This window comes from Coffea eugenioides, chromosome 11 (assembly GCF_003713205.1).
Source record: "Coffea eugenioides isolate CCC68of chromosome 11, Ceug_1.0, whole genome shotgun sequence".
Classification (NCBI taxonomy): Eukaryota; Viridiplantae; Streptophyta; class Magnoliopsida; order Gentianales; family Rubiaceae; genus Coffea; species Coffea eugenioides.
In genome coordinates this window covers 47,310,951-47,451,609 of record NC_040045.1, presented here as the reverse complement: position 1 = coordinate 47,451,609, position 140,659 = coordinate 47,310,951, and the positions used below count along the sequence as shown (strand labels likewise).

General features: G+C 35.0%; 14 protein-coding genes, 1 long non-coding RNA gene, 9 other non-coding genes and 1 pseudogene across 26 annotated transcripts; 18 read left to right on the top strand and 7 right to left on the bottom strand.

The window, feature by feature from the left end:
- Window positions 1-3,999: 3,999 nt before the first annotated feature.
- On the bottom strand, window positions 4,000-5,120 carry LOC113751577 (non-specific lipid-transfer protein 2-like). The gene is made up of 2 exons (XM_027295630.1): window positions 4,669-5,120; window positions 4,000-4,291 (listed from the first exon to the last, which is right to left on the bottom strand). The coding sequence occupies exons 1-2, from the start codon at window positions 5,019-5,021 to the stop codon at window positions 4,282-4,284; spliced, it is 363 nt and encodes a 120-aa protein (XP_027151431.1). The 5' UTR covers window positions 5,022-5,120; the 3' UTR covers window positions 4,000-4,281.
- Window positions 5,121-11,744: 6,624 nt separating this feature from the next.
- LOC113751504 (28 kDa ribonucleoprotein, chloroplastic-like) lies at window positions 11,745-15,731 on the top strand. The gene is made up of 4 exons (XM_027295535.1): window positions 11,745-12,410; window positions 12,520-12,621; window positions 14,627-14,908; window positions 15,302-15,731. The coding sequence occupies exons 1-4, from the start codon at window positions 11,874-11,876 to the stop codon at window positions 15,359-15,361; spliced, it is 981 nt and encodes a 326-aa protein (XP_027151336.1). The 5' UTR covers window positions 11,745-11,873; the 3' UTR covers window positions 15,362-15,731.
- Window positions 15,732-16,490: 759 nt separating this feature from the next.
- On the bottom strand, window positions 16,491-19,983 carry LOC113754143 (protein-L-isoaspartate O-methyltransferase 1-like). The gene is made up of 4 exons (XM_027298496.1): window positions 19,690-19,983; window positions 18,527-18,797; window positions 17,782-17,946; window positions 16,491-16,982 (listed from the first exon to the last, which is right to left on the bottom strand). Exons 1-4 carry the CDS (start codon window positions 19,963-19,965, stop codon window positions 16,732-16,734), a joined length of 963 nt encoding a protein of 320 aa, XP_027154297.1. The 5' UTR covers window positions 19,966-19,983; the 3' UTR covers window positions 16,491-16,731.
- A 6,582-nt stretch (window positions 19,984-26,565) lies between these two features.
- On the bottom strand, window positions 26,566-27,712 carry LOC113754144. Its single transcript, XR_003465133.1, has 3 exons — window positions 27,653-27,712; window positions 27,514-27,552; window positions 26,566-26,621 (listed from the first exon to the last, which is right to left on the bottom strand). It is a non-coding gene; the product is annotated as an uncharacterized LOC113754144 (long non-coding RNA).
- A 14,300-nt stretch (window positions 27,713-42,012) lies between these two features.
- LOC113753402 (protein SIEVE ELEMENT OCCLUSION B-like) lies at window positions 42,013-45,390 on the top strand. Its single transcript, XM_027297543.1, has 7 exons — window positions 42,013-42,262; window positions 42,370-42,477; window positions 42,566-43,014; window positions 43,103-43,212; window positions 43,473-43,615; window positions 43,731-44,213; window positions 44,404-45,390. Exons 1-7 carry the CDS (start codon window positions 42,056-42,058, stop codon window positions 45,019-45,021), a joined length of 2,118 nt encoding a protein of 705 aa, XP_027153344.1. The 5' UTR covers window positions 42,013-42,055; the 3' UTR covers window positions 45,022-45,390.
- Window positions 45,391-49,021: 3,631 nt separating this feature from the next.
- On the top strand, window positions 49,022-51,198 carry LOC113751777 (leucine-rich repeat receptor-like serine/threonine/tyrosine-protein kinase SOBIR1). The gene has a single exon (XM_027295911.1). It carries the CDS (start codon window positions 49,131-49,133, stop codon window positions 51,069-51,071), a length of 1,941 nt encoding a protein of 646 aa, XP_027151712.1. The 5' UTR covers window positions 49,022-49,130; the 3' UTR covers window positions 51,072-51,198.
- Window positions 51,199-53,757: 2,559 nt separating this feature from the next.
- Window positions 53,758-64,676, bottom strand: LOC113752768. Its single transcript, XM_027296832.1, has 10 exons — window positions 64,491-64,676; window positions 63,937-64,385; window positions 63,146-63,331; window positions 62,353-62,460; window positions 61,169-61,372; window positions 59,148-61,081; window positions 57,815-58,416; window positions 56,785-57,737; window positions 56,333-56,479; window positions 53,758-54,779 (listed from the first exon to the last, which is right to left on the bottom strand). Exons 1-7 carry the CDS (start codon window positions 64,564-64,566, stop codon window positions 57,858-57,860), a joined length of 3,516 nt encoding a protein of 1,171 aa, XP_027152633.1. The 5' UTR covers window positions 64,567-64,676; the 3' UTR covers window positions 53,758-54,779; window positions 56,333-56,479; window positions 56,785-57,737; window positions 57,815-57,857.
- Window positions 64,677-65,986: 1,310 nt separating this feature from the next.
- LOC113752767 (cytosolic sulfotransferase 11-like) lies at window positions 65,987-68,776 on the top strand. Its single transcript, XM_027296830.1, has 4 exons — window positions 65,987-65,992; window positions 67,716-67,889; window positions 68,214-68,309; window positions 68,417-68,776. The coding sequence occupies exons 1-4, from the start codon at window positions 65,987-65,989 to the stop codon at window positions 68,774-68,776; spliced, it is 636 nt and encodes a 211-aa protein (XP_027152631.1).
- Window positions 68,777-70,507: 1,731 nt separating this feature from the next.
- On the bottom strand, window positions 70,508-72,615 carry LOC113753623 (protein MHF2 homolog). 2 transcript variants are annotated; one of them, XM_027297821.1, is made up of 6 exons: window positions 72,524-72,615; window positions 72,317-72,365; window positions 72,195-72,235; window positions 71,839-71,878; window positions 71,057-71,110; window positions 70,508-70,971 (listed from the first exon to the last, which is right to left on the bottom strand). In XM_027297821.1, the coding sequence occupies exons 1-6, from the start codon at window positions 72,542-72,544 to the stop codon at window positions 70,868-70,870; spliced, it is 309 nt and encodes a 102-aa protein (XP_027153622.1). In that variant the 5' UTR covers window positions 72,545-72,615; the 3' UTR covers window positions 70,508-70,867. The 2 variants fall into 2 exon arrangements, with proteins under 2 accessions (XP_027153622.1, XP_027153623.1); XM_027297822.1 differs by having other exon boundaries at window positions 70,895-70,975.
- Window positions 72,616-72,653: 38 nt separating this feature from the next.
- TRNAT-UGU lies at window positions 72,654-72,725 on the top strand. The gene has a single exon. It is a non-coding gene; the product is annotated as a tRNA-Thr (tRNA).
- A 600-nt stretch (window positions 72,726-73,325) lies between these two features.
- TRNAT-UGU lies at window positions 73,326-73,397 on the top strand. Its single transcript has one exon. It is a non-coding gene; the product is annotated as a tRNA-Thr (tRNA).
- Window positions 73,398-73,662: 265 nt separating this feature from the next.
- On the top strand, window positions 73,663-73,734 carry TRNAT-UGU. The gene has a single exon. It is a non-coding gene; the product is annotated as a tRNA-Thr (tRNA).
- Window positions 73,735-74,052: 318 nt separating this feature from the next.
- TRNAT-UGU lies at window positions 74,053-74,124 on the top strand. Its single transcript has one exon. It is a non-coding gene; the product is annotated as a tRNA-Thr (tRNA).
- Window positions 74,125-74,388: 264 nt separating this feature from the next.
- Window positions 74,389-74,460, top strand: TRNAT-UGU. The gene has a single exon. It is a non-coding gene; the product is annotated as a tRNA-Thr (tRNA).
- A 233-nt stretch (window positions 74,461-74,693) lies between these two features.
- TRNAT-UGU lies at window positions 74,694-74,765 on the top strand. The gene has a single exon. It is a non-coding gene; the product is annotated as a tRNA-Thr (tRNA).
- Window positions 74,766-75,031: 266 nt separating this feature from the next.
- On the top strand, window positions 75,032-75,103 carry TRNAT-UGU. The gene has a single exon. It is a non-coding gene; the product is annotated as a tRNA-Thr (tRNA).
- A 266-nt stretch (window positions 75,104-75,369) lies between these two features.
- TRNAT-UGU lies at window positions 75,370-75,441 on the top strand. Its single transcript has one exon. It is a non-coding gene; the product is annotated as a tRNA-Thr (tRNA).
- A 265-nt stretch (window positions 75,442-75,706) lies between these two features.
- On the top strand, window positions 75,707-75,778 carry TRNAT-UGU. Its single transcript has one exon. It is a non-coding gene; the product is annotated as a tRNA-Thr (tRNA).
- A 7,946-nt stretch (window positions 75,779-83,724) lies between these two features.
- LOC113754463 (protein JINGUBANG-like) lies at window positions 83,725-85,055 on the bottom strand. The gene has a single exon (XM_027298880.1). It carries the CDS (start codon window positions 85,041-85,043, stop codon window positions 83,796-83,798), a length of 1,248 nt encoding a protein of 415 aa, XP_027154681.1. The 5' UTR covers window positions 85,044-85,055; the 3' UTR covers window positions 83,725-83,795.
- An 11,526-nt stretch (window positions 85,056-96,581) lies between these two features.
- Window positions 96,582-100,585, top strand: LOC113753462 (alpha/beta hydrolase domain-containing protein 17B-like). 2 transcript variants are annotated; one of them, XM_027297618.1, is made up of 5 exons: window positions 96,582-97,172; window positions 97,792-97,828; window positions 97,925-98,161; window positions 98,332-98,379; window positions 99,999-100,585. In XM_027297618.1, exons 1-5 carry the CDS (start codon window positions 96,871-96,873, stop codon window positions 100,485-100,487), a joined length of 1,113 nt encoding a protein of 370 aa, XP_027153419.1. In that variant the 5' UTR covers window positions 96,582-96,870; the 3' UTR covers window positions 100,488-100,585. The 2 variants fall into 2 exon arrangements, with proteins under 2 accessions (XP_027153419.1, XP_027153420.1); XM_027297619.1 differs by lacking the exon at window positions 98,332-98,379.
- Window positions 100,586-101,180: 595 nt separating this feature from the next.
- Window positions 101,181-107,666, top strand: LOC113752766 (protein argonaute 4A-like). Its single transcript, XM_027296829.1, has 23 exons — window positions 101,181-101,213; window positions 102,003-102,254; window positions 102,329-102,534; window positions 102,628-102,849; window positions 102,924-103,060; window positions 103,128-103,225; window positions 103,309-103,406; window positions 103,500-103,671; window positions 103,788-103,904; window positions 103,995-104,102; window positions 104,205-104,267; window positions 104,335-104,448; window positions 104,547-104,715; window positions 104,794-104,906; window positions 104,986-105,123; window positions 105,256-105,386; window positions 105,619-105,684; window positions 106,213-106,276; window positions 106,368-106,479; window positions 106,553-106,626; window positions 106,967-107,061; window positions 107,138-107,169; window positions 107,509-107,666. The coding sequence occupies exons 1-23, from the start codon at window positions 101,181-101,183 to the stop codon at window positions 107,664-107,666; spliced, it is 2,772 nt and encodes a 923-aa protein (XP_027152630.1).
- Window positions 107,667-109,144: 1,478 nt separating this feature from the next.
- LOC113752765 (autophagy-related protein 16-like) lies at window positions 109,145-110,102 on the top strand. Its single transcript, XM_027296828.1, has 2 exons — window positions 109,145-109,244; window positions 109,417-110,102. Exons 1-2 carry the CDS (start codon window positions 109,145-109,147, stop codon window positions 110,100-110,102), a joined length of 786 nt encoding a protein of 261 aa, XP_027152629.1.
- Window positions 110,103-110,733: 631 nt separating this feature from the next.
- LOC113753050 (autophagy-related protein 16-like) lies at window positions 110,734-113,968 on the top strand. The gene is made up of 5 exons (XM_027297127.1): window positions 110,734-110,895; window positions 110,991-111,129; window positions 111,710-111,891; window positions 112,031-112,226; window positions 112,768-113,968. Coding segments are annotated over exons 1-5 (1,542 nt in total). The 5' UTR covers window positions 110,734-110,893; the 3' UTR covers window positions 113,791-113,968.
- A 956-nt stretch (window positions 113,969-114,924) lies between these two features.
- On the top strand, window positions 114,925-119,263 carry LOC113752763 (annotated as a pseudogene).
- Window positions 119,264-120,634: 1,371 nt separating this feature from the next.
- Window positions 120,635-126,402, bottom strand: LOC113752762 (putative multidrug resistance protein). Its single transcript, XM_027296827.1, has 7 exons — window positions 126,163-126,402; window positions 125,813-125,867; window positions 125,204-125,388; window positions 124,647-125,104; window positions 123,358-123,898; window positions 121,383-123,262; window positions 120,635-121,265 (listed from the first exon to the last, which is right to left on the bottom strand). Exons 1-7 carry the CDS (start codon window positions 126,400-126,402, stop codon window positions 120,893-120,895), a joined length of 3,732 nt encoding a protein of 1,243 aa, XP_027152628.1. The 3' UTR covers window positions 120,635-120,892.
- Between the last annotated feature and the right edge of the window lie 14,257 nt (window positions 126,403-140,659).

The following is a 140,659-nucleotide window of genomic DNA, read 5'->3' as shown; positions in this document are numbered from 1 at the left end:
AACCAGCATTTCTAAACACCAACTGGATTTCGTGATGTAAATTTTTAGCCATGGACGGTACCAGAAAATTCATCTTGTGGGGGCAAATTTAAATATACATAAATTTATATGTATAACACACAATATTTTTAAGTTTTTGTGCGAATAACACTTTAAATTTATAAATAGTGTTCTGAAAATTTCTAATTTTGTAAGGAATGAAAATTAAATTTTTTTAAAATTTCCCATCGTCCTTGGTTTCGTCCCTGTTTGTCACTATTAGAAAGTATTAGTAGTGTCATTTTTTGTTTTTAATTACTCACCTGTCATTGACTTTTAGCACTAAATAAAACTTACTTTTCGACACGTAAGAATTTTCTTTGTTTTACAACACAAATTGTTAATCATGTAGCGTGATTCATATGTACCACGTCCTGTCATGTGATTTGCATAATGCATTAATCATTTTTTTGGGTCACCTTTGGAATCTGTGATATGATTATGATATGAAACCAAATCACCATACTGATACGAAATGATGTTTTACGACTCCATTGTGGATTATACACCTAAGATATTGTCATTTTGCAATTAAGGCTCATTATTACCTTAAGAGTTTGCAACAACAAAAGTCAAGATGGAAACAAAAACTATAAGCGTCGTATAATGAGTTTAACTTAGAATATTCAAGGCCATTTTAGAATCTGTTGCAGCGTGAAGTAAGGTCGACGGCCGTCGCTGTAAGGGCTTCCTTTTCCGGCAGGATTCTCTTTCGTCTTTGTGTTAAGTTTTAACCAATCTGGTTATGCTATCGTTTCTTCTCTTGTTTTGTAATGAGGGCTAGCTTGAAGTCTGTATCACCAAAATAAATAAAAAAATTGTGATTTTATTCATACTATCTCTGTATCAATCTCAAGTCGTTTCGTTATAGGGTGATTGCTAGTAGCTTTTATTAATTGCAAATTCCTTGCACTTGGGTTGTCTGATTTGCATATGCACAATATCTAGTGTATAAAAGTTAATCGGGTCAATAATCCAGTCTTCAATCTTGTTTGATCATCTAAATGAGTTTAAAATTTTCACGTATGCATTTTTAGTTGCTTGTCTAGCTGATTTTGGAATAAGTGTTATTCATATTGTGCTTGATTGGTTGCCAAGCCAAATTTGAAGATTGAGAAGGTTGGTTTCTGGACAATGCCACTTCAGAGAACCCATAATGAAGTAGAGCAGGCACTAATACTTCGAACTAGAACATATATACGAGTTTATACAACAGGGGTCATTTTGTCTTTGCATTTGCCTTGTAAGTTGCATCCTGAAAATAAGTTTCTTAATCAATCAAATGAATTGAAGAAATTTTCCAAATCTATACAAAAGAAAAAAGAAAAAAAATAGATCCATTCAGCCTTGCAGATTTTAGTGCTACATTCTTCATGGACCTTTGGAGACAAAGGATTCGCTAGGATTTTGACTTCTTCGTGTCAACCTATATATAGGAAAAAAGGACAACCAATGGCCAATAAAAACAAGGGAGAATTTCTAAAACCTCCCCTGAGATTTCTAATAGTTTCAATTAGCACTTTTCAAACTTTGAATAATCTCACTTAACTTCACCATTTTAAACTTTTTGTAACATTTGAAACCCATTTCAAAATATGATATTAAAAGCTCATTTTAGGAGAGAGAATACAATTCGATTCAAAATTTGCCCCCTTTCTCTTTTTTTTTTTTACAAATGGTAGTATCTATTTTATTCCTCTTCTAGCATATACTAGGGGGAGGGGAGACCCAACTGGGCCAATTAAAAAATCGACGGGAACTGAAGCATCATCGAACCAGATAGGAACTAACCCACTATCGTAGGAAAATTTGCCCTTTTCTTGTGATTTGTTAATTGTCATAACACACCAAATTTATTGTTTAACTTTTATAAATTGATCGATGTAATCTTTAATGAAAATAGAAGAGTTGATAACAAGATCAAAAAACTCTCCAATAGTTTTTGTGTCATTGTTCTGGATAAGAAAGGTTAAATTACTTAAAATTATGAATGATTTACAATACTCTAAAAATAAATTGCAATAATTCACAACCATGAGAATACCTTTTTGCACCAACTTAAAAACAATACAAATAAGTTTATATATAAATTTAATATGTCATACATTTTTAGCTATCAAGCCATCGATTTGGACAAAAAAATTAAAACTTCAAAAATATCTAAATGATTTATAAATTAACTCAAAACACTTTAAAATAAAGAAAATATTATCTTTTTTTTTTTGTTTTTCATTTGTTATTAATTGGTACAAAAAGTAAGACAATAAAAGGACAAATTTGGAATGAGAATATATCTATTCTCCCAAAATGAATCTTTTAATATTATATTTTAAAATGGATTATTAAATGACACAAAAAAACTTAAAGTAAGAGAGGCAAGTAAGATTTTTTAAAGTTTGAGAGTGCCGAGCGTAAATGTCAGAAACCTCGGGGAAGGTTTCTGAAATTAGCCCATAAAATAATGATAAACCGTGCAGATGAGCATAGAAACCTGAAAACGTTGAAGAAGATGGAAATGCCTAGTTGACCCTTGCACGGGGATATCTCGCAGGAAAACCAAACAAGAATGGCTTTCACATTCAATATTCTAGCCTTTTATTCTCCTAAGTCAAATCAATATCTTCTACAAAATAAGGCGTTTAGTTTTCCTTTCCATTTAACTTGCAAAATCTCATTTAAAATACTGATTTTCTGTCACCAATTCTCTGTTTTTTTTGGTAATGAAAGGGTAATTATGTATAAACTAAGATCCATTAACCAAAACAAAACAAAACAAAATCTTCCATTTACTGTTTCTTCTCTGGGAACTGAGAATTTCATATCCCTTTTTTTAAAAAAAAAGAATTTCATATCCTCAACTTGATCTTTGAGATCTGATTTTGTGGCATGATTGAAGAAAACCTCATACTCTTTTGTTTTCATCTTTGCAATCTTTTCAAGTAAACGACTCTGTATTTATTGAAACTCCGATCCACCGTGAAGGGGTGAACCTCAACTTCATCGTTTATGAGGTTTTTTTCAACATCTTGACGTTTTGGAATATGTAATGTCATATGACATGAAAATGTTATTAGTCCTGCCCAGCTTCATATTTATTTGTTTAATTTGACACTTAAAAAGAATATATATTTTTATTTCGTGCCCACAGAAATCTTTAAAAAGTCGTTGAACAAATCAGAATATTTATTATTTTTCTCACTTTTCATCCGTCTTAGGTCCGCACAATCAATATGTACATTAAATGTAACCATCCCACGAAGCAGTACAATGTGCCACCATGCCATATGTTCCCAGGGATAGACTGTTTTTCTTCTTTTTTTTTTTTTTTAAGCTGAACAAATTGGTCCATATAGTGAAAGCAACGTCTTCACTCGTCAGTCTTGTCTCCTCTTTCCTAATTCCTACCACATCACATGAAGGAATATACACTTTTTAAAAATTTAATATTTAAAATATATTTTAACGAGTATGCATTTTCTATCCATTAAACAGTGTTTTATATGAAACGTAAATTAAAATACATTTGAATGCCCAATCCACATGGATAGCTTGTATTCTGCACTTATTCGACCCAAAGAAAACCTTGAACTTGTGCAAAAAAGAAAATTTTAAGTTCTGAGATAATAATGTTGGGCAGCTAGAACATGAGAGGAAATTTTTTTCTATAAACATTTTTTTTTGTTTCGTATCTTGACATGGAGTATATGTTTTTCTCTTAAAAAGCTGAAAATGTCTTCTTTTTGTTCTTTAATGCACAAAAATCCCATTGATATTAAAATGAAAATAAATATACAGTTCAAGAATGTGTCAACATCCCACTGTTTTGGACGGTTGGCATTCCCACAACCCCGCAGCAATTATTCAATGAGGAATTAATTCCACGAAACCCAACCGTTCAAAAAGGTTCTTGGAATAAATTCAGATCACGAGCAGATTCAGATGAAGAGAATAATTCCCAGGTAGAATTAATATAGAAAAACATATTCATTAACATTTTATGAAATACATAAAACCATTTTGCCACCACTACAAGTCCGATAGACACTGGAACATCAGCCTAAAAGTACTCGGATTAAGGTCCGATAGACCTTAATGCCGGATTACAAAAACAACAACTGAAAGAGGAAAACGAGGACGCTAAGCAACCTTGAAAGCTAGAAATATATAATACTCCAGAATAATTCCTTGAAATGTAGATCTTGAAACCTTCATACTCAAGATCAGACCTCCAACCCTTCAAACTCAAACAACCCTGCAATATAAATAACAGCATTGTCATTTTCCATGTAATATATCAAATATCTTTTTCTTTTCTTTTTTAAACTTTTAAAAAAAGGCTTCCTTATAATAAGTTCTCCAAATATACTACCTACAAGGTGAGAGTTTTTAGAAATTGCAAAGCAGAACTCTGAAAAAGAGCTTCTATCAGCCCCTTTTGTCCTTAAATTTTTCTGGGACATTTGTTTTGGTTACAGGACCAGAGTATTTTTTTTCTTTTTTCAGTTTCATTCTACCAGCTGCTCCCTCAGATTCCCATTTTCTTGGGTTTCTGGGGATCATGGCTGTTTTAACACTGTTCAGGTCAGATCAAGAAAAAAGGAAGAGAGAGAGAGAGAGAGAGAGATTTACTTAGAGCAGTCAATGGTGGGAGAGATCTCGTAAGGTAGGTTAACACCACATTGTTGAGGGAGGCTTCGAGCTTTGCCCAAGGTAGTGCTACTGCCTCCGGCATTGGAAGCAATAGATTTCAAGCAAGTGCAAACACTCTGACGATCAGGTGTAGTGTTAGCTTCACCGTAAAGGGTTTTAATCCCATTGCAACAATCAGCTCCCAAGGGACCAGTACCCATTACATAGTTCACACACGGATACAGGGTATTGTAAACCGTGGTGCATGGAATTGCCGCATCGCCTTGCGGGGCAAGCAACGCCAATCCCATCAACCCCACGCAAAGAACCTTCACCATTGCTGAGCTTGCCATTGCAACAAAAGTTTTTAGCAGGAGGCTAGAAAGAAAGAAATTTACTTCGATAGATTTCTTTTAACTCGATTAGAACTTGGGAGTTACGTGCTTTGGATAGGGATCATGGAGGGTTTTTATAGAGGGAAAAAGAGGAGGAAAAGGTGATTCTCAATTCAATGGCGAGTAGTTGGTGGTTGAGTTGAATTGAATATGGCCATTCTGGCTCATTTCTGTTGATCCATCTGTTTCTTTTGCCAACAGCTTTTATGTATCTGAATTAACGCAAGTAGCCGTACGTTGTGATGTGATGGGGCACAGACGTCGTAAAGAGTCGAGTGTAGCTGGATGAATTTTCTCAGTGAGGCCTTCTGGGAAGAAATTGAATCAATTGTCAATTCCACCGTCATCTTGAATGCAAACCAGTCTATGGTTAGAATTGGTTCTACTCTTCATCTCTAGCTGCTTGACACTTTTCATCCAAACCAGTGTGATTCTATTGCTCGAATCCTGTGCAAATACTTTGTAAGTAATAGATTATTTTATAAGCTATTTATGGTTCAAGAAACATATTAGTATGTTCCCTTGTCATAATTTGAAATCCAAATCATCTAAACTTTTCAGGAAAGACAAAAAAGAAGTGAATCTCTATGTTGGATTACATGGAGGAGGAGGTAGTATCAGATGATTATTGTATTTCACGTGACAATCCCACCTACTACACTATGCACGTTACAATCCCACCTAGATTGTCGGGGCATCCATCTAGAGTGCAATGTGCTTTGCCTTAAATTGATTTCTCCTATTCAAAAGGTGGATTGGAAGAGTTCGAATAATTTAATTCTCTCCCAATCTTTCGGTTTCACTCCTAGCAATTTGTTTTCTAAAGAACTCTGTTCTCAAACTCGGACCGGACCGGCCGGTCGAACCGGGAACCGGCCAGGTAGCCGGTCTGAGTCACATCAGAAAACCGGAAATTTCAAAAGCCGGTCAAAGCCGGTCAAAACCCGGGTTTGACCGGGAAAAAACCGGTTTTTTCGGTTCAACAGTAATTTTTTTAAAAAAAAATTCAAGCTTTTTAATATTATGTTTTGACCCCCTAAATTATTAAAACTTATTGATATACCTCAAATATTTGATACTTTATAAATATTGTCCTAAAATTTGATGTTATTTTTCAATTAAATTCATAATTTTAATTCTAAACTTGTTAATATTTATTAAATAATATAAATTGTTACTTGATTGTTCTAATTTCTTTGTATTTTCTTGTTAAATATATTTGAAACATCAAATATATATGGATATACCTTTATTAATATCAATATATTATTATATATTATATATATAATATTTTAATTTTTAAATAATTTTTATTTATGACGTCATCCGGTTCGACCCCTATCGACCCCCGGTCGAACCCATTGACCCCTGACTCCTGATCTCGGCCGAGTCGCTATCCGATCCGGTTCTGAAAACATAGCTAAAGAATGGATAATCATTATACTGAAGTATTCAAATCCAGCTCAGTATTTTAATTTAATAGATTCAAATTTTAACATATTCAATCGTTTAATAACAAAAAATTGAACATCTGAATTAATTAAATAATACTAAATTTTCTAGACAAAACTTGTTTTCAAAATTAAATGATAAGGTATTCACTTATTACTGAATGTGATATGCATTCAAATGTGTTAGATTTAATACTTAATAATTCAGTAAATTAATGGATTCAGATTTCAAATTTCAAATTTCAATTTTATGAAACGCACCTTAGTTGGACTAACAAGATCGTTCCTAAGAAAGTTTATAGTAATACAGCTACTAAAAAGGATGTAACATTTCATTTTCAAATTTTTATGGGGCATTATTAAAGCACCGAATATTCTGAATCTTGGAGTTGGATAGTCGGTGTGAGCTGCCCAATGATCTATACTCCTCTTTGAATGTCCATCTATTTCTCTGATAATGGCTATCTAATCCAATCCAACTTCAACCTGTTTTCAATAAAGAATGTTGCTATTTTCAAAGCGAAATGTTGGCTGGCGAAACCTTCTGCTACAGTGCGCTTTTTTACATCCCAAAGGCCCAACAACTATTAGTTCCACAGCATGTACGGGGACAGTTGTGTAAACATTAATGTGTTTAACATTATGTCGCATTGTGCATTCAATGTTCTTCGTACCGTTTGAAGACATGGGTACCCAGGAGATTTCATCCTTCCAGCTAGGGTTGCAAACTAATCGAGCCGCTTGCGCTTGAGTCAAGCTCGAGTCGAGCTCGAGCTCAGAATATTAAGCTCGTTAGCTCGCGAGCCGGTTCGCGAGTTTGAGTATATATATATATATTATTTTTATTTTTATTTAATAATAAAAATACGTATATTATATATATTTTTTTATTTTTTATTTTCATAGTAAAATTACGTATATATCCTTAATATTTTATTATTTATTAAGAAAAAAATATTATTTTTATTTATTTTTTTAAAAATAAAATAATTATTTTTTATTTTTTTCGAGTTCGAGCTCGGCTCGACTTGATTCAAGTCGAGCTCGAGCTTGAAAATTGCCGGCTCGTCGAGTTTGAGCTCGGTAAAATTCAGTCGAGACTCGGCTCGATTAGCTCAAAACTCGACTCGGCTCGGCTCGTTTGCAGCCCTACTTCCAGCCAAATCATAAATGAAGTTTTTCAAGAAATGAAAGAAAGTTATCCAAGAGATGAAGAATTTTTTTTTTTAGCATTTTTACAGGATAGTATTTCGAATGCACTCTGTTGTATTGTCACTTTTGTTGTCGAGTCGTATAATTCTACACCTCTAGTACCATTTACTGATCGTTAGGTAACCTATATTTAGAATGTAGAGTATTATATCACCGTTAGTGTCAAGTCGTATTCATTTAGTGTGATTAGGTGAACTAATTAAACCCTTTATTAACTGGTGAACTGTGTGAATAGGAGTTTCAAGCATCTGTACATGATGAAATGGGTAAGGTTTGTTTGATAATTCAATTCAGCATTTAAAATTAATAGGTTTAGATTTTATTATGTTTAGATGTGTTTGATAATAAAAAATTGAATATCTGAATTAATTATGTAGTACTGAATTTCGTAAGCAAAACTTGCTCCTAAAAATAAGTGATAACCTATTCATTTATCACTTAATATGATATACATTCAAAATGTATTATATTTAGAATATAACAAATCAATAACCTAATGTATTTAGATTTCAGATTTCAATTTTCAAATTTCAAATTTCAATTTTTAGATTTCAATTTTATCAAATACATCCTAAGTTTTACTCTGAACAGTGGAACTTCGTTCCAAAGACTCCAACTGTAAGTCCAAATATAATGTAGTCTTCCTTCTGCTATTTGAGGAGCTAAAAGAAATGAAAGCTTTATATCCTATAATCTTTCTTCTTTTTTCACTGGGGAAATTGAAATAAAAAAACTCAATCATAGCTGAAATCGCATATGGGCTTGATGCCCTTTGAACGAAAGCAAATACTGTTAGAAAAGAGAAATGTAGAAGACCCAAAGATCCATTCTCAAGAGGAAGCAAAAAGAAGCCAGTGCCAGTCAAGTAAAATGATGCAAACAAAGTAAATGAAAAACAAGTTGGAAACAAACAATAAAAGAAACAAAGCCAAGAAACCCTGTAATTAAGTTCCAAATCTTGGAAACATAGGAGACGTACCGATTGGTTAATGACAAACAAATTCAAACACAATCAACAAACTTAAGGCCTTGTTTGGATTGTGATTTTTTGCAGAAAAATTTTTATGTTTTCTGTGAACACATTTCCTAATCATTTTTTTTAATCTCACATACATTAAATAGTTACGATACATTTTTCTACAAAAAGTTCTTAAAATAGCAATCCAAACGGGGTCTAAGTAAGAATTCCTGACACTCAACACAGTTGTTTGTCTTGCACATTTAAAATTACTTAAGACATAAGCACATTGATATCTATCATGCACACACAAAATTAAGCACATAATGAATTCTAACCTATTTAATTATCTTGCAAATGTCATGAATATTCTAAAGTAGAATAATTGTCTACCCCCCAAGTGTAAGTGTAAATTAATTCATTAGGGCATGTCTAAACAAACTTACCACTTCGTAGCACAAAACTACTCTTGATAAATAGTATTGTTAACTCTCACTTCCTTATAACATACATAATTTCAAGTGACACAGTTTCTTTTTTCTTTTTCTTTTTTTTGGTGTCATCATGTAGATTATATTAGTATCCATGACATGGAATTATGGATTATCTAAACATTTGGGCTGGGAACCCAAAAAGAAAAACATTTTGGGGTAGTAAGTAGAAGGGCTGTTGATTAGAATACGGCCTTGTAGTCAAACTTTACAACTTTTATTTTTAAAGCATGGATCCAAGTCCAATAAGGCCTATCCTTAGTCCATATTTTTGAAGCATGGATCCAAGTCTTATAAGGCTTATACTTGATTCAACTTTTTTTTATTGTGTATGTGATAATAATTTAAATAATACTAATGCAATAAAAATTTTATATAAGTCAAATATTTTGAAATAGTTCTTGCATTCACAATCGTTGAAGTTGTTCATACCCCTTTCAATATGAATATTCATCTTTTACCATGGATCAGCACAATTATTTAGGTAGAATGTGTTGAGGGGGATTTCAATCCCTTCCTTATTAGCTAGCTTGATAAGAGCATTGAATTGATCAACCAAAGGCCATTATAGTAACTAAAAATACTTTGATCACATTTAACTCCATAAAACAATATTGTACTGGTATATTTAAGGGAAATTTTTTTTTACCTTTAGCCCTAAAGTTTTTCCATTTTATCAATTTTGGACCATTTAACTCTGGCATTATGTAGCACTCTTGAGATTACTTCTAATATCATTTTGGAGCATATGGATTGAAGATTCTTTGGAAAATTTTCTGCATTATTTACCATAGTACTTTTGTAGTGTGAATGAGGTGGTTGAAAGGATTTGTTTAGAAAATAATGGACAAAAAAAGAATCCAAACATTAGCAAATCAAATGCACTCTTTGCCTGCTCTTATGTTCTTCTCTGCAAGACACCTAAGTATAATATCTCAATTTTATTTTAGTGTACAAAACCTAAACCAAAAAAAAATAGGAGAAAAATGAATCAAAACAAGAAATTGCCACAACAATTACATAATAGTGTGCTTCAAACCAAAGAAAAAGTAGAACATATATACAAGTCAAACTAGTAGCACCTAAAAATTCTAATACTATAAGACATAAAGAGGATAAGATGCAATTAGTGTTTGAGTATTGGACAGCTAATTAATCATTTCATGTTGAAGTCCAGCTCTTGAGTAAATAGAGCCTTCAATTTATGGGGCAAACCGGCATACTGACAATAAATTGGGTTTAAGAGGCAAAGTGCAATTATTCAGGTACTTTAGTGTAATTATCTAAAAAATGCTCATACTTGAATAGATGTATTTTCAAAAATCCAATGGTTGTTCCACACTAATAATAATTCATTGATCTGTTTGATAACTTAATTCATCATTTAAACTTAATGGATTTATATATTAATATATTTAGACGCGTTTGATAATAAAAAATTGAACATTTGAATTAATTAAGTGACGCAGAATTTTTTAAGTAAAATTTGCTCCAAAAAATAAGCGATGAGTTATTCACTTATCGCTAAACATGATATACATTCAAATGCATTTGAATTAATATTTAATAATTCAATAATTTAATTATTCAAATTTTAGATTTTAATTTTCAAAATTCAATTTTAGCAAACAGAAACACACCTTGAGTGTTTGAAAATCGGGTCCACTCATGTCTTGGACGGCATAAATAGTCCAAAATATTGAAAAGCAAGAAAACATATTACTCCTTACTTGTAGAGAACAACGTGACGATTATCAAGAAACAAAAAAGGTTTGAAAAACAGACGAAAAATTCCCAAGAAAATATTTTGGAAAAATGACCTGTTTCATCCCTTATATTTCGCAAAAATATTCTTTTCGTCCCTCACTTTTAAAATGAAGCAAATTCGTCCCTGACATTTAAAAATTAAAACTATTACATCCCTGAACCTAATTTTCAATCTGAATCAAATCACCAATCAACCTGATTACAAATTTTGGGGGTGTAATTGGTAGATCACTTGATTAACTCAACTTGATATTCATGTAAAATTTAATGAACCTAAAAATAAAAAATAAAAAATTATAACATAAAAAAGAAAGATTAATCTTTTCTACATTATCATTATATACACTGATGGTTTTATGTACCGCCATATCATTTTAATTTAAATTTAAACACCAAATTTTATATGTATGATACACATCTAGATTCGCAAGCAGATATACTAACGGTGCATGAAAAGATTTATCCAAAAAAAAAAACTCTACTATTCCAAAACAAAGAATGGCCTTTTATGTTATAATTTTTATTTTTTTTGGTTTAATAAATGTCATATGAATATGATGAAGTTGACTGAATGATCTATCAATTCTATTTTCAAAATTTATTACTGGGTTATTGGATGGTTTGATTCAGATTTAAAATTAGGTTCAGGGATGTAATAGTTTTAATTTTTAAATGTCAGGGACGAATTTGCTTCATTTTAAAAGTGAGGGACGAAAAGAATATTTTTGCGAAATGTAAGGGATGAAACAGGTCATTTTCCCAAATATTTTCGTCTCAAAATCTTGGACCATCCGCCGCTTTGTTTGTAGCCCAGCAAAACCCATCATCACCATTTCCCCCCTTCTCTCCTTATCCTCACTCTCTTCACTCTCCTCTCCTTAAACCCTTCCCAATCTTTTCACACATCACAGACACCAAAAAGAAGAAAGAAATGGTCTGTGCAACAAAGCCCATATTGAATTCTTTATCAATGGCAGCAAATAGTGGTTGCATAGTTTCACTTCCTTCAGTTTTTTCCGCCTCAAATTCTACGAAGACTTCATCTTTACACGCTTATCTGACCATCCCATCAAAGCCCATCAGGCTTAGCCTCTCTTGTTCCTGGTCTTACTCTGTAATTTCCTTAAAAAGTAGGAACTTTTGCAACTTGGGTTCTGCAGTTTCAGCCTTGACTGCTGCTCGAGAGGAGGATAATACCATAGTTCTTGGGGCTTCAGATGAAGAACTTGCAAAGGATTTTGAAATTGAGGAGGGATATAGTGAAGGTGAGGATGTTATTGAGGCTGCTGTTGGAGAAGAAGAAGAAGAAATGGAGGGGTTTGAAGGGGGTGAGGCTGTTGAGGAGGTAGAGGAGTATCAAGAACCTCCTGAGGATGCAAAGTTGTTTGTTGGGAACTTGCCTTATGATGTTGATAGTGAGAAATTAGCTCAACTTTTTGAGCAGGCTGGTGTTGTTGAAATTGCTGAGGTAATAAGTCAAAGGGGATCCATTTTCTTGGTTGAATTATGTGAAAAAGACGTGACTTCTAGGGGTGGTTTAGGGGGTTTTGATGTTGTGTTTTTCTTGTATTTGATAGGTTATTTACAATAGAGAGACCGACCAGAGCCGTGGATTTGGATTCGTGACTATGAGTACTGTGGAGGAAGCTGAAAAGGCTGTGGAATTGTTTCACCGTTATGTGAGATTTCAGACTTCCTTTTCCCTAATTGGTCATATTCGTTTTCTTACAAATATATGTTTAATGGGAGATTTAGATTTTACTGCATGATATGTTGCATTTCCCGAATGCATGGGGTAGTCAATCATTTAGGTTTCGGCTTTGCTAGGCACATAAATATGGTTGATTGCCCGGGGCAAGTAGAACATGCTTCTCGATAGAATTTTGGGATATTGTCATTTTGGGCATTGATTTTTTGAAAAACGCATATAAGAAGTTTGAAATGAAGGTGAAATAACAGAAGAATAGTTGTACCGGAAGCAAAGTTTTTTTTTTTTTGGTTAGATTGGAATATAAGATAGAACAAGGAGTTAATGAATGCCCTGACAATTGCTTATTTGTCCATTTCAATGACATATTGTGATCGATGAAAAGCTTGGGAGCATTATAGCCATTATCGGTAGATCAGTTTTTCTGGTTGGAGAACTTAAAGGAAAGGGTTTGAGATTTTGAGTCAATTTGACGGGAAGCTTATCCAGAAGACGTACAGTTCTTGCATATGCTATGTTTTAAGGGTTTTATTTTTGGATTAATTTAACTTTTAAAGCTGATAATTTTTAAGTGATGCATGAAAACAAGTTGTTTTGGATTTGAAAGGGTTGGTTTTTGTTCGTTTTGCTTGCTCTTATCCATGTGTGGAAATAATTGACTTGTGGCTATGGTGGCTTGCTTAAGTAACAAGATCATGTTGGTTCTCAGCTGCAATGACAAATCATTGTGGCTATCATGGCATGCTTTCTTATGCTCAAAATATTATTTTATCAGTTGCAGTGTTTAAAATTATCTATTTGTTTAACTTTGAGTTTGAAGAAACTGTTTATAGCATTCATAATCAAGAAGGTCAAGCAAGAAAATGCAACTGAGAAATATTTGAGAGAGGATGTTGAAGGCGTATTTAGTGTGTCACTAGCCTAAAGTGCCTTGGCTGTGGAAATCGTAGTTTCACCTATATTTTGTTCGTGGATCAGTTTTGAATTGTAATTGCTGATTTGTTTATATCGTTTAGCAGAAATTTCTTGTGTGGTGTCTATTAAATTAAAAAAAAAAAGATGAAAATGTTTGCTTCTGGTCTCATGGTGGTGCCTTAGAATTCTAGCCTGTGTAATATTAATTAACAGTTATGGAGTCCTGAAAATTGCGACTGTATGACGAGATTTTGGTGTTGTAACTGTTGTTGCATATTTTGATCTTGTAACTTTTGAAATTATACTTGTGAATAAAAAATTTGTGAATAATCTTTGCATATGTTAATGGATATTGAATTCTCCTGATCTCAAAGACACCACTCTAAGCAGATATATTGTAAGTTGAACCTTAACATCTGAATATCTTCCTCAGTAGCTGTATTTCAGGGGAAATCCTCATAGCAAATATAAGAAGAACCTTCTTATTCTTCACTTGAGAAAGTAGCCAAAACTGAATCTGCTTCGCTGTCTGTTACTGGATGCATAACATACATGAATAACTGGGGTTTTGTGTGCATAATGTGCATAACATGAAATGGATAGGTGTAATTTGCATGCTTATGGTGTCAAATATATGCATATCAGAAGATGTCTAATAACTTTGTTCTGGAACTGGTTAATTATCAGAAAGCTTTTCTTGTTTGTGCTTGTGATTGACAACTCACTTCCCTGTGGTTTTCTTCCATCTTTTAATCTCAGAAAGGAGCCTTTGTACTTTATGTTTATGACATGATTATCATGTTTCATTCAGGAGAAATTGTATATAGCCCACAACTGCACACATAATGAGAGTGTGTGTGGACAAATGTGGTTTGTTTGCTCATTGGTTCCCAGTCATCTGGAAATTTAAGTACACATACCTGAATATCAGTGTGGGAAGGAGGGGAGGTGTATTCTTTTGGAAAATAATTTTATTGGCTTGGGAGTTCAATTAACTAATTTCAAGTGCCAGTTATCCCACTGTGCCAGCTTGAAGTTTCTAACAGGCCCTTTTTTTACAGGATCTAAATGGCAGGTTCTTGACTGTTAACAAGGCTGCCCCAAGAGGATCACGGCCAGAGCGCACACCACGAGTATTTGAACCAGCTCCAAGAATCTATGTGGGTAACTTGCCATGGGATGTAGATGATGCGCACCTTGAACAAGTTTTTAGTGAGCATGGGAAAGTGGTAAATGCACGGGTAGTGTATGACAGGGATAGCGGTCGATCACGGGGTTTTGGCTTTGTTACAATGTCAAGCGAGTCTGAAATGAATGATGCTATTGCTAACCTTGATGGACAGGTAACAGGATTCTATAATGTCATTCTTTAGTACAAGATTCATGGAACTGTCGCAAACTTTGTTCGATAAATAGAAACCTTGCATGCTTGGCAAAACAAAGAATGATGGAATCCTTACATGAATATGCAGCATCAAAGTTGATTTATTGTTCTTAGTTGGAGTGACCATGGTTAAGCATTTGTGTGCATAAATACTGGCAGAGAATCCTATAGCCCTTCTTACAGCCCATTAGAAGCTGGAGTTTGATTCAAGGAATTTATTTCTCAGTGACTGGATATATTAACCAACCAACCTAGTTTCAGAGCATTCAGTAGTAAATAAATCCTCAACTTTATTTTGCTCTGGGTAAGGTGATTAAACTTATTATGACTATTGTTTTCATCCCTGTTGCAGAGTCTGGATGGGAGAGCTATCAGAGTAAATGTTGCTGAGGAAAGACCAAGGCGTTTCTAATCTGTTGGCTGGTTTGTGAGATTCTCAAGGCACTAGATAGATTTAAAGTCTCTGTAGTTTATGCTTTCATTAGTTGAAACGAGTGGTAGTTACATTTTTTGTCAGCTTCCGATGAGAGAACCGAGTGCAGTTTACACTATGCCTCTTAGCATTGTCGAGTAATTAAACTTCATTTCCTGGTATCATGGAGGTGATTACTTTTTTTTTTTTTTTTTGGCTTTATGTATCAATCTTGGTAGGATGTGGAAAACTGCTCAAGTCTATTTATTTAGATGTTATAAAGAGGCAATGTGTTTTTCTCTGTCCTGGACTTCCACAGGTATATGTGGATTTGTGAGATCAAAAGTCTGCAGCTCTGCTTTCTTCATCATCTTTTCTTGTTATACCTATTGGTCTTCTTGTTTAATTAGTCTCTTTAATTGAGAATTAGTCTTTGCATAAAGAAAAGGAGAAGAAAGACCCTTCTCCTCGCTGTCACGTTGAGGGTTTGAATCCTAAATTTGATAGTTGGGGCAGGAAGGATTTACACCACAAATTTCTAAAAGATCACGTTGGACTCATCATAATCAACATTTTTTCTAATGTATATTATATTGTGTGTCTTCAAATTGATAGACAACATAATGCCTGCGTTCTCATGCAGTGTATGTGTTGATTCCCTGCTATATGAATGGAGATAAGTGCATCACTGGTTCTCTTAATTTTTCTTCTCCCTCGATTCCGTATTAAGTGCACAAAAATTTATCATGAAACCTACTCTGCTGCACCTCTTTAGGTTGTTACATTTGCATTTTCTGTCAGAAATGGCTTAAAGTAATAGGTTATCATCATTGCAATTATGTTACTGTTGCAATTACGCATAACCAATGAAGGATTACATTCTTATCTTGAATCAGTACACATTGAATTCAAGTGCAATCTCTGGGGGAAAAGCGTTAGGTTTTGATCATACACAAGTAGTTTTAGTCTACACCATAAAAGGGTAAGGACTCAGAAGACATTATCCAGCCCCAGAGAAAACCAACAAAAATGTGGTTTCGAATTTCTAACTGGCCTAGTTCATCGTCTATCAATCAAATAACGAGCTTCAAACAGAACGATGAACATCAAAAAGCCAACAGTAACAACATGAGAAGAAAAGCGAAGCACGAGTCCATTTTGTAAACATTATTCCATTGAATAAGGAAAATAAAAACATTCAATATCCACGGCATCAACCTATACATGGCTACCTATACAGAACTAGAAGTGAAGATCTGGAAAAAAGAAGGCTTCTTCCCTATGCTCCCTGTCTCAGTTTCCTCCAGACTTTTCCTTTTCTTCTCTCCCTTCAACAAGTAAACAAGAAGTTACATATGATGGCACCACCTTTAATAACCACGCAATTGAGCTTCTCGACTCGTTAGTGGAACATAACGAACAGAAGTTTCACTGTGGACACTGATTGAACCATCCATATCCTTGTCCACGACCTTCAAATCCTGGAAGATATTTCCGACAGGGATCACCATCCTGCCACCGGGCTTCAACTGATCGATCAGAGCTTGAGGAATTTCTGGTGCTGCAGCACCAACATGAATAGCATCATACGGTGCATGCTCCGGCCAGCCAAGCCGTCCATCTATGACATTGCAAGACCAATACATGGAACCAAGAAGTTAATCCTAATCCAGCAAGAGAAAAAGTTACAGAAGAGAGCCTAGTACAACCTACAAATGCCTGAAAGAGATTGCCTAGTTTTTATGCAAAGGAAACCTATAAGCAGCAAAAACTTGTCTGCAACATCAGTTTTCCGTTCATTAATTCAGAACCTTGCCATTTCTGCAAGACTACTTAAGAAACCATTTGGCAGTATTTAGGTCATATGACTTCCTTAACCATCACAAAAGCTTGTCACGTGCTGCTAAGAATGCTGCAAGCTAGCTCACATAATGATTAACATCAGTAGACTACAAAATTTTGTCCAAACCAACTCATTATCAGACCTATAACTTTACTAAGACTCAGAGTCATAAAATTTTCTAAAATATCTATTTATTACCATCAGGCTAAACCTATAGTCCACCTCACCATCACAACAGAATGGGAGCTAATCTACTACAGTTGACCCATCAGACCTATATGGAAAAATACAACAGGAAGTGAGACAATTTAAGGTCTTTTAAACAGAGAAAAACTATGTATGCCCATCCAAGATTGGTATCTGTTGCTTTTGCAGAATAGTATTTTAGAAGTGACAATGATGCCAAGGATAAGTTCAACTATCCAAAGACATGTGACAATGTCTTAGGAAAAGAACCAAGGAAAATGATAAATCTGAAAAACTTGATGAGTTCAACAGCAAATGCATTTCCAATCTACAAGTGACATTAGTTCAAAAAGATAATAGATGATCACTGCTAGGATATATTAGAACGTACCCCCTGCATGTACAGACAAGGACCCTTCTTTCAGTAGTGGAGCAGCAGCACTCTTTTGTATATTTTTGATTGATTCAGCAGCCAACTCAGGAATATGTTCCACACCAACTGCATGACCTTGTGGTCCAACCATAATAGCAAAACATGCAGTCAAATAACCCGTTCCTGCAAAACAAGAACTAGCAGATGTAAGCGTAATCCAATTTGGGACGGGGAAAAAAGAAAGCGAGCCTCAAGACATATAAGCAATTCAGTTCACAGGCAGCTAACCAACAACTAGTTATCTTCAGCACAAATGGCAATAAGGAACATTGCTGCATAAGTTCCACCATCATCAACAAAATGCAGTAGTCTTACCCTAAACTGAGTGAGTTTACCTTTGTTCAATATTAAGTCAAAATGCAGATGGATAACTAGGGCAACATTTCCTCAACTTATACACTGAAGGAGTAACATATAAGTTTTTGTTTTTGATTTCTTCCTGGTCATTCACCCAGCGATAGGGCTGGTGGTCCAAATAGTGTTTTGAACTATTATTCTTATTAGCCACCTCAAATGAAATCATAGTAATGAGCATAATCAGCTAAATAGAAGTAATACCACATATTCTGCTAGTGTCTTATTCCGAGATGTACTTAGTTATCTCTGCTTTGTGTATGCATTTCCACAAGCGCTTAAACATGCAGACACGAATACATTTCAAAATCCAACAATACAATGAATGAACAAGTGAAACTATAGTAACCTGAGCCAATATCCAGAGCATGCATGCCAGGCTGCAAATGGTTTTCCAGCAATTCAAGGCACATGGCATGCATATGAGGCGCAGATATGGTAGCATTGTAACCAATTTGCATGGGGGTATCAACATATGGCGGGGTCCCATCAGGAACGAACAAAGCCCTGTCAATAGTTCCCATAACCTCAGCCACCTTTTTAGATCTAACAACACCATAGCTCTGCAAATGCTCCACCATTGCTCTATTCTTATCAATACCACCTCCTGTCCAGAATCGCTGTAGACAAACACAAATAAGATTGATGTCAAAGCTAAGACATATGTGCATCTCTCAACCTGTTACCATAAAAACAAGGATGGTTACAAACAAAACTGAGACAAATATTAGCTCCTTCTAATGCTAGAAGTTTCAAATATACCTTTGACCAAGCTTACGTGCCCAAAAACCATACCAACTGCTAGAAGATATCACTCTCATACAGACAACCCCAGTCAAAATTTCGAAGCTCTCCTCCAACATTACCCATATATCAGCCTTTATAAACCAAAGCTAAGCAAGAAAAACGCAAAGTGTAAAGACAGAAGGACCTGAAGACTTGTACAGCTCATTTTAACTTCTTCTTACACAAGAAAGTAGCTAGCACTCAAAGCCTAGTCCATCCGGCACACAAAATGAGTGGTAAACAAATGTGGCTTCCACTTGTTCCAATATCATATCCATCTTTTTCAACAAGATTCAAGAGCCCCGTTCTCCTAATGCACCCAAAATGGGCTCTTTTTTCATATTCCGCCCACCCAAGTCACACACACTCATCCAAATCAAAATTCTCATTTTTCTCAAAAATCACCTAGAACACTAAAGTCCAGAATTAATTACCTCTATAACAGTACTTGACAATTCATTTTTAAGAAATTATAATTATAAATTAGCGAACCTGAAACTTACAATAATTATCCAAAATACGGAAAACTCTTGATCATTTTCTTTGAATTCATACGACTTCAACTCAAATATACGTAATTTCTTATTAGAAAGCTGATAACTCGACAATTTACTTGATCAACAAGGTCAAAAACGATTAAACATTTCTATACTCAACTGAACAGGCTAGGTTTTCGTGAGAGAGTGAGAGAGAGAGAGAGAGAGACAGAGAGACGGAGGGAGGTACCTCCATGCGGGAGAAAAGAGAGTTCCCCGTGAAGAAATGCGTTTTAGGGAGACGGCGGGAGCGAGAAGAATACGCCGTGGTGTTCGCGGCGAGAACTGCCAGAGAATGAGGCGGAAGACGGCGGCAGTAGCTGTGGTGAGGGTGGAGGGAGTGGAAGCGACGAGTGAAGGCTAAGAACGAGTGCTTTAAAGGCGCACGATAGCGGCAACCGCACGCTATTACTGAGGAGAATGAATAATAACACGCTAGAGATGAAGGAGATGATGCTGCTGGCATTTCTTTTTTTGTTTTGTTTTTTTTTTAAAGGCCTTTTCTTTCCCGAAATTTCTCACGAGCTCTCTTTGAGGAGGGAATAGCCGACTGATTTTTTGGGCCTTTTTTTTTTTTTTTTTTGCTTTTTTTATCATCAGCGTAAAGATTGATCCTCCGGCCTAAAGCAACAACAGCCCATTGGCGGTGGACGAATTTTCCAGCACTTGTCTCTTTCAAGCAATATTGGGCTTGCTTTCTGCTCTTGGTAAGCAACTTTCGTAATGATTTTTGGAAAATGCTATAGTAACTATCGTTATGGTAACTAAATAGTTTTTACGTTATATAACATATTATCATACTTTTAATGATTATTTGATTACTTATTAGAACTAAATTTCTCATCTAAAATAGTAAGTTCACGTAATAAATTAGTAACTTTTGTGTCTCAAAAGGTAAATTGGAATAAATATGAACTTACTTTTTAAAGAAATAAATTATAACTTTATATCCCAAATTTACTTTTTAGAGAGTAAGTTTAGTTTAAATAATAGTACGTTTTTATACATAAATAATAGATCTTCCTTATAACATAGTAAGTTTGATCAATGATAAATTAGTACAAATGTACTATTTTACTTTAAAAACTTATACCAAACAATATTAGGAAATTTTTGAAATAATGATAAGATTTTTTATTAATGATTGAAACTTAGTAATCTAGTTAGTAAGTATTCGTAATATACCTGTATAATATATGATTTCATGTCTAATTTAAAAATCTTTTGTATTTATACATTTTAGAATACTATGAAAAATATTTTGACTTTTCACATAACCTTATAAAATATGTAATAAAATTTTGTCGTATTATAATTTTGAATGATTTTTTAAATTTTTGAAAAGTTTAAAAGTTTGGATAATAATAACAACACATCTTCCTAGTTATATATGGAACATCACTTGTCTATATAGTTTCTATAATTTAAAACCTATTAATATAATAAGATGATAAAGTTTTAATAAATGAATTGTCTGGGATACAAGAATTAATAAGAATTAAACTTGTATTAATATAGACCTAACAAAATGAGAGAAATAGTGTAACAATTATTACAACAATAAAAATGACAGAATTAGTATAATTTGAAATTTTTTTCTCGGGAGATTGTTCACGAAAATAAGATCCAGCTACTAAACGAAAATCACATGCACACATAATTTATTGTATAATCTAAATGAAATTTAGTTCATGTACAAAACGATCCTAAAATAATTAGCACCTTATAATACCATATTATTTTAACAAAAAAAGCTTTTTTTTTGCCAAAAGTCTCCAATATCCATGATATATGTATGAGAGATATTCTATATAACTAGGAAGATTTGTTGTTATTGTTATCCAAACTTCCAAACTTCTTAAAAATTGAAAAATAATTAAAAATTATAATACCACAAAATTTTATTACATATTTTACAAGGTTATGTGAAAAGTCAAAATATTTTTCATAGTATTTTGAAATATATAAATACAAAAGATTTTTAATTTATACATATAATCACGTATTATACAGGTATATTATGAGTACTTACTAACTAGGGTACTAAGTTTTAATCATTAATAAAACATCTTATCATTATTTCAAATAAACTTCCTAATACTAGTTTGAGATAAATTTTTAAAGTAAAATAGTACATTTTTATCATAAATTAGTAAGTTTTCATCATTAATCAAATTTACCATGTTATCAGTAAGAATTACTATTTATGTATGAAAACTTATTATTACTTGAACTAAACTTACTGATACGAACTCGCCCAAATGTATGAACTCATATCCCACGTAGTCTCGGATCTAGACGAAAAAAATCAAGTTGAATTGCGGAATAACACTTGACCCTTCTAAACCCTAGATTGCGAGTCTTGAATTGAATTTCAACCTACAATCGAATGATTTAGTGAACCAATGTTAAAGGTAGAAGAATGTCATAACCAAGGTATATATTTGATTGATAAGTTCAAATTGAATAACTTAAGAAACTCTCAACTATTCAAGAAAAACTCTCTTGGACAAGAGAAGTGAATAAAACTCACAATTTTAATATAAAATCTGACCTCTCTAAACATTTAAGAGGTTGGGCTATTTATAACCTTACATGACTTGAAAATCTAATGTGATTTGGAATCACTTACTTGAAAACCTTATGTGATTTGGAATCACTTATTTGAAAATCTCATATGATTTAGAACTACTTATTTCCCAAAATTAATGACAAAAGTCAGTCGGCCCACTAAAAACCCTAATTTTGACTGAATTTATTAAAGCAATTAACAACTAAATTTAGTAAGGTAATTTAACATTAAAACCCTTGCTTAAACAACACCAAGATAAATGACTCAAATGCTAATGGACTAAACCAGAATTGAACGTTTTAATCTTCAAGCGAATCTTCTAACTTTGCCTCACTTGACTCGACGACTTGAATGAGAGTATAACGAGTTGTTTCTTCCTCCTCAAGCCCTTGAATAACATTTGTATGGCCAACTCTATCATGTATAACACAGACTAGAGTTTGCATTGACTCCTTAAGTTTCTTGACAGGAGCTCTAGTCATTAGACCATCTAGCTCAACTTGGACTCCACTCGAAGTGCCTTGGTCAACCGTCGCTCTTGCATCATTTCCCTCCTCTTGAAGGCAATTTGTCATCAAATCAAACTCATCGTTTGCAAGGTAAGGACTTAAGTCAACTGCATTGAAAGTAGCGTGTACACCATACTCACATGGTAGATCCAACTTTTAAGCATTATTATTGATGCGTTCCACCACTTGGAAAGGTCCATCACCTCTAGGCAAGAGTTTATTGCATCGTTGTACCGGGAACCTTTCTCTGCGTATGTGAATCCACACCCAATCACTTGGTTCAAAAATCATCTTACGACGCCCCTTGTTAGCATTGCGAATCAATTGAAATGTCATTTTCTCAATGTTATCCCTTACCTTTTGATGCAAGGCACGCACTTGTTCAGCTCGTTTCAAACCATCCATATTAACTCTCTCAGACATAGGTAAAGGAGATAAGTCTAGAGGTGTGAGAAGGTTAAAACTATAAACAACTTCAAAGGTGAGTATTGTATGGTGCTATTGACTGTGTGGTTATAAGCAAATTTAACATGTGACAAACAATCTTCCCATGATTTAAAATTCTTTTTTATGATAACACGCAACAAAGTAAAGAGTATCCTATTAATTACTTCAGTTTGACCATCAGTTTGAGGGTGGCTAGAAGTAGAGAACAAGAGTTTAGTTCCTAGTTTACTCCATAAAGATTTTCAAATATAACTAAGGAACTTGGCATCCCCATCATTAACAATAGTGCTTGGCATTCCATCCAATCTAACAATTTTCCTAAAGAACAAATCAGCTACATGTTTAGCATCATCATTTTTATGACATGGAATGAAATGTGTCATCTTAGAGAAACGGTCAACAATCACATAAATAGAATTATGTCCATACCTAGTTCTAGGTAATGCAAGTACAAAGTCCATAGATAAATCAACCCATGGAATACTAGGAATAGGTAATGGAGTGTAAGTCCATAAGGGTTTACCTTAGATTTGACATGGTGGCAAGTTACATACCGTTGAGTAATGCGTTCTACATCACGCCTCATCTTTGGCCAATAAAAGTGCTCTTGGAGGATAGATAATGTCTTAGCAACTCCAAAATACCCCATAAGACCTTCTCCATGCACTTCCCTAACAAATAGCTCATGCATAGAATAAGATGGTATGCACAACTTATCTTTGAAGAACAAGTACCCTTGTGAAATGTAGTAATTCTCACGATCAAGTCGTGGAAGGTTAGCAAAATAACTCCAAAGTCAGGGTCGTTAATGTAAGTATCCTTAATCAACTCAAATCCAAGTAATTTGGCATCAAGAGTGGTAATAAGAGTGTACCTTTTAGACAATGCATCCGCTGCTACGTTACTTTTTCCGGCCTTATACTTGATCACGAATGGAAAACTATCAATGAAGGCTACCCATCATGCATGTCGCTTGCTCAATTTATTGAGTCTTAAGGTGCTTAAGCGACTCGTGATCCATATGTAAAACAAACTCTTAGGCATTAAATAGTGCTGCCATGTTTGCGAAGTTCTAACTAAAGCGTAGAGCTCTTTGTCAAATGTCGAGTAGTTCAAAGATACTCCATTTAGTTTTTCACTAAAATATGCGACCGATTTTCCTTCTTGTAGTAACACGGCCCCAATGCCTATGCCAGATGCATCACACTTAATTTCAAATGTTTGATTAAAGTTAGGCAATCTCAATACAGGTGCATGTGTGAGTTTGTGCTTGAGTAATTGGAAAGATTTAACTTGTTCATCTCTCCAATGAAAGGCTTGGTTCTTCTTGATGATAGAAGTAAGTGGGGCTACAATTGTACTAAAATCTTTGACAAAATGATGATAAAAGCTAGCCAACCCGTGAAAACTTTTTACTTCACTAAGAGACGTAGGGGTCGGCCACTCCACTATCGCTGTCACCTTGTCTTGATCAACATATATGCCTTGCGTACTCACAACATATCATAGGAACACAATTTGATTAGTGCAAAAAGTACACTTTTAAAGATTGACATACAATCATTCCTTTCGAAAACCTCTAAAACAATCCTTTACAATCCTTTACATGCATGACATGCTTTTCTAAACTTTTACTATAAATAAGAATGTCATCAAAGTAAGTGACCACAAACTTGTCTAAGAATGCACGTAAGACATGGTTCATTAATCTCATAAAGATGCTAGGTGCGTTAGTTAACCGAAATGGCATAACCAACCATTCGTATAAACCATACTTAGTTTTGAAAGCAATCTTCCATTCATCCCGTTCTTTCATTCGTATTTGATGACAACTACTTTTTAGGTCAATTTTAGTAAAAATTACAGTTCCATCTAACTCATCTAGCATGTCATCTAATCAAGGAATAGGATGGCGATACTTTACCATTATAGCATTTATGGCGCAACAATCGGTGCACATCCCTCAAGTTCCATCCTTCTTTGGCACAAGTAGAACCGGAATGGCACATGGACTCAAGTTTTCACGTACCTATCCTTTGTCCAAAAGTTCACCTACTTGGTGCTCCATCTCCTTAGTTTCCTCAGGATTGCTTCTATATGGTGGTTTATTAGGCAAGGGTGCGCCAGGAATGAGATCAATTTGATACTTAATTCCTCTTAATGGAGGTAAACCACAAGGTATGTCCTCAAGGAAGACATCTTAATATTTCTGCAAAAGGTTAGTGATAGAACTAGGCAAAGAAACATCAAATGTGTCAGTCATAGGTACTTCTTTACAAATAAAAATTAGTAGGATTTGATCAAAAAATAAGGCTTTTCTCACATCTTTGACTTTTACTATTAACACTTGTTTTCTCTCTTTTTTTACCTCTACCTATCTAGCCGAGCTTACTTTAGCCTTTTTTCCCTCAATTTTGCCTCGGGTCAACTCACCATTTTCGTCATTCATTTTCTCTCGAATTTTGCCCTCACTTTCTTATCTTTTCTTTCTCTCAAGCTCTATTTCAAACTCTTTGAAGAATAGCTTGATCCTCATGCACTTGTTAAGATGTACTAGGAGAATAACACCGCGCGATGCGCGGTGTAATTTTCAAGGTTGCCCAAAAATGCCCAATGATTCAAATTGAAATATTAAGTATGAAAAGTTACACAAAGGTACACCAAAAACTTTGCCGTTCTATTTTTTTAGTTTTATTAAGCAGTGAATATGAATAATCTGTTAAAGAAATGCAAGACAATACAATGAGAGACTACTAAGATCATTAAGATGCTTCTTGTTTTTGCATAGAAATAAAAAAAGACACATGTAATGGAGGAGAAGGGGAAAAAATATAGCTTGAAGAAATATACAAAACGAGTTGTTAATTCCTAAAAAAGGCATTTAATAGCTATAAGTTTGTTTTTTGTTGATAAAAACCACAAATCAAGTTGTCAGTTTCTAGAAAATGATATTTAACAGCAATAAGTTTCTTTTACAATATATTCAAACGAATAATAAAATGCATATACATGCAGTATAAAGAGAAAATCTACTTAGTAAGACTAAACGTATACCAGTGCCAATTGAAAAAATTGACAAAGAAAAGAAAAAAGTATTTCTAATTGGCCACAAGCAAAATGATTCTAGAATTTCAATGACTAATAGCATCAGAGAGCTCCAGCTTCATTCTGACTCTCCTCTCATTCCCATGAATGCAAATACCTATCAAGCAGTGAACGATGGGTTTAGAAACTCACTCTATAGACAAAACTCCAAAGTTAAAAGCTATAGACAAGAAGCAATGTCATAAACCAGATTACCAAACATTTGAACAAAAAAATCCTAAAGAAAATATCAGAGGATTTGAATTTCTATGGAACACTTAATTCTGATCAGAAACATCAAATTTTGGAAAAAAAAAACAAAGCAATTTATACCAATCTATAATAATAGTCCGAAAGTCAAAATAAGCAAATAAATAAGTAAAAGGACAAGACAGTACCTCAGGAGAAACCAAAAGCAACGAGATCTGACAAAATTTCTTGATGATATTAATGTAAATAATCCATGAGCATCTTCACACTTCAAGTGCACGAGAGGTAATTTTAATGTTTCTAAACAAAAAAAAGGAAACATATCTCAGGAATCAAAAAAGCAACAAAGACAATCGTAACCAAAACTAGCGAGAATAATTAAACGCAGCAGGATAATGCATCGTCAGTGGAACAGTTCAATCAAATAAAACTTAGATCTTTAGACATATTCAAAGTGCAATACATTTGAAATTATTTTACCTAAAGCAATAGTAAGCTTAACCTATGATGTTCTTTATTCCTCCTTGTTTTGATTCTAAAATCGTCTAACTAATGCCTTGAATTTTTGTGGCACTATATTTTTATTGTTACTTTAAGCTTTGAATTGCATTACTTTAAGCTTTAAATGTACACCACAAACGCTAAGTTTAGCAAATCCAATGATAATTAACATTGATAACCCAAAATATAGCTCTTCTGGTACCTAATTCCCACAAATTGAAATGAAACCCCAAACCAAAAAGTATAAATGATTCTACTATCTACCTTATCATTTGAAAGCTATTAGAATCCTCACATAGTCTTATCAAAATCAAATCTTATTGTCAGTATAATAAATAATTGCACAATGAATAAACCAACAAAAAATGAAAACTCAAAGCAAAAACAATCTGATGTGATCCTAAGCATTATCTGATCAATTACTTTCAAGCTCTTACCATCTACAATGAGTCGATCAAAATCCAATTTTTCAATCATTCTAATAACTAATTCTACAACCATAGATGCAACTCACACAAATTTTTTTTTTCAAAAAAAAAAAATCGCTTAAGACTATGAAATTTTATTATTTCTTCTTTCTTTTTTGCTTCAGATTCAATAATAGAAAGTCAGAAATAAAAAAAAAGGCACACAAGAAAGAAACTTAAAAAACTGCTCAAGTTACAAAGAAAAAGTAACAGAAAAAACTTACAGCATTCAATCAAACCAAAGATCTGTTCTTTCCCTTCATCTGCTTCACCTCATTTTCATTTCAAAAACCCAGATAAAAATGTATTTTGAACTAAAATAAAACCTTACAAAAAGTGCTTAAATTAAAGGAACTTATAGACCTGATTAGGCTGAAGATCCATACTTTTCTCTTCATCTGCTTATTTTTCTTCTCATCTTCTCCTTCTAATCAGGGGAAAATTAAACAAAAAAAATACTTACAGAACCAGCTTAAATTTCACAAAAAAAGGTGAACAAAAGCATACATATTCTGATGAAGATCCATTTTTCCCCTCCCTGCTTCTTTTCATGGCCTTCTTTTTTTTTGTCCCATTTCTCTTGCTGTTTAAAATGGGAACCTGAACATAATCAAAGCAAGGCCATTAGAAATTTGTTGCAATTGTGAGAAGCTAATACAAAGAAAAATAAAAGATTGCTTAATCTTGCCTTCAAACCAAACTGTTCCATTTTCACCAAAATTATGCATGAATCTAGTTTCTTGTTTTCATGAAGCTCTATTTGTACTCTCAAAAGTTTCCATTTAACCATTTAATGGTGAGATGAGGAATAAAACCCGTAAAGTAAATTTCACAAATTTAAATATGTAAACAAATCGTTATAATTTACAAAATAAGCAATCTTGGCAATGGTTATTCGATGCTTACGACAAATATCCGCTACCTAAGGCATGACAATGTGTATGCCAGACGCATCCAAACTTGGCAACAAAATATCCTAAAATAAAAGCTCATATGCTATCTTACCCAAACAATACAGGCAGTCTAAATGAGCAAGAAATATAGAGTAAACCTCTTGAATGGCAATCATTCTTAAAAGTTTTCTTACAATAACAGCATAATAGTCAACAACAAATTTAGTAAGTATTTAAGTTTCGCGTAGATGTATAACTCCATAATGCTTAAAAGTAAGAATTGACCACCATTTTTTCTTTCTTCCCTCTCTTGACAAAAATCTGAACAGAAAATCATAGAGCAGATCCATATATATATGACGAGTAAAGCCTACAAAAAATTGCCCACTTAAACATTTTTTTCCTCAGTAAAATTTGAATAATTCTTCACGTTTCTTGCTGTAATAAAAGATAATTAAATAAAATAAGAGACCAAAAAAAACCTTCTATAGTAAACAAAGTAGTATTTATGATTCCAATATAGTGAATTAATGGTGTGCAAATAGTGAAGGATTGAAAGGCTGAAATTAAGAATAAACCATCTAATAGTGACCATGCTCAACACAAAAGCAAGATAAAAAAAAGGACTACATTTTTAACTTACAAAGTTTGTTATTCCAAGAACTGGTTCAAAGTTTGTTATTCCATCATTTGCACCTTTAACATGAACAAAGTAAATTAATAACATAAAAGAATAAAAAAATTAATAACATAACCAAAAGTAAAATAAAAAGAAGATGACTTAAGAAAATAGGATCTAAATGCAAAGTAATCCTAACATCTTTTTGTTATTTTAGCTACAAAAAATTCTCTTTACCTTTTCAAGAAATATAAAGAAACTGGAAAGACCAACATATTACCACACCAAACTTTTAATTGCTCATAAACATTGAAATCATTTTCACGAAAGGTAAAGTCTAAATAAGCAAGAAACATGTAGTAAACCACTTAAATGGCAGTAGATGGTAAGAAATTTCTCTGCAATAACAGGCTAATACTCAATCTGCCATATTTACTCTATATTCACTTTATATTCTCAAAATGTTATCCCCAGTAGATTAACTCAAACCAATCTTCTAGGAACAAAATAAACAAAAATTTAACCAAAAAATGGTATTCTTGTAAACCTAAAATAAAAGGTACTCATTTAAAAAAAGAAAGGCCGGCAAGATTCATGCATATACAAATATATAGGGAACATGTACTTAAAACGAGTATCTCAACTACTGGCTCATTGATCAGTTTCAGTGCTTTTATCAGCAACTAAGAAAACACAAGAGTATTTTTTTCTTTTGTTTTAAAGAATCCATATACACTCTCCGGAAAATGAGAACCAAAACTTCACAAAGGAAAAAAAAGAAAAATAGTTTTATCAAAAATAAAGACACGAAAAAAATAACTAAAGTTTTGAACAGTCATTGACATGAAATTTGATCTCCACAAATGGAGACTTTGGGTTGGTTACCATATGGATCGTCTTTTGTGAGTCAATAATTGAACGCACCCTTGCACATAACAAACCAAAAAAAAAAGCCATTAGATGAGCCATGAAAACTCCATTTTTCAGAGGTTCTCGACAACATTGTCCTTCAGTTTCTCTACCAAGTAATTTTTCAATCTATAATAAATATCATACAAGTTTGTATAGGGGGCTCTAGAGACCCAAAAGAAAGAAATAAGTAACATAGAAACTACTTAAAAAAGAGTACAAAAGTTAAAAAAATGAAAAAATAAAATAGAGAAAACCTGAGATGAAGAAGGACGAACCCCAAGGAAGCAAAATTGCACGCAATGTTTCTCGGTGATGATCTTCTCTTGGCTGCATCTATCTTGGGAGAAAGCATGGATAAATAAATAAGGAAAAATATAGGCGAAATTTAGATATTAACTAGGTGAAAATTTTTGGGGAATAAAACCAATAAATATAGAAAGGAAATAAAGATTAAGAGGCAGCAAAGAACCTGATAGTCTGGAGATAGATTCTGCAAATTTCCTTGCTTCTGGAGCTAAAGATGATCAAGCAGAGAGAGAAGATCTGGAGCAACCCTATTATCTTACAAAGAAAAAAAAACCACAACAAGCCACAATGTTAAGACAACTAAATCGGAGAACAAAATGGAAAAAAAGGCAAGAGAAGTTTAGGTAGGGGAGGAAAGAACAAACCCTTTAAGCAAAAATATCGAACCCGTTTCGAAGAAAATATGAAGAAGAGGAAGAGAGGATGAGGGCTTTCTGAATAAAGAAACAGAGGATGGGTGAGAGATAGAGAAATGGGAAAGGACGGTTCTGTGAAGCATTGAACCCAACGCAAGTCTCACCAACTCTGAGTCTCTGACAGTATGTCAATCTACCCACATGGGTAATAGGTTTCTTCCCCTAAAAAATAATCAAATCTGTGGTTAAATAACAATAAAAAAAAGTTCCATGCAGAGAACAGAGAGCACGTGGTTAAGCTGGAGGGTTACTAATTCACATGAGCAACTGCACCAGGAAAGAAATTTGCAAATTCACACAAGCAGGACAATCTCTTCAATTAATGGCGGGAATTCACACGAGCAGACGACCATCAATTGGCCAATGACAGTGCACCATGTCAGCAATTGGAACCCAATTGAAAACCTCCTCATTCCCCAATAGACTAGATATGTTAAAGAGGTACAAGTACAATCTTTTTATTACAATGGAAGAATGAATATTTACCCAGCTAACTTTCTTGTCAAATTGTCAAGGACAGCCTCAAATAATATGAGTAACTTGCATAAGTACAACATCACATAAAACCTCATCAACATATCTACCAATGCGAAAAGAAACTAGGACTTATTTAAGTACACGTACCTCTCCGCTATTGTTGAACCATTGCAACTTATAGGGTTTATGGTAGTTGGTAGTAGCCAAGTTCAATTTCTCCACCATATGCGCACTTGCTACATTCATGCAGCTCTTGGGGTCAACCACTAAGCTACAAACCTTGTCTTTGATATGACAGCGTGTGTAGAATATGTTTTCGCGTTGTAACTCATCCACACTAATTTGAGTAGCTAATGCACATCGAGCTACTAGACCAACGCGATCTAGTGTGGGCTGCTCCTACTTGATCTCCTCTCCTTGATCCTCAACCAAAGGTGGCATTTCCTCATACTCATCCTCTTCATCCGTTAGCACTTCCCCATTTGGCAACATGTTCATGGCCATTTGATTTGGGCATTGAGAAGTAATGTGACCAAAACCTTGACACTTAAAACACTTAGTGTCTCGATTTCTTGGTTTAGGTGCTTCTTGATTGGACTTAAAACCACCTTTTTGCGTTGTTTTGGAGGATGAGGTATTCGACTTCAATGCACCACTCGAAACTCCACTTGGTTTTGCCGAATTTAATACCTTTGAGGGGCTGACCTCTCTTCCAAGTGTCGGATTTCTCCAATTTCTAGGTTGGAAGTTGAAGTTTTGGGGAGTTATACCCCTTCTCCTGAGCCTCCTTTCAACCTTGATAGCATTGTTCAATAGTTCACCCATGTCAAGGTAGTGTTGGAGCTCTACAACATTTGTAATTTCAGCCTTTAGTCCCCTCAAAAATTGAGCCTTGGTTGCCTCTAAATCTTCATGAACATCAGCCCTCATCATTGCCATTTCCATCTTCTTGAAGTAGCTTTCAACCGTCATACTACCTTGAGTAAAGATTTGCAATTTATGGTGCAAATCCCTATGGTAGTAATCAGGTATGAAGCGCTTTCTCATAACCCTTCTTAACTCTTCCCAAGTTTGGATGGTCGGCTCCTCATTCTTTCTTTGTTTGATGCGAAGTTGATCCCACCAAATTGCTGCATAATCCATGAATTCTATGGCTGCCAACTTAACCTTTTCAGACTCCGTGTAGTGGTTACAATCACAAAATAAGTTCAATCTTTCTTTCCCACTCCAAGTATGTTTCGGGGTCTGATTTACCTTGGAAGATAGGGATTTTCAGCTTTATTCCTTTGAGTTGGTCATCTTCATGCTTAACTCTATGCTTATGTTTCCTCGGCCTTTGTTCATCTTCCTCATACTCCCTCTTCAAATTGGAGTCACTGAGTTCATGCAATGAGATTTTTCCTCTAGTTTTCTTAAATGAGTTCTTTGATGATTCCATTTGTTCAATTTGCTCCTGAATGGACTCAAACTTGCAATCGAATCTTCTTTAGATTTCATTTCACATAGCATCCACTTTAAATGGTAATTGAGCAATGGTAAGTTCATTTTCGTGAACCATGTTTTTTTTAATCCTGCAAAACTCAACAAACGTTAGTAGAAAATGCCTCACTCACTCTCTAACGTGTTTCACTCGTGCTCGTGTATCATTCAAGTGTATAATTCACTCAAATGATCTCACCAAACACTTCTCAAGTCACTTGATTGCCTCTCTTGAAGAAATCAGAATTTTCTCAATGAGATTCAATCAAACTTTCACCAAGTTTCACACAAGATGGTAGGGATTTTAAACTAGAAATTTAGAGTGAAATGGACTGAATAATAATTCAAAATAAGACACTAAACATGCTGAAAAAAATACCAGATTTTGTCCGCACAAGGTGACTCAAATTTTGGAAACTTTGGACTTTAACTAGCGACTTGAATTAGGAAACTAAGACTAGTTGGAATCCAAGACTGATGTGGACTCCTTTCGGGACCTCTTAGACACACAATTTATAGGTTGAAAAAGACTCAAAAGACACAAGTTTAATGGCTGGACAGATTGCAAAACTCGATTAAATAAGAAACAAAATAGCAGAAATTTGGAAGCCTAGAATTGCTCTACCCGATTGTACCCTTGGCTGAAATTTTAGAAGTTGAATCCAATTAGTTCTTGGATTTATTTTGGAAGATAAGCTGCTCATTTTTGGAGTAATTTTTGTGTATAAGCAGCTAGCAAAATCTAAATTGGATTAGTTATGTGATGACTAGGATTTGTTTACAATCCTAAGTCAACTTGGTTTCCCAAATCAGATTTGCTTTCTTGTTTGAATCTAAGAGTGATCCGACTTTTTGTTCCTTTTTTTTTTTACAAAAAACTATTTTTTCTTTTCTTTTCAATTTTGAATCAAACACTCAAGAATTCAAACTGCAACAAGAAACAAGAATTAGCCGCTACTTTGTTCAAGAAATAGGAATTAGGGTTTTGCAAGAATTTCAAGATTTGGAAACTTTTGTTCAAGAATTCAAGAAACCTGAATATTTTACCCAAGAACTTCAAGATTTGTCAAGAAAGTATCCAAGATAATTCTAGAATTCAAGATTCTTATTGATAGGTTGCAATTTTGTCATTTATTTTATTATTAATTTCCCCTATTACCTGACTTGATATGGATTAATTATTAGATTCTACTCACTTTTCGTAATTTGCATTTATTTCAGGGAGTAGATCGAAAATACCATAATAAGAGCCAATTTGATGATTATCAGGAAAGAGCTCAAAGGTCAGGCGTTCGGGGGTATTTTTGGAACAAGGAGATACAAGTCCTATTTGGTAATTCACGGAAGACAGTATAAAAAGAAGAAAAAGGAACGCAGGGCTGGGACATCTTCTTCCTCTCCGGAAGGAGAGCCGCCGCACATCGAAGAGAGGACTAGCATTAGCTTCTTGGCTTTTCTCTAGTAGTTTTCCTTCTGAGTAATGAGGACCTTCGGCTTAGCTTTCCGTTTGACTTTTCCATTTTTCCGTCTTTGAGTAGTGGCTCCCTGGGCGGATGTCAGGGACAATGAATTTAGCTTTTGTAGTTTAGCTTTTGTAGGACAATCACTTTTGTAGTTAGCTTTTCGTTTCATGATTCGAACCGAGCTCTCAAAATCGGAGACCATGGCAGCAATTACTTCCGAATTTTTGCGTGGGTCTCTTGTGCCAGGGATGAACTAATTCCCTTTGTCTAGTCAAGGGACAACGGATGCTATGGGTCGTCTAAAATTGTGAGATCGTTTTAATTTAATCTTTTCCTTTTATTTATTGGTATCCGCATATTTCTTGATTGCTATGCTTATGGTTATTTAATTAATTGATTGTCTTGGATCAGGATAATTAGTTGATTGGGTAATCTCTTGTCAATTAGGACATTAAATCCGTAATTGTTTAATTGTCCTAAAATAGTGACAACTGGCATGATTAGGTTTGTGTCAGGGGAATACGCGGGCTAATCTAAAATAACCCTGGTAGTGCGTTATTTGGTTAGAATAGGGCTCCTCTAATACGTAAGGCAATTGGGGAATTAAATTCTATGGGCGTACCTAGGATTATTTCTCAATTAGAGCAGTGATTAACGGGCGTACCTTAATCATCGACACAGTAAGGAGGGGTTGACTGTCATCGCTTGTTTGGCAGTTATAACCTATTTATTAGTAAATAATTGGAATTGGCTTTGCATCGATGATCAATTAGGTGAACCATTGCTGAAGTTATTTCTTGGCTAGATCCTTAATTATTACTCATTTGATTTTAATATTTTGTTATTTAATTTTTAGTAGTTTCTTAGATTTTATTTGGATTTCTTTGAGTGTCACCTTCTACACAAAAACACCCCCTTTGTCACTGTGAATTTGAAAAGAAGCAATTACTCCCAGTCCCTGTGGATTCGACCCTGCTTACCGCTATCTACAGAAATTACTTTTAGTTTGAGCAGGTTTTATTATTGCACAGGTTTCGACAACCTGTCACTTATCAAGAAATTTCAAAACTTCAAGCACTTTCAAAAACAAGATTGATCAGCCATGGTTTGACACCAAAACACAAAAGCAGCCACGAATTAACTTCAAGAAACCAGTTACGGATTCAACAAGAACAACTATTGACCAAAAAAATTTTTTTTTCGGATGACCAGTAACGGTGAATAGTGCACTACAGTATCGTGAACATTGTCGATGAACAGTACCGGTGCACAGTATCGTGAACAGTCGATTTTTTTTTTTTTTTTTTTTTAACTTTAAGCAACTTCATGACTCAAGAAACAAGATCACAAGACACGATGCAACCAACAATTGATATTCGGGTAGCAAGGAAACACACTAGAGGATGCTGACAGCAATTAACGATGGAAACAGCAAGAACAACAAGGAAAAACTTAAACAACTTTACTAGGATAACACGACCAAATTTGACACAAGAAAAACTTACTTGACACGAACAAGATATACTTGAATTCGTCAACTAACTCTGATTACCAAGCTGATACGAACCCGCCCGAAGGTATGAATTCGTATCCCATGTAGTCCCGGATCTAGACGAAGAAAATCAAGTTGAATTGCGGAATAACACTTGGCCCTTCTAAACCCTAGATTGCGAACCTTGAATTGAATCTCAACCCACAATCGAATGATTTAGTTAACCAATGTTAAAGGTAGAAGAACGCCACAACCAAGGTGTATACTTGATTGATAAGTTCAAATTGAATAACTTAAGAAACTCTCAAGTATTCAAGAAAAACTCTTTTGAACAAGAGAAGTGAATAAAACTCACAATTTTAATGTAAAATCTGACCTCTCTAAACGTTTAAGAGATTGGGCTATTTATAGCCTGACATGACTTGAAAACCTAATGTGATTTGGAATCACTTACTTGAAAACCTAATTTGATTTGGAATCACTTATTTGAAAACCTCATGTAATTTGGAACCACTTATTTCCTAAAATTAATGACAAAAGTCGGTCCACTAAAAACCCTAAATTTGGCCGAATTTATTAAAGCAATTAACAACTAAATTTAGCAAGGTAATTTACATTAAAACCCTTGCTTAAACAACACCAAGATAAACGACTCAAATGCTAATGGACTAAACCAGAATTGAACATTTTAATCTTCGAGCAAATCTTCCAATTTTGCCTCACTTGACTCGACAACTTGAATGAGAGTATAACGAGTTGTTTCTTCCTCCTCAAGCCCTTGAATAACATTCGTATGGCCAACTCTATCATGTATAGCACAGACTAGGGCTTGCATTGACTCCTTAAGCTTCTTGACAGGAGCTCTAGTCATTGGACCATCTAGCTCAACTTGGACTCCACTCGAAGTGCCTTAGTCAACCGTCCCTCTTGCATCACTTACTCTCTAAAAAGTAAGTTTGAGATATAAAGTAGTAATTTATTTATTTAAAAAGTAAGTTTCATATTTATTCCAATTTACTTTTTGAGATATAAAAATTACTAATTTATTACGTTAACTTACTATTTTAAATGAGAAATTTACTTCTTTTTTTTAAGTATTATCCTATTTAGGTGGATAAGTCCAACAAATAATCAATATGATTGAACACTGAACGTAAATGTGTCTGAACCAAGATGTGTTAGGTAAAAGAACCTTTTTATGGCATATGAACCTTTGCACTAAATATCTAATTAAGAGCACTATTATGAAAATCAGACCACGCAACTAAGTTGATTTGACCGATTGAATTGTGAACCAATCATTATACCAAATTTATATTAAACTGAAATTTTTTAAAAAAATTCGGTCAAGAATTGGTTAAATCAGTCAAAATCGATAAAAGCCAAACAATTCAACTAGTTGTCGCTAATTATTTTTTTATACTATAGTATTATTCAAATTATTTAATATTAAAATAAAATAAAAAATCTTGCAATATTTCTAAGATCTAACTTAGCTGATAAGGATATTAATCAAGTGCCCATGAGGTTTTCGGTTCGAATGAAACAATTTCATGTTTGATTGTTCCAATTTGAATTTCAGAAATTGAGATTAATTTAACACTCACTCTCTACAAGTTGTGAAAATGAAGTTATATCCTACACGAAAAAACTGTATAAATTGTAAGTGAATGTACATCGTCTGCTCAACAATGTACATTGCCTTGTAATTCTTTTTTTTTTCTTTTTTAATAGAAAACCTAACACATTATCAATAAGCAATATCATCCAAGACAATCAGTATACTATTTAGCCGCACAACTTTAATTGGAACTTACGAATATTCCAAATCTCACCCCATCCATTCAAAATTTTGCCTTAATTAATTGGATACTTTCCAGTCCCACATTGGATAAAGAGTGAAAGTTGGGTGAATTTCCAAATGTATAACTTTAATTGCTTTTGCTTTTGGTTTCTAAAGTGATAAAGAACGAATTAACTAATTTAATAAGGATCAATCCTTTTCGTGTGAAGTTGTTTTCAAGGTTTTGATGATTACTAAACACAAAAATTAATCCAAAGACTTTTACATTTTGCTGATGTTTGGTTGCTTATATTTGCAGCCTCGGAAAAGTTAAGTTTGTACTATTTAATTATTTATTTAAGCAATGAAGGAAAAAACATCTTGCACCATTCCACTCTGCACTGACATGAGATCATATGCTTTCTCCTGGATTCTTCCAATTGTTCTGTTCTTTGTTATCTCATCTTTTCATTTTTCTTCTTTTTTTGGAATTTGGATCATCCCTTTTGTTTTTTCATTTTTTAATTACGTTTTCTTCTGAAATCTTTTTATATCATTTTAATTTTCTGCTCTGAAATATATATACAAATCTGATCATAAAAAAAGAAAAAGAAAATTTGAAACCCTTCTTGAGTCAAGATTAGTGGAGTAGCTAATAGTACTTTCATCTGGATTGCCAGAGTTTTTGTAAAAAAATATACTACAATAATTTAATATATGTGGGATAAAATGGTGATTAAGAAATATGGTTATGGAAAACGTAGAAATTTTTCTTTGGAAATCTGCAAACCAAACAAGGCTATTTTTCTGTATGCCACGCCATAAGACATTAAGCATGATTAGTTAGTTCCAAACTGCCAAGTATTACTTGAAAGTGAAAAAAAAATTGGTTAAAAGAATAAACAGACTCACTAATTTGCCTTTAAGAAGTTGTTTAAAGCTTTAGCTGTAGCTGCATCTGATTAAAGCTGTCGATTAATTGTAGTTTTGTTGGAACTACAGCTTAGCTACAGCTTTTGGGATGAATTAATAACCAAATCATGCATCCCTTTATTAATGTAAAGACATTTTCAGGGGCCACCAAAGGTGAATTCTCTTCCAAATAGGAAAATTGGCTTTGGAAATTTGTAGTCCCTGCCAATTAGGTACTAGATTCAATCAGGCTTTGGAAATTTGTAATCCCTTCTTCTGGTCCACTCTGTGTTGCTTCCAATGCATGATAACAAAACCACTGCAATAAAAAATCCATCCTGTTCCTGTTACATAAGTATCCAAAAGTACCCCAAAAAAAAAAAAAACTGCTATTCAGCCTGCTAACACTAAGCAATTGATCAGGCTTGACCATGGAATGTTCTCAGCATCTTATGATACTGCAATTCTGAAACAAATTGAGAAAACTCATGATCCTGAGAGCCGCGAGCTGGAAATCAGACCTATTCTGCATATTATCGAGGCGATTCTGCAACACATCTCCCTTAGCATTGATGGTGTTACAAGTATGTGATGTCTCTTTTTATTTTTGTATCATTGTGCATACCTTAGTTTATTCATCTTTAGTTGGCTTTGCAATACTGACGTCAATTTGTTCGTTATATGATGTTCTAGGGGACGCCTCATGGAGATGCTGATGCATCGGAGGAAATTACAGTATTGGCTGGCACAGAGGGCACATTGGATGGATTCACTTATACGGTTCAGAAAGTTTGCTCGCTCTGTGTTTCGTTTCTACTTTTCTGCATCCACATCTTAAAAGACAGAGGCCTGAGAATTGGTTATGAAAAACTTTTTGTGGCTATGTTTTGGCAGTTGGTGTACAAATTCTCTGTCGGCGCTTCAACAGTGGCAATCTTGAACATGCTTTGTAGCCATTCTCGGGTGCAAGGTTAGTGATATCATTGGCAGCCTTTGCTGAAAAGTACGGCGAATTCTGGCTCATTGGAAAGGTGTTTGCCACAAATCCACTTGCCAAGTCTGTAGCTGTTCTTAGAAAAATGCCACATATCTTAGAGCATTCCATAGCTATGAAATCCCGGGTTTGATGTGATTAATTACCTTACCAGAGCAACGATGGATATAATTAAGCGCATCGCTGAGTTCAGGAGACTCCCAATTCAGTACAGATCAGACATACCTGCGATGGAATATGCTTTAGATTATGTTCCTATTGCTGTATGCTGGACCATAAGAAGCATGAGCCTACTAGGGATGAATTACAAGTAAGTGTGTCAAACGGATTGATTCCATCCAAAACTTGAGACAATGGGTGTAAACCGAAAAAGATAATGGGAAAGAACATTAGCAAAGAACGTGTTCGAAGGATCAATTCTTTGATCACCGAGGAAACTCTCAGTTACTCTTGGACTAATCTAAAATATGTTTGGTTCTTTTGGACCAGATTGGAGAGGATTTTTTCTCAAAGATGGAAGTTCAAAAGAACTTCTTGATGACAAAATTTTGTAGGAGGTACTGAACGTCCTCATGCTTTAGTATCTGCTATATCTTTATCTATATCTGTACCTATAACTCTATAGGTAGAAAGCATGAGTACATGCGCAGAGTTGATTGCAAACATCCATTGGCACTTTTGTAGAATAGCAAGGATTAGCAAATGTAAAGAAATATATTCTAATGCAAATGGACATGCAATCTTACTATTTAGAGAAAATTTTTGTAACACAATTAAATTTTTAATGAGTGGCATTGAATGCATAGTAAAAATATCTTATAATAACAATTATGTTATCCAAATTTAAAAAAAAAAAATCTTAACAGAGGTTGAATTTAAAACTTTCTGTCAAGGCAAAAGTTAGCTGAAGGAGGAATAATATATGAAATTTTATCAAGAACTGGAAGCGGCAAGAGGAGGACTCTTTGCCAGAACTTCAAAACTTAATAGGGGCTGAAAATGATTTGGAAAACTTAGAGGGTGCCAGCGGTTTCAACCAGTTTAAGTTCTACTTGAAAAAGAGAAAAATCTATACAAGATTCCACTAAAAAATACAAGTTCCTGGAAGAGATTGGCTAGTGTTTTATGAAAAAGGAACCTGTAAGATATAAAACAACATACATTTTGTCTGCAACAGCAGTTCTCTATACACTAGTCTCAATTTTTGCAGTTTGTGTAATACTACTCAATAAACTACTCTGCAGCATTTAGAACCATATATGACTTGACTGTCATGAAAACATGCCAACATACGCCACTAAGACAGTTGCAACCTAGCCAGCCTATGGTGGTGGGGAGGGGTATCACCGTATGGTGGGGTCCCATCCGGATGGAATAGTGAAAGTTAGATGAACATTCAAGTAGAACATTGATTGCTTTTGCTTTTGATTACTAAAGCGATAAAGAACTAAGTAAGGTAATTAGATCAATCTTTTCTGTCATGTGAAGTTGTTTTCATGTGTTTGATTACTAAACACAAGAGTTTCCAAAGACTTAAGACTGCTGATGTATGATTGCTTAGGTGAGCAATTGCAGCCTCAGAAAGTTTAGTCATCAGTAATTAAGTTATTATGAAGCAATGACAAGGAAAGATCTTGCGTTTGCTGCACTTTTTACCTCGGATTCTTCCTGTTGATCATTATTTAAATTTCTTCATCTTTGTTTATGTTCCTGCTTTAGAATTTGTCTGACCCTTTTGATTTGATTCATATCTTCTTCTGGAAATACTTTAGCATGTTCATCAGATTCCTAGTTTGAAACATCAGACAAATCTGACGTATGAGGTGATCGCTATTCCACTGGTTTGATGCATCTATCCAAATCTGAGTAACTAGATGTGTAAAATAAGCAGTAATTGGTGTCAATACTAATTAGATTGGCTCAACTCTTCTATAAGTTTAAGCAAAACTTGACAAAACTAGCTAAATGTGATGTGCTTGATCAAGTTTTCTTCCTCCAACATCCAAGCAAAAGATTTCGAGTCTCAAGGAGCCATACTCTCCACATGCTTAAATAGTTTCATGGATGGACAATTAACAAAGTTTTCAGATGGTTAGTTAAATCAAAGTGCTTAGTAGTACAAAAGACAGAAACCTGAAAAAGATTAACACAAAAAGAAAAATATGGTTCTTGAGGCAGCTCTTTTCAAATTGCTGCAGCCAGGGACCTAGGCTAACTGAAATATGTATCATCATTATTCCATTAAATTTAGGTTAAAAGAAATTAGACAATTTTATGTAGAGACAACAAAATCAACCATCACCTTGATAATACCAATTATCTTTCATTATTTCCATTTCTTGTCTTGGTCCAGTAGATGGAAATGTTACAGTGCTAGGACGTTACACCACACTGTATCTACAAAGACCTTTACTGTAACATTTTTCTTTCTCTTTGCTACCTGGAAAACTACACAAATCAAAAAGAAGTTGTTTCAGGTAGAGCAGTGACTGGATTAAGAAAACTAGGAACCCTTCTTGAGTCAATGTTTATAAGTAGCTAGGAACACTTAATTATTTCTTTAACACCATGAGACAGTAATAAGCACCAAAGTTTTAGTTTTAAAACGTCAGTGTCAGTGGAAAACATAAATTACAAAATAAACAGACGAAATAATTTTCTTTTAAGGACTTGATTAACACTGTACCTACAGATGTATCTGATTACTGTTTAAGATTAAACTATTGCTTTGCTGGAAAACACCCCTTTTTGGTTCACTTAATCATTAACTCATGCATCCCAAGCTTTCCTACCGGAAAGCCGTTCTAGGGGCCACCAAAGGTAAATTCTTATCCAACTAGCAAATTTGGCTTTGAAAATTTGCACTCCCTACAAGTAAGGTATTAGATTCAATCAGGCTTTATATCCATTATGCCTCCTTCTAATCCACTATATATAGCTTGGATTGCATGATGAAAATGCCACAGCAATAAGAAAATCCATCTTGTAGCATAAGTATCCCAGAACCAAAAAAAAAAAAGATGGCAACTGCTATTCAGCCTGCTAGGAATAAGCAAATCATCAGGCGTGACCGTGGAATGTTCACAGCATCTGATGATGCTGCAATGATGAAACAAATTCAGGCAACTCATGCTCCTGATGGACGTGAGCTTGAAGTCAAACCTATTCTGCAAATTATTGAGGCTCTTCTGCATCACGTCTCCCCTGGCATTGATGGCATTGTTAATGTATGCTTCCATTCTTCAATTTTTGCATTATTGGCATACCTTAATTTAATCATGTTTAGTTGGTTTACAGGTACAGACTTTAATGTTTTTGTTATGCGATGTTTTAGGGCACACATCATGAAGGTGCTGATGAACTGGATGAAAGGGCTGCACTGGTTGGCATGGAAGGAATTTTAGATGGATTGGCTTATATAGTTCAAAAAATTTCCTGCGAGGTTGATTTCTATGCTTCTGTATCCATATTTTAGCAAAAAGTGCCTCAAAAGCAGTCGTAAAAAATTGTTTGTGGATATGTTTTCGCAGTTAGAATGCAAATGCTCTGGTGGTGGAGATATGCATGCAACGACAATGGCAATCCTAAACATGCTTTCGAGCTATACCTGGGATGCAAAGGGAGTTCTATCATTGGCAGCCTTTGCTGTAAACTATGGGGAATTCTGGCTCATTGCAAAGCTGTTTGCCACAAATCCACTCGCCAAGTCCATAGCTGTTCTTAAACAACTTCCAGACATCATAGAGCATTCCAATGCACTGAAATCCCGGTTTGATGCGATTAGTAACCTTATCAAAGCAATGCTGGATGTAACTAAGTGCATTGTTGAATTCAAGGAACTCCCAGCTCAATATATATCAGATGACACACCTGCAATGGCAGTTGCTTTAGCTCATATCCCAGCTTCTGTTTACTGGACCATAAGAAGCATGGTGGCTTGTGCCTCTCTGATAACAAGCCTACTAGGCATGGGTTATGAGTAAGTCATTCAACAAACATACACTGCCATAACTTTAGATTAACTAATCTTGGATGTCAATTAACAACTTTACATTGCACAAGCACAGGCTCATTGGATCTACCACAGAGACATGGGAACTCACAAGTTTAGCCCACAAGCTGAGCAGCATACATGGCCACCTGAAGACACAGCTAGCCAATTGCTATCAACACATTGGTTAGCGTTTCTAAGTATTTTACATTTCAACAAAATCCTTTGACAGAAAAGCACTTAACATGAAAATTAAATTAGGGGAAGCTTCTAACTCATTTTACTCTTAAAAAAGCTTTCATTGCTTTTGTTTCAAAAAGGTTGAAGATGATGCAGTAGGCAAAGTATTACCAATCAGTATCCAAAAACTTAATCGCTTTCTAAAGTCTACCAAATAAGTTAGCAGTATTCTCTGAATTTTATTAAAAATCATGATTCGTATGCAGCTGAGAAGAGGCATCTTGAATACTTTCAAATGCTGGTGCATCTTTTCGAGGTACCACATTTGGAAAACTTGAGGGTTCTCAAGGCATTGATCTATAACAAGGATGACCTACTACCTCTTGAAATTGGCACTTCTAAGACAAGGGTATTTCACTGATTAATTGCTTTCTGACACATATCCATCAATTTTTGTTGTCCTCTCCTTTTCAGTTCATTTTTTTTTCTTTACAGTTGGATCTTATTTCTAATCATTGAAACAGGCAAATGTTGATGTGTTGAGAAGAAAGACTGTATTGCTGCTCATTTCAGATCTAGATCTCTCCCAAGAAGAGCTTCCCGTGCTCACACATATTTACACTGAAGCACGATCAAGGCCAGAGTTCCAATATGAGATTGTATGGCTACCAATTGTGGAAAGGTCAGTTACATGGAATGAAGGATATGAACAAAAGTTTAAGCAGCTGCAGTCAACAATGCCGTGGTACACACTGCATCACCCTTCCTTGCTAGAACCAGCTGTAACTAGGTACATCAAGGAAGTGTGGCATTTTGAGAAGAAGATGATGCTGGTTGTATTGGATCCACAAGCTAAAGTGGCTTGTCCAAATGCACTGCACATGGTGTGGATATGGGGAAATCATGCTTATCCCTTCACCCTAACGAGAGAGGAACAATTGTGGAAGGAGGAAACTTGGAGGCTTGAGTTATTGGTGGATGGCATTGACCCTGCAATACTCGAATGGGTAACTTTTAACATTTCTGCTAGATAGATCCAGTAAACTAAAAAACGTATGCCATATTTGTGTAATATTGAAATTTAAAAAGCAAAATTGTTCTGATATGCATGGCAAAATGAAACTAATGACAAAGTTAGCCTAATTTTAGCCGAGATTGCGTAATGAGGAGAAGTAATTTTTTGTTCTGTTGCTACAGATTATGCAAGACAAATTCATCTGTTTGTATGGAGGGGCGGACGTCGGATGGATCCGAAGCTTCACAACAGCAGCACGAGAAGTTGCTAAGGCAGCAGGCATTAGCTTGGAAATGGTTTATGTGGGAAAGAATAACACCAAAGAACGTGTTCGAAAGATCAATTCTCAAATAACAGAGGAAAATCTCAGTCACTGTTGGAGTGATCCAACGTATGTTTGGTACTTTTGGACCAGAGTGGAAAGCATGTTATATTCAAAGATGCAAAACCGAAAGACTGCTCAAGATGATAAAATAATGCAGGAGGTAATGACTATCCTCAGCTTTGATGGAAGTGATGAAGGATGGGCTCTAATTAGTAGGGGACCAGCTGAGATGGCCAGAGCTAAGAGTGAAACAATGTCCCAAAGCCTTGCAGAATTCGCAAATTGGGAAGAGGATGCAAAAGGAAAAGGTTTTGTCCCAGCACTCAATGACTACTTGAAGCGCCTTCACACGCCACACCACTGCAATCGCCTTATCCTTCCGGGAACTGCTGGTGGCATCCCAGAGCTGGTGGTCTGTTCAGAATGTGGCCGTCAAATGGAGAAGTACTTCATGTATCGTTGCTGCACTGACTGAGAGACATCATGCCTCATACCTGAATTATCTAGTTTGTGTCATAAGAATTAATCCATATTATAATATAGTAATTCTGGTTTGCAATATAGATCTGATGTGATATTCCCATCAGATTATTGTAAGGTATCGGTTTGAGTGCTTTTATGTACTGTCTAGAGCACCGGGGCTTGAAGTTGCTCTAGACTAAAACTATATCTCATTATTGGCTTTGGTAATGTGCGATAAATAGTTTAAACCTTATCATGGAATAAATAGTTTAAATCTTATGCTTTGATGGCGTAATTTCCGTTAATGGGATTCTGTAAGCCTTTCTAAAGCTGCAACTCAGCCTGAAGCCATATCCAGAGTACAGGAGGACCTTGAATTTTAGGCTTGCGAATGAGAAGAGCAAATGGAAAGTAATCTTCCATCATGTTATAGTCAAATGGCATCATTGTTTTATTTCTGCACAGTAAAACAGACTTTTCACTAATAAATGGAATAATGAGGAAAGATAATTTGCTAGCACTACAAAAAATGAAGCAAGCAACCAAACAAGATAGCACGTAGCAGTAATCAGTCGCCAATAAATTTCTGCAAGCTTTCTATCAAGAAGAAAAGTTCATGTATGAGTTTTCCATTCATGTTAAAGAATTTTCATGGATTTTGCCAACCTTCTTCTTGTTGTATAAAGACAAAATGATCATTTATTTATTTCTGGACTGAGTAAGTTGAGTTGTGACTCAAGACTTGGCTGAAATCAGTGGTCATATGCCATATATTATTGGTCTAGCCGTCCCTTTATGAAGAAAAAACACCGAAAAGAGAATATAATGTTATTTGCCATCATTTTCAATATCTAGGACAAAGTCGTTGATTCTGCAGTTGGTGATTATTCGTCTTTCCAATCTACAAGAGTAGGAGATGTAGCCATAGTCCTAGTTAAAACTGTATTGGTACAGCAGATCAAGTCTAAAACTTTTGATATCCACTATGTTCATCAGTTGTAAGATATTAAGATGATACAAATAAGTATAAAGCTATTAGGATCCATACCCTCAATCTGCAAGTGCTGGCTCGTGAGAATTACAGAATGCTGCATTGCTGATGCAGGCATGTAGCTCCTCCGTCTTTGCTAGGCATATAGAAAACAGGTAGCAAAATGTTTGTATCAGGTCATTGAATCAATGCTGCACCATTGGATGATGGCTGACTCCGTCTGCAACTTCTTGTTAACCCCGACTTTTGATAGCTTTCCTTCAAGCTTTATGATGATAAGGTGTGGAACAATTTTGCAAGCAGAAACTTGAGCAATTCAAAGATATGTTTCTTTGAATCTTTCTTCAGGCTTGTTTGTTTCAATAAAATAAAGGGAATCCCTTGAAGATCAATGCATTGATCACCACGTATTCAAAAGATTGCAACGGCAAAAGAAACCAAAAAAAAAAAATGAAAATCGAATTCTACATGAAAAGTGCAATTATAAATTCTTTTTGCTAAGAAATATTTATGTAACATGAAGTGTATCGTCCAACCCAAGCTAAATATCACTAAAAGCTTCTTTCCACCAACAAAACAGTGCTTGAAAATGCAGGAGTTGTGCTGTTTAACTGAAAATTGAACCTTAGAAGTTTCAAGATGTTCTCAAATAATGGTAAAATAAACACTGATGAAGAAAGGAACAAAAACTAAACAAGAACAGCCTATTCTGATTAGTGCCATGCTTACAATTAGCATGAGTGTTTGCCTTTTATACTACTAAGATTTTGAAGAAAGTAGCCAAAGCTTGCCACCAAAGCTCCAAAGTCATTACATTGATTAAAGAAAGGAATTCAATTCCCAACAACTCTCCTTTCTTTTGCCTAGTACCAAATTTCATGATGAGTGTTCCCTCATCAGGGTGAAAGAGTTGAAATGGCAAGTTAAAAGAGTTGTGAAGCCTAAACATGCCCTTGTTGATAGACACATTGATATTGTGACCTATGCAAATTTGGAAGGATGTATATATATATTGAGCACTTATATATTTCTTTAATAATTTTTGAATAAGAAAAAGGCTAATTGCTTCAGGAAGAGACTATCTATTTGATAGTTGCTCGGAAATATAAACAAGTTTGGCTAGTTTTTGAGACTCTAAGTAAATAGATAACTCAATATATATAAAAAGCTTTTAATCTTGATGGCTATAAGAATTACTTGCAAGGCATTCACTCAAGAAATGAAAAACTCATTGAGCAGTAGTGGTGCCAAACCACACCCTAGTTGGAGGGCTGCCCCAACTTTTAAGGAGGGAAGAGTCATAGAAAGAGGTCTCACTAGCCCTTAACTGCGATGCAACACAATTCCTACAACTCATTCATTTTTGGATGGTCAAAACAGCTCTACCCCAATAATAATAATACCCTGTCTCGGTTTGGAACTTTTTTTCTTATTAAATCACCTAGAAATGGTGGAGAACCAGCCATAGACTCTGGCTTATTATTTATTACAGATTTTCAAAGAGTAAATGATAAAGAGGGAAAACAATACATTTTTAAGACAATGTAAAAAAAAAATTATCCTCTAATGATAGAGCTTCAACAAATGATGTCATGAATAATTCCTGCCTTTGATTCTTGGATAGCAAAGCTTCAAAGACTTGAGACTCCGGTCTTGAAGGGGCAAGCCAATCAACACGAGCCATTCTTGTGCCCCGAACCCAACGTTAATCTTGACATAAGATTTTTCCAAGTCATTAGAGGGAGGTGCAGTTTTCTATTCAATGAGATGTTGCTTTCATGGTGACCGATGAATATAAAGCTAGACGTAGAATTATTCTATAAATTTTAAAGAGTTTATCATTGGATAAGTTTATATATATGTGGAACTTTATAAGCCAGTTAAAATCAATTAATCGAAATTTGTAATTAAACCCATGATTTAACCTGTCCAGCATGACACGCACGGTGTCCCATCACTTGAAAACTTGATAGGCACAAAAGGGTGTAGAAGTACAAGGTAGTCCATTGGTTAATTTCTCAAATTTTAACCAATGTAAAATGCTATTAGGCTTTCTAATTGTGATTAGACTTACATAATAGAATTGTACCGTGTAACAGTGGTGGATTTAAGGTGGGACACGGGGGCATGGGCCTCCACTGCCTCCGTAAATTCCTATAATACTCATAGAATTTTGATATAATTTCAAGTGTGTCCCCAAAGTTTTCTTATAAAGGAAGTGAAAGGATTACATGGTCTTCTAAATTGATTAATGAACTAATATTCTAAAAAGATACGTGGGTCACAAAATTCCATTTGAAGTGAGTTAAAAAAAGGTTTTTCATTTCAACTTGTTGGTGAACATTCTTTTACTTAAAAAACTAAAAAAAGAGTCGGTAAAAAATTTTGTGTTCGGATTGTCAATTATTTCAATTTATTTACACGTACTGATTTACTTGCATCATCAGCACATTTTTCAATCATCTTTTTATCTCATATACATCATATCAAAAAAGTGCTACGGTACTTTTTTACAAAGTTATCTCAAATAATTTACAATCCAAACACACTCTCCATTGAAAATTTTTTCTCGCTCCGCCGCTGCCTGTAACGTAGGCGATTACATACATAGACGTAGACATTACAGTAATGAATACAGGCAGTAATACAACAACGTGCATAAACACAACAAATTTACTACTTTTAATGCAATGCATCCCAACAGTATGGCCATCTGCTGTGTTTTACAATTAGTCTACCTATCATGGAGAATCCCGACGCTTCTTAGGCTAGCTGACATGATTGGTCGGTAACACGAGGTTGGAAAAGGGAATTAAATAATAAAAAGGAGGCTAAAAGGGGGAATTCAGATGTCAACGCTATGAGAAAAACCATCCCAAATTATTTGAATTGGACCTAAGGTTCCACTATATGGGCCCAAAGGACCCAACATTTCCAAAGTCCTTAGTCCAAGTCTACTCCGCCTTCAACTATATTATATTATGATAATCATAAAAATTGCAAACCACCATTCCCATTCCCATTCCCTCCTAGCCAGCACCAATCCAAGCTCAGATCACCATTTTTGATTTTTCTTCCTCCGCTTAGCCACCTCTCTTCGGCCCTCCTCCTCCCTCCAAGGCTGAGAACCAATGGCCTTCGGCCTCGCCAAATCCCACATCATTTTTCTCACCTTCTTCACTCTAATCCTTCTTGTTCAATCAAAGCTGAGTCTTGACAAATCAGACTATGAAGCAATCTCGATCATTCAAAAAGACTTGGGCATTCATGGTCAACGCCGTGGCCTAGAGTGTCCCTGCAACTCTGCTGGGATATCCTGCGAACGGCGAATCTCAAACAGTTCAGTTGTGCTTAAAGTCACACGAATTGTTTTTAAGTCTGAGCAGTTGAGGGGAGTTTTGTCTCCTGCAATTGGTAGACTTTCTGAGCTCAAAGAGCTGTCACTGCCGAACAACAAACTTCTTGATCAAATCCCACCTCAGATTGTCAACTGTCGAAAGCTTCAAGTTCTAGACTTGCGAAACAATCGACTTTCGGGCAAAGTTCCAACGGAGTTATCGTCCTTGATTCAGCTTCGGGTTCTTGATCTCTCTTCTAATCAGCTTTCAGGAAACTTGAGATTCTTGAAACATTTTCCTAACTTGGAAAAGCTTTCTCTGGCAGATAATTTGTTTGTTGGGAAAATCCCTCCGTCTTTGAGATCTTTTCGGAATCTTCGGTTCTTGAATATTTCCGGAAACAATTTACTGGAAGGTCCTATCCCCGTTCCGAATCAAAATGGAGATGATTCCTTATCAGAGTCCACAGAAGTTAATATTGTCCCAAGACGATATATTTTTGCTGAAAATTCATCAAGGAGTAACAAGACCTCAGCAGTAGCACCCGCAATAGCACCAGGGGTGGGCTCAAATCAAAACTTAACTCAAGCTCCATCACCATCCACAACCGCGGGGGTCCACAAACATCATAAGAAGGCTAAAAAGAAGATTGGAGCTTGGATTGTTGGGTTTTTTGCTGGAACTGTTGCAGGAAGTATATCAGGGTTCGTGGCATCTGTGGTTTTTAAGATGTTGAAGTTCTGGATTCAAGGAGGGGATAAGGACACAAGTCTGGCAATTTTCAGTCCAATCATTAAGAGAGCTGAGGACTTGGCTTTCTTGCAAAACGAAGAAGGAATTGCAAGACTTGAAGTCATTGGTAGAGGAGGATGTGGAGAAGTATACAAAGCTGAGTTACCTGGAAGCAATGGTAAGGTGATTGCCATTAAGAAGATAATTCAACCCCCCAGAGATGCTGCGGAGCTCGCCGAAGAGGAGAGCAAGGCCTTGCATAAGAAAATGCGCCAGATCAAATCAGAAATTCAGACTGTGGGTCAAATCAGGCACAGGAATCTACTTCCTCTTTTAGCCCATATGCCGCGGCCTGACTGCCATTACCTTGTGTATGAATTCATGAAAAATGGTAGCTTACAAGATATGCTGCAAAAAGTTGCAGCTGGGGAGAATGAACTAGATTGGCTGTCCAGGCACAGAATTGCTTTAGGGATTGCAGCCGGGCTTGAATATCTCCATGTGAATCATACTCCACGTATAATTCATAGGGATCTCAAGCCTGCAAACGTTCTTCTTGATGATGACATGGAAGCTCGAATTGCTGATTTCGGGCTGGCAAAAGCAATGCCAGAAGCTTACACGCATGTTACATCTTCAAATGTGGTGGGAACCTTGGGATATATTGCACCAGAGTATCATCAAACACTCAAGTTCACAGACAAGTGTGACATCTACAGCTTTGGTGTCCTGCTGGCTTCTTTGGTGATGGGAAAACTCCCATCAGATGAATTTTTCCAGGAGACAGATGAAATGAATCTAGTGCATTGGATGAGGAATGTCATGACCTCAGAGGATCCAAAGAGGGCAATCGATCCTAAGCTCTTGGGCAATGGATACGAGGAGCAAATGCTTTTAGTCCTCAAGATTGCTTGCTTTTGCACATTGGAAAATCCCAAAGAGAGGCCTAATAGCATAGATATTAGAGCTATGTTATTTCAAATAAAGTATGAGAAACGTTAAGTCATGTAATTATGAATCTATGAGTTGCACTGTCCAAAGTGCAACACATTTTGATATTGATAATAGGATATTGTGTGCAAGTGTATCAAGCTTTTTGTGATGGAAGATTACCAACTTGACTTTTTTACTTTTTACTTTTTCAGTTTAATAATCAACGAGTTAATTCCACTTTACAACCTTCAATGCTACATGGATGAACACTTTAGTCTCTAAAATATGAAATCTATCACACCTTAATCCTTAAATGATGAGTTTATTCCACTTTAGTCACCAAAGTGTAGAATTTATCCCATTTAACTATAAAGTCTATTTCATTTACATCAACGATTTTACTTTAAGTATGACTAATTTTATATTTTGAGGATTAAATTGGCTCATGTCAAGATTTAAGTATGAATAGACCGAAACCAAGGGCTCAATTGAAAGGACAACATACACTACGCTGGGACACAAAAAACCATGCAACTTTGAGATACTTGTTGGACATAATTAGCCTGATCACATTCAAATTTAGAGCAAGTAATCAGCAAATTCTATTGGAGCATTCAGAACAGGAAGTACAGCTCAAATCAATGTTGGTGGTGAAACCAATCGTTCCTCATGTATTATTGACGTGAAAATATAATCCCTTACAATTAATATGGGTGATTTTAGTCTCTAACAAATAAAAAATTGTTCATTTTGGTCAATTCCTCGCATTTTATGTCAAATTTTATAACTTGAATATCATGATAACTTGTTTAACGTTGAGTAAATTTTTATTTTTTCTAATTTTTTTCCACCCAAACTCTAATTTTGCAAGCCAAAAGCAATACACCCATTTTCTCTTCCACCGCCGCGGTCACCCCTTGCACTTCTCGTCTTCCCCCTCTCTCTCTCTCGTCTTCCCCTTCCTTCTCCCTCTTATGCACACCCTTTTAATTCCACTACCATCCCTCTTATTTGGGGTTCATGAAAATCATGATCGAGGTCAATGGTGGCCTCTTCAGGATGAAGCTGAGTAACTTGCTAATATGTCTGGTGGAGTTTTTGAGCAGTTAGGATAGGACAACGAGGAAGGCTGCTGCTCAAGCTTGCCTTGGCAAAAGAAGGGGCCTTACCCGAGTTTAAAGCTGCATCTGCATCTTTGAAGACCTTTGAGGCTGAAAGATTTGACCAAGATTCTGGAACTGGGTTTCAGATTACTTTCTAATTTGACTGCTAGCTAGTAGTATAGTAGTACTAGTACCGGTTAGTTGATTTCATGTGGCAGGAAAGGAGTGAGAGGTGGTCAGCAGCGGTGGTGGGTGAGAATGGTGGAAGAGGGTGGTGGTGGAACAAAAAGGGTTATTATAATTTTATCCCCTAAACTATATCACTACTATCAATTTATCCCCTAACGTTATCCTTTAATCATTTCATTCTTGTAGGTAATTCAACTCAATATGTTAACAAATTTTAGATAAAAATACATTTTTGTTTTATAACATTACTACATTGTTATTATCACTTTATCATTTTAAATTATAGTGATACAATCGTTTTACTCTCTAACATCTTATCCTATCGTTAATTTAACTAGTATGTTCAAAAATTTTTTAATGTATTTACCTTTTTTATATATATAATTAAAAATAAAAAAGTTGAAATGATTATTCTTTTTTTTTTCACTTTGAGAGTCTCAAAAACATAAAAATAAAAGGGTTTACTCAAACATTTTTTTCCATACTTATCAATACTAGGAAAAGAAAAAGAGGTGGGACAGTAAAGAGACAGAAAATTAGGTTTTGCAAAGAAAAAAATAAGGAAGAATGATTCGCCTTGTTTGGATTGCTTGTTTCTGTCGAAAAATATTATCGTTTTCCGTGATCACATATCACCTTTTTCCCTCACATATATCAAATCGCTACAGTAATTTTTCCATAAAAAATGACGGAAAATGCAATCCAAACACTTGTATTACTTTAACATCGTCAGAATTAGGATTGAAATTTGTCGGTAATAAGAAAAGTAAAGTAATTTTAATATAATAAAAATATTGAATTATTTCTTCATTGTATTTTTTTTTAAAATATTGAGCTCTGTCTTTCTCTCTCTTTCCCCTCTATCTTTCTTTTTTTTTCAATATTAATAAAATTGCCAAGAAAAAAGAGATTAATATTTTGACTTTTTTTTTTCTTGATATAGAAAGGAAAATAGCCATTCTAAATTTTTTATTGTTTTTGTTATATAAAGAGGATGGTACTTTTTTCTGAAATTTTTTAACTTGCTAATTTGGTTTAATAGTGGGATAAATTGTCTAAAATAAATTTTAGAGGATAAATTGATAATAAGATTATAGTTTATGGGAATAAAGTGATAATAACTTGAACAAAAAATGGGTATATGCATTTTTGGGTTTGCAAAATTAGGGTTCAAGAAGCGGAGAACTAGGGGAAATGGTAGAATTAATGAGAAATTTTGAGTAAATATTAAGTAAATTGCGAAATTTACCCTTCAAATATTGATGCAATGATGTATCCATGCCTTATTTCGAGCAAAATTTGACTAAAAACGTAACCAATGATCAAAAGTGAGTGTGTTCTAATTGTTGTGAACTAAAATCATTCGTTTTAATTCTGTGGACTAAAATTTAATGCCAATAATATGTGAAAGACTATTGGTGCATTTTTTTTCCCCATAATTCCCTTATGGTTGATATAATTCTCTTATGGTAAATGAAGCGTAGACCCAAGAACGTTGACTAGTAACTTCCACGAAGACAATGTGGAATGCAGCTTTGGTCAGAAATTTCATACCAATGAAAAGTCAAAAACACATTTTTCGTCTTCTTAATTCCAACTGCTGCCCACCTAAATTTCCTCCAAGCAATAGAGTATGTGAAAGGGAAAGTCCACCAAAGACTGAAGAACAAATTTAAGAGACAAAGTCCACCAACGAGTGAGACATGTTTCACTTTTTCTTAACTCGGGCGTCTAGGCAGGAATTAAAAGAAACATTGAACTCTTTTTCTTGGAATGGAGATAAGAAGGACAAACTTCTTCTGAAACATTCTCATAATCTGACCTCATGTTTCACGGCCGTACTTTGTGATAATGGAGAATATCGACAGAGGAAATTTCATCACTTTTTCCCAGTAAAAAATCTAAGCAAGGGAAGGAAAAAAAAGTCCTGAAACCTTCTTCTTTTCTCCCTTTTTCTTGGCACATTCAGCCATTACTGACCCCAGCTTTGTCCACAAGCCAGCCATAGTAGAATAAGGAAGAAAGACTACTGCAAAAAAATCTGATAAGCCAAGGTGTGCACGTATCCATCCGACTTTTACCAATAGACTAGCAAATCTAACAAGGAATTGGTGTCCTTAAACTGAAAAAACTAGATGGCAACTCCAGCTTTTTCTGGATTTGTGCGCACTTGCACAAATTTTGTCTGACGTCCTCAGAGGGAGCTCCACACTTGGCACACAAATTGGCCTCTCTCTGCACAAACACTTCAAACACTTGAGACAGTCTTGCCTTCTCATATCTCTAGCTATTAGCAATTCATCTACAATATCAGCATTTTAAGCCTTATCTGGAGAACATTGCCTACTGTGATAACTGCAGTGAAAGCATTACCTAACTTCTACCTGTAACAATTAGCCTCCTTTGGGCTTTGTTTCCTGTAGGAGGCAGGAAAAGGCACACTGTACAGTTGCATGGCCAAGCTCCGGACCAACGAGCAAAACTGCTGGTAAGAAATTTTGAACACATAAATACACGTATAGCGGTCTATACATCATGTTCTTTTCTTTTGCAATAATGTAAGCAATGAACGAGGTTGGCCATGTCAACTGTACTCGACAGCACATATCAAATGCAAGGAATCATACCAAAGAGAAGGAAAAGAACTCTATTACAACAAAGCACTCAATTCACTATTAAAGAAATTAAAGTCTAGTTCATATTACTGCTAAAAGTTTCCAATACAGAAGCAAAACTAGTAATATCCTCTAAGCAAAAAAGAATACAGGAAGTGAAATTTCTTCTATTATACAAACCTGCATTACCTCTTTCCAGACAAAGAGGAAAAAGAATAAATCACAAGCATAGGAGAAAGCACCATAGAACCTCAAGATGTTGAAATCCTAGTAGAAGCAGAAAATGGTCTGTTCATCATTTTACACTAGAAGTTTTCATCTTGATCAAAAAAAAAAAAAATTCTCTCTTTTAAGTAAAAATGGACCGTCATGTCATTCGGTGTGCCACAGAGCTTGAAACATTAAAAATTCATTGAAAGTAGGAAAAAAAAAAGTAAAAACATAATGGAAATATCATCCAGATGAAGAAATGCAATTCATGTAGTATAACAGTAGCATAAGTTAAACATGTAAGCAAGCTCATGAAATCAATAAATATGAAAAACATATTAATTTAAATATATGGGGGCTGTACGGATTGGACCAGGCCGAGGAACTTTAAGAAGCATGTGTTGCTTCATCAAAATCACAAAAACTGCATGTAAACTAAGCAACTTCGAAGCGTATATCTAATCAAACAATGACCAAAAACAGAGCTTCCCTTTTGTTTTAGTTATCAGCTTGCTTGAGTTAGTTCCCCCTATTGGTTTGTCAAGTTGCACACTTCAATTGACACGATTCAAAGTGTTTTTGTCCAGGTGGAAAACCAAAAGTGGAAAAACGACCAGTGGTTTATGAGTTAGCTCACTAATAATCTATAACTTACCACAGCAACCCAGTACTCTTGGTCAAATCATTAGGTTCAACTTCGCATACATCTGGGGTGAATACATTGTAATGACAATATCTGAGAGAAGTTGATTTTAGCATACAACTTCACATTCTTTAGCTTTACTTCTCAATCCTATTTTGTATCAGTTGATGAATAATTTGTTAAACAACTGCATAAGTGTTTTAAATCTTCATCATCAAAGAAGTATTTCTTACAAGTCAAAATTCTATCAAAACTAAAAGCAGTCTATCGTCTTCCTCTTCTTCTGTTTCGAATAAAAATCCTCCTAAAATTTCTCAGCATCCTTAGAATCTATCTTTTAGCTTTAAACTTTCAGTGGAGGCAACAGCATAATGTTAATGACTCATTGAAACAAATTAATCTCTCAACGCAAAAAAAAGGCTTTGATTCTCCTAAACATCCCTGGAGTTTAAAATTTCCAAGGGCAATATAAAGTTTGAAACATGGGAATTTGGCATTTTTCAACATGAACTCGTAGAAATCTGCAAGGAAAATAAATAAACCCTCAGAAGTTCCCTTAAAGAACAATACCTCAAGTCTACTAGTACTCATGATGCCCTCACCTCAGAATCAAGTTATCCTTCTGGTAGGAAGACCACTTCAAGTATCCGAAAAACCAAAGTCACAGCTCCAGATAATATAGATCTTCAGCAACATAACCACGCTTCTATGTGTATTCTGTTGGAAATGTTGATTAAGTGCCAAAGTTCGAAAAGTGAGAGGTCAACCACTATAACTCAATCTCAAATAAAAAAAAGGACTCATTAGGATAATAAGTATTTGACTGTCATAAAACCGAAGTCTACAGCAACACATGCAGAAAGAGACAGATTATGCATCTCAGATACACAAATGCAACCAAGAATCATGTGCAAACAGAGACGTGCAAAGGAGTAATAAACTTGCATTCATTCCCAAGATGCATAACTAAATAAGATAGAGATTATCAAGAAATTCCATAAAGATAAGTACTAAAATTTTACCCTTTCTGGAAGTTATAATTAATACCAATTCAACGTCCATTTAATACAATTCTCCCACAGGAACATTCCCAATTTCCTTGCTTGCTCTTTATGTTGACTTCCTCACCATAAACCAGAACAAGATAACACGCCCATCAAACAGAGTGATATGCCTCCAGGTCTTACATCCATGAGCTACAAAAGTCAGATGGCAATTCAACTTCCACGAAATGCCCTAAAAAAGGAGGATCCTTAGCTAACTAACTAAACTAACCAGGTCTATGAACCTGCAAAGCAAATTGTGGTCTATTTTCTTGTTCCAGACTGAAGAACTAGTAGCACCTGGACCGGACATGGAAACCATTGATAGAAAAGATTCTCTTCAAGTGAACCAGCATATCCTCTAATAAAGCTTACAAGACTTGCCTGATAGGAAGAAGTTCAGCCACTCAGCTGACACAGAAACAATAGATTGGACAGGGTTCCCTGGAACTCGCCAATCATAGAAAAGAGTCTCTTAAAGTGCACCAGCGTATCCTCCGATAAAGCTTACAAGACTTTGGCTGATAGGGAGAAGTTCAGCGACTCAGCGAGTCTTGGACTCTTTAAGGATATCAGGTAGGGCTACAGGGCAGCAAGAGCAGAAGCCATAGGAACAATAAATTGTTTAAAATAGTCTTGGACCCAGGATGCATGTGAATTCCGTATCACCAGGTGTAGCAGCACAAGGTTTGAAGAAACAGAAAAAGGAGGTTTGTTGGAAGGTACATGATCCTTCAACTCTGGGTGCAGCCCAGACGGCTGCTGTCTACAGGGGATGGTCTGAGTTTTTTTTATGAACTTAACCACAAAATTGCAGCAAAATCCTAGTGGAACTGGTGGTTTCTGTGATGAGACTTCTCCCTCTCTCATATATGCGTAAAATCCATCTATTGGAAGTTTGATGATCAAATTGACCTAAAATCCCCAGGCACCTATCACACAGGAACAATAAATGACTTACAAGAAATGAAGCAACAGGGAAGCAGAATATGTTTGAAATAAGACATACCAAAAGAACAGGAATCAATCATAGCTCCTCTTATATGAAATAGTCAAGAAACTTCTGTCTGCATTGTTCTGGAATTAGAAGGGTTCTCGATAGCAAAGTTGGGACCAGGATTCATGGGAAGGAGGCTCCCATAAGAACCTTCATCATCTATCCAACAACTATGCCATTTAATTTTATAGTTTCCTGGAGGAAAAGCAGACACATCAAGCAAGCAAGTCGAGAACCCTTGGCCTCTCTCATTAAGACGAAAACACAAATACTCCTCTGTCCACCTGCTACCAGCATTAGTTCGATCCTGCATAGCATTAGGCGTAGAAGACCCAGTGGCATACCTCATGAGCTTATGATTCAAAGCTAGAATATCATCAGTGTCCCATTCTTCACTATTCAACCATGATTTCTCTATGTTCTTTCCATGTGGAGATGGAACAGTACAGCTAAGGATGCAATAAAGCTTAGAAAGCTGAAGGTGAAGGGACGGTGGCATGTTTTTCAATTTAAGGCACAAATTCAGAGATAGATGGCTGCCTAATGAGACAGACATCCCATCAAAATTTTCACCATTTTCATTCATGGAAAATAGCTCTGAAAAAACATTATCCCTGAAAATAATCCAGCTTCAAAGATCAGGTTACTGGAAAAAGTGGACAATGAAACAACACAGAGCAATAAGGACAACTGAAAAGGGACCAAAAATATATATGAATTTCAGGATTTGCATCAGCAAAAGCCACAGAAGCAAAGAACTAGGCCCGGCAGTATCTGCTTCTGCTCAAGTGGATTATGGACATGCTCAATTTCCAGTCATTGCTAATAAATTTTTATTCTACACTAAAATCCTTTAATTTGTCTTGATGAAAATGTTTCATACCCAATAAACTACTTTTGCAACAATTTCTGGGAAAGGTCGTTTTTAGAAAAATCTAAGATGGCAAGTGGATCTATCAAAGTATGTGCAAACTTTTGACTACTAGTGGTTGTTAATAATGGTCTCCTACCACGCATTAACAATAAAAGATTGAAAAAGAATTGGATTCTTCTTGTCTTAATCTTTTTTCTCATATCTTTATTTTCTTTGCTGGTTTGATTGGATGAAACCATAAACAATGGAGCTTTCCAAGCAACTAGATAAAGGAAAGTTTAGGCCCTCCTACTGCTTAGAGAAAATTATGTTTGCAAGAAATTATAATTGAAATCTCATCACTACATCCTTATTGCGATAACAATGCAGATTAAGAACTCCACAGTCTCTATATTTGACAGCAGTTTTTATATCAAGAAGAAACACATAATGGATGATCTGATGATCCATTTAAATGCTTATAATGCATACCTTACTTGAAAAAAGTAATCCGGACACCTGAAGGGGATCTGCATCCACTTCCAAATGATGCTCAACAACAACTTTAGTCCATGACTAGAAATCTGAGATTTGGTTTCATCACTGCAAAATATGCGTGCCTCATTTTGGAGGCCAACAATCTCTGAAACAGCATATTTAAAAAGTTTAACAATGCTACTTGCCTCGTAATAAAGGCCTGCAGCTTGATTTCCGGACTTGGACAGAAAACAGCTCTCGGACTTTCCATAAACCTTTAATAGCATCCAAAGATGTTTGCTGGTTTCAGAGTCTACAAGTGATAGCCTCTCAAATAAATCTTGAATAAGCACACCACGATGATGCCCTTCTGAGCCATCTAGACATTTAGTCACGCTATTTTCTGAAACATGTAAGTATGGGATAGATAAGAACAACCCAGTACTGAAGGCCAACAGCGAACAACCTGCTGACAAGCATAAAAGTATCCCCATGCTTTTTCTGTCCATGCCAACAAAAGAAGTTGCTAATAAATCAAATTCATCTGCCAACTTCTTGAGCTGGGAAGATACTGAGGCAAGAGAATCCACCAAGAATCTGTATCTTTCCAAAGGTATCATACTTGGAACCAAAACAGTCATCTTTTCTGGCCCACAGCTACTGCTATCTTCTAGAAATGAAACTGCACCTAAGAGTGTGCTTAAGTCCACCAGAATCTCCAAAAATTTTGCTCTAAGAGCCAAAAACCACCTTTGAAAAGTGAAGGAAAGCCCAGGAGCAGACATCTTCAGCGTTTTCTCTGCAAGGTGAACGCCATCATAAGCTCTGACAAGAATTTCAACATAGTTATACAAATTATTTTTCGGAGTAATTTCTTCTCCAGCTTCAGACAAACTATCTTTCACATTAATAATCCCAAAATACTCAATCTGACTTTCAGAATGTGAGAACAAATTCAAGGTTTTCAACCAGACATAGCTGGAATTAGAAACAGCCATTTTTGTGAGTCGCTCAAATATGAAAGCAGCATTCGACCATAGTCCCTGTAAAGCTGCACGCTTTCCAGCTTTATAAGAAGACCAATTATCTCTTCCTCCAAACATTTTTTTTCCAAATTCAGCAATAAAAGTATTATCGTGAAGAAAAGAACCAGCATAAAATGGAGTATAATTGTCATCAAGGTATACAATGGGGTTAATCTGTCGCCAGATGCACTTACAGGCACTATGAAAGTGAAGCAAAAGCAGGTAAATGGTGTATGTAGATGAACCAATTGGGGTGGACTTGCATACATAATCTATCAAAAGCTTTAAGGAATTCAGGACTTTAGCTGTTTCTGCATGCTCTACTTCAGGGTTTTCCAGACAAGTAACTATTATTCTCGTTAGAGAAAACACAAGTTTTAGTATATTTGCTGTCTTGTATTCTTCACCACATTCTGACAGTTCATAGTTTAAAAAGTTGTCTTTCTCTATGCTTACATCCCTGCAAAGCGTGCTCACTAGATGCTCCAAAAATATGCCAACTCTATCTAGCACCAAACCACTGATGTCTGAATGGTTTTCAACCAGATAAAAGATAGATCTAAGCAAGCTTGTCACTTCTCGCTCCAACTCTTCATTGGCCTGATCTCCATCCAGGAGCCCTTTCTTAGTTGTTTTGAGACCATTCACCAGAAAAGTATGTCTAGTCACGATTGAATTCACTAGCTCAGAAATGCGATCCATAATGAACGAAATTACTTGGTATGCCAGAGTGAAAGCTGTTTCATCATGTTCCAGTTTAGGTCTTCCCAGAAACTTGCACAAAATATTTACTAGAACACGTGCAGCTACAAGTCTCTCTGACATGATTGAAGATTGATTTACATTCTCAATAAACTTCAAGAACGTGGAGAACACCATAAACATCTCTGAGCTAGGTAAGGTTGGTAGGTTATATGAAAGCATCTGAAAAAGTTGTCAGGATGTAAGCAAACCATTACTGTACCTTTCCTGTCAACCCAATCACGAGAAGGGGAAGGGCAGAAGAATTACCTTTTGCAAGACTTTCAGAACTTGACGCAGCACAGATGGTGGAAATTTGGATTGATTCAGCATATCAAAGAAATTCTGAACCATATCTCTAGATGCAGGACAAGGACAAACTCCTCTTGCAAAAAGAAATTGAAGACATGTTAAAGTTGTAACTTCAATATGAGTTGCTCTGCACTTAGCCAGATAAGAGAAAAGCAGTTCTATCTGCAACACAAGAGCCAGAGATATTCATCACAACTATGAAGCCAGTGGAAGAGCAATAGTTGGCAAAAATCAACACACTAGAGGACCTATGATGTCCAATATAGTCATTCCCATTCAAATCAGTGTTTGGCAACGAATTTTTAACTTTTAATACTTATTCCCATACTCAGAAATTATCATCTCTCCGGTCTTAAGCTATTCATATCATCAAAGAGATGAGATTTCTATCGTACAAGCAACTCATGTCCTATTTGCAAATTTTGTTCCATCTGCAATTTGTGTAACAAAATAGTACAGATAATAGTCACCAAGATTTGCGCAACATAGGTTCTACATGCCAAAAACCAAAACCTGTGGACTTATATGTAGTTTTGACATTTTCAATTTACGAAAATCTGGATAAGCATCATTCTCTTCAGCCTCTGGGTTATCAGCACCAGTCTACACACTTGATAGACTTGCCCCATTTTTATCATATAAATCTTGTTGTCATCTCTAACTATAAATTAACCCAAGCAACAGTTAGGAATTGTACAGTTATCTATTATAATTTTCACCAATTTACTGATGCGAAAGCATTTTACCCTGCTAGTCTACTACGTTTTGCATTGAACAGCATGCCATGCCCCTTGGATCACAAAAAAATGACCTTGATATATTTGACTAGTATGTTAAACTTAATGTGCACTTAGTATCATCACCTTGGAGATAATAATTAACTTGAACAACAAAATCACAACCAGCAATCAAGTAACAATTATTTGCAGCTTTGTTCATATCACATCCATTAGCGTTCCTGGACAAAGCTACTATATACAACACTACCTCAAGAACTGACAATTATACGCCAATGTCTAACTTTTCTTCTTCTTTAACTATTATTTTAGCATAGAAAGTGTTGTTTACTAAATTGCAACTTTTCAATATGAGTTACACTAGCACAAACAACTGTTCACATGAAAACAGAGCATAGTAGTAACCTGCTGAGGAATCAGTAGAGTCCAACAAGAAGCAAGTTTTGTAAGTGATACCAGCATAACTGCAGAGAAATTTTCTTCTGATGAGTCCAAGAGCAGCTTTAAACCTGTCTGCAATAACCATGTTACTGGTTGGAACAGTTCCATACATCTAAAAAGCATGACAAGGAAAATAAATATACATCTTAGCATTTATGCAACCCACAATTACCAAAACAATTTCCTACTAAAAAGGCATTAGGTATCCTCATAAGTAACTAGCAATAGACGACCAGACATCTCATGCACAAGAATATGAAAATCAAGTCGATAGCAATTCCCATCAGAACAGAATTTTCTTAGCGTTTCTGTTTGTCAAAGCATCTGAAACAAACAACAGAGGAAACTAGCCAACTCAGACTATAACTGATGGTCACTAGCTTCCAAATCTTTGACACACAAGTCATATGTATGTAAGTTGAATACAGAATGATGCCGGGATGGATGCATTTCTTAGCTGACCACATTATGCCAACAATTTAATTCCTTGAAGTCATTGTAGATGGAAAGCAAAGTAAAAAAATGTGCATTTGTCCACAAAGATATGAGATTTGGCCCTTCACTATTGTTGTAGTATATCAGACTTAAGTCAAGCAACAAAAAGAGAATCAAATCATATCAGTATCAATGAAGGGACAAGAAAAGGAAGCAAACTAAAGATATTCCGCATAAATGCTGGCTGACAGACCAAGTCCTAAATAGGAAAGGCAGACTCATCTTTGGCACATAGTAAAATAAGGTATTGAAAATAATTAACCTCATATGCTCTGTTAGCAAGTGATAATGAGCAGCACATGTTAGCCAATGCTCGCCCTCCTACTAACTTTAAGGCCATTGATGTTTCACATGATGTCAACCTATTAGTAAGCATCTCCATCAGGACACTAGCAAAGTCATTTGCCAGTTCACAGAAACGTCCAGCAGCAAACAAAGCAGCCTTCACCTGTGTAGATTAGGGAGTAGGTAATCTCTTTCGAATTGCAAAATCAAAAACAGAAACTACAGCAAAGTCAAAGAACAACAGAACATAGCAGCTGATATTTGATTGAAAAACTTCTTGGAGACTTAGAAGGTGAGCAACAAAAACCACTCTAGCTAAATTCCAACTAAAAATAACAAAATAGTCACTTTTTTACCTAGATTATGTAAAACTTCAATTATTCATCCACGTATATTTCCAAGAAAGCATGTGAGAGCTTGAAAAATGCTTAAAATATCACACTTCAAACCCACTCAGGCAACCAAAATCACTACTTCCTATCAAACAAGTAGGGAAAATGGAGTCATTCAAACATAACCAAAAAACTCCCAAGAAAAAAGGCAATTTAAAACCACCAAAGGTGCAGATTACATCCTTCCAAACATAAAAATGGAGACATTGGAGTCATTCAAACACAATAACACAAGCTAACAGCTAACCATTAAAACATCACATCATGCATAAACAAGACAAGGAAAAAAAAAAACTACTACACAATGCAGCATTGTAGTAAACTTATCACATCAATAAACAACTATCAAAATCCAACAGAAGTTATCCGTCATTACCTCAAGAACATCATCAGAAACAACACTCGAAAGTATAACATATCGAACATCAGCACTATCTTTTGCGAAATCAGCCCAACAACCAAACAAATACAACGCTAAAGCTCTTTCTTCGACATCTCCCTCATCAAACACAACCTTAACTCTCCTTAAAATCTCCAAATAATTCTCCAGCTTCTTTTTCGACAAAATTCCATCTTCCACCTTTCTCCCACTCCTTCTCCTCCTACTTTTCAATTCCTCCCTAAATACCTTCACAATGCACGTTTTAATTCGTTTGTCTCCCACTCTAAACGCATCCGCCAGCCGAAGAAGGATAGCATTCGCGAAGAGCTTATCCTCACCGGGAATTAAATGGAAGATTTTGTACTCTGCAACTGAAATTCTTGATTCTCTATTCCACCACTCAAGCCTTGGCCCAATTTCTAATATTGCTTCAATACATTTGCCTGAAATATGATAAGCAAATAATCTTGAAGAAAAATTTGAGAGCTTTGGATAATTAATTCTTAAGTAAAATTAAGATGAAGGAAGAGTTTGGAGTAGACGCTGACCAGGGTTTTTGGAACGGAGGCCTTTCTCAAGATCAATACTCCATTCCATTGCAGAAGCTGCTGGAATTTTCTCCATGTTTGTGTTTTTCTTCTTCTTCTGGGAAATAAAAAGACGGAGATTTTAGACTCGACAATTGAAGAGGAAAGACCCGTCTAAAGGGAATCCATTTTCCACTGAGAATTCATCCAAATAAGAGGAGATGGTTGGGAAAAACCCGTCTAAACCCAGTGGGGGAACTGAAAGTTATTCTGCCTTTTGTGTTTTCTGATAATTTCAGAATCCTCCCTGAGGTTCTCAACAATTGTAGATGGTACCTTTAAAGCTTAAAAGATTACGCCTACCTTCCATGATTGCATGGAAGCAATATCCTAGCAAACAAACTAAGATAACTGCCAACCTTCTTCATCTAAACAACATATCCTGAAAACCCTTCCCTATAATCTTATCCGTAGAGTTCATGCCCACTAGTCCTCTCCCCGAACTCTTTTACACCCAATAAATAGTCAATCAATTCTCATCCTGTCTTTACTCTTAAACATTCATCCAAAAAAGTGTTAAGTATATTTAGATAGATAGAGGATTATTTGGAGAATTTTTTTACAATAACAGTGTAGTAATTTTTATCCATAGAGTTCATGCCATTAGTCCTCTCCCCAAACTTTTTTACACCCAATAACTATTCAATCAACTCTCATTCTGTCTTTACTCTTGAGCATTCATCCAAAAAAGTATTGAGTATATTTAGATAGATAGAGGATTACTTGGAGAAATTTTTTACAATAACATTGTAATAATTTTTATGATATAATGTACGTGACATGAAAAGATGGTTGAAAGATTAAAACAAGTATTTGGAAAATACTTTCATGATGTAGTCAAATAATTTTTTAAAATAATATGGTATCCAAACTCTCCCACTGTATCTCCTTGACCAATCTTTATGGATCACCTTCACCTAATTACTTCACCTTCTTTCTTAATTCCCTTCTCTTTCATCCCCAATATGGATTACATGTTAGTAGATCAATTACCCACAACGTCAATTAAGAATATAGTTCAAAAGAGTGTTTTGTTTTCAAATTTGCTTAATGCTAGGGATGAAAGAGATGGGAGAGGAAGAGAAGAAAAGAGAGTTCTATAAAAAGAAGAATAGAATTAGTGAAGAAAAAAAGAGCTAATTATTTTGTTATCTTTGATAGAAATGATTGGAATTACATATTTTGCAAATTAAAAGTTGTTATTGGACTATAACAGACAACTACCGAGATAATGACGAGAAAGTGTGCACTTTGAGAGATTAGCTAAATTTGGTGAAAAAGGATGCTTAATGGAGGCATGGTAGCAAATTACAAAATAGTGATAGTAGTGATAGACTTGGTTATATAAAAAAAAATTATCATTTTGAGAAGTTCATGAGAGTAATTCTAGGCATTCATAAGAAATTTTGGCTAAAGTTAGTCATTTCTTGAGGTTTTGCTACTCAACGATAAAAATGATGGAGGTAGGTGTAATATTTCAAACCTCGAATGCACTATCTATAAGTATCAGCAACTTCAAGGGAGGTTTCTACAATTATCATTCTTTACTTTTTTTTGAACTGATTTGGCATTGGTTCTTTGTGTTTCAATTTTAACACATTTGGCCCCTATTCTTTTTTTTATGTTCCGATTTAGTCCATCAACCTTGATAAATTCGATCCCTCATCTTTGAACAACTAAGTAATAGTTTAGCATCACTTAACACATGAGTGATAGTAAAATCCCTCGTTTAGCTCATACCTCACACAAAACCATATTAATTTTAATTTATAAGCTACAAACGCTTGACAAACTTGTTTTGCTATAATAAGAGAAAAGAAAAGAAGGCTACAATTATAGAAAAAAGAAGTTCACGAACCAAATGTATGGAAGAGTTTTGTAGGATTTTAAGGCAAATCCACTAATATAGTTGTTCCATGAAATCATGACTTTGTTAAGTAGTTTTTTTTTTCTCACAGGACGGCAAGAACTCACGCACACAGTTAAATTAACAATCAGGGAGTTATCAAAGAACGGCTCAAAGGACAATCTAAGGGGGATCCACAAAGCAACCCGATTCAGCCAATTGGTGACAGAACGGGTCACATGTTAAGTAGTTTCTCTAAAGCATTTAGACGCCTTCCATTGGTTTATACAATCTGAGTATATATACCATATGCACCAATATGAATTTTGTCTCTTCATTTATAATATGTCTATATAATATCTCTATGTAACTATAATTAGGGGTGACCACCAAACTCAAAGTCACTAATTCAGTTGATTGAATTCGGTAATTTCAATAAATTTCTCTTTTAAAAATCTGACCTAATTCAATTTCATTATTTTATGATTTACTTTTGGTCTTTCCAATTTGTGAGTATTTTTACCTATAAAGTACACTAATTATGCTAAAATTGTAAAAATTATGATGATAACTACGTATGAAGTGTGAATTGATTCTACCAAATGCTATTAGAGTAAATACGTTTTACCTACGCATATTCAAGGGAAGGTTGCATGAAAGTTTCCTTGGCTTAGAGAGGTCTCATAAATTGCTTCTGTAAGAAATTATGAAAGCAATTATAAACACTAGTGACATTTTTTTTTAGCCTTAAAAAATTGTAAAACTTGTCTGCTTGCTTTAATCAAAATAACCACTAAATAATTTCAAAGTAGTCTATGTGAAATGCACCAATATTGACGTCCTCCTAATAACTTGGAATCTATTTTCTGTTTGATTAAAAAGCTGTGCTGATGGGTGGCAAGTGCTCAAGGCCTCCTGTTGCACATTTTCTTTTTTAATGCTCCGTCAGAAACCCTGCAAGTCTTGGTTGATTCAGAACATTGATATTTCTTGTTCAACCTTCCCAACCCCAACCACCATTAATCCTTGGCTTTGGTCTATTCAGGATGACGCTAGTTTATTGTTATGGTCAACTCTCCAATATTCAGTTTCTTGCTCAACCCCACCTCCCCCTTCCCCCCGAATCTTTGGTTCCATTAATTCCAAACCATATCGTATCAGTTTGATGATGTGAATCATGTGGATATAGATGTGAGAGGTAGATATAAGTTTTATTTTTCCAAGAGGAAAAAAGTAAAAGAATTTCTAAATCATCAGTCTGGTGATCTTCTCATTGTAAGGATTCAGGGGTTTCTGGCTCCTGGATGATAGGTATGTTGGAGGGGCTCATTGCATTATAGAGGCAGTTTCAGTCTCAAAGTAGTGATGTCCTGCTAATCTCAATTCCCAAATCAGGCACTGCTTGGCTCAAGGCTCTCATGTTCGCCTTAATCAACCGAAAAAATTATCCTATCAACCAAAGCCATCCTTTACTCACTTCAAATCCTCATCACGGTTTCGGCATATCGGTCGCGGTCACGAGATGCAAATTTTTGAAATATTTAATATTCTAAAAATTGTAAAAAAAATATGATAAAAAATAATTAAAAATTAGCAAAATTAATAAACATTCGAGCTGACTTAGAATGATTTAGGGCGACTCGGCCGAGTTCTCGGCGATTCATTATCTCGGAGTCATCTCATCCCAGTATCGAATCGGGAAGCACGTTCCAGAGTGACGACTCGGCTGAGTCTTTGAACCATGATCGTCATGCGCCGGTACCCTTCATTGAATATTCAACACATGCTGCTGATGATCAGCTGATTGCAGATCAACATTATACACCTTCCTCAAATAGGCTGCTTTCGACACATTCCCCGCTCGTGTTACTACCCAAGTCAGTGCTGAAATCAGGGTGCAAGATTGTTTATTTGTGCAGAAGCATCAAGGACATGTTTGCTTCGTATTGGAAGTTCACCAGCAAGAGGCGAGGAGCTGAAGATTCACTTGAGGAGGATACGTTCGACAAATTCTGTAGGGGAGTGAGCGTTCGTGGACCAGTTTGGGATCATATTTTGGATTACTGGAAAGAAACCCCACAAGGTACTATTTGTAAAATATGAAGACGTGAAAGAAGAACCAGCCCTTTATCTGAAGCGCATAGCTGAGTTCATTGGGTGTCCTATCTCTCCCGAGGAAGAGACATCTGGATTGATTGATGAGATTTTGAGGCTTTGTAGCTTTGATAGTTTGCGCAATTTGGAGGTGAACAAGACTGGAAAATGGATGATGATTGAAAATCAACACTTTATCCCGAAAGCTGAGGTTGGAGACTGGAAAAATCATCTCACAAATGAAATGGCACTACAGCCTGATCAGATCACTTCAACCAAGTTTGAAGGATCTGGATTCATTCTTTAGATTAATTTGTTGCCTAATTAATTAATAATGAGTGCACAACAAATCCAACATTTACAAATAAGTAAATATAAGGAAGAACAAAACCAAATCAAACACTTGACTTCTTTTTGTGGGTCTCCATGTATCTGGATTAATTGTAGCCCCTTGCTCGATTGTAGAATATTCAAATATATCAGTTGTAAGATTTTATAATTACCAGTGCTTTTCGCACACTCAATGTGTCTGTAATAGAAAAATGCGTAAGATTTATGATAAATAAATTTCATATGAATTTTTCATTGCTAAAGTAAATTCTAATCTCTTAAATTTCTTTTACATAATGATTGTTGTATTAGTAATTATAATGCTTTGGATTAGTCATGTTGCCATAAAATGTCTTTAAGTAGTTAAAATAAAAATAGTTTCTATAAAGATAAAAATGGAAATTCAAATAGTGACAAATAATGTTTACACAAAACCTTCCTCGATAATTATATTTTTTTGTGCAAAACTCAAATGTCCCGTGACCGTATTAGCCCCAACTAATCTAGAATCGAGCATTATCAAACTCCTTTCGGAGCTAGCAACAACTGTTGAATTCATTTCCTACCAAGTGTTTGTGTATTTGTATCTGTCAATAGTTATTGGGCAAGAATCAAAACTTGGATCGTTGGACTTGCACAAATTTAAGAGGGAACTGCAACACATTGCTACAAAAGTCAGACAATTTTTTGTTTAGGGAAAATTCCTTAAATTTTGGCATCTAGTAGGGAGCAGGATGCAACTTTTATCATGGGAGATGCATCCTTGAACGTATTTGGTAGGCTATGCAGCCAAAATTTATCATCTGAACTTGCAGTTGGGGTTGGCAGTGGACAAAAGTCAGAAGGACAAGCGAATACCATATACCATATTGCTCTTGGATCTCAATTTACCATGCACCATATTGTTCTATTGCTTGGACCTCGATTTCGACTTCGATCACCTATAAGACAGCATTTAGATTCCTTATTTACCTTGAGAACGAGATAGCACTAATCTTATTCTGAAGTCTGCCTTTGTCAAATTTTTCCCAAACAATAGATTTAAATGTGTCTGTTTCATTAGAGATGCAGAATTGTGCTTTCAACACTAGTATGTACTCAAATGCTTGTAGATATTTCTTTTCCTTTTGTAATCAAAGTAATGATAATAACCATCCACCAGAATTCCTTATTATAAAGTGGGATTCTGGGCACTCCATGGGCTGCGTGGGGCTAAAACACTAGTACAAGTTTAGGACAGTAGACACTTTCAAACACATTCTTTCCCCCCAAGTTCCATGTTTTGAGGTATCTATTCTAGTTCAAAGTGCTGATTGAATTATTACCCAAAAAATAAGTGCTGATTGAACTTGGGCAGCTAGAGCATTGTACTTTAATGGTAATCAACCTCCAAGTGACCAGATGAAGAAAATTCCATTACTCCAGGCTCTCAGCTCTCAAACTGCTGATTTACTCTAATCTTCCATCCCTACACATGACACATAACCATTTAAGGGGGAAAACCTGCTAAGTAGGGGAAACCAAGGGGTGAACCCAAGCTCTAACCGGGAGAGAGCCAAAATGACAGTGTAAAAAATGCACCATAGCCTGTCATTTGGGAATTTATCAACATCATGTCCTGCATGATCTAGCTGCCCAACCAAGCTTATCACTTTGCACTAAAAGGGACATGTCTCATCAACTAGCCAGAGGGAGTACAAGCAAATACTACAGCAGAGAGCAATAGCAAACTTTCACAAGACAGAAAATGGTTAGGACAAAGTCCCTGTATGTCTAAAACCAAACTTATACATTAGCAGTTCTCATGATATACGCATAGCAAAGAACATCTCTTCCTTTGAAACACCCCCCACCCTCCCAAAAAAAATAGATTTCTTCCTTAATCTGCAGTGTCAAATAACTCACGGGACTGCCAAATGCACCCAATCAGTTCTAAGATTACCAATCCCCAATAGAAGACCTAGCAATTGCAAGACCACTAACAAAAGAGAATGTGCAACTTCTTTTAGATGATTTAAACAAATGCTTACTTCAATCACGATTACAAATCCCTAGACCATAAAATCTGCTAAAAGTCCAGCAACAACTGTGGAAGTATCCTCTCCAAATGAGTTGCTTCTATTGTACTCGCACCCTCTGCTTCAGCAATCATAGCAGCTCGTTGAACAGCCTCTACCTCAGATGGAAAAAAGGGTTATCAAGACAATGCAACATCTCGTAGAACACTTTTTGCATCAAATAGACTACAAGACCATACCTGTGACAAAGAGTCTGAGGAGCTCAGAGCTAAGCTTCAGGGCCTTTGCATTAGCTGCAAACATGAGCATATAGGAGAAAATGATTATCACTCGTTATAATTAACCAAAATGTAACTCATTAGCTCATCCAAAAAGCTTTCAAATAACAAGGAACCTTAATCATGCAGTTTTATATTAGCATTCTTTAAACCACTTCTACAAATTAAATCCTCCATGTTGTAAATAGAATGTATACCTTTGCAGAAGATCCAACCCTGATTTTTGTCATAGTGCCTAAATTTCCAGAACCTTATAATTATTTCACTTTGTTTAACATGTATTTTTGCACAGAAACATAACACAAAGGTAAAAACACACTCCAACAGCTTTTGTTCCTTTAATTTCGACTAAAACTTCATTATTTCATACCTCTCCCTATTCTTTCTATCCCCTCGCATCCACCATATCCAAATCTACACAGGCATCCAAAATTGGCTCAGCAGGCCAAAAATTCCCAAATTGCTCCTGTTACATTTCTGCATTGCTTCACATGTGATCCTTCTATCATCCTAGTCCATGTAAATGCCACAATGGACTCGATAAGTGAAGGCATCCTAAACTCCTACATCAAACTTCAAGAATCTAGTTCACTCAAAAGGTCCTTTCAGATATCCAACAATATGCAGTATAAAGCTATGTACACTAGATTATCTGCGCAATTTGCATATAAAACTCATACATTTAAGCCAAAAAGTTCAGCAATAGAAGAACTTCGACTTCAGAGATCATACAGAGAATTTACCCAAAGTAGGCCGACTTTTCTTAGGTGTGCCAACTCCAACCTGCAATTACATCACAGTTCCAACAATAGAAATTATAGACTAACTCAAATTCACGAAAATTCTAGAATTTAATCCCAATTGAAGCGAAAATTTTAAAAATAAAAATAAACAACGTTGTAACTAACTCGAATTCGAGAAAATTCCAAAATTTAATCACAATTGAAGCGAAATTTTGACAAACATTTAAAAAAAAAAAAAAAAACTGGTAAATAGGTTGGATGCGTATTATGACCAAATTGGCACTAAAAACACTAAACAAAAAAGGTGAAAATGAAAATTTTAATGTAAAAAAGAAAAAAGTATGAATTCGGAAAACCTCGGTATCCGGAGCTTCAGTAACTTCATTTCTCTCGCGCTCTGCATGAATGGGAACAAATAAATAAGCAAATAAAGTTGTTAACCACACAACCAAACAACAAAAAAAGAAAAGAAAAGAACCTGCGGCTCTTCTCCTCCAAATGCGCTTGAATATTTCACCGATTAAATCCTAAATTTCGTTGACACTTATCAATTCAATTGTTCATACATATAGATATATGGACATTGTCCCCCAAAAAAAAAAAAAGAGCATGGAATTTAGGGAAAGCAAAACAAAAGAAAAAACAGGTACAAAAAATGGAGGGAAACTGGGAAAGGGATTCTTACGCTATCAAAAGAGGTCTCCATCGATTGATTCAGGTCCCGTCAATAAAAAAAAGGGGGGTTAATGAGAGAAAAAAAGCTAATTTATTATATTTCTGTGATTTAAGAATGAGCGAATCTTAGAAGCCAGGAGGCCCCTATAGCTCAGTGGTAGAGCGTCAGTCTTGTAAACTGAAGGTCTGTAGTTCGATCCTGCATGGGGGCAACTCTGTTACCAGCAAAACATATAGGAAGTTTTTTTTAAATATGAATGGAAGAATTATGTTTTTCTTTCTCTCTTTTTTTTGGATGGAAAATTGTTGGCAGTTATTATCTTATTAGAGGTTTTATTAGTCTAGAAATAAGGATGTTGTATGTATTTGTGTGTGTTTATTTTAGGGGATGATGATACCATTTTTGTGTGTGTTTAATTTGTGTGTATTTGTATTTTTGTGATTTAAGAACGAGCGAATCTTAGAAGCCAGGAGGCCCCTATAGCTCAGTGGTAGAGTGTCAATCTTGTAAACTAAAGGTCTGTAGTTCAGTCCCGCATGGGGGCAGCTCTGTCACTAGCAAAACATCTAGGAGAATTTTTTGATTTTAATATGAATGGAAGAATTATGTTTTTCTTTCTCTCTTTTTTTTGGATGGAAAATTGTTGGCAGTTAATATCTTATTAGAGGTTTTATTAGTCTAGAAATGAGGATGTTGTGTGTATTTGTGTGTGTTTATTTACGGGGATGATGATACCATTTTTGTGTGTGTTTAATTTGTGTGTATTTCTATTTTTGTGATTTAAGAACGAGCGAATCTCAAAAGCCAGGAGGCCCCTATAGCTTAGTGGTAGAGTGTCAGTCTTGTAAACTGAAGGTCTGTAGTTCGATCCTGCATGGGGGCAACTCTGTTACCAGCAAAACATGTAGGAAAATTTTTTGATTTTAATATGAATGGAAGAATTATGTTTTTCTTTCTCTCTTTTTTTTGGATGGAAAATTGTTGGCAGTTATTATCTTATTAGAGGTTTTATTAGTCTAGAAATGAAGATGTTGTGTGTATTTGTGTGTGTTTATTTACGGGGATGATGATACCATTTTTGTGTGTGTTTAATTTGTGTGTATTTCTATTTTTGTGATTTAAGAACGAGCGAATCTCAAAAGCCAGGAGCCCCTATAGCTCAGTGGTAGAGCGTCAGTCTTGTAAACTGAAGGTCTGTAGTTCGATCCTGCATGGGGGCAACTCTGTTACCAGCAAAACATGTAGGAAAATTTTTTTAAAATATGAATGGAAGAATTATGTTTTTCTTTCTCTCTTTTTTTGGGATGGAAAATTGTTGGCAGTTATTATCTTATTAAAGGTTTTATTAGTCTAGAAATGAGGATGTTGTGTGTATTTGTATGTGTTTATTTTAGGGGGATGATGATACCATTTGGTCTTGTACTTAGAGGGTAAAATAGAAATTATAAAAGTGACACAAACGGATTACACTAATACCTTCTCTCTCCCTTTATCTATAGTATAGATTTTAGCAATTATGAATGGAAGAGCGTCAGGAGGCCTCTATAGCTCAATGGTAGAGTATCAGTCTTGTAAACTGAAGGTCTGTAGTTTGATCCAACATTGGGGCAGCTCTGTCATTAGCAAAACATCTAGGATATTTTTTTTTAAAATATGAATGGAAGAATTATGTTTTTCTTTCTCTCTTTTTTTTGGATGGAAAATTGTTGGCAGTTGTTGTCTTATTAGAGGTTTTATTAGTCTAGAAATGAGGATGTTGTGTGTATTTGTGTGTGTTTATTTACGGGGATGATGATACCATTTTTGTGTGTGTTTAATTTGTGTGTATTTGTATTTTTGTGATTTAAGAACGAGCGAATCTCAAAAGCCAGGAGGCCCCTATAGCTCAGTGGTAGAGCGTCAGTCTTGTAAACTGAAGGTCTGTAGTTCGATCCTGCATGAGGGCAACTCTGTTACCAGCAAAACATCTAGGAGAATTTTTTTTTAATATGAATGGAAGAATTATGTTTTTCTTTCTCTCTTTTTTTTGGATGGAAAATTGTTGGCAGTTATTATCTTATTAGAGGTTTTATTAGTCTAGAAATAAGGATGTTGTGTGTATTTGTGTGTGTTTATTGTTTAATTTGTGTGTATTTGTATTTTTGTGATTTAAGAACGAGCGAATCTTAGAAGCTAGGAGGCCCCTATAGCTCAGTGGTAGAGTGTCAGTCTTGTAAACTGAAGGTCTGTAGTTCAATCCCGCATGGGGGCAGCTCTGTCACTAGCAAAACATCTAGGAGAATTTTTTGTTTTTAATATGAATGGAAGAATTATGTTTTTCTTTCTCTCTTTTTTTTGGATGGAAAATTGTTGGCAGTTATTATCTTATTAGAGGTTTTATTAGTCTATAAATGAGGATGTTGTGTGTATTTGTGTGTGTTTATTTACGGGGATGATGATACCATTTTTGTGTGTGTTTAATTTGTGTGTATTTGTATTTTTGTGATTTAAGAACAAGCGAATCTCAAAAGCCAGGAGGCCCCTATAGCTCAGTGGTAGAGCATTAGTCTTGTAAACTGAAGGTCTGTAGTTCGATCCTGCATGGGGGCAACTCTATTACCAACAAAACATCTAGGAGAATTTTTTTTTTAATATGAATGGAAGAATTATGTTTTTCTTTCTCTCTTTTTTTTTGGATGGAAAATTGTTGGCAGTTATTATCTTATTAGAGGTTTAATTAGTCTGGAAATAAGGATGTTGTGTGTATTTATGTGTGTTTATTTTAGGGGGATGATGATACCGTTTTTGTGTGTGTTTAATTTGTGTGTATTTGTATTTTTGTGATTTAAGAACGAGCGAATCTTAGAAGCCAGGAGGCCCCTATAGCTCAGTGGTAGAGTGTCAGTCTTGTAAACTGAAGGTCTGTAGTTCAATCCCGCATAGGGGCAGCTCTGTCACTAGCAAAACATCTAGGAGAATTTTTTTTTTAATATGAATGGAAGAATTATGTTTTTCTTTCTCTCTTTTTTTTGGATGGAAAATCGTTGGCAGTTATTGTCTTATTAGAGGTTTTATTAGTCTAGAAATGAAGATGTTCTGTGTATTTGTGTGTGTTTATTTTAGGGGGATGATGATACCATTTTTGTGTGTGTTTAATTTGTGTGTATTTGTATTTTTGTGATTTAAGAACGAGCAAATCTCAGAAGCCAGGAGGCCCCTATAGCTCAGTGGTAGAGCGTCAGTCTTGTAAACTGAAGGTCTGTAGTTCGATCCTGCATGGGGGCAGCTCTGTCAGTAGCAAAACATCTAGGAGAATTTTTTTTTAATATGAATGGAATAATTATGTTTTTCTTTCTCTCTTTTTTATGGATGGAAAATTGTTGGCAGTTATTATTTTATTAGAGGTTTTATTAGTCTAGAAATGAGGATGTTGTGTGTATTTGTGTGTGTTTATTTTAGGGGGATGATGATACCATTTGGTCTTGTACTTAGAGGGTAAAATAGAAATTATAAAAGTGACACGAACAGATTACAATAATACATTCTCTCTCCCTTTATCTATAGTATAGATTTTAGCAATTATGAATGGAAGAGCGTCAGGAGGCCTCTATAGCTCAATTGTAGAGCATCAGTCTTGTAAACTGAAGGTCTGTAGTTTGATCCAGCATGGGGGCAGCTCTGTCATTAGCAAAACATCTAGGATAATTTTTTTTTAAATATGAATGGAAGAATTATGTTTTTCTTTCTCTCTTTTTTTTGGATGGAAAATTGTTGGCAGTTATTATCTTATTAGAGGTTTTATTAGTCTAGAAATGAGGATGTTGTGTGTATTTGCGTGTGTTTAATTTAGAGGGATGATGATACTATTTGGTCTTGTACTTAGAGGGTAAAATAGAAATTATAAAAGTGACACAAACAGATTACATTAATACATTCTCTCTCCCTTTATCTATAGTATAGATTTTAGCAATTATCTTCAAATAAAACACTGTGGGAGATTATTTATTGACCATGTTTGTGGGCAGTGTGTACGATTTTGTCCTTTAATAGAGTTGGAGTATTGATATTTGAAAAAGGACAACATTCACTAAGTGGGAGTTAAGGTCGTCTTGAACCCAAAACCTCCGACTTATAATCCTCCCACATTTCCACTCAACCTAACCCTTCCCCTAAACAATTTTTTTTTTTTTAGTAACAATAGTTGATCTAACTTTATAAACAGTTAGATTTTAGAAAAATGTTTATTTTAATTTAAGATAGTCTTTCTAAAATTACATTTTTCTCACTTTTCCCTTTGGATGTTGATTTGGTTTAATTTGCCGCTTGCGACTACAATCAGCATAATAGGCCTAATTTCTCATTAACTTGCTCATACAAGATGCATACAATATCATATTCGACTTTTAACAGGACTGGATGAGGGAAGTTTCTACATCAGCATCATACCTATGGAAGAGCCTACTAAGTGTGATAGGGATATAATTATGCATTTTATTTGTGGTTATTTGGTCTTAATTTTGGCAGTTTATTATGCAAAGTATTGGATTTCTGCTCATAATTGGTATTTGTGTTAATTACAGGCAATTGGTGATAAAAATGATAAAAAAGGGGCAAATTTCAGAAGACTGGGCCTTCTCTGGCGTGCCCACGCCAGACAACACGGAGCTGCGTGAAAAAGCCGAATCGCGGGCCCAAGCCCTGGAACAACCATTCTGATTGGAAGATACCGTTTTACCATGCGCGAGATCAGGAAACCTTAAAACAAGAAGTCTTTTGGCAACACTTCAATAAGGGAAATAAGAAGAAGAAACCTGGAATCTTTTTGGAACATGAATTCTACTTAGGAAAGCACGTGGGTGGCGGCGAAGCTTTAAAAAGAAAACAGCGAATAGACTAGGGTATCTTTTTATATTGGCACTTTCGTCTTTCTTTTGGGGGGATTGGCAATTCACTACGGAGTGAAGGGAAAAACAAAGCCGGATCCCGTGAGATGAAGACCTTGGGTCTCGTTTCTTAGACTAGTTGGTTTTTTTTCCTTTTCTTCTTTTGTAACGTGACTTAGAGGTTGGGCACTTGGTTTTTGATTAATGAACACGAGATTGAAGCTTCGGATTGCATCAAACATGAGGCAAGGCTGAATCTTTTATCTAGTTGAGGAGTAAATCAAGGATCGGGGCACCATAACTGTGAGATCATTTTAATTGTTTATTTTTAATTTATATGTTCATGGGTATTTGATTATTCTCTATTTTTTCCTGAGTTATTTTTGTTTAGATTTATTGGATAATTAGGCCTGTTATTCGATTGTCTAAATATTTGATAGCCAATTAGGATGTTGGCGCGTCACCTTTAAGCATCTTGATTAGTGGCAAACGAGACAATTTCACCGCCTCGCAAGCGGTCTAATTTGGATCGTGGGGATAATTAATCTAGCCTAGATAAATCCGCATGTGAGTTTGTCATCTAGAATTGGGTTTTTCTAATTCCTAATACTGTGGCTACATTAAATCCTGTGAGTGTTTCTGGGGTTGTCTAGTCACAAGAGGGTAGTTTATGAGCGTCTCTTGACTACCATAAAATTAAGGGAAGATTGGTGGTTGGGCGCGTCGCTTGACCACTATAACCAGTTTATTCGTAAATATATGAATTGTCCCTTGTATCTGTGATTAGTTGTGTGCTTCGGTGCCAAGATTAATTTCTTGACTAGGTTGTTTTAATTAATTGTTATTTGTGTAATTTGGTTCCCGCTATCTTATTCAACTTCGAATTTCAGTTTTTATTCCTTTTTAATTAGTTGGTACTATTGCTAAATTTCCCCCCCCCCCATTTTCCTGTGTGATTTGCCTACCAGTTCCCTGAGGAGACGACCCTACTTGCCCTGTTTACAAATTAAATTTGAGATTGTGTTGGTTGGCAATTAGGCTGTTATTTTTAAATTTTATTTTTGGTGGTTTGACAACCACCAAAGTGTAAGATTTCTATTGATAAATGGAATAAGGAAGCAAGTTAGGGATGGGAGTACTATCAAGGTGTGGCAAGATAGATGGGTACCAGACTCAATAGATAGCAGAGTGGAACCAGATAGAGTAGCACATGGGGACATACAATATGTCAAAGAGCTGATTAAACAAGGACAATGGGACAAGGAATTACTGAATAGAATCTTTAGTAGAGAGATAGCCCAAAAGATTGCAAAAATACCCACTCAGCATGGTAGAAGCTGGAAGCCTCCAATAGAAGGTGTACAAGATAAACGCAGACACTGCAATCTCAGCACAAATGATCAGAACTGGTAAAGGAATTGTTGCTAGGAACTGGAAAGGAGATATTCTGAAAGCTTGGGCCATAATGGAGGAAAAGACAGGTGAACCAGGGCTAGATGAGGCTGTGGCAATCAGAACCACTATGCAATTAGGAAAAGAAGCGGGCTGGAGGAAGATTGAAATACAATCGGACTGCAAAAGTATGATAGACTGCATCCTAACAGTCTCATGCAACAACTGCAGCTATGCTGTGATATTGGAGGATATACAAAAGCTGAGGGAGTTTCTTGATCAATGCAATTTCTCCTTTATATATAGGGAAAGAAATGAAGTGTGTCATAAGCTAGCAAATTTTGCTTTGAAGCTAGTTAATGATGTATATTGGGAAACAAATTTTCCGGGCTGGATAAAAGATCTAGCACGAAAGGATTGTGAGGGCAGCTTGCCCCTTTTGTAAAGCATACTTGTATTATCAAGTTTAAATCAACACGAAAGGATTGTGAGGGCAGCTTGCCTCTTTTGTAAAGATACTTGTATTATCAAGTTTAAATCAATACAAATGTTATCGTTTTGACAAAAAAAAAAGACTTTTAATAGAATAAAAAAGAAGAAAAGTAAGCCAAAAAAAAATAGAAGACTAAATATAAACCAAATTCGAACTACGAGTTTCATTCTTTCAAACAATTATATATACTAAAGATTCTGCCTACAAGTGGGAGAGATAAGATGACCATTGCATATATACTAAAGATTCTGCCACTTGTGATCTATGTACTCGATTGGAAACAATCGAATATCACATAGGGGTAATTGATCTAATTCAACATTGAAGGGGGCAAAGTGAGGTAATTTTGGAGAGGGAATTCTAGACAAAAGGGGAATAAAAACAAATGTGTCTGGCTAGGATATTATTTGACATAATTTTTAAAAAAAATTACCGTAACACTTTTTTAGTGTGATATATGTAAAATAATGTGTTTGTAATGCAATCAAATAAATTTTTGCTAATAATAAGCTACCCAAACATACTCTTATGATTGATTGAGTCATATGTTCAAAAACTCTACAACTAACAAAATGAAAAATATGGCACTCCTATTATAATATTCATCAATCGTGTATTTTTTTCACAGAAAAAAAAAAGAGTTGGCATTTGACTAATACTTAATCATATCGGACGGTCTCATGGAATACAATTTGTATCATCACATATGATAAGAGAAGCTGTTGATTATGTTCACATTTTTTGGCTAACTCTTTCTTAATGAAATGAGCATGACTTCAAAATCGACTTGATTTGCTAACTTTATTAAGTTTAAAAGTCAAGAAATGAGATAGGTTTTGACAAAGTTTCTCCTTCCTCTTAAATCAAAATAAGAAAAAGAAATGGTGAAAAGCCCTAGTGAAGAACAAATTAATTGCGGGAATAAATGATAACAATTCTCATTACATACACAAGAAGAATCACGAGATTGCTTTGAAGTTCTCAAAATTGAATATTTATCATCAATCATCGAGTTATTGTAATTAAATAAATAATGTTTTAATTTTGCATCGCTTATCTTCTATATATGCGTGCTTGATTGGATCTACACACATTAAAATTAATTAATTATTGTAATTTATTCTTCCACAGATATTTAAACTAAAAAACAATAAACACTTGATGATGCCTAGAGCTAGACTTAAAACAATACAGATCTTATTCAACAGTCATGTATTCTATTCTAAGCATAATGCGCATGCATAAACATCCGTTAATTGTAGATTTCAGAATTGTTTCCTATAATAAACGTTTAATTATCACTACTTCATGGTTAATTATACTGATCAGAACTCAAAATCGATTAATCTCCGAACTGGTAATAGTGTAATGTAAAATAAAGAGGAACGAGTATCAAATAATAAGTTAGCAAGTTTAACAAGTTTTAAGGGGATTAGGGAGTGCAAGTGAGATGTCCCCAATTCAAGACCTCCCACTTAAGTATGTTCGATAAAACTGAAGTTTGAAATTTGAATATATTAAGTTATTACATTATTAAGTACTAAATCTGATACATTTGAATATATATCATATTAAGTAATAAATGAATAACTTATCGCTTATTTTTGAAAGTAAATTATCTAGAAAATTTAGTGCCACTTTATTAATTTAAATATTCAATTTTTTATTACCAAATAAGTCTGAACACGTTAATAAGTTTTTGACACCAAAATAATGCTAATATGCTGCCACGAACAATTAAGATTCCAACCATTCAGCCTAACTCCCAAACCCTTCGTCTCACCTGAAAAACATAAAAAATTAATAACCTAATCCTAATTCACCCAGTAAAATAATTAGTGGCACACCATTTCCATATCTGTCACATCTCAACTACTCTGATCCTCAACGATAAACCAAGGCATAAGGAATTCTCGGTGAAGGAAATTTCAGAGCAGGAATGTTTAGAGATCATCAATTATTCAGGTTTTCAAAATATAATAGTAGTAAATTATGGATTAGATGATTTTAAACAATTCCATAATAATGCTTGTTTATAAGCAGAAAGCATACTTTCATGAAATCATAGTCGGTTACCTTTATTTTATTTTATTTTTTCCTTGGACATGATTTGGCTTAAGATTGGTCATTAGTTCCCAAGTGAACCTGCCAAAGAAATTAATCCAACTTCTTCAGTAGGCCAATTATGAACACACACACACACACATAAAGTTGCATCAAAATGGGTATCATTTTGCTGTGTTTGTAGATATATATAATCTAGAGTTAATTGTAATTTGCATTCCTAGATTACCACTCATTTGCAATTTACACAATAAACTATTAATTGTAGCACTTAATTATTATCTCATACTGACAATTTCTAATAAGTTGCTCAAACCAATATTGGCTAATGAATCTTGGTAGTTATTTAGAAATGAAAAGATCTACTTAGTACCCATAAAAGAATAAGATTGTTTTAGTAGAGGGATTCAAATTAGTACCTTATAGTATAAAACAATCTACGTTTTCTAATAAGATTGTTTTATACTATAAGGTACTAATGAGCTAAAATTGACCCTATACTTTAATTTATTAAGTTTTGTCAAACAATCTACGTTTGTGAAGTCAAAGTTAAGAAGCCCATTTTTACCGGCCAATTAGAAGACAAAATCATGAATCTATATAATTCATCGTGGGCACTAATTCTGGTGATTTTCTAAAGGTTTACGAGGATAAATATATTTGAACAGTGTATTAACTCCTGTAAGTACTAGTAAGTATATAGATGAATCGCATTCTCAAACTACGTAAGCACTTGCGTAAAAGTGGTTCTAGAATTATGGAAAGAATTATAAACATTAATTACACCTTTTTTGCCTTAAACATTGGTTAAACCTTGCTGCTTACTTTAATTAAAATAATCTCTCAATAATTTTAAAGTAATCCATGTGAAATGCCCCTATGACTTACTCCTACTAACTTGGAATCTAATTTCTGTTTGATTGAAAAGCTGTGTGGATGGGTGGCAAGTGTGCAAGGCTTCTTTTGGTACATTAGTATTTTTTTATGCTCTGTCGGAAATCTTGAGAGAGAGCTACTGTGTGTGTATGTATATATATATATATATAATTAATCTTATATATATTAACAGTACATACATGATCACCATTGGACGACGACAACTCATTTGAATTCAAATTTAAAATCTAAAATTTACTCATGTATCATACATCCAATCGCAATTATGTATACACTGTCAATATATATATATATATATATAAAATTTATCTTTCCATTTCTCTCCATGTCCTTCCTACATTCAACTGTTAGGAACAGAATTCAAACCCTGAACCTGACAACGAGGAGGACTCAAAAAGATATATCTTCTGCAAAACCAAATGTTAAACTTGCTTGGATTACGGCTTCCTTTATTGTCGGCTTAAAGTATCACACAAGCGTGTTTAAATGCGTATCATATGCATAGAAGGATCATTTGATAGTACAAAAAATCTAATCGAATCTGTATTAGTATTAGTTTAATTTTTCCAAGTGTACGCAGAGAGACATGTTTTTCCCATTTCGAGCCTCAACTGGTTTGGACCGTCTGCAGGTTATCATAGTTTTGGTTGAGTTTTTCAAATTGGCGTCAAACTTCTCAAAAGTGCATTCCAACATTGTCCTGTGAATGATTGACAAGGTAATGGTATGAACCCAAAGGCAGGGATGGCCCTTTTCTGATAGCATTTGGTTATATTAGAATTGGTAGAAAAGCAATTTCAGTTTTATATTGTTGTCTCTTGCTACCTTTATCTGCAAACAGGAAGATAGGCTGAAATTATTGAATTGTAAAACCTTCAACTCCAACAACTCAACAATCATCATGTTCTTGTATTTTCATTGCTCCTATCAAAGTCTACAAAGGCACAGCACAAAACGTGTTTGACATTGACCCACCTGTAAAAATTAATCCCATACAATTGATTTTATTGCTTAGTTCGATACCATTCATGTCTTCTTTTAAAAAAAATTATTACTTTCCTGTTCTTCAAGAAAAAAGATTGTCCATATTCAATTATTTGAAAATCTTCCACTACAAGAGAGTCAATTGTTTCTACAGAAAAGTCTTGTATATTATATTTTAAAATTGAGGTGAATCACATTAACTCTTAGTGTGTTTCTTGCTAACTTTAATTATGATTACGAAGGGGGAAGGAATGTCCAAGGAAGGAGGTATGATTAGCAAAGAACCATCCCCCCTTCCCCCTCCTCTCCTCCTCCTTCTCGTCCTCCTCCTCCTCCTCTAACTTTAATACAAGTCAGAATGTATTAGGGCACGATTTTCAAACAAAGTTACTTTGCAAATTGAGACTATGTATACAAATTTAAATCGTTAATAAAAGAATTATAATAATACTTCCATAAATTTCTTGTGTGGATTACAAGTTTTCATACATCAATGAAAATCTTGAAGAATGCTCAGCTTGATGAACATTAATGGGCACAATCCATGAATCCACATATGAGATGCTACTATTAATGACCTCATGAATACTTAAGGAGATGTGCAACTTGTGGAATTTGTAGTAACTTTCCAGACTTTGATTTGTCCGTCTAGGCTTCCACTAAATATTGAAATAACACCATCTCCATTCCTACCTGAAATTGCAACAAGTGCCTTGATTGGTTTCAAATGTCCTTCAAGAACACGAATGCAACAGTATCCATATTCTCTACTGCGTTTCCAAATCCTCACTGTTCTGTCAGATGATCCACTGATTAGCAAATCATCCACAATAGTCAAGCAAAGTATAGCGCCTGTATGCCCTTTCAATGAATGTGAAAGCACCATGTGATCATCTGCAATATAATCCTTCTTCCACACCAAAATATTCTCATCAAAACCTCCTGAAAACAAGACTGATCCATCTTCGTTTATAGCCAATGCATTAATCCCCGCCTTGTGCTTGTCTAAAGTGGTTACCAGCTTATGCTTCTTTCCCCCATCATCATTTCTCTGCCAAATTTTGATAGTTCCATCACTTGATGCGGTGTAGATTAATCCATTTGCACAAACAACAATGGCGTTAATGGCGTCCGAATGCGCCTTAACCGATTCTAAACAACTCAAGTCTGATATTCTCCATATCTTAAAGCTTTTATCCCAAGAAACCGAGTAGATTAATCCATCATTCACTGCTAAACCTGATATGGTGTCTGCATGTTCAATCCAAAGCTTTTGCTTGTGCCGCCTAACTTGAACATAATTCTTTGGCAAAACACAACGCCTCAGGCGATCTTTAACAGTAGGCAGTGTTGAGATTAGTTGATGCTTTTTTGATGATGATGCAATTTGCCATACTCTGATCTTGCAATCTTGATGAGAAGTGAAGATCTTGTTTTCGACGAATGCAATTGATTTAGCCATGCCTGAACAGCTCAAGTTGTCAACAAGACAATAATTCGTTAAATCGAAGACATTGATTTCATTCAACGAAGCAGCATAAAGGGTGTTGCCATGCACTGCAAGAAAGCTTATTTGTGGGGTTAACGTTTGAAAATTGCCAGTGCATGAGTGAGTTACTGAAGGGCTGTTTATCATTTTTTGGTGAGAATTGTGAGATGAGTCTTGAGAGACATCTGATTGAAGACTACTGAAACTCGTTTCCTCATAAATTGCCGATGAATATTGCATTCGATCAGGTATTGTGATTGAGCCAGAAGATGAAGTTCTTGAGGATGTTAATGATTCTGGTTTTGGTAAAACAGGCAGGCTGGTTTCAAACCATGAATGGACCTCCATTAGTCCTCAAGATCAGAACTGATCAACTCCGAAAATGCACCAGAGAAAGCTAAAGGGGAAGGAGGAAAAGGGGCAGATGTGGATTGAAACTAGGTGAGGTAATTAAGGATTAAATAAGAATTGAGAGCCTGAACAATTGTCCTTTGGTGCCTAACCATCAATAAGGACATAAATATTCTTTATTCCTTGCTTTTTGCAAGAGAACATGTTTGCTGTATTAGTACTCAATACTATTCGCCATGTTAAGATTGCTACGTTGCCTTGGAATTTGTGCCAATCAATAACCTCTTTTTATTAATTTATTGCAAATTTGCGTACAGTACAATCTTATGATAGCTCTACAGGTAGCCTACTCTTATCATTTTTCTGCAAATTCGCAGAAAGTGATAAGATATATTCTGAATTAAATGGAATAGCTCTGGACTGTATAAATCCTTGTGCATTTGAGCTCAATTTTGCCTTAAACCAATCTATAGAAATTGATAAAAAAAATTATGCATAACTTTTGATGTTCTATTAAACTTTTGGGTTCCCCAATGTATTGGTTGCGCCGAATACTCTGTCTTGATGGTCCTCAAGGGACATTGGTGCCTTGAGTTAGGATTAAGGTTTTAACAACCTTTATTCCTACCATAGATTAAGCATATATTATACTACTCCGAAATGACAAAGATTAAGTTAAAGAGGAACAGCATCCACCTGGGACCGTGTCTGTGAAGATTAAATTAATCAAGTTCCTGAAGAAAAGAGTTGATTAATCTTGATTCATCAATCTCATTAGCACGTGCTAGCATATAATTTGATGTTATCAGGGCATTGTGAAATACAACTATAACAATCTCTTGAGTGGAAATCAACGTGTCACTCTACACAAAGGGTACTTCAATATTGGTCGGAATGAGATGTGTCATTGCTCTATTCCTCAATCAAGCAGCCCTATGAATGATTTTATTTTTCTGTTTTCCTTTCTCATACAGCAACATGTATAACCTATTCTTCGGTTCTCTAAGGAGGAAGGGGCCTCACCTGAATATAAGGGGCTAGAAGGACAGGACCAACTAAACCAAAAGTGTGCATTGTTGCACATTTTTAAAATTTTAGATGCAAATTTCGAACATCCGACCTATAATACAAAAAAATAATTTAAATTCCTTCTCAATACCCAACTTTTCAAATGCCACTTTGTTGAATGATTGGTTTTCCTAGCTATCACAATATTTACCGTTAATGGTGGATCACTCCTTTCATACCACTTTCAATTCCTATATTAATAGGGGTTGGACTTCTTCTTTTTTCGCTAGCAACAAAAAGTCTTCATCGTATGTGGTCTTTTGAGAGTGTTATATTATTAATTATAGTCATGATTTTTTTCAATCAATTTGTCTATTCAACAAATATATAGCAATTCGATCTATCAATATGTATGGATTGTTACGACCGAGGTCTGCCTTTAGCCTAAATCAACTCCAGTCAAATGAAGTCTCTACCATTTTGCTTAGAAAATGAAAGATGAAACTTCATACACCTTAAAGTTCATAGGACGATAAGCATGGAGTCTTGGATACTTTTCTTTTGGTTGTTTTTTTTTTTTTTGTTGGGGGGTAGGGGGGTCGAGGGGGTTATTTTTATTTAAGAAAATCATTCTGTACATAAAATCAATTTTTAAGGTACAATGCATCAACAAGGTCATCAATCGGGGTTACGTCCTTAAGTATTATTCTTGCTATGCTGTTGCCTAGCTAGGCCATCGAATCATTTCAATAGTTCGACACTCACAAGAGCAGAAAAGAGAAAAGCAAATAGCTTCTCGTGCATTTAGCTAGGTCGCTAATTAATTATATTTTAGAGCAAATTTCACTTTACCCCTCTGTGATTCAGCATTTTTTACATGATCTTCTATAGTTTCAAAAGCTATACATAACCCCCTCGTGATTTGAATTAAAGTGTCAAAGTGACGGGAATGATTATTCATTGTGTAAAATTGAAAATTATTTATTAATCAAGAGGGATTGTGTGTATATTTTAAAAACCATAAAGGGGTTATATGGTAAAATATTAAATCATAAGGAGGTTATATGGTAAAATATAAAAATCATACGGGGTTAGTGTTTCATGTATTTATAAGGGTAATTTCGATATTTTTAGAAGTTCCGTTACGAATAACTATTTTCGTCACTTTGACACTTTAATCAAAATCATGAGCGGGTTATGTATAGCTTTTGAAACTATAGGAGGATTATGTAAAAAAATGCTAAATCACAGGGGGATAAAATGTAATTTGCCCTATATTTTATTGATGATACCTGTGAATGTGTATTAATCACTTCAACATCGCTTTAGTCCTAGATGGTGATAGACAATAATCGTACACTGTATAACAGTCCAGCGAATTGTGTTCAGTAATTGACGTTTCTGCTCTATTTCAGTTTAGTTTCCACGTAACTCTTAAATTCGACTAAAATTGCCAATTGTAGAGGTTTTGGTAGTGAATCATCAAATTATTAATACCTACTTTTGAGTGCAATTAAAAGATGTATTAACCTCTTTTTTTTTTTTTTAAAAAGAGAATTTTTATTACTCAGATAGTTGGAAATCGTCTAACAGCAAATGATTGATGGAAGTAACTAAAGTTGGAAGGTTAAAGTTGTATTAACCTTAATCCAAAGTAATCAAAGAGTACACTAGTTGGAATTTTTTGAATTTCTTATTACTATTCATCCAAATATGCCAAAAAAATTAATATAATCATCTATAGAATCAAGAACAATTAGCAATTAAAGTATTGTAAGTTTCTATAACTTCTAGTGAAAGTTTAGACAAAAATAAACAATTGAGTTCAACGCAATAAATCAGGAGGATTGCACGCATAGCTGCTAGCTCCAAGTAGGCCTGTCAACGGGTCGGGTCTAGACTCGGATCCGGATCCATTTTGTCAAACAAAAAACGGGTCGGATACGGAATATAGTATTCCGACCCGTATTAGACCCGGATCCGGATATAAATGAATTAATAATTTAAAAAATATATATTTATCAATATAATTTGATTAGGGTGATGTATTTGAGTAAAGTCAATTTGATTTCTTTTCTTATTTGGTTTTTTCTTTGCATTAGTTAGAAATTAGTTTACAAATATATTTTTTTCTCATTTTTATTAGAAATTATAAATTTTGCTAAATTTGTTCGGGTAGACCCGACCCGGATCCGGGACCCGCCGGATCCGGATCCGGAACATAGAATAAAAGACCCGTCGGGTAAACGGGTCGGATCCGGGTCCGGTATAGTAATTCGGGTCCGGGTCCGGAATAATGAATTCCGGCCCGTTGACAACCCTAGCTCCAAGGGTCAAAGATTGTTTTAAAACAAATTTCATAAACAATCTTATCTCAAAATTTTTGATTAGTGTATGAAAATTTTTCTCCCATTGCCTTAATTATGTTGAGATATCATTTCGTGTAATTTCTAAGTCGATCTAGTTTGAAAGAGTTGAACTTTTCTTGTCTTTTATTGTCCAAGTAAATTTTTTTCTTTCCCTTAATCATTAATAATACAGCAACACATTCATATAATAAAGTAGTTCAATGCTTAGCATATCATCAACTTGAGTGCCTCAACATTATAAGCCAAGATGATTTGATCCAAAAACATGGAATGCCTCAGTCTATTATTGAAGTGAAATAACTCTTATTAAGCAATCTTCTTCTTGTAGTTTGCCTGCAGATTTGGTAATCTTGATACTGAATTGAATGATTAATGCATAATAGAATCAGACAAAGAAGTCTTTCAGTTTCATTACGAGGGTTCAAATTCCTCTTTCCCTTCCCTATTTTTTAAATTCCATCTTTTTCTTGTTGAAAGAAAAAATGTTATGGTTACAATGAATAGTACATTCTTAAATTCATCGTTAATATGACATGGACATGTTAGTATGGACACGCGTGGATTAGTCTGATGATTCAGGATACCACACGTGATCTCTAATAAAAAAAAACACTATCGTCGTTCAATTGAAATGCATTGCCCCGAATGGGCACTAGAAAACCCAAGATGGGATGCATTTGGGCTAGGTACTGGGCTCCATGGAAAAAGCATTTCATCTTCAGTCATTTTTAGCACTAGCCAGGGCTCTACAACAGAGCCCAATTAACCGGCTTCTAAAGACAGAATTAACAGTGAAACCTGCTTTTCCTTGCCCTTAAAAAGGCTTCAGCTGCTTCTTGTGGTTCATCCTATGTTCTTCTTCTTCTTTTTTTTTTTTTAAATTCTACTACCCCTTTTGACTATTATATCTATGATTGTGATTCAATTATTTCTTGCCACATTATTCAATAATTTAAAATCTTAATATACTAACATCTGTTTGCACATCGAACACTAAATTAAACTCATATATATATATATATGATACCCAAAATGAACTGCACAATTCCCTCTCTTTTATAGTTTATCTATAATAATTTAAACTATATGGCATGTAATTTAATCAAACTACTCGATTCAGACTTTACAAGCTACTTGGTCAAAGACTTGACTCTGACACGGTATTAACTGAATTCGAGTCGAATTTGAGCTACTTGATAAGGTATTTGAGTTGTATATGAATAGAAAAAACAAAACGAGTCGTAAATGAATAGAAAAACTAAAACTCGAGTATTCATCGAGATTTATCAAGTAGTGTGTATGCATGTGTGTAGCATGTATGTATGTGTGTAGCATGTATGTATGTGTGTGTGCGTATTTAATTATTTATTTATCGCACAATTACTTTTATTGGTAAGTGAGTTATAGAATTTACCCAAATACCAAACTTGAGAACACGGTTGAACTCAACTAAACTCAATTGAGCTCTAATTGATCAAACTTGAGTTTAAGCTCAAATAAGGTGAAAATAAGATCGATCTTGAGTTCGAACAGAACATTTAAGAGCTCAACGAGTTCAAACTCAAGTTCTCCTTCATAGCAACCCTACCTACATGAGCTTTACCACTGTGATGAAATGAAAAAGGCAAAAAAATTTACTATCCTCTAATTTCTTAGACAACTTTAGCATAGAGTGGCTTACACAAAACTAACCTCAATTTTCCAGCTAATTTTTAGGTAATGTCATGAGGAATATAATTTTGAAACAAGAAACCTCAATGAGACCTTGATATTTTTCAAGCTAGAAGCATTGTATAATTTTAATTTTGTTTAATCCATCATTTCATGCAAGAAACGGTAGAGGAAATGTTCAAGAAAAACAGTTTTCATTTAAATTCTTCTGTTTGTATCAAACCATGAGTCGCACGAATAACATATAAAAAGAAGACAAATATGATATTATATTAATCCATGAACGAAATTGTGAGCCTCACAACTTTTGTGACATTCTTATTATAAAAGGGAGACTAATATCCAGCAAAGTTAGAAAAGGGACACTAATTTTGACTTAATCAAATACATGTTACGTGCTAATGGAGGATCTAGCTAGTACAGCTCATACGAGTCTTCTTTTTTTTTCTTTTCTTCTCTCTACTATTTAATCAGCCATAACTTATACTTTTCCAGCCCTTGAGGAACATGCTTTCTTCAGTAATCCGGTTTATCAGCCTAATTCTCCTCTTAATTACACTAGAATTTATTTTCTAATTTGCTGAAGGAGAAATGAAAGAAGGAACATATGGCCTTTCTTTTCTTTTGCTTCAAGGAAAGTGTCATGGACTTCACAGACATACTCCCTGCATTCTTATGGGCTCATCTCATGTGCACTAGACATCTGCAAAAAATAATTAAGGTCAATATTTGTGGGGACATATAAGGTGTCCTTAATCCTAACAACTAGTCACATTCTAAGTTTCTTGCATGCCCTTCTTAGTTCCTAGACCTAGTTTTGTTGGGTTCACAGATTGAACAGGGTTCTAGATAGAGCTCTGTGTTTAGCACAAATTGTAATCTAAGACATAGTAAAAAGTTTTTAAAAAAATTTCATACGAGACATAAGTAATTGGATTAATCTTTCCTACATTAACAGTGTATACACTGTCAATTTTGAATGAATGACAACTATATAAAATTTAAGTTTGAAATTTAATTTTTACGCATGTGTCATGATTCTAATGGTAATGGTCTATACACTGTCGGTGTATATATAAATTTACCCTAATTAATTTATTATAAAAATAATAAATAAATAAAAATAATTGAACACATTCCATTGTAATCTCTCCAACCAAAGATACATTCATTGGCCAAGGCGGAAGAACAATTATTCTAAAGTGGCATGTGAGCCCTCATATAAGATTGGATTGGATCTCAGACTCTTATCCCAAGCAATAGCCTCAACTTTCCTAGCTGGAAACAGTGGGATATATTTCATAAATTGAACAGTTATTGACCAATTTTACTAATAAACTAACCAGTGATCACAGTTCTCATTGTGTAATGATTCATGTATAGCTGTGTGGTGCCCTTCTCAAGGATTATTCATTACAATGCCACACACAAATTGTAGATACATTGGAAACTCAAAAGTGAGATCACCAAGGTTTTTTTTTTGGGTTCCTGTGTTTAATTTTTATTTATTTTTATTTTTGGGATTGGATAAGGGCTTTTAGTAGTTATCTCGAGGAAGAGGAAAAAGTAAAAAATTACTAAGAAAAATTGAATAATAATAAAGTATATCCTGGTAATACAAAAGTTTATGATTTTTTAACTATTGAAAAAGATTGGGATTTGGGAATATAGGGGAAGGGAGGGGCCACTTACCCTTTCCTCTGCCCCTATGATTAGGGATGGCAACCGTGGCGGGCACCCGCGAGGGTCATTGGGGCGGGGGAGAATTTTTTCCCCCGTCCCCCGCCCCGCCACCAGTTTAAAAAAAGAAATATATATATATATGTACATAATTATATATATATAATCATATTATTAATTATACTACTAATTATACATGTCTATTAATAAAAATTATTAATTATTTATACTAAATTTATTAATACATTTATGTTAAATTCCTAACTACACTTAATACAATAACACTTTTTTCTAAAAAAACACAATAATAATTTAGTGATTGTATTTGTATTAAAAGTGAAAACTTGATTATTTTAGTTATATTTGTTTCATCATATTAGATTGTATTTAAATAACCTTTGTTTAATTATTTTTATGAGTTTCAATTGTGAAGTTATAATGAATAATAATTTGGTGATGTGTTGATATTTTAGTACTTAATTATTTGTTCAAATTTAATTATAATAAAATTATATAATAAAATTTTTTTAACCCCACGGGGCGGGGCGGGGCGGGGGGAATTAAAATGCAATGGGGCGCCTCCCCCACCCCATCCCCGCCCCATTGCCACCCCTACCTATGATCTTAAAAAATTCTGCTTTACCCCTTAAAAATTGGGAAGTTTTCAAAATAGTCCTTATCAAGAATTAAGGTTCCGTTTGGATTGCTATTTTTAGAAGTTTTTGTAGAAAAATGTACTGTAGCAATTTGATATATGTAAAGTAAAAAGGTGACTAAAAAATGTGCTCACGAAAAACGTAAAAATTTTTCTATAAAAACTTATTTAGCGAATATTCTGCAAAAGTGTATTGCATCGTACAATTTACATGAGGCAAAGCTTTTTTTTTCCCCGGAGTAAAATTTCTTCCCATTCATATGCCAAGGGCTCAAAATGGGCACTTGTGAATTGTACCAAAGTTTTTTTCTCAGAAAACATAAAATTAAATTGAAATCGTGTCTAAAAGCTGAACTTTAAAAAATTTTCTTATCTCACTTTTACAGGTTCAGCTTTTACTTCTCAGTGACAGAGAAACATATTGAAAATTAATAAAGACTTAGATGTGAACCATAAATTCAAAGTGAAATTGCAATAGCATGCGTTATATGCACAGCAACCTGTGCATGAATTGGCAAAGTACAACTATTTTTACAGCAGAACGCACGCCAAGAATGCTTTGATGCGGACTGCTCTTGCTCTTTCTGGTCTCTTCACAACAATAATTTCCATCATCAAGAATGCAACGCATGAGTTGCCCCAATGAAGACCAGTCATGATGCACAAATTTAGAAAAAGAAAAAAAAAAAAAGAAGGAAAGAAAATTAAGCACTCATTTGATTTGAAAGACACAGAAAATGGTAAAACATAAAGCAACAATTGATGGATAAGGTATTAGATTTAGAACCAGATAGTCAAGGAATACATATCTGTCAATCCAATATTAAAATGTTATCATGCAAAATTTAAGAAGTTACTATGTATTAGTGTATTCCCTTTGTTCATGGAGAAAACAAAAAGGAAAAAGATATTGCCTATTATTCCTGTTTAATTTACTCCAATTTATCACGACTTTTTGATGTGAATTAGTTCTGAAATCTGAAATTTGAATCTATTATTTTTTTTTGAGACGATAATTGTTGTATAACCTATTCTATCCTAAACTACAGAGGAGGGGGAGTCTAACGAGGCTTGTGTTGGGGACTTGTAGGTACACAGACCTTACTAGATCAAAGTATTACTTATTCTATCTGAAATTTGAATCTATTAAGTTACTGAATTATTTCATTAATTGAGAAGATATGACAATTACTATAGGCATAAGTAAATCAGATATGAATGTGACACCTCCTTTGACAAGAAAAGTCCTCCACATGATTGAGGTGATTAATCACGAGTTGTTCCAGTCACCAACAAACTCTGCATTCCTTAATTCCACATGAATTCAACTTCAAGGCTAGGATCTGGATACAGTTATAGATTGCATCAATTAGCCAAATGCTTTTATAAGATATTGAAGTTAACTAATGAGAATATTTAAATGCAAAGAGAGATAATAAGTGTGCGTCTGTTAATATATGTTAATTTTGATCTAAATTGGGTTGGACTCATCCAACGGATGCCCTTAGGTACTCGTGAGTATATGTCCTTAGTTACATTTAATCCACACTGTACATTTAGATGCTCAATCAAATTTGTTTTACCTTTGCTACAAAATTATCACATGATGTTACTTTTAACGAGTGCTCCATTAGTCAAACCCAAATTAGGTTATTTTTTAAAATTTTACAGTATAATTTTTCTATGCTCTTCAGATTCGTAATATCCATTCTTCAGATCTATTTTTTGATATCTGTGTATATGGTTGATGATGCAAATGCTATGATCGACATTAAAAGATAATGATGATGAGTGGTCAATATGTCATTTACTATCTCGAAATGAAATAACAATAGGTAATTCTTAGGTTTATGCAAAAATTTTCTTGTGATAAAAGAAGACTTTTCCAAATGATATGGAGATATTCATCCAAATTCTTTAAATGTAGTTCATGAGGTAGTGTAAAAACAAGGGAAGAGACAAAGGGCATCCTATGCAAGTGTCAAGAAATGGGGCTTTGTTTGGCAGGCAAGTTTTTTGTCAAGTTTGTCTGCTACAAGTTTTTTAAAAACTTTACAGTAATTTCAAAAAACTTTTCAAAGTTTTTAAACTATACACTTTAAAATATTCAGAAATTTACACAATTCAAAAAATTTTTAAAAAACTTCTACAGTAAGTTACAGTAAAGTTTTAGACAAACACCCCCGTTTGGACAGCCATTTTTCTCCGAAAAATTGTGTCATTTTTCGTGATCACATTTCCCTATTTTCTTTTTTCCTCACATACATTAAATTGCTACAGTAATTTTTCTACCAAAAATCCAAAAAAATGCAATCCAAACGGGAGTATGTGATTAACTTTTCAACCAACACGTAGAAAACAATTGAGAATGGCAACAACTTTTTGATTTTGCAATTTATTCCATATTTGATTCCTTCCTATAAAGAGGCAAAAGAATGGATAGGTTCTTAGTTTCGGATTTCGGATTTTTCTTTTTAGGAAACCTTTCTTAGTAGGATTTGCTGAAGCATTTACTATTAGTTAATGTGTTTTTTATTTTCTTGCTCACCTCCAATCCAATCCAAAGGGATAAATACTATTTTAGACTTTTAGCCCCCGGCCTTTGTTAGTAAATACTCATATTATATCCATATAATATACGTTTGTATATATCATTCAAAAAAACTCTCATAATCATATATTTTAAAAATACTTTGAAAAATAATCGTACTTTTCACTTTACCGTATAAAAGACATAATAAACTTTTAACATATTATATTTTAACTGTTAAAAATTTTAAAATTTGAATAAGAATAATGACATACTTTTTGAGTTATATACAAAATAAGAGCGATATCTATATATATCATAATAAATGTAGAAATAAGAGCGATATATATGTCTATCATAATAAATGTAGATATATACATATTTAAGTAATAAGGTGATAAAATTTTAATAAATTTAACGTCTTATTCATAAAAATAAATTTAAAATTGATATAAAATGCATCATAGTATTTGAAAACCGTAGTAAATTTTATTGGCATTTTTAATTCCACAACTTTTAAATGTATTCATACTACTCACGTACAAATTTATATACATAATTTTATCGAACACGTATTTTTAATCATTTAGTTAATGGTACAAAGTTGAAATGTATACTCAGTGATCCTTATAAGCTTCTTTATGCAGAACACAATTTCAACCACTTCCGTGGAAAGGCATTTGTCCAAATTCTTCAACACTAGTGACCTGACTCTTAGTCAAAGGCCCTGAATTGGTCAACAGTGAAAATAGGGGGACTAAACTAGTTTTGTAAAATATATAAGGGACCAAATTGCTAACTAGTTCACACCCGAAACTGACTGGGGACTAAAACGACTAATTACAAAATGAAGCAAATTTATTTCTTCCCATCCCAAACAAAAGCTAATAATCATTCATAGAAGTTTTCCTTTTACTTTTCCTCTTAGATATTCAAAGGTAATCTTTACTTATAATAGATACTTATATATATAAAAAAAAAAGGTATAGTAGTGGTCCATACCAGGGCAGTATTGGCTAAACGTTTATAGTCACTCTTTTTTCGAAAAATATTTTTAGGCTTCCAAATTTAATATAGTCATGGGCCAAATGTAACCAAGAAAAAGAATTAAAATTAAGGGCTTTTTAATGAGTACTTATATAGATTATTAGTCATTAGGGGATTTAAGTACTAATTCTTTGAATTGTGAAAGTATCTCAAAACAACGTAATATTAACAGACGCGTCATGAAGTATTAATCAATTAATCATGAAATTCTTGATTTCACTCTCAAACTCTCTCACCTCTCCCTTTTCCTTATGCAGCTTGAGTCTCACTTGAACAAAATAAACAAATTACTAGCCATAATAGTGTGCATAATATTTGCATATAATAGAAAAAGAAAAAGAAGAAGACCAATACTTGCTAACATATCCAATCTATCATAATTCTACAAGTACTTGATGTTTACTCTTTTTTGGTTAATACTACCATTTCCAGTTGTGAGGAACTACACATTCTAATATTTTATCCTTTTTGTGCCAACTTTGCACTATTTGGGATTCCCCATTCCTCCAGAATGTTTATCTATTTTTTGGGATAGTTCTCCTACCATGTGGATTATGGAGGGAGGGGCAATCTCCTATCACCCTCAAGTCCAATCCCAATTTTCATCATCTTTTATAGCACACACACAAAAACTACCACTCTTTTATGTTGTACAAAGGGAAGAGGGGAAAAAAAACCATTATTAACTTGCACATGTCAACTTGAATACTCTACTCCTTCCCAGTGACCAAAGCAGCCATCAAACATCTTCTCTAATCTCTCTCTGCCCACTTCCCAGAACAAGCCCTTCAAAGTTTATACCACCATTATCAAGAAAATAGAGGGATTGAGCAGGAGGAGGAGGGAGGGAAGGAAGGGGAAGAGATGGGAGGGGTGACATCATCAATGGCAGCAAAGTTAGCATTTTTCCCACCAAACCCACCAACATATAAGATACTCAAGGATGAAGAAACTGGGCTGTTGCTGATGGACCCTTTTCCCCATAGAGAAAATGTGGATATTCTGAGGCTGCCCACAAGAAGAGGGAATGAAATTGTGGCCCTTTATATTAGGTACCCAATGGCTTCCACTACTCTGCTCTATTCTCATGGGAATGCTGCTGATGTTGGGCAGATGTATGAGCTCTTCATTGAGCTCAGCATTCATCTCAGAGTTAATCTTATGGGGTATGATTTTGAATTTTCTGGGTTTTTATGTCCTTTCATTTTGGAAATAACTGTGTAACTGCATATTTTATATGCTGATTTATGTCAATAAAAGCTGTGGAAAAAGAGAGATTTTGTTGAAAGTTGAAAATTTTTGGAAATTAGGTGGCAGTCCTTCAAGAACTTTGCTTAAATTCTTTCTTTTTAATCCTGGTTTGAGGATTATTTGTGTATGTATTAATTTTTTCGTGGGGGTGCGGAGTATTAGAAGATAAAAGGTTTTGCTTGTTAAACTATTGGTTGAAAAATGTGATTTTGATTCATTATAATCTGATCTTGGCTTGGAAACTGAGATGTTGGCACCTTCCCTGTTGTTATTGAAATAGGAATGAGGTTGGTTCCGAAATTGGTGTTTCGTATAGTTAATGGTACAGAGAAAGTTGTCTTACTGAATGCAGATGTGAAAATTATTTCAACAACGACAAATAAGCTAGCATGCTATTGATGTCTCTAAAATTTTCATGGCTGGCTCCAGCATTCTTGAGCTGATGGTTATTTTTTTTCCCTGTATGTTTTAACTGCTTAGGTCAAGTTAATCAAAGAATCTTGAGTGTTCTAAAATGTATTATCATCTATGCAGGTATGACTACTCAGGTTATGGACAATCAACTGGAAAGGTAAAAAAAGTTTGTCATGGCAATATCTGGCCCTCTCTTTTTAAGTGATCAAATGTCTACTGCACCCACTGAAGTTCATGCGTGCCACTTTTGCAGCCAAGTGAGCATAATACTTATGCAGATATTGAAGCTGCATACAAGTGTCTTGAAGAGACCTATGGTGCTAAGCAGGAAGATGTCATCCTTTATGGTCAATCCGTTGGAAGCGGCCCTACTTTGGATCTTGCTGCACGTTTGCCTCAGCTAAAGGCTGTTGTTCTGCATAGTCCTATTCTATCTGGCTTAAGAGTTATGTATCCTGTGAAGCGTACATACTGGTTTGACATCTACAAGGTGAGAAAATTGTTTATTGATCTTTTTGATCCTGTTAATTGTAACGTTATATTGTGCCATTCAACTCCCCAGACTGCCCAAATAGCTCCAGTGCGTGAATCATCTGCCTTTTAAGAAGAAGGACTTCAACATATCCTATCTCTAAGCATGCTTTTGCTGGTTTCCTGCAGAATATTGACAAAATACCATTAGTGAAGTGTCCGGTTCTGGTCATTCATGTAAGTGTTCAGTTGTTTTTTTAATTAATATGTGCGTTGGAAATTGGATTAAAGCAGCCCTTAACATGGTAGTTTTTTTAGCTTCCTCAATAGAATTCATGTCAGATTATGTGTGTCTATTTTACGTTCAAGTGAGTCAACCACAATAATGTATCTTGAGTTTCAGTAACCTGTCCTTCTAGATTGACATATTGAATATGGTAATGTTCATCATTAAAAAACAATTGAAACAGTATCTGGAGCAAAATCATGATGACAGGCACCCATTTCAATGGGGAACTATATTTACCAAAAAGGAGAACAGGAAATAAGTGGGTAAATGAACTGAAGCTGATGTTGAAATGTCAAAGATTTTAATTAACATTGCAAGTAGCATCTGTAGAGTTCAATGAAGGAATGTAGATTTGATTTTCTTTTCGTATCAGACTTTCTATATACAATTTAAATGGAACACTGCATGGAAATTTTGTTCTAATACATGCAATGCGTATCAAACTGACTGTCAGTAGAATAGTGAAAGCACACCATTGCCTGTCCCCCAGGAGAAGGGGAGTTGATAAGTAAAGGCAACAAAATGTTATTTGACTCCCTTGACCAAACTCTATCTTGCTGTTTTTAAAATATTGTGGCAGTAGTAGGTCATCAAGATGTCTGTTGGCTGGATTTGGTTGATCTCTTTAGGAATCATTCAGCTTAACGATGCAGCTAAAACCTAGTGTCAGAAATCATGTTCCTGTATCAATGCCTGAAACAGGGTGTGAATTGTATATTAATGAATACAGCTAGTTAGTTGATTGGCGAAGACCATGGAGTAATACCTTCTTATGGTCTTATGTCCTCATGAAGGTGACGTGCCAGCCTCTTTATATGCACATTGACCTTCGAGAAGTGACAGTGTCCTCATTTTTGTTCGCTATGTCTAATTTTTCTTTAATCATAAGTAGTTCCTCCCATAATGTTTTATTGACCATAATCTGGATACTTCTATCAATTACTTGATCATTCAGAGTATCCATACTCATTATCCATCTCATTCTACCATGTGGCATTTGTCCACCTAATGGTCCAAGTCTTTGTTGTGTTTCATTACCTCTTCTGATCTGAAATGCAGAAAAATTGTTGCTTGAATCTCCAATTCCTGTACATAGCTTCTGTGTTTGAATAAAATTGGTCCTGATAGCAATTGATGTTGCCTTAGTGCAACTGATTTTCAGATCCCCAAAAGTTTTTTAGTGCAAGTGATGTTGCTTTAGTGCAACTGATTTCCAGGTACTAGGTTGTGAAATGCCTTAACTGCAACCAAAAGTTTATTAGGTGCTAGGTGTCAAAGGTTGGCTAATTTACTTATGCAATAGCCGGTGTGACACGCACGGACCGTGTCACGGAAGGGGGGCTCATCTTGAGGAGTCTGCTTTTATAGCTGGCCCTGGCAGTTGAACCCATTAAGGGCAAGATCTATCTTTTCAAATCAATGACTCATCTTCTTATGAAAGCAACAATATTATTCAAGTTCTCATTCTATTTCTACTGCCTTTAGCACTCTCTAAGCTAGATTTTTGGTTCTCAAACTTCTAGGTATTGTCTTATTGATATGCATTGACACTGGCTCAATTCTGCAGGGCACTTCTGATGAAGTTGTTGACTGCTCTCATGGGAAACAGCTCTGGGAACTGTGCCAAGAGAAATATGAGCCATTATGGCTCAAGGGAGGAAACCATTGTAACCTGGAATTATATCCTGAATACATTAGGCACCTGAAGAAGTTTGTAACCACTGTTGAAAAACCACCCTCACAGAGAAACATTACAAGGAGAAGTATAGACCGGCCTGAAATTTCCAGGAAGAGTGATTGTTTTGAGGCTCCAAGAAAAAGCACTGACCGGAGAGAAAAACCAAGGCGAAGCACTGACAAGGGGGAAAGACTGAAATTTTACGAACACAAGCATACAACTGATGACAAAATCTCAAAGTCAAGAATATCCTGTGATTACATGGAGAGATCTCGCAGGAGCGTGGAGTATCACGAGAAGTCTCGGATGAGCATTGATCTACAGCCAGAGAAAGCGAGGAAGAGTGTGGATTGGCTAGACAGGATACGAGCTACATGACTCTTTAAACCTCATTTAGATTTTGTAACTAGCGTCTCGATTTGTGAGGAGTGCATATAGGCGAAGAAGTTGAAAATTAATTGGTGGTTCTGTGTTTTTGTCCTCTCTTACTCTGATGTTTCCTCCAATAACGGTTAAATGCAATACATCATCTGTGTTGTGAAACCTTGAACGGTCAGAAGAAAAATTGATAGAAATTTTTGCACTCTACTAAGTTGCTATTTTGATAAGGTAATTTAAGTTATAGAAGAAGACAAAAATCCCCATTTCTCAAACGTTAAAAACCTGCAGCAAGACTATTGCAGCTTCTTGTCACATTTCCAGTGAAATATGGGGTTCGATGTAATAGGTACAGTCTAGATAGACATATTGATAACAAAATTTTTTGACACGTATGTCCAAAATATGACTGGAAAAGGGTTGAATTTCCCCCAGGAAAAAGAAAAACATAAAGTAAGGGAAGAGAGTTGAAATTCCCTTGTTCTCCTATCTTAAAAAAATGAAGTCTTGAATAGGTGCACCAGAACACTTTCACTCTCCTCAACCACCTGTCTTAATTCCATTAATTTGCCACAATATTTTCACTGCTCGTTACACGGAAAAACTCATTTTTGCATGTATATCTGCGATAAAGCCTACATCCTAGAATTTCTTAGAAGTTTAGAAGTCAAGATGTAGAAGTATTTGACAGTCATGTATGATTCAGATGAGGAAACATCTTTGCAGGTTGCAGTCTGAAACAATTGTACTCACGTAAGCTCTTAGTTTGGCGTGTGGAAATGTTCTCCTGTCCTCAAATAGAAAGGAACAAAGTTTAAGTACTCTCCTTCCACATGCATTCTTTGTGGATTAATCTGTGGATTGATCTTGAACGACAAACAAAGACTATGTCTGCAAGCGGAAATCACAGTTTCACCAGGCTGGCATGAACATTCTTCTGATTCGGTATAAAAATGATCAGCCCATATGTAGTATTTCACTTTTCAATATATATACTGATTAGGACAAGCAAGCAACCAAGACAACTAGGAAGTAATACTTAATGGCTTCTTCAACTTGAATAGAACAAACAATCTGTTTTTTTTCCTCTGCTGAACAAGAACATTGGTAAGACAACTTCAAAATTTACTACTCTAATTGGAGCATCTTATGCAGCTATCAGTCAGTTCTTTAGTCCTGTTATTTGAATAGTTAGAATGACCAAGGAGGTGAATTTCCTCTCATCTTTATATATCATACTATTGAGTAGAAGTCTTATGTAATGAGTTGTGAAGCTCTGAAATTTCTAAGATTTCCTGAATAAGAAGTTTTGTTCTCTGAGTTGCTTTTATCTACTAAATTAGAACCATGTTGGTTTTTCGTATTCTTAAGAAATTATGTTTTCCATGCCATGTTTAAGTTTCGTCCAAGAAAAAAGTACTTCTTGTGGATTATAGAAATCTGCTGTTTACACTAAGAAAATTGTATGATGGGATAAACAGAATATCTTGCAACTCGTTTCCTCCTATGCTGTAGGTATTGAAAATGAAGCCTGCAGACTTATCAAAGCATTGTGCTGGGCCACTCGCTGAACAGCTTTTGACAGTAGCTCCCATGCGAATAGAAGTAGAAAAGGGACCTGAGACTGAGAGGGTTGAACTCTTAAATCAGAAGAGCAAAGTGATGAACCCGCCTTGCCCCGGGTCCAAAGGACTGAAAATATTGCTACTGACTAATCATTTCAAAGTCTCTGTTGCTGCTAAGATTCCTGACTTCTACCATTACAATGTAAACTCCTGCCTTCCTATATTTTGATGAGAAGGGGATTTCTGCATTCCTGAAGTTTTAATGTCTTCCTACAGGTTTCCATCTTGCATGACAATGGGAAGCTTGTTGGCAGTTCAAACCTTAGAAGAAAGGTTATAGCTCAAGCCCATGAGACATACAAATCAGAACTAGCTGAAAAATCATTTGCATATGATGGATTTAAGAACTTATATACAGTTGGTTGTCTCCCACGAAATAATCTGGACTTTGTTGTTGTGCTTAACGCCATCTCGCTAAAAAGGTAACAGGAAATTTTTTCCTTCTCTCGTTTGTGGTTTTGTAATATCCTGTAGTATTTGCTGGTTCAATTTACAAGGTCTTTTCTTTAATTCAGAGTTTCTGGAGGAGGTAATCTTAGCGGCAAAGAGAGTCCCTGTGAAAATGATCAAAAGAGGCATAGGCTTATGTCTTCAGCCAAAACTTTTAAGATACAAATGAGCTTTGTGGCAACCATTTCTACACAGCAGATTACGAATACAACAAGCGAACAAGGACCAGAGAAGCATGAAGGCCTGAAAGTCTTAGATACCATTTTAAGGCAACATGCAGCTAAACAGTACGTGCATGACTGGCTTGGAGATTCCTTGTTCCTCTTGCATCACTTCCATTTAAATTGAAAATTTTGTTTAGGGAATATCTTGTTCTTCGCCAATCATACTTCTCAAATGACTCAAAGAATTTCATGGACTTGGGTGGTGGCGTTTTTGGTTGTAGAGGTTTCAGTTCAAGGTTTCAGGATCTCCAGGGTGGATTATATTTGAATTTTGGTAAGACATCATTTAGATTCAGGTTTCAAAGGAGGTCTCCTAGTAGCTAATATATTTCAAATGCCAGATGTGACTACTACAACAATTGTTCAGCCTGGTCCAGTGATTAATTTTCTCATCAGCCACCAAAATGTGAGCGATCCCTTCAAGGTTGACTGGTTGCAGGTAATAAAAATTATATTGATGTTAAGTTCGCGGACCATGTAGATGAACCTTCCTCAGGTGTTTTTCTGCTCATTCTACACAAGGCAAAACGAACATTAAAGAATTTAAGGATAAAGGTAGCGCACAACAACCGTGAATGGAGAATCACTGGGCTTTCAGAGAAGTCCTGCAAGCAAGAGAAGTAAGTTCAACTGCTATGATTTTATGGCAAATTTTGGCCGGCCAAAAATGATGCTTCTTCTTCCCTTAATGCGTTGCTGATAATCCTCCGCAGATTTTGGTGTAAACTAGATGGAGGAAGTAATCAAGTTGCTCTTCTCCAACAAAAAGAAATGACGGTATATGATTATTTTACTAAAGTGCTTGGCATTTCATTGACTTACTCTGCAGACCTGCCATGCATCGATGCTGGAAAACCATGCAGACCAACTTATTTTCCAGTTGAGGTGAAAAATTTTGTCTTCTTTGTATTTTCTCTGTATTTTCAAGTTAATTAATCCATGCAGCCGGCAGTCACGATTTCTTGGGAAAAAATGTGATGTAATTCGTGTAATTTATTCAGCTCTGTTCATTGGTTTCTTTGCAACATTATAAAAAAGCATTGACCAATCATCAGAGGAGAATGAGGGTATCAAAATCAAGCATACAGCCAGAAGAATTATACTTGGTTTTGACAAATGTAGGTCAACGACCACTTATTTTACGACTATCACTGCAGTTTGGTTAAAGCAACAATTGGAGTTCATACTAAAATATATCTCTTTCTCAGGAACTGAGGCACTGTAATTACAATGCGGATCCACTGTTGCTTTCTTGTGGCCTTTCAATTTCTAATAGTTACACCCAAGTTGAAGGTCGTGTATTATCAGCACCCAGGGTATTCTGACAGTTTTTCTGCTTTCTACAATTTTAATGTCCCATTGGGCATTTGTCTAAACTTGAATAACTCTGATGGTTCCAATCTATCCCACTGTTGCAGTTGAAAGTGGGAAACAATGAAGATCTTATTCCTAGAAATGCCTCATGGAGCTTTAAAGATAAGGTGAATGAAATATTTAATGTGGAAATTCTACATTATTGGTTCTAATAGCCATTTACATCTTAAATAGAAGCTCGTGGAACCAAAAAGAGTTCAGTGCTGGGCAGTGGTAAACTTCTCTAGTCAGCATTACACCCGCAATTTCTGTCAAGAGTTGGCAAAACTTGGTGCAAAGATAGGAGTGGTAGACTTCTTTGTCTTCATATATGTTTCACTTCTCCAGTAGGTTTACTACTGAGTTGCTCTATCTATTGCATAGCTTATCTTGTTTCCAATTTCTAGACATTGGATCCCCCAGTATGTGTCTTTGAAGAGAATCCCCAATACAGAAAGAAACCACCACATGTTAGAGTGGAGAAGATGTGTGAGCAAATAAGCTCAAAAGTTCGCAACAACCCTCTTTACTTTGTGCTTTGTTTCTTATCTGAGAAACGACAGAGTCCTCTATATGGTTTGTTCCAAACATCATTTGACTAGACACGTCTTTCAAGTTTTATATTTTAGTCAAAGATTGAGTTTCTTCTTTTAGGTTATTGGAAATGGAAAAGCCTGGCAGAGGTTGGAGTTCCAAATCAGTGCCTTGCAAATGATAGAGTTGATGAGAGTTATCTGCTGCATGTTCTTTTGAAGATTAATGCAAAAGTAATGTTCTTCAGTACAAACTTGATTCTTAATTTGCATATATTTTATCTCTCTCATGTAACAAGTTGCCTTCTTGCAGCTCGGTGGCTTTAATACAAGATTAGCTTCTGAGATGACAAGAACCATCCCTTGGGTATCGAAGATTCCTACAATGATTTTGGGAATGGAAGTCATGCCATGTGTCGATGGGCAGTCAGAGCTACCTCCCATTGCCGCAGTAAGTGTCCTCTTGTACTGATGCTCAGGTTCAATTACCAGTTAGTGTGGACTCTGGTTTCAATAACTAATAAATCAAATATAGATCAGTGTAGAAATCATTTTCACCCATTGGTTCTCTTTGTTGACTTAGGTGGTTGGCTCTAGACAATGGCCATCAATTTCCTGCTATAGAGCATCTATTCATACGCAGACTAGGAACGACCAAATGATGGATTCACTGTTTAGGCAAGTGTCCCAACAGGAGGACAAGGGAATGATCAGGTAGCGTCTCCCTTTCCCTGTATAGTAAAAATAACACATACAAAAGGGAATGAGGAACTACAGGCGTATATGGTGTCCTTTCTGGATACCTATTAGCTATTACCTACAAAATTGATGATGCAATGGAACCGTTCTTGGCTGGAAATTATTGACCTCAGTTTATCATCTAGTATATCAAAGTGTTATTATGAGTACTTAGAGTAGCCTAATTTTTATTCTTCTTATTTAACAGGGAGCTACTGATGGATTTCTATGCAAGTTCAGGACAGAAAAAACCTGCACAAATCATCATTTTCAGGTGTATTTTCTATTAAGGATTAATTAGTCTTTATCTGATATCTTTTGTTATTATGCGGTAATACTCATTCCTCAGTAAACTTTATGTTCTCTAACACTACTAGATGCATTAATCATTTCTCTACATGAATTAAGATTAAGGCACATACAGCTATGGGAATCAATGTTTATGCTCCTTGACAGAACCAGAATTGTAAGTTATTTAGTCATGCTTAGATTTTGGGCCAGACTTTGAAGATCAAACTCCACCTAGCTAAGAAAGGCATAACAGGTTTTTTGGCAATTTTCCAGCCACATTAAAATTTAGTAGCAATCACATCCCCTTGTAATCTTCCTTTGAATGCTTCCAATCTAAAATCCCATCTTTTTTCAGTGCGCTGTTAACTTAAATCTGTTCAGTTAGGGCTATTATCTTTGTGCCATTATCAAAAAAAGAATCTTCATTCTTTAACTATCCATCAAATGTGAGAGTTCCGAAAGTGGCAGGATTTGGTGCTAATCATTACTCACTGGTTTTTTTGTTCTTTAGGAATGGACTCAGCACAACACAGTTCAATCAACTTCTAAACAATGAGATGGATCAAATTTTCAAGGTTTATTATGTCTTTGTGCTTAGACGTATATATCGTCTTCCCCCATACTGTAAGTTGACACTTTTTAGTTACTACCTCCTATCTTCTGTAGGCATGCAAATTGCTTGATGAGACCTGGTGTCCTAAGTTCACTTTGATTATATCAGAGAGATCACATCACACAAAATTCATTAAAGCTTCTCCCGTTGACAATGTTCCTCCTGGTAACATTCTAGCTCCTTTAAGCATCAATGTTGACCATTTAAAACATATGTTTATTGTCCTTGTTCTTTGCAGGAACTGTTGTGGACAAAAAGATTTGTCATGCAAAATGTAACAACTTCTTCTTGTGCCCCCATATAGCTAAGAAGGTGAGACTGTTATATAGACCAAACAACACTCATCTCATGAAAGACAGCAGCACCACCTTTACACCAACTCAAATTGAGTAAACCATGCATTAGTACCTGCATAATTGCTTGAATTTGGTTTTTCATTTCGTTTCCTTTGGGAGAGGAAGGTTCCATGTAAAGGCCAAGATAGGAAGGCTGCCACTGATCTGATGACCCTTGCAACTCCTCTTTGCTTTCGCATTAGGGAAAAAAAAGAGAAGAAAATACAATGCTATGGAATCTAGCTATTGCTACATCTTCTTTTTTTGACGGTGGAAAAATGTATCTGATGGCTTAAATGTTTCTTGTCTCACTTTAGGGAACAGCAAGGCCTACTCATTATCATGTTCTGTTAGATGAGATTGGTTTCTCATCTGATGAAATACAGGAACTTATTCATTGTTTATCATATGTGTAAGTTGACAATCATCTTAATATCCTTCATTTGATTTACAGAGCTCCAGAAACTTAGCGTTTGTACATTTTATAGGTACCAGAAAAGCACGACTGCCATTTCCGAAGGTACCAAACTCTCACTTTACCAGTTAGATTAGAGCTTTGGATCTAAGTTCAGACATTTGTGCAGAACCTATTAATAGGTCATTCTTGCATTAGTACACATCAGTTATGATCATTTTCAGCGAGAGAAATAGAAAATGAAACCAGGTTTCCCATCTCAAGCTGTTAATTTGATGACTTGCTGCCCTACTGTCACGTCCAGGAGAGGATGGAGAAGCTTTGTTCTCTCTGGGTGGAGCCCTAGACTTCTTATTCTGCCATGATGAGCTAACCATTTTGGTTTTCTTGCATTTACATCCAGAAATACTACTTTAAAATCACTAACAATCGTGCTTCTTGCAGTTGCTCCAATCCGCTATGCACGCTTGGCTGCAGCTCAGATGTTAGAGTTGTTCAAGTCTGATAAAACAAGGAAGATGTATCCAGGAAACCGAATTCCATCCCCTTCAGAACTTCCCAAGTTGCACAAGGATGTGCGTTCCTCAATGTTCTTCTGTTGAAATTTCTGGAATGTCTAAGAACTATTATGTTTCTGCCAACTCCTACTGGAATTAGAAGTTCTATTATGTCAGTTGAACTCTTTCGTTTGCACTGCTTCACTGCTGTTGATCTATGGAGGCTCTTAAACTTCATCTGTATATATTAACATCTTTCCTTCACTGAAGTGAATGGAAGACCTAGTTCTATCTCTTTTGAGGCCGTGTTGGCTTGGAAAATTCTTATAAAAAGTAGACATAGGAGAAGAAATTCTTGATTTCTAGTATATAAAGTGGTCAGATTTAGATCTTTCTACAGTTCAGGATACAAGTAATTAACCAACTACTACAGTCTTCAAGGCAAAAGTGAATATATGCTCACAACTTCAGTTGCTAAACTCCTGATAGCACAAAACATTCCTAGCACAATAGTTGATAAAATTTTTTATCTAACCTGTGGTATATTACAAGACTAAGATGGTTATACATGTAAAACTTCCTTCGCCTTCTGATTCTGCCTCACATTTCAATCTGTCCGTATATCATCATTTAAGATATCATCCATACACATTTTAGTAAAGCTTGATCATTACTACCAAAATACTAATATACCACAACATGGGGGTGACAAGTTGATTGAATTAAATTATAAAAAAAGTATGAAACTAATTAAGTCCCTTAAAAATGAGAAAACAAAGAAGGCCACTACAATGGAAAATAGAAAATGAATGGGATGTCTTTCTAATTATGAGATCAAGAACATTAAGTAATGAGCAAATTTTGCACTCTTAAAACCATAGCGTGTAAATACAACTTTCAAGCCTAAGAATGATCCCAAATCTACGCCCTTGTGAAACCTTAGCCTTTACACCTGTGAAGGAACTTCCATTCATTATCCTCTTGTTGACTTCGCATATTAGCTAAAATTATTAAGATAAGCTAACAAGTATATTACACTTTTGCTTGGGGGCCAAGTCCAGAATATACAATACTGTGTATCATTTTATTTTGCTTGTTAGCTGAAGAGGTGAATTCTGGTTTAACGAGCTGTGTTGAGCGGCTAGGGTATTCTCCTGTAGTGGGGTACGACTCTATAGAAACCACCTGCTCAAGTTATCAGAGGCGGAGCTGTGTCCCCCGGTTCCCCTCCGACGGTCTAATTAGTTCGGATAGGAATAAAAAATGGAAGGAGCTATTGGGAGTGATCTTACAGAGTATTCAGTTGGTCCTTCCTGAGTGGGAGGCTCTGATACTTATACGAGACAACTTGGAGGGAAGGATGGTGGAATCCCCGTTCCTAGGATCTGACGGGGATTGAGAGTATTCGCCTGATTTGATAGGTCTGTGCAGAGACTAGGTCTCATCAGATGTCCCGTCTGTCCTGCAAGTGTCAGGTCAAAAGCCCTCTATTATCACGTCAATCACAGCGCCACTTTGGGGCAACAGTAGACGTAGGAGTCACCTCAATCCTCCATAGGCGAGGTATAGACGAGGTGACCAGAATGGATGGGGGTCCCCTACGAGATGAGGGGATCATCTCGGCACGACCGGGCCGAGATGACCATTATCAGAAACTATGGACAGGAAAGGGGGCTCGGCTTGGTTAAACCGAGCCGGGTTGACCATCCTCATTAGCTAAGTTCAAACTTCTTTATTCCATGTATTTGAACTTTTTGAGATCCAATTCCTAGATCCCTATTAGATAATGATCTCAAATTCTAGTTCCTGTCAATCTTATATATCATCTATATTTTATTTGTCTTACTTATTGAAGGGATAGAAGGAAATTTGTTTTTACACCATGGAAGATGTTTCTCTGGAAGAAATGGAAGATCAAGCCAATATTCAGCTTTCGCCACCTCGAAAGAAGAGCAAAATCTCAGTGAATCCAGCTTAACTCAGGCAAATGCTGCGAATCTGCCACAGCCCCTGATCCCAAACCACCTCAGGCACAAGATTTATGCTCACACAGGGCAATGCAACTCTGTCTTATTTCTCAACAATTCAGATTACTTGGTCACTGGTGCGAAAGACAATGCCATAAAAATCTGGGACGCGAGAAATGGAGCACAAGTTAACTCTTTCGAAGGTTTTCAAGGCGCAGTTTGTGATATGGCAATCAGCAGAGACAACAGGTTACTAGTTGCAGGCCTCACCTCGCGAAATATATGTGTATGGGACTTGAATTCAGGCCAAATTCTTCAAACTTTGAAGGGCCATCAGCAAAAAGTTTGTGCAGTTGATATTAGTAAATTTGAGGATGAATATTTGATCATCAGCGCTGCCCCTAGTGACTGCATAAAGATATGGAACCTGCAACATGAATACCCTCTAACTAGCCTTCATTTCTCTCCTAGTAACACTAATGCCATCTGTTTTGCAGATGAAAGCAAAATGTTCTGCTCAAGCCATGATGATGGGAAAATCATGTTTTTTACCATAGAAAAGCTGGTGACATGAAGGTACACGGTCAACCAATTACTTCAATTCGTTCACTTCAAAATGGGAATATTTTGATGAGCAGCGGAAGAAATGTTTTGCACAACTTGGTTGATGTTAGGACAATGCAAGTTTGCAGAAAATTTAAGACAAAGGGCAGTAATGTGGCTAATAATTGGATAAGAACTTGTGTTGGTCCTGATGAGAATTTTGCTGCTGTTTGTTCTGCTGATGGTACGGTATCCATATGGTCCCTTGATAGTAATGAAAGCCGAAGGAAACCGAATCCACCAAATAAAAAGGAATTTAGCAAAGTGAATTTGGGCTCACAAGGCATAAACCCATTCACTTCCACTCAACCAAATCTATCAATAAAATTTGTTTGGCGGGTGAAAATGAGAAATTGGGAAAACTGACTTAAAATCCAGTCCATTTTTTTTTAATTTTGCTATAATATACTTCGATAAAACTGGGAAATATTTTAAAATTGCATTTTCAAAAAATATTTTAATATAACACTTTTTTTTATAATGTGATACGTATAAAATAAAATTATCACATAAAATAATTTCAAGTAATGCTTATCTCAATTTTTTTAAATAATATTTTTCCCATTTTATGCTGGGACCAGATCAATGCCTCAACAGCCAGTGTGGGTGGGTGGCTGGCTGCAGCATTCCTCCGCACTTCTCCCCTTCACTTTTCCTTTTCTTTCCCTATTCCAAATTCACAAGCAAAAATCACAAAATTTCAACTCAGATTCATTTTGCTCAAGACAACAAAAACAAAGAGTCCATCCCCTCCAGCAAAAAATGTAAGTATAAATCTAACCTCGGACTAGTTCCAGTAAATTTAATGATTCTTTTATTGTTGATTCTTTGCTGATGAAAAATTAATTGTGGGGTTCAGGGCTTTGCAAGAGGAGGAAATAAAGATAGCGAAGGAAGCAATCAAGCATGCTATCAAAGCCCTTCGAAGAAGGCATTTGGTGGAAGAAGCAGCTCATTCCCCGGCTTTCATCGCCCTTTCTAAGCCTCTTCTTTCTCAGGTACTATCAATCCCCACCTCCCCAATTCGAATTCTTGATATTTGACTTGTTTATTTAGTTTTATATAGTTTTTTTTTTTAAGTTTCAGTTGATCCGCTGTTATTTTCTTGTGCAAATTAGTTTGGGCTAAAAATAGTGATAAGAAAAAGGGAAATGATGAACAAAAATCTTTCATCTCCAAAACCCAGGAACTAATTTTCTCTAATAGTGATGGTAGGGGATCTTCTTGCTTGAGTTCAGGCATTTAGGTGGTTTTTGGCATTGTCACTTTACTTGAGTTTTACCGATCATAAGGGTCAGGCACATATTGATTGGAATATGGTGCCTAAAGTTGTTAGTTTATGGCATTCTTATTGTATAATAATACCTCATTGAGAGTTTTCATCGTGCTTTATTAAAATTTGGATTGAAGTTAGATGGTCTTGCTTGTTAACAATCTGATAGGGAGAGTTGGTCGTATCTGTACTTGTTTTCGGCTTTTTGTTGGACATTAGATGTCTGGATTGAATCTCTGTGCTTGTTTTCGGCGTTTTGTTGGACATTAGATGTCTGGATTGAATCGTTAAATATGCTTCTGAAGGGCTCAGAGTGGAAAGAGAAAGCTGAAAATCTTGAAGTGGAACTTCAGCAGTGTTATAAAGCTCAGGCTCGATTGTCAGAGCAGCTTGTGGTGGAAGTGGCTGAATCAAGAACTTTTAAAACTGCAATTCAAGAGAAAGATGCCATTATAGCTGATCTACAGAGTGAGCTTGCAAAAGCAAGGTTTATCTGCTGTCCGAATTATGAAATCAGTTTGCATTTATAGAATGGAAAATCTGAATTAGATAACCACTTTCTCAATCAAGGATTATAAGTTGGAATTTCAGGAACTGTGTGGTGAATGAAGTTTCTTAAATTGCAGGGATGAATGTTCAGATTTGAATACACTCTTAGAAGAAAAGACTAAAGCTCTAGAACTCATGATAAGTGAAAACCAGGTTCTTAAAACACAACTTGAAGAGGCAAAAGCTAGAGCGGACAAGTTTGAAGCAGAGAATAAGATGCTAATTGATCGATGGATGCTGCAGAAGATGCAGGATGCTGAACGCCTTAATGAGGTAAGATGACTTTTTTCTGGTTAATGCATTTGCTTGGCTCTTCTTCTTCTTCCTGGATGTACGTGCTTGATTCTACTTTGGTAGTGACTTGAGCAATATAATTCAGTTCACTTTGCTGGCAGAACTAAAATCATATTCCCCCACCCTACCTCCCTCCCACTCCCTGAAACTTCACTTTGCTGGCAGAACTAAAATCATATTCCCCCACCCCCTGAAGCTTCATTTTAGATTTTGTTGAAAAGAGTCCTTACGGTCGCCAAGGTACACAAGCTTGGTGGTAATTACATCATTCTTATTACATAATATCTGCTGTTCTTTTATGAATTTCAACCTATGCACACGTTGACTACCATATGTTAGATATGATTGGTAAATGCACGATTTTTACTTACCTGATACATGCAAAACTAATTTTATTTACTTAATGCATGTTAAATAGGGTTTGCATAAGAGCATTATGGTCTTTGTACTGAAACATATAATTCAAATGTTAGCTATTTATGCGTATCTATATATGATTGGTGATCTATTGATCTGTTAGGCTAATGCAATATATGGAGATATGCTAGACCAGGCGAATAATAGCAGCATAGAACAGCTGGCTCGTCAACAAGTAGATGGTGTGGTCCGCCGAAGTGAAGAGGGTGCTGAGTACTATGTGGAGTCAAGTATTCCCAATATGTGTAAGCAACGGATCCCTGGACATGAAGGTGGCTGTGGTACTATAGTATTTGAGTACAACTCCACCAAATTGATTAGTGGAGGGCAGGACCGAGATGTGAAAATGTGGGACACAAACACTGGTGCACTGGTGCGCACTTTTGAAGGTTGTGTGGGTTCTGTTCTTGATCTTTCTATCACCCCTGATAACAGAACCATCATAGCTGCTAGTGGTTCAAAGAATTTAGTTGTCTGGGATGCAAGTTCAGCCAGAACACGCCATACTCTCACAGGTCATATGGAGAAAGTAGTTGCTGTAGATGTTAGTAAAATTTCAAGTCGCCATGTCGTGAGTGCAGCTTATGATCGTACCATAAAAGTTTGGGATCTGCAGAAGGGTTACTGTATTAACACAATTCTCTTCCCCAGCAATTGCAATGCGCTGACTTTTAGCATAGATGGACAAACTATCTGTTCAGGTCATGTAGATGGAAATCTTCGGCTGTGGGATATACAAACTGGTAAACTTTTGAGTGAGGTTGCTGCACATTCACTTGCTGTTACATCACTATCTCTATCTCGAAATGGTAACACAATATTGACAAGTGGCAGAGACAACTTGCACAATTTATTCGACATGCGGACTCTTGAAGTTTGTGGCACATTCAGAGCAAATGGCAACAGAGTTGCATCTAATTGGAGCAGATCCTGTCTCAGTTCAGATGACAATTATGTTGCTGCTGGATCTGTTGATGGATCTGTTCATATTTGGTCAATATCAAATGCTAAAATTGTAAGCACTCTAAAGGAACATACAACTTCAGTTCTTTGTTGTTCATGGAGTGGCTTTGGAAAACCACTAGCAACATCTGATAAGAATGGTTCTATCTGTATATGGACATGATAGGAAGCAAGTTATTTGTACATTTGTATTTATATGATGTCTTCTCCTTCCTTCTGTGGTCTATACCTACTGTACAAATGTACATTTGTACATTTGTAATGTATATCATGCCTAAAGCTCAAACTGAAACCACTTTGATTTTTCTGTAAACATGTATTTCTTTGCCCAGTTTTGTTTAGCGCTGTGATTTTCTTTTAGTTAGTATACACAAGGTAATTTGTTTTCATTTGGCCTTTGGGCTAGGACACGTTAAAGACAGTTCGAGATCTTTATTAACTTATTCTTTGCGAAAGTGGTGATTAAGTGAAAAATGGTTATCTGTATCAGATTGCATTAAAAATGGTTTATAACATCTCTACCAAAGAAGCATCATCCCAAGAACTTTCCTCATTAATTCTAAAGGCAAAACAAATCCTCCAAGAGTGCTACTAATTGCTAATATTGCACACTTCTTTTGACGGTTCAAACCCTGCTGCCATTAGGGCTGGACTTTGAATCTGGATCTAATATGTATCTATATCCGGACGGATGGTAACACCTTCTAGATATCCACATTTGACTCTAGCATTTGGATCTTAATCCATCCATAATTACAAGAAGACTTCGGAGGGAAAATCGGAGTTCGAACTGAACCCTAATTGAAATGGGGACATTGATTTTTGATTTTTTTTTTTTTTGCTATATATATTCTTACTTTTATTTTGACGAGGTGATTTCTGGGCAGGCGAGCAAAGTCGGCAGCATGAACTCACCTGTTGAAATATAAGAGCGTGCGGGGTCTTATACCCGATCCCACTCCAATGCTGAAGTCAGTTATGGGTCGGAAGTTACAAATAAAACCAATTAGATTGAAGTTTTTGCATACCTTATTCATAAATAGTAGAAGGGTATTTATAGTAGAGAGACCTATGGGAGGAATGATGAATTTTATTCCCTGTCAACTGTAGCACGACAGTGTAGGGTGACGGTGTCAGAAGTAGGCCTGAACAAGAGGGCGGCGGTGGCGATATCAATTTGTCAGATATCAGTCAGTTTTGCCTGTGAGCGTCATACGTCAAGGCGAATGACCATGCTCGAGGGCGAAGCTGAATCGATAAACCGAGACAATACTTATCTCGGAAAGGCGAAGATGAGATGCATTCTAACGCTAAGGAACCGAGGTAATCACCTCGGCATTGAAGATCCGAGAAGGGCCGAGGTGAGCGCCCACATATACTATGGAAGAACGGGTGAATTTAAAATCAGATAAGTCAAAAGTTAGCTTAAAGGAGATTAAGTCATCTTTAAGCTAAAATGTTACATTTGAGCAACTTTTGGATTAACTGCAAATCAAGAAATTTGATCCTTCAATCTATAAGATTTGATCCTTCAATCTGTTATATACTAAACTACGAACTTTTACGGGAACTACAATTGAAGTTTTTCTTGATTTCTTGATGTTGATATCCCAAAATGAGTCCAAGACTTCAACATCCAAATTTGGTGGGAATTACAATTTTTAAAAAAATTTTTACTAGGACACGAGATGACAACGTCAAAATATCATCACAAGAGCTGACTTACAAGGAAAACTTCCCATATTTTGAATTACATTTGTTGCATCCAGTCTTTCATAAAAAGAAAAAAGTTTTACTTTTTTACGACAAGAAAGTAACACTCAATACACTCCTCATTTCCTTCCATAAAGTTACCAAAATGGAAGAATTTTTACAAAAAATGGAATAACTTATGCTATTTTCTTGCATATATGCTAAATTTACCCTTTCATGAAGAAAAAGATAACAGTTATTAAAAGTTATACCATGACCATGACTACCTTTACAATTAATTTAGTGTTTTTTGTTACATGCTAATTTTTCATTGAGTAAAGTAGAGACCTTTTTTCACTTCAGAGGGTAAAATCCAAAATTCCGGAATTACCCCTCCTCAAACACCCCAACCCTCTCAAGGTGAACAGCCCGGTAACTCGTAACATTCTAATTTCTTGCTGCTGTAAATCCTCGCTATTTCCCTCTTCCAACTTCCAAATCAAAAAAAGAAACCTCAACTGGTATCCATTGTATCAACCCCTCTTCCTCTCTTACGCCATAGCCCCGCCATGGTAACACTAATAGCTAGTTTGGGAGTTTAGGAAAGAAAAGAAAAGAACAGAAACCTTAAGTTAGAAAAGAAAAGAAAAGAAAAGAAATGATTATAATATCTTTTCATGTTATTTGGGAGTTTTGGAGAAGAAAGGAGATGAAATAACTTTCCTTTGTTTGGAAGGGAGAGAATTGAAAAGACAAGTTTCAATTTTACGTAAAACCCTTAAATCTTAAGATACCATGAGAATTTATTAGGTTATATAGTTATATTTAATCTTTAAGGGTAAAAATGGCATATGGTATAATTCATTTAACTCACTCCACTTTCTCACGTTTTCCGCCGATTTTGGGCAGAAAGTTTTTCTGACGTGGAAGGAGCTCCTTCGTTTCTTTTCAATTTTTCCTATCAAGTCCCAATGTGAGAAAGATTCAACTTTCCTTTGTAATCTTTTCTTTTCTCATCTGCTCTTCCAAACTAGCTATAAGAATTCACAGTATAATGTAAGCACAACTAAAACCCTTCAACCTTTTGCAGTTTGCCTATAAAAATTCACTTTGATAAAACTTTATCTCTCTTCTCTCTCTCTCTCTCTCTCTTCTCTCTCTCTCTTCTTGATATTTTCTTTTTCTTGTTTTGTTTAGGCCTGAACCAGAGGACTATATAGTAACAAAAGAAGCAATCAAGCAAGCTATCAGGGCTCTTCGAAACGGCATTTAGTCGAAGAAGCCGCTCATGCTCCAGCTTTCCTCGCTCTTGCTAGGCCGATTCTTTCTCAGGTACTTGCCGGCCGACCCCGCTATTCAATTTATATTTTTTTGCTTCTTTTAGCTAGCTTGGTTTTTGGATAATCTCCCTGATTCGTCTGATATTCAACTTGATTGCTACTGTTAATACTGATTTTCTTGGTTGTGAACTAGTTTTAAGATCAAAGCATTCGGGGCCCCTTTAACTATTTATAGCATTCTTGATTTGCCTGCCATGTTAACTTGCTTAAAAATTAATTTTTTTTATTCTTTATTTAATTTTCATTGATTATTTTGAGTCGTCGCTTTAAGTTGTTAAGTTGTATATTTGTTTAGACTGCACAGTGAGGCAGTAATAACTTTCAGAAGATTACAACTTTATGACATGAAAGATGCAAGTGGATACGTTTATTTTCCTTGACGAAATTGCAAGGTTGCAGCAAGATATGAGGAGCGTGATATGGGGCAGAATTTGCTTTAAACTTGACTATTTATTAGGTTTGCAACTAAAGTTTTCATGGGTTTATGGGATTGTTTGACAATGCTGTGTATATTCTTCATTTGTTTTCATGGATTCTTATATGACAATGCTGAGTACTAGTATTCGTCGAGGGCTTTGGTTTTGTGTATGCTTTGAATATTTCAGAATTTGATGAGTAGAAATCTGATAGAAAGTGTTGCTGTTGTGAATACTTGTCCTTGGCATTTCACTAGACATTGGATATCTTGATTGACTTCGTTGATATGTGGCACCGAAGGGCTCAGAATGGAAAACGAAAGCTGAAAATCTTGAATTGGAACTTCAACAATGTTATAAAGCTCAAGCTCGATTGTCAGAGCAGCTTGTGGTCGAAGTTGCTGAATCCAGGGAATCGAAAACATTGGTACAGGAGAAAGAAGCCCTTATCACTGATCTAGAAAATGAGCTTGCACAATCGAGGTGTTATCGACCACCCAATTTGGATTTTTCTGTTTCCCATGTCAAGATATGATACTAAAGATTTTAGTTATTTTATGGCGACTGAACTTTCTTTAATTACAGGGAGGAATGTTCTCGTTTAAACGCACTCTTAGCAGAAAAGACTGAAGCTCTAGAACTTATCATGACTGAGCACAATGATCTGAAAATACAACTTGAAGCAGCAACTGTTAGAGCTGATGATCTTGAAGCAGAAAACAAGACGTTAATTGATCGATGGATGCTGCAGAAGATGCAGGAAGCTGAACACCTGAATGAGGTACAAGCATCATTTTCTTTTTAATATATTGCCTGTAATTTTTTTTTTATGTTGGAATTAAGAAATTGAAGGAAGTCTCATAGTCCTAACATGGATAAGTAAGAAGTATAACATTTACATGTCAGCGTATGGTGCCTGTTGAACATGATGAATTCTCCCTTTTTTTTTTTGGTTAGGCAAATGCCACGTTTGAAGATATGATGAACAAAATGAAGGCTAGCAGTATCGAACAGCTGGCTCGACGACAAGTGGATGGTGTGGTCCGCCTGAGAGAGGAGGATGAGTACTGCATGGAATCAACTGTTCCCAGCATATGCAAGCGACAGATCTCTGCACATGACGGTGGCTGTGATGCTATAGTGTTTGAGCATAACTCCACCAAATTGATTAGCGGAGGGCAGGACCGAGTAGTAAACATGTGGGACACAACTACCGGGGCATTGGTGCGCACCTTTCATGGCTGTGTGGGCTCTGTTATTGATCTTTCTATCACCCATGATAACAGAACCATCATTGCTGCCAGTGTTTCCAACAACTTAGTTGCCTGGGATGTAAATTCGGGCCGAGCACGCCATACTCTCACGGGCCATGTAGAGAAAGTATGTGCTGTAGATGTTAGTAAAGTTTCAAGCCACCATGTTGTTAGCTCAGCTTATGATCGTACCATAAAAGTTTGGGATCTGCACACTGGTTATTGTATGAAAACACTTCTCTTCCACAGCAATTGCAATGCACTTTCTTTTAGCACGGACGGTCAAGCCATTTTCTCAGGTCATGTGGATGGATGTCTTCGGCTGTGGGATATCCAAACTGGTAAACTTCTGAGTGAAGTTGCAGCACATTCACTTGCTGTTACATCATTATCTCTATCCCATAATGGCAATCTAATATTGACGAGTGGGAGAGACAACATGCACAATTTATTTGACATGCGGAGTCTAGAAATCTGTGGCACGTTTAGAGCGAATGGCAGTAGAGTTGCTTCTAACTGGAGCCGATCCTGTCTCAGTTCAGATGACAATTACATTGCTGCTGGATCGGCAGATGGATCTGTTCTTATTTGGTCAACATCAAATGGTAGTGTAGTAAGCACTCTAAAGAAGCACAAAGGTTCAGTTGTCTGTTGTACATGGAGTGGCTTTGGAAAACCACTAGCTACATCTGACAAGAATGGTTCTATTTGCATATGGGCATGATAGGATAAGGACATTTTAATGTGCATATGGTAGGCCTTTTCATACTGGTTTACTGCTTGATGCGTTTTATATCAGCATCCAGTCCATGTAAATTTCAACGAGAGGGGAATTTTCTCACTTCCTAAGTAGAATTGAGAGACTTCTGCTGGAGGTACAATTTTGTTGACTGACTCCTGATTTGATATTTATCTTGTGAAATGTTCATTTTGTGCATAAAACTGTACATGCTTTATTATTATTATGTTGGCTCTGTCGTACTCTTTTATTTTCTGACTATTGAAAGTGTGTCTTTAGTTCTGATTTGCTTAGAATATCCCTTCTTCTGATTTGCTTGGAGTCAAATGAAATCAGGAATATCATCTATTCATTTTGCAGTCTGCTACTTTTGGTCTTACTTGTGGTTCCATATAATTTCACACTTAGCTAATCTTTTGCATTTTACCCTGTTGCCATATGACTTTCTACTTTTTGGATACAACTTGAGATGTTTTGAAGTTTTTTTCTTGTTTTTCCTTGGGATGGAGGAAGAATGGGGACAGCAAAATGGTATGATCAAGGGATTTTCTTTTTTCCTGTTCAAGTTCTTCTCTACCCCAACTCACACAGTCACACACACACGCACAAACACAAGCACCAAAAATAAAAAAATAAAAAAAAACCCACTTTAAAGAACCAAAAAAGGCAGAAAGGAGGAAAAGAAAAGTCATACTAGTTCAAATTGCTGTACTTTTAATCCAATGAAGCAACAGTTTTCGTTGTTCAAACTGAAACAATAATTTCGTTTAAGGTTCAAAAAATTGTCTTAAACAAAATGCAATATATCATTCCTGGTTTATTTTAAGAGATGTTTATTTCGAGTTGTTATGTACTTCTGCTTGGTTTTCCTTGCCTTAGGGGTGGATGTACTTTGAGCTCCAATATAAAATTACCAGGTTTGAGAGCTAGTTTATCTTAATTGAGCCTTTGGAGCATGTATTTAAATTTTTTTTTTGATACTTGTTCATGTGAAACTTTTAATACACCCTTCTTAAAGTATTTTAAATCTCATTATTTTGTATAATATGAAATCCATAAAATTTGAGATACAACTAAGTCTAAACTTGACTTTTAGAACAAACCAAACTTAAATCATCCAATTTTTTCTGTAAAGTAGGAGCTCAACTCTTAGAATTGGATGAGCTTTCAAATCGTACAATTTTTACTCAAACAGAACTCGAACAATTAAAAAAAAAGGATTATTATAATTTAGATTGACTGGATTATTTTCCTATTTAGTGCATAAAACTTCAATTGTAAACCGATAAACTGTACATTGAAGTATAATCGCCAAAAAAAAAACAAAGTCTTTCTTAGTAATGGCCCAACAAGGAACTGCTGCTTCCTCGGGTCTGTTTCTACAATGCCTGGTTGGTTGAGCAATTTCCTGATCAAAGTAAAACGGGGAACAGTCTTACAATCATATTTTCGTTTGTGCTATATTAGAAGCCTTGAACATCAGTTTATAGCTCAACTACACATGATTTAGTCTTGAATCAACTTTAGCACATTACGTTTCTACACAGATATTACATTAACCAACTTCCAATCATCTAAGCATAGCAGATATATTGTGATCAATCTTAGAATCATCAGTGATTGGAAAAGCTGATACAAGCATCAGACTGATTAACTGGAACTAGTTCACTGGGTAGGATATCAATAGCCATAGGAGAGATCATACAACGAAATGCCTGACGATATGATACAAATTGAGCTTATAAAAACGAACTCTCACTGTTTGACTCTATACATGTTGATTTGTATGAATCTTTTTCACCTTGGCCTTAACATGAGTTGCTCTTCATTTCGCTGTTGCCTGGTGTTGGAGTTTTACAAGTGTATGGTAGGCACCACTTTCTCCTTTTGCTAGCAGATCATCATGAGAGCCCTCTTCTATGATCCTACCATTCTCAACCACACAGATTTTGTTTGACTTTTGAATTGTAGATAGTCTATGAGCCACAATGAGGCATGTCCTACCAGTCATGGTCTTGTCAAAGGCATCTTGTACAAGATTTTCAGATTTAACGTCCAATGCACTTGTTGCCTCATCTAGAAGAAATATTCGTGGCTTTTTCAAAATCGCACGAGCGATAGCTATCCTTTGTTTTTGGCCTCCTGATAACTGCGCTCCTCTTTCTCCGCAGTAAGTTCCATAACCATCTTGCATTGAGCTGTTGGTTGAAATTAGTAAGCACAACTAGAAAAGTTCACATGATTAACTATAGAATAAAAGAAATTTGTTGACTAGGTGAGAAATAATATCCTAGAATTCGGAACTAGCATTTAACCTTATGAATTCATGTGCATTTGCAAGAGTTGCTGCCTCAACAACCTCGGCTTCAGTTGCACCCTGTGTTCCGTAGGCAATGTTTTCATGGATTGTTCGTGCAAAAATACAGGGCTCCTGACCTACCCAGGCAATGTGTGACCTTAAAGCTCTCAGATTGTATAATTTTATATCAATGCCATCTATTTCGACTGAACCCTTTGATGGGTCATAAAATCTTTCAATCATTCTGATGATTGTTGATTTTCCGGAGCCACTTTGACCGACCAAAGCAACCACTTCTCCTGCTTCAACTGTTAAGCTGAGATTATTTAAGATCAGTTGCTTTGGTCTTGTTGGGTAGAAGAAATCCACCTCTTTTAGTTCTACTTTTCCATGTAATTGTGAGGGAATGATGGCATGTTGGTCATCCGGATCCATCATGCTCGTTCTTCGCAGAATCATGAAAAGTGCCTTCAATGCGTCCGTCCCTTTTGATAGATCCGTACTCATGCTTCCACTCTCTCCTACCACTTTTCCTGCTGTCATCATGATGAAAAATGTCTGGAAAAGGTGCTTGAATGATATATCCTGATGGTAAATCAGTTTACCCCCATACCAGAAAAGTAGTGCCATGTTTGTTGCTCCAAGAAACTGTGAGGTGAATAGCCCCAGGCCAGCATACCAAGATTGCTTGCGGCTCTCCTTCTTGGGGCCTACTTGTGCCTTCTGAAACAATGTCATGACCTTATCCTGAGAGTAAAATGCCGTAATGATTCTGTGGTTACCAACAGCCTCACTTGCTAACTCATTGCTTCTGTTTTGGAACTGCAATATTTTCTTGGACATGCTAGTCATCATCTTGCCCTTTAGATAAAAGGCACCAACGGTAACTGGCTGCAGTGCAATAGCTACGAGAGCAATTCTCCAAGCCAACACCAGTGACAAAATGACTGCCATAGTAACTCCTGAAATTGACTGAATAAGAAATGCCAATCTATCTGCAACCAGAGATCTTACCAGGGTTGCATCTTTAGCTAATCTTGAGCACAAAGCGCCAGTACTGTTACCTTCTTGTTCAAACCACTGTGTCTCAAAAGTTAGGATCTTCGCCATGGTTGCCTCTCTAACTCTCTTGGTCAGATTCTCTCCCATTATTCCGAAACTGTAATGCTGAATTGTATTTGTTATGAAAGCAACAACTGATAGGCCCACGAAGACAAAGCAATATATTCTTGTCTGTGACTTGATTTCATTGTGATCATTGATGAAGTAAACGGATATTAATGCACCTAGGCAAAAAGAATGCAATGGATGTACAAATCCATAGAGTAGGGCTCCAAGGCTTCCCAGTAGGGTTGAACTCCATTCAGGTGTGGTCATTTTCAACAATTGCAGAAAAGTAGGGGGACTGTACTCTTTATCCATCACTTCGTGGTCTTTTTGCTTCTTATGGAGGAAAAGTGAAGAAGCTGGATAGGTCATCCTCATTTCAGCTGGAGCGTTCGTTTCAGTGATCGATGAGCTGTGGACTTCAGCTTCTTTAGGCGTACAAATTATTTCATCATTCATGAGTTTCTTCTGTTGTTGCACCATCAGTGAATATGGACCATACTTGTTCTGAACAAGTTCATCATGTGAACCAAAGTCTACAACTTGTCCTGACCGAATGACAGCAATTGCATCAGCATTGCGCAAGGTAGAAAGACGATGTGCAACTATAAGAGTAGTACGTCCCTGTGAGACTTGATTCAAGGCATTCTGAACAGCTTTCTCAGAATGTGAATCTAGTGAACTTGTGGCTTCATCAAGCAGCAAGATTCTTGGGTTCACGAGCAATGCTCTTGCAATGGAAATCCTCTGTTTCTGCCCTCCAGACATCTGAATTCCCAGTTCACCCACCTGAAAATACATAAAGTTCTTTTACATACTGAGAAAATTCCTAGGAAATATTGGCATAGATAAGCCAAAGCATATGCAAACGACATTTGACCTACCAGAGTATCGTATCCATCAGGTAATTGTGTGATGAAGTTATGGGCATTGGCAGCTTTGGCCGCTTGGATAATCTCCTCTTCTGAAGCTTCAGCTTTTCCAAACAAAATATTCTCTTTGATTGATGTTGCAAAAAGTATAGGTTCTTGACTAACTAATGCCATTTGCTTCCGCAACCATTTTAGTTGCAAGGTCTTTATATTAATCCCATCGAGTAATACTTCTCCTCCAAGCGGATCATAAAATCTCTCAAGCAAATTGATCACTGTTGATTTCCCTGAACCACTGCCACCAACCAAGCCAACAGTTTGGCGGGGTATCACCTTGAGATTGAACTTTCTAAGTACTAAGTTATCTGGTCTAGTTGGATATGCGAAGTCAATGTCCTTGAACTCCAATTCACCTTTGACATCATTAATGGTTTCCCCTTTCGGATCTGTAGAGTCTATGCTTGGAATGCGTTCAATCATTTGAAAAATGGTTGCAGCTGCAATATTTGCTTCAGCAAAGTATTTGATATTTACTAGAGAACTCCCCAATGCACTGCAACAAGAAGTAACAGTCAACTTTTTGAAGCTTGAAAATCTGTAGTTCTATTTGCTGTTCAGGAAACTTTCACTTACAATTATCTCATTAAATTGCAATTTTTTAATACATAATTATTGTCTTGCATCGGTTAATTTAAAATTCCAGCAGCATATTTCTTTTTGCAGTCTTTTGTTGTCAGTTTTGCTATAATCGAAAGGAACCAAACAATTGAACATAATGGATTATACACAGAAGTTAGTCCCTGGAAAAAGAATGCTTCTTAGTATATGCTTCTTATTATATAACATTGAGAAGATGAGCATCCCAAAAATCTATGGGAGCATACAGATATTAGTATAGCCTGTCTTTTGTAGGCTGTAGGTAATAGATTAGAGGTGGATGTCTAGATTTTTACAGTTCTAATCGGTGTGCCCTGTTTAATTTACAAGGATTTGAAATTTGTCTGGATAGCCAAGTAGCCAACAGCCAGTGGAATTTAAAAAGATAAAAAGCAAATTTGTGTGACCTAAAATCTTTCTAATTAACAGTAATGATTCCTATCATCTTATAAAATCTCATAAGTTTGAATTTCTATTTCACACACCCACAGCACAAAAAGTTGGGATATGCATAAATGGTCCAAAACCCATTAACCAATTTCATGCATGGTGTCAACAAAATTCATGATCAGTGGACTTCCAATGTATTGATTATAATTACACGACGAACTTAAAAGTTAGATTTCAGGACATCTGGAACTTACACTCCCCCAAAGATGATACAAACTCCAGCTGTGAAACAATCCCCACCTTTGAGCCCCTTTTCAATGACTAGGATGCTCCCGTACCAGCCCTCTAGTGCCCAAACTGCAAATATAAGACCAATGCTACCAATCGCCATTCCTTTCAGGAGTCCTTGTTTAATGCCTAGATTCAGAGTAGGTTCTAAAGCTGATGAAAATCTGCTTGTTGTTTGCTGTTCTCCAACATAAGAATAAACAGTCCTGATGGATGAGAACGCCTGCTCCGCTATTCCACTTGCAACAGCATAAGCTTCTTGGATCTTTTGTCCAACAGAAGACAATAGCTTCCCATACACTAGTCCTGGAATAATCAACATCAAGAGCGCAGGGATGCCAATAACTGCCAATCTCCAGGAAAGATATAATGCTGCTAATTGAGCAGTAGTGAACATTGCCATATTTGTAATGAAGTTTGGAATCTGAATTGCAGGACAGATGAAATTAATTAGTAACCTACAAATTTCAAAAAACTAGGTGAAGTGTTATGTTACTCTTATGCTATCCATAATGCAAGTGACCTTCTCAGAGATAACTCCTTGTATGGTAAGTGTGTCAGTGGAAATGCTCAAGACCACTTGAGATGTCATGGATGTTCCATCAACTTTATCAAAAAACCCTACATCTTGGCGTAGGACAGCTTGTAGATATCTGGTGCGTAGTCGAGATGTCTGTCTTTCAGCGGTGCGTGCCCAACAGAATCCCTCTGTGAGGAGTACATAAATCACACTCCAATAAGTATTAATACCTAACTGGACAGTAGAAGTTCTGGTGTTTGCTGGCATTGAGACTAGAAAAGCAATAGAGTAGTTTCTTCGTTGCATTTCAATCCACTTCTACTACATTGACATCTGTGTATAATTTATCTGTAGATTTGTAGAATCAGAATTATACAGATTACGGTTCATGAATGATTCTGAAATGAGGAACATATCCATGAAAATACCAGGCATTAGCTTGCACTCCAGATTTTTCTATATTCTGTTTTCTCAATTAGAAAACAGCAGATGCATTTATTAATTCCTCGGGCAAAAAAAAGAATGGCTTCGACATGTGATTCCTCAGGAGCTTTCTTTTGTATTTTGGACACTCTTAAAGTCAATGAGTTGTGGAAGGATGAAATGACATACCTAAGAATGCTCCGGAACCAACCAAAACAGCAACATAAAACAGTTCAAGGGCATACTGCACAATGAGCAAATTGAGAAAGTGTATATTAAGATTGAGTTACAGAAAGGATTGGCAGTTTTTGCCTTGAGTTGGCAGCTTTTACAACTTGTAGAAGTGTATAAATGCGTGTTACATTCTATTGGTTGATTGGTTGATATGCTAGCCAGATATCTTTCATCTAGATGTTTGCTCAACTCAAAGTTTCCAACCCAATCATTGTATTAAAAGTTGATAAAGCGTTAAATACTTATTACAAAACCAAATATAAGGTGCATGCTTTTATTGAAGTATAGGATTGTAGTATGTTGACCTTGTTTATGTCATCAGGGTTGAAAGCAGATGCACCTCTACCATAACTGTTCATAAGGCTGCCAAGCACTAGCATGTTTGCAGCCACGCTTGAACCATCTGCAAAACATCCAATTGTTCCAAGTATCATCAACAAAGTATCCAGAAGGTCTGCATGCTTCAGAACAAGCCGAAGCGATCCTTGTGAAGTTCTTGGATTTCTAGTTTTCTTCTTCTTGTTCTCAGGCTCAGACTCTTCCATATTTCAATTGATCTTGCTAATCCAGGGTTTCAACTACATAGGCTGCTCAATTTGTTTGAACCATATATATTGGAACAGTAGCAGGTATACAAAAAAGGAATGCCTGCTGGCTAGAGTTTTCCTGATAAACTTCTTGAAGGGATGTTTACTGTCAAAACATGCTTGCTAACGAATATTTACTGTCAAAACATGCTTGTTATTTACTGTCACTAGCTTACCTAATGAATATTCTCCAGGTCTTCATTTGTTAGGAGTTAGGACCTAGCCTACACCTTTTCTAAGCCTTGCTGGTATAAAGGGCAGCAAGCCGGCACTTATGGTTGTGTCTCCCATCTCGTACTTTTTGCAGAACCTTCAAACTCCCGTTGTGTGAGGACAAACTGTTTTAACGTCTCTCTTTATTTCTTTAATGGGGAAGTGATCTAGCTTCCAGGCCCATCTAGATATGCATGGACAACAATGTCTAAAGTTAAACTATAATTTCACAAATTCTTGTGGTCAGTACAGAGTAAAAGAAAGCAAATTCTTTAATTTTTTTTAACCAAATCAAAATCAGCTCTGATTGGCAGAAACCTCCAGTACATGTGAAACAATATGCAGAACACTTTTCTTGCTTGGGCTTATTGAAGTGAACACAACTGAGTTTGTTCTCTTATTTTTGTTGTAATGCCGTAGTTTTTCATGCCAACCTTTTCTGCCTACGTATTGTAGAATAACTATTGGCAAAGTTATATTGGAATTCGACATTGGAAACATAATAAACAAACTATAAAAATATTTGTTTGGACGTATCACATTCAAGTGTTCTACACTTTCCAATACCTGTATGATGGATGAAATCTTATGTTTGTTTGTCCCAGCAGGTTTTTTCAGGTCTGCCGATGGTGCAAAACAAGCACTATTTACCTTGAGGAGCTGCATCTGATATTACATGTGTCGCTTGTGTTATCTTTACACATAATGGCCGGATTGATGGAAGTTTTTAAGTCCTCTAATACAAGGTAAAGGGCAGAACTAAGGACAGCAGAAGGCATTTCCTAATTCCTTGTCTCAATCTAGATAAATGATTATGTGCAATAGATGGGATATTACATTGTCCTGGTTGGTGCCTAGGGGTCAGTTCCCAAGATGGTCCACTGGTGTTGTTGCTTTCCCTTTCATACATATAATAACAAATTTGCATTGGGGATATTCTTGTGAAGACAAATTATAAATCATGACAAATATACATGATTGAGGAATATTTATAAACACACATATCTGATGATAATGAAAATACCCTTTTGGAAAAGAATATGTTTGTAATATTGTATCATCAATCAATCCAAAATTGACTCACTATACAAATTTGTTTTGAAAGGGATGGTGGGATGCAAACATGCCAATCATTTGGCAAACTAGTTCTAAAACCTTGCACACTGCCAAAGTAATTATTTGTCTACTTGTTTACATGTCATTGTTCTTCATTTATTTATTTCAAATTCGAGTTAAAATATGTGCTTTTATCGCTAATTTTTTTGGTATGAATTATATTGATCAATTATGTATTTTTCAATTAAATGTATTACTCTAAACCTAAAATTTTGAATAATGTGATTCAATATATATTGAATGATTATCATCACTACGTACCAATAGTATTGATGTTCATTCCTAACGCTGGTACCCGTCCATGAAACACCCCTGTGGTTCACAATCAACCCCATATTTCATCAAAAAAAAAGGGGAAAAAATGAAGAACAATTTTGGCAAGAAAAGTAGTTTACTTTAGATAAGATTAAAGTTTGTATTGCCATAGATATTATGTGCGTATAAAGATAGGCCCTTTTATACTTGGACAACATTTATCAGTACATATACTGAGTTCCATTTCATAGAGCAAGAAAAGCCATTGGAGATTTAATGTTTCGCCTGCACTTTGTCATTTCCATGGATGCGTAAAATTCAGTTATCTTAAGATTAGATGCTTATGTGACTAATTTGTTGCAACATTATTTATGCTATCATCCAAAAAAAAAAATTTTTTTTGGTTTATGCTATGATCTAGTTCGGTATGAGATTAACGGTTTAAGAAAATAATTTATTTTATTTCATTAATACGAAAGAGATTAATGGTCACAATTAACGATTTGGAGAATCAATCATTGCACACTATTATAAAAGTCCGAGAAATTACAAAGTAAAACATATCTTGACAACCTTATAATTAGCTTCATCCTAGTTCCTAGTTGTCAAATCTATTACTATATTATATAATGGTGTTTCTTCCTTTTCTTGTAATGTTTAAAATACCCTTCCTCATAATACTCACCTAATCTAATCTTTTTTTGAGTCCTACATGATCACATTCTTCCTAAACAAATGATTAAAATCTTTCTATTACTATATTATATAATGGTGTTTCTTACTTTTCTTGTAATGCTTAAAATACCCTTCCTCATAATTCTCACCTAATCTAATCTTGTTTTGAGTCCTACATGATCACAATTTTCCTAACCAAATGATTAAAGTCTTTCTAATCTAATCTTCCTAAACAAATGATTACGATCTTTCTAACCTTTCTTAAACATACCACATCCAAAACATATTACACCAATAACAACCAAATTCATACTTCTCCTTTTTTTTCCGTTTGGATTTCCCTATTTTTTAAATACAAGTTTTTCAAATTCAATGCTACAGTAATACACAAATAAAAAAAACTCAAAAAAAGTTTTTTATATACTCTGCTGTAGTAAAGTTTTTCAAAAACACATCCAAAAACAGCTAATTCGAACGGAGTCTTTTGGGGGAATTGCCTATAAGAAACCTTTTGTTGTATTTCTTTCACTTCCTTAACTGGCATGAGTGAAGCATATAGGGTTTCTCTATTTTCTCTATGTTTTTAGCATAATTAAATAGAAAAAAATCTAGAAATCGATGAAAGAAGAAGTCCAATCTAAGAAAATCACTTCGGTTGCTCTTCATGTGCTCTGTTGATCTCCTTTAACTTGGTTATCTTCTGCTTTGAGTCTCTCTCCAAAGAATTCATCCCCATAGCATCATCAATGTCAAGGTTCATATCTCCTTTTTGTTAAATCACAAAGTTTCCGTAGAGCTTTAGTCTTTTTGAGATACGTTATAGTCTAAGACTGAAATACTGAAACATAATATATAAAATATTGGCTCACCTTGAATTCAACAGATAACGCATGATCATTATATGGTTCTTTTGGCTCCAAAATCAGGAATTACTGATTGTTATAGGATTGATGGTTTTTTTTTTTTAGTTTTAGAATTTTGAAAGATCATCCGTGAGAGAATTTGCCAAATCTCTTCACTAATGATGTTGAATTTATTGCTTTCTTTGGCAATGTGTTATTTTGCAATTTGTCCTTCTTGGCCCTACCAACACACACAAGATGAATCGTGAATGGTTTATGCATATTAGTAGCAACACGCACACAATGTACAATAAGAAATCTCTAAATTTAAAATTTAATGATTATGCAGCATATCGAAAGAGATCCCATATTTTGTAACTTAACTTTGCAAGTTGTGTCTTTATATTGTTAGTTGTATAGCAGAAATTTTTTTCTTTACATTATTAGTTGTATAGTTGGATGCTTTGTTTAATCGGACGGTGAGGTTTGTTTTTGTGTCTCTTTTTGACTATTACAATTTCACATGGGATCCTCAGTTTCATTTTCTAATGGCAATTCAGTATCAACTACTGTGTTTATGCCAAGTGTCTTATTATTTAAGTTGTCATGTGCTATTTATTTAAGTTTTCTTTACCCTAACACGATAAATGGGACTGGCATTGAATTTGGCATCGGATGGTAGCATAAAGGATCCCAACCGATTAGAATTTAGTATTTAGCAATATAACTACGTAGCCAATAGCCACATGAATATTTATTGTTAAAATCTCAAGAGAATATTAATTCAAAAAATTTTGTCAACACTTATCGAAACTATAGGGCATAAAGGATAACATCTTCATTCTACCAGTCCCTGTTAGTGTAATGATTAGGATAAACACACTTTCATACTATTTAATGCTAATTATATTTGCAAAAACACATCAAAAACTAAGAAACTAGATTAGAAATATCGAACCTAAAGTTCCAAAAATTTAGGGATGGTTTGAATGGCAAAGGTATCCAGATTGGAGTATGATTGCTTATCGCTGGGTACTTAACTATTTCAGACACATTTTAATACTATTGGTAGTTAATAAACTATTCTCTATATGCTACATCTTTTTTACCGAATAAAAAATGTATGCCAACTTTTGTACCTTAATTTTTAGTTTTACTGGTGAAAGTTCTAATTTAGCTTTTTAACACTCTAGAATGTTAGATGCCCAGTGAAGAATACAGGAAAAATGGGTTCAATAGTAGGAAACTACTTAATTTTTAAAGAACTGTTTTGCTTGAGAAAGAAATATTATCAAATTGCAAGGTTAATTCAATTTTTGTGAAAACCAAAATTCATAAACACATGCAATTTCTACTTTGATTTGAATGCTTTTATAAATGTAAAAGGTGCCAAAGAAACATCAAATGAAATCTTATTTAGTGGGTAGATATTAGATTTTTCTTAATTGAATTTTGTTTATGTGATCAATGAGAACAAAATTTATACATTTAGGACTTGATAATACTTTTAGAAATTGAGGAACTGAATATATTCAATAGAACTTAAGGGACTATTGAAGTAATTTACCAAGATTTGCATAAAATGGTGCCCATTTACTATTTTAAACATGAATTCATGATCTAATTAAAGTATGTAAGCTATGCGTGTTTGTTTTGCACTGAAGCTTATCATTTTTTTTTCTAAATAGCACAGTAAGTAAAAGACCAAGGTAAGTAACTAAATATATAGTCTATTTACATTACTTTTTTTCGTTTTGGCATGCTAAAAAAATTGTTATGTCAAATGAGACTATTATATGGTAGATTACTTTCAAATGATCATAGTAAATCTTCACTTTGACATGCTTGTAGATACCAAAAATTTTGTGTCATTTATTTTTATTCCTATTTTCATTTTTTATCTATTCATTTTATTTTACTTTTGTTCTATTTTTTATTTTTTTTTATTTCTTACTTTTTCTAAAGAAAATCATCTCAAATTTATTTTTTTAGAAAACTAGAAAGAAAAGAAAAGGAAAGGCAGAAAAGAAAAGAAAAGAAAAAATTAAAATCAGATTTTGTAAAAAAAAAAAAAAAATCCCACGTGCACGTGCCAGCACGCACGCTATTTTCTTCAACCTTCGTACTAGTTATGAAGCCGAGCACCAGTACAGAATCGCAGCTGCCCATTTCCATCCCATTTTCACTCGATTTTTTTGCATTTTTCTTTCCCTCCAAGCCACCTAGTACAAGGCCACCTAACCTTAATCCGAAACATCAAGAAAAATCTAGAATCAAAGCCATCCAATGGCTTCAAAAATGCCACAAAAACCCAGCTCATCTACACCATTGCTCCTAGGGTTTTGAGGGAGGTTTTGTTCCTATAAAAGGCTTCAAAACACAGCCTTAGGGTAAGAGAAAGGTAGAAAGGGCGGCGGAAAAGCAGAAAGGGAGAGAAAAGAGAGAAAAAATGAAAAAAAAAAAGAAGAACAAGAAAATTTCTACAAAAAATATGTGACCAGGCTGAGCCATCAGCCGACTTTCTCATCAAATACTGATCAGATTTCAAGTTGTTAGGAGCATTTCTTTACTTCTGCGCTTCAAAAACGATTTAGGAAAAACAACTCCAAGTCAGTCGAATTGAGACCCAAAGTCACGAAACTGTCAACCCTTAAAGAAATTTCGCAGCAAGAACTGAGCTTCCATTTGCGACTTTCCCACGTCTAGATCCTAAAGCATTATTTCGCCCTTTTAAAGCATCAAAGGTGATGTATTTCATTTTTCCCTTGCCATCTAAGCTTAAATCTGTGCCAAAATCATCCGGATTCTGCCTACACTTTTTTTCTTATTTTTGCTGCATTTTTCCTGCTCATTTTGTGGAACAATAGTTTAGATTTTATTGCACATCCTTATGTTAAACATTGCATTTGGATCTTAGACCACTGTCTTGTGTATTTGGGCTTGAATTTTTGGCGGAGTCGTTTTGCTGTGCTTTGGTGAACTACAAATTTTTCGCAGAGAAAGCTTCGACGCTTGCATGAACAATCTGGAAAATTTGTATTTTGGCCCTCCAATTTTTACATAATTATATTGTGGCCCCAAAACTTGTGAAATTGAATTAATTTTTCCCCTTTAAGTTTCAATCCTCTTTTGCATGTCGTAAGTATGTTTTTGAGCAAATTAATTCTGGATTTTAACCTATAATTAAGGTTTAACAATTTTTGGTAGATTTACTACCTTGTTGGGATTTAGTAAAATAGCCTAGGTTGTATTAAGGGTTATTTTTGTTTGGGTTTTGATAGTGGGTTTTGGTTTATTTTGGTTGGGGTTGACATAGGCTTGAAGGGATATAGCCCATGCATTTCAGTTGGGTTAGTGGTGAAAAATGGCAGGCTAGCCCGTTCTCCTGTCTTAGGTTTTCATTGGGCAGAGATGGTATTTGGCCCAAGAAACTAATAAAATGGCCCAGTGGCCTGGTTTCCTAAGAAATCTAATAACAGAAATTACAATATGGCCCCTATACTTTTAAGTAATTTTATTTTGGCTCTAAAATCTTTAGATTTATTTCAATTAGGTCCATAATTTAATTTCAATTTCATCCCTAAACTTTATTTTCTTTTATTTTGACCCTTATTTTTGTAATAATTTAATTTGATCCCAAAAACTTTCTCAATTTTTGCAATTAGGTCCTTAATAACTTTGATTCCTTAAGTATAATTTGTCTATCTTCTTTAATTGTTAATTATACTTCATTTAAATGCTTTTAATTGGTAGATTTTACGGTTATTTTCACTTCTTTATAATTTATTTGTTAATTAAATTGATACCTTGACTATTTTGTTGATTTTGGAATATAAATAGGGCAAATTTAATCCCATTTAACCATAACTTCAAGGGAGATACCTTCGTTTATTATTTTAAATTCTTTTACGTGCTCTAATATGTTTTTATGTGTAATTGCATGCTTTATGTGCCTTTTTTTTTCTTTTATTTACTCATTTTATTCATTTTAAGTTTCATTTATTTTATTTAATTTCGATGATTATTTGAGAAGCATTTAAATGCCAAATTGTAATAGATAGATGCCCAAGAAATGTATTTTCTAGGCTATGTAATAGATATGTTTTATTTTTGCCAAAAAACGTAATTAGTTAGATAAATGTAATAATTAGGTTATTATTTTTCAAATTCCCCCTTTAGATTGTAGTTAGGACCCAAATGTAATAGTTAGGTGTTATTTGTTTGTGTACTTGCATGCTTGTGTGCTTATATGTTCACTCGTTTTTCTTAGAATTTTTGTATCTAGATATTATGCTAATGTGTTATGTGCTCTATGTGTTTTATGTGTTTATTTGTTTTAATTATGTTTATAAGATTTATTTATTTATAATAAATGCATGACGTTACCACACTAGTCCAATATTAGTTGTGACCTTTTCCCTCGATTTCTCACTACTCCAACGCTAGTGAGAACCTATAGAAATGAGCTAATGCAATGCCAAACCCTTTAGGTCGTGTGTGCGCTAAAATCATGTTTTTGTGTGACATTTATTGTATTTCATGCATATTTTTTATTTTTAGGATATTTTTTCTCACTTTGCATGATATTCCCTTTTATACTATTTCCCTTATTCTTATGTGCACGAAATATGACATTTAGATTTGCATTTCATTTAGAAAATTAGAAATAGATTAGTTCATTTGTTTGATTAGGTTAGGAGAGTCATCCTTCCAATATGGAAAATGAACAAATATGGCTTTTTAACCTTAGTACGCTCTCATTCCCTCTATAAAAAGAAAAATTGAGTCCCGAATTTTAGTCATCCCGTACCCATTATATTGCATTTCCCTCTTCTAGATCATATATATTTATCTATATATATTATAATTTTTTTTTCGAGTCTTATTTTTTGCATATTCGTGACCTCTTCTAAAAATCATTTTTTAGACATCACAATTAATATGATTTGCACCAATTAAACTTTGAAGAGACATTGCGACCCCCCCCTCGATATCCTTTAAGTCTAGATTTGCATCCATGTAGAAACATTCAAATGTGATAAGTTTTATAGGTTAGATTAGAAAATTTTTCGTCTAAATCTTTCAACTAACCTTCGCAAGGTTGAAGGGGGCCTTAGGTTTGATTCTATCAAATCTTTGCCTTCCCTTTTTTCAACTGTAACTCCCGAATTCTTTTCTCTTGTTTTCAAAGACCTGAAGTCGTCTAAAAGGGGTTTTATTATTTTTATTTATTTGTTTAAAAATGAATTTTGGATGACTTGGTACACCTAAACTCAATACCAAGTGGCGACTCTTATTTTTTCCTAAAAACCCTTTTTTGACTATTATTTTGGGCCAAATCCATCGCATATTTTAAGTCCCATTTTAGCCCCTTTTTCTTTATTTATTCTCTAAAATAAAAAATCAATTTCAAACAAAAATTAATCAAAAATTCATTTTTTCTATTATTATTTTTTCGAAAAATGGGGCACGACAATGCTAATTGAGAGGGCTTTTGTTTAGAGATCATTTCCTTATCTGAACAATGTATCTTTTAGTATATAATTTTCTCTGTTCCAACAATGAAAATTTTCATTCTCTTAGATAATTTTTTTCCTGTAGAAAGGAAGAAAACAGAAATCATAATAAAGTTTCATTAAAGAGCATAATTAATAGCTATCACTATGTCATACCTACAAAAGTCTATAGCAAAAGTTTCAAATTGTCAAAGGTTATAAATAAGTTGTAAAACACATTAAATACATGTAGAAATATGATTCAAACCATAATAATCTAGATGACAATGTTAGACCTCTATGTAGAAGAAAAAAAAGGAACCATATTCATTTATTTATTAATGCAAATAAGTTCGCAAAATTTAAAACTAATAAAACAAACTGCATCTATGAAACATGAAAGCCTTTTACATTAGTTAATGTACAATACAAATAATTCATCAAACTTCTTAATTTATTTATGTAAGCGACCTATATATTAAAATTTAGCATAATAAAAATCATGGCTATCTAAAACAAGCTATGACTTTTGGCTGGAGGAATCAGAGAATATGAGAATGAGAAAACTTTAATTAGATGGTATTGCTATCTCAAAAAGTGAAAATAAGGATATACTCGATTATAAGTTATTCTAAAAGTATGGAACAGAACTTTTAGCTATAGGCATAAGTGCATATGAAATCCAAAATACATATATGAGTCAAAGAAGCAATAAGAAAGAAGAAACGATCCAAGATGAACATGCAAACCTTCAGCTATCTTATCGTGACTAAAATTAAATGCTTTGTAGACAGCCTACTATTCTAATTGGTTATTATTCTAAAGGTTAAAAAATTTGGATAAATGCAAAACTTTCTAAACTTGGTGAATAAACCTCTCTAATTATTCAGTATGTATGCGAACTTTCTTAATTATGATGCATATTTTACGACTAACTTTATGATGCATATTTTGAGTTTTGCAATCATTCTCTTTCTTCTTACTTTCCAAACCTTATCTCGGCTTTTAGAGATTTGGAATTTATGCACTTAATAATAGTTTAAAATTTATTTAAATTTAAAATATTTTTTTTGAGCATCAAAGGTTTCCAAGTTATCTTTCATGCTAGGTAACTTTCAATTTTTCATCCTTTTTAAGCATTTTAGAAAAAGAAGGAAGAAAAAAAATGCAAGTGGCTGGTGTCAATGAAAATTTTGAGTTATATTTGGAGTCAAATGCTTATGCTTCTCATAATCACCAAAACAAAAACAAAAACCCCACAAGCAATCCTAAAGACTATTATTACAAGTTAGTGAAAGCAATGTTTTTAAACCCGGACCGGAGAGTGAATCGGAAAACCTTTCAGTTCACGGTTCGACCGGTTCAACTGGTTCGACCCTGGTTCAAAGGTTTAATAATTTTTTATTCATTTTAGTATTAAAAATTTTGAATAAAACTAAAATATTTATTTTAAAAAATAAATATTTAATAAAAACCTGTTGAACCTCCCTGTTTTTACCGATTTTGACCGATTCAACCAGTTCTTGACCGGTTTTGACCTGTTCAATTAACTCTTTGGGTGTTTAATTGAATCGGACCGGAGGCATGGGCGGTTTGCGGTTCAACCGGTTGAACCGGCCGGCCCAGTCCGATTTTCAAAACATTGAGTGAAAGTTAAAAATATTAAATGATTTGCTGGTGACTAACATTAAATAACATAGCCTAACAAAAAATTAAATAACATAGCCCCAAAAATAGGGATTAGCTGGATTACAGACTCAAATTTCTAACAATAAACATTTTGGGTCTCACTATTATACCTTGGGCAACGTGTTATAAATATGTCAAACTCCATAAAGGTGATTTGAAGTAACTCTACAACGTCTTATTATTTGAGTGTTCAAATCTACCCCTAACTATTTATATCTTGGCAAACAGTCTTGAAGATTTATATAGGACTAGCATTTAGAGTTTTTATTTGGCTTATTAAATTTTTAATTATGATATTAGAGCAATTTTAAATGAAAATCAGTGACAAAAAAAATCTTTTTCATTTTAGTCTAAGTGAGTAAATCTATACTTTTTGAAGGCTAGAAATGACATTCTTGATTGAAATGTTGAAAGAACAAACTTAACTTTCAATTTGGCATTTCTCTCTCTTCTTTACTAGCACTTAAACAGAAAGGTCTTCTTGAGTTTTGTACATCAATCTCTTGAATTATTAAGCATTACAATCTACCATTTTTTAAATTTAGTTAGTTAGGACTTTAGTTGATGCACTATATTCTGAATCATTGGTCATATGTTTTTCCTTTGAAGAAAAAGAAAATACCAAAACTATATAAAAAATAGAAAGCACAAATTTCTACTACTAGGAAAAGTCAAGTAAGAAAAAATAAGGAAAAGAAACTGATAGCCTAATAGGAGCTACAAAAATAGTGCATCACTTTTTCAAATTGAGTCACATGATGTATTAGTTTCAAGATAATAAGACAATAGATAATTAGTTTCAATAGTGAACAACTAATTACTCTAAAAAAGTTTTCAAAAAATATGCATTTATCAAATGGTTGAGAAAAACCTAGGAACTAGATCAGTGAACCACAAATATTGATGAGAAACTATTCACAACAAAGAATAAACCTACATGTACAAATAACATAACTTTGTCAAGGTACTTAAAATCAAGTAGAAAGAAACAAAATAATTTTCCATTAGACATTCTTCATACTATGTATTATAGGAATGAAAATAAAAAGAATTTGAACTTTTTGTTAGCACGAACTAAGACTTGAAGCAAATCTCAAAATATGTACATTCCAAAATTAGAGGAAAATGCTTTTCTAAAAGTCAAAATAAAATATTTATGAATGCAAACAACATTTATTAATATAGCATTGTCACGGACATTTATTACTGTAGTACTTTTTCGACGTAATATATGTAAGGAAAAAGGTAGTTAAAAAACTAAAAATATGATTTGAAAATGTTTTTATGATGTAATTAAAATTTTATTTCCAAATAATCACATATCTAAACAAACCCATAATGTGTATGCTCACTTTATCTTTATCAAGTTTATTGTGTATTTGAATGTGCTTCATCAAGTAATTGCCAATATAAACTAAAAGAAAGAAGGAAAAGTATGAAGTTAAAACAAATTAGATAAAAAAGAAGTTTATGCTTCCCATACAATGTTTGGAATCACATTATACCAAAAAAAAAAATGTTCTGATTGATTCTCTCTCATATGGATAGTGAAGCATTTATTAGGTTACTATCGTATTATATTCTCATTAAAAGCAATATATTTCTATAACTCATGTGAGGAAAGACTTGTATTAACTGATGGTTGGCGTTAGTGAATGCTCAAGATTCCATGTGCTAAAAGAGTTGAATTATGTGATAGGATGATAGGTGCATGATTTGTGTATTGTCACTTGAACAAAAAAATTTTGTTCCGATAAAAAGATGTATCAATCCCTTGAATGGATCACTACAAGTGTTATGGTGACAACACCTTGAAGGGATGTTTGAAATGCAATGTGGATGCATCATTGACGGAGGCAAAATATGTGGAAAAAGATCAACTGGTATGAAGAAAAAAAATGGTGTGGAACATCAAAATGCAGAGACAAAAAGAGTCGGTTACATGAAAATGGTGTGGAACACTAGAATGGAGAGATAATTGGAAGATATGAAGAAAGAAATGGTGTGGAACATCAGAATGGAGAGGCAAAAAGAGTTGGTTACATTAGAGAGGGTGTTCAGAGAATGGAGAGGCAAAATGAGTTGGTTACATTGAAGGGGTGTTCAGAGATTAGGTGGGACTTGTGAAGGAGATTTGTTTTTTGACACAGTTCCTGAAATGACAAATATACTTGAAACAGAATTAAAAGGTATACAACTGAAAATGGAACTATTCATGGAGTTAGATTTTGATGGGAAACAGGAATTCAAAAGATTAATTGTTGAATGTGATAACTTCATAGCTGCAAGGATTGCTCACCATGAGTAGCTGTATCAGCATGACTATGAGTAAGTTTCTCCTCTCCCTATCCTATCAATTACCTTTTTGAGGTCATTCTCCATTTACTTCTTTAACTTGTTGTGTATTGTTGTCGTACAGCAAGATTTTGACGTTGAACGTCACTCTTAACCTTAATGTCTGTTAGCAACATTTTGGCATTGAAGCTAGCTGTGTATCGAAAAAGAGATGTGTGTTGAGATTTAGATAGCACATTACTGGGGAAATCATATTTTCTCGACTGTTCAAGGTTTTCTATGCTATTAACCTCAAAATGACATAGAAGTGACCAAGACATCTTGAATATAGGATCTATAATCACATATAGGAACTGGATCACTGTTTTAATTTCTTTGTTTCTTTGAAATTAAGACCTGTTCAAAAAGCTCCCATTTTTTTCCCATTTTATGTTGACTTGACAAAAGTTAAAACCAGGGTTTGATTGAGTTTTCACTCATCTGCACTTGTCCTATATGATAAGACTGGGCATTACATATGGTCCTCTCAACACACGCTTAATAAATGTGTTACTTTGATATGATTTTTGGGATGTAAAGTTTCTCTTTAGCATATAATGACGGATTGTATTTCCTAAAAAAAGATGATCCATTATTTCATTTTAAAACAACTAGTCTTTCATTTTAAAACAACGGTTGCATCATAAAATAAATTTTTATTCTATCTTTTGAACTATTTTAACTACTTTCTTTCTCCTACATTCATAATCCACTATTTTTCTGCAAATAGATCTTCTCCCTTTTTATTTTTCCTTTTTTAATAAGTATTATTGAATTGAAATTGCAAAATGACAAGTTGTCGGATCATATTTATTGTAAAACTAAATGTGGGTGAAAAAAATAATGGTGATATAGAGTACATAAAATAAAATAAAAGTGATAGCTAAAAAGGGGACATGGACTGAGGAAGGTTGCGGTATTATACAAATTGTGTAAAAAAGAATTTTGGAATATAAAAATTGCAATCATATTTGCCTAGAGATATGGAATGTGATCTCTAGTGTTGCTTTTGGTTGTTTCGCGTTGATATTCTTGATTGGTGATATTAGTTTAGCATCACAAGGTTGCACCCCATTTGGATTGAATTTGGATAGTAATATTAGTCAATTCAAACATTGAATTTAGGCAAAAAAAAATGAAGCTAAAGATTAGGTTGAATGCAAACTCTAATTGTCACTGTTGATTTGCATGAAAAGTTTCAGGACAGCAATGGTAGGCTGTTAAAATTATGAGAATATGGAAATTAAGGTGAAATGATTTATTGAATTCATTAGGATGGAATGGCCGATCAGGAACTAGGGTAGCCGACAATTTTTCAGATGTTCTTTGTGAAAATTTGTAATCCAACCTAGTCGATAGTCTATTTTCGACAAGAACTTTTGTCTACGAACTACGTCCTTGTATGCTGTATCATTTTTTTCAAAAACATTATACAACAACTATCAATCATAACATTTGTATCTATACTATATTTTGGTCATGAAATGATGGGATCCGATTCTCTTATACTCACTTGGGGGTTACGATGTATTTAGAATTTAGGTTAGAAACCCTCAAAGGAGAAGAAAAAAGAAAAAGGAAAAAAGTCAATAAAAA

What these genes read in the sequence shown, in the direction of transcription:
- LOC113751577 (XM_027295630.1), bottom strand. Translation starts at nt 5,021, where the DNA reads ATGGCAAGCTCAGCAATGGTGAAGGTTCTTTGCGTGGGGTTGATGGGA.
- LOC113751504 (XM_027295535.1), top strand. Translation starts at nt 11,874, where the DNA reads ATGGTCTGTGCAACAAAGCCCATATTGAATTCTTTATCAATGGCAGCA. An exon ending in TGGAATTGTTTCACCGTTAT is followed by an intron (nt 12,622 to 14,626) that starts GTGAGATTTCAG and finishes CTTTTTTTACAG; the next exon opens with GATCTAAATGGCAGGTTCTT. An exon ending in TTGCTAACCTTGATGGACAG is followed by an intron (nt 14,909 to 15,301) that starts GTAACAGGATTC and finishes TCCCTGTTGCAG; the next exon opens with AGTCTGGATGGGAGAGCTAT.
- LOC113754143 (XM_027298496.1), bottom strand. Translation starts at nt 19,965, where the DNA reads ATGCCAGCAGCATCATCTCCTTCATCTCTAGCGTGTTATTATTCATTC. An exon ending in CTCTTTTCTCCCGCATGGAG is followed by an intron (nt 18,798 to 19,689) that starts GTACCTCCCTCC and finishes GTTTGTCTACAG; the next exon opens with CGATTCTGGACAGGAGGTGG. An exon ending in TGCTCTGGATATTGGCTCAG is followed by an intron (nt 17,947 to 18,526) that starts GTTACTATAGTT and finishes CTTGTTTTGCAG; the next exon opens with GAACGGGTTATTTGACTGCA.
- LOC113753402 (XM_027297543.1), top strand. Translation starts at nt 42,056, where the DNA reads ATGGCAACTGCTATTCAGCCTGCTAGGAATAAGCAAATCATCAGGCGT. An exon ending in GCATTGATGGCATTGTTAAT is followed by an intron (nt 42,263 to 42,369) that starts GTATGCTTCCAT and finishes GCGATGTTTTAG; the next exon opens with GGCACACATCATGAAGGTGC. An exon ending in TTGGCACTTCTAAGACAAGG is followed by an intron (nt 43,616 to 43,730) that starts GTATTTCACTGA and finishes TCATTGAAACAG; the next exon opens with GCAAATGTTGATGTGTTGAG.
- LOC113751777 (XM_027295911.1), top strand. Translation starts at nt 49,131, where the DNA reads ATGGCCTTCGGCCTCGCCAAATCCCACATCATTTTTCTCACCTTCTTC.
- LOC113752768 (XM_027296832.1), bottom strand. Translation starts at nt 64,566, where the DNA reads ATGGAGAAAATTCCAGCAGCTTCTGCAATGGAATGGAGTATTGATCTT. An exon ending in TTCTGAAAGTCTTGCAAAAG is followed by an intron (nt 61,082 to 61,168) that starts GTAATTCTTCTG and finishes CAACTTTTTCAG; the next exon opens with ATGCTTTCATATAACCTACC. An exon ending in GATTACTTTTTTCAAGTAAG is followed by an intron (nt 58,417 to 59,147) that starts GTATGCATTATA and finishes GATTATTTTCAG; the next exon opens with GGATAATGTTTTTTCAGAGC.
- LOC113752767 (XM_027296830.1), top strand. An exon ending in GTTTCGGCATATCGGTCGCG is followed by an intron (nt 67,890 to 68,213) that starts GTCACGAGATGC and finishes TTCCTCAAATAG; the next exon opens with GCTGCTTTCGACACATTCCC. An exon ending in TGCAGAAGCATCAAGGACAT is followed by an intron (nt 68,310 to 68,416) that starts GTTTGCTTCGTA and finishes TTCGTGGACCAG; the next exon opens with TTTGGGATCATATTTTGGAT.
- LOC113753623 (XM_027297821.1), bottom strand. Translation starts at nt 72,544, where the DNA reads ATGGAGACCTCTTTTGATAGC. An exon ending in TGGAGACCTCTTTTGATAGC is followed by an intron (nt 72,366 to 72,523) that starts GTAAGAATCCCT and finishes AACGAAATTTAG; the next exon opens with GATTTAATCGGTGAAATATT. An exon ending in CTGAAGCTCCGGATACCGAG is followed by an intron (nt 71,879 to 72,194) that starts GTTTTCCGAATT and finishes ATGTAATTGCAG; the next exon opens with GTTGGAGTTGGCACACCTAA.
- LOC113754463 (XM_027298880.1), bottom strand. Translation starts at nt 85,043, where the DNA reads ATGGAGGTCCATTCATGGTTTGAAACCAGCCTGCCTGTTTTACCAAAA.
- LOC113753462 (XM_027297618.1), top strand. Translation starts at nt 96,871, where the DNA reads ATGGGAGGGGTGACATCATCAATGGCAGCAAAGTTAGCATTTTTCCCA. An exon ending in ACTGGTTTGACATCTACAAG is followed by an intron (nt 98,162 to 98,331) that starts GTGAGAAAATTG and finishes GGTTTCCTGCAG; the next exon opens with AATATTGACAAAATACCATT. An exon ending in GTCCGGTTCTGGTCATTCAT is followed by an intron (nt 98,380 to 99,998) that starts GTAAGTGTTCAG and finishes TCAATTCTGCAG; the next exon opens with GGCACTTCTGATGAAGTTGT.
- LOC113752766 (XM_027296829.1), top strand. Translation starts at nt 101,181, where the DNA reads ATGTATGATTCAGATGAGGAAACATCTTTGCAG. An exon ending in TCAAGGTTGACTGGTTGCAG is followed by an intron (nt 103,226 to 103,308) that starts GTAATAAAAATT and finishes ATTCTACACAAG; the next exon opens with GCAAAACGAACATTAAAGAA. An exon ending in CAACTTATTTTCCAGTTGAG is followed by an intron (nt 103,672 to 103,787) that starts GTGAAAAATTTT and finishes TAATTTATTCAG; the next exon opens with CTCTGTTCATTGGTTTCTTT.
- LOC113752765 (XM_027296828.1), top strand. Translation starts at nt 109,145, where the DNA reads ATGGATGGGGGTCCCCTACGAGATGAGGGGATCATCTCGGCACGACCG. An exon ending in AGGAAAGGGGGCTCGGCTTG is followed by an intron (nt 109,245 to 109,416) that starts GTTAAACCGAGC and finishes TACTTATTGAAG; the next exon opens with GGATAGAAGGAAATTTGTTT.
- LOC113753050 (XM_027297127.1), top strand. An exon ending in CTAAGCCTCTTCTTTCTCAG is followed by an intron (nt 111,130 to 111,709) that starts GTACTATCAATC and finishes ATGCTTCTGAAG; the next exon opens with GGCTCAGAGTGGAAAGAGAA. An exon ending in ATGCTGAACGCCTTAATGAG is followed by an intron (nt 112,227 to 112,767) that starts GTAAGATGACTT and finishes TTGATCTGTTAG; the next exon opens with GCTAATGCAATATATGGAGA.
- LOC113752762 (XM_027296827.1), bottom strand. Translation starts at nt 126,402, where the DNA reads ATGGAAGAGTCTGAGCCTGAGAACAAGAAGAAGAAAACTAGAAATCCA. An exon ending in ACCCTGATGACATAAACAAG is followed by an intron (nt 125,868 to 126,162) that starts GTCAACATACTA and finishes CTCATTGTGCAG; the next exon opens with TATGCCCTTGAACTGTTTTA. An exon ending in CTGATGGATACGATACTCTG is followed by an intron (nt 123,263 to 123,357) that starts GTAGGTCAAATG and finishes ATGTATTTTCAG; the next exon opens with GTGGGTGAACTGGGAATTCA.